Source organism: Vulpes lagopus, chromosome 23, assembly GCF_018345385.1.
Source record: "Vulpes lagopus strain Blue_001 chromosome 23, ASM1834538v1, whole genome shotgun sequence".
Classification (NCBI taxonomy): domain Eukaryota; kingdom Metazoa; phylum Chordata; class Mammalia; order Carnivora; family Canidae; genus Vulpes; species Vulpes lagopus.
Genome location: NC_054846.1, coordinates 8714123 through 8819095, shown reverse-complemented (window position 1 = coordinate 8819095; position 104973 = coordinate 8714123). Strand labels below are relative to the sequence as shown.

At 37.4% G+C, this 104973-nt stretch overlaps 1 protein-coding gene across 2 annotated transcripts; it reads left to right on the top strand.

The window, feature by feature from the left end:
• The first annotated feature begins 30053 nt into the window (after nucleotides 1-30053).
• On the top strand, nucleotides 30054-85700 carry TMEM144 (transmembrane protein 144). 2 transcript variants are annotated; one of them, XR_005985135.1, is made up of 14 exons: nucleotides 30054-30293; nucleotides 35505-35676; nucleotides 37850-37972; nucleotides 38564-38663; nucleotides 40298-40378; nucleotides 46194-46275; nucleotides 48607-48683; nucleotides 50776-50894; nucleotides 53294-53413; nucleotides 54560-54657; nucleotides 56820-56873; nucleotides 62038-62245; nucleotides 81539-81613; nucleotides 85193-85700. XR_005985135.1 is itself a non-coding variant. In XM_041737777.1 (12 exons), exons 2-12 carry the CDS (start codon nucleotides 35568-35570, stop codon nucleotides 62119-62121), a joined length of 1047 nt encoding a protein of 348 aa, XP_041593711.1. In that variant the 5' UTR covers nucleotides 30054-30293; nucleotides 35505-35567; the 3' UTR covers nucleotides 62122-63564. The 2 variants fall into 2 exon arrangements, 1 of the variants encoding a protein (XP_041593711.1); XM_041737777.1 differs by lacking the exons at nucleotides 81539-81613; nucleotides 85193-85700 and having other exon boundaries at nucleotides 62038-63564.
• The last annotated feature ends 19273 nt before the right edge of the window (nucleotides 85701-104973 follow it).

Below are 104973 nucleotides of genomic sequence, written 5' to 3'. Positions count from 1 at the left end.
TTTGGTCATTTTTGCCATTGGTATTTAGAATTAGTCCATGGTAACCACTGTGAGACTCTAGCAAGGTGGGTCCTTGGCAATGTCAGTGGAATCATGGGGCATTTGTCATATAAGGTATTTAGTGTAGACCACAGTTTGAAGAATTTAACCTCAGGCAATTTGACACTTTCAGCCTGGTTAGACACACTCCTTCTAGGCCTTTAGCAATATTCCCAGGGCAAAAATGATTGATGATAATAGTAGTATAACAATTTAATAATAGCACCTCATAGAATTGGTGCAAAGATTAGATGAATAAATAAATAAAAGCCATTACCAAAAACTTAATTCTGTAGCTACTGTCACTACTGGGACTGTGATGAGGAAAATAGACCTTAGAAATATTCAGTTATTATGGGCAAAGAGAGTTTGAGAGTTCATTGTGCCCATTTACATACTGATCTAGGGAGAGGTCATTCAATTATTGGATCACTTTATCCCTCCAGTTCTCCTGGCAGATATCTCCCTATTATGAAGAAACTTGTGATCTTCAGAGACTGAGGTGCCTGTTACCTTATCTCTAGACTCCTACATTGTTTTGTTGGAACTTTTTATTTAATTTTTGTTTGTTTGTTTTGGTGCGACTACTATGTGACAGACTTGTCAAGTCACTTTGGATGTAGGTGCAAAAAATATACTCAGTGGTCTAGCAGTCAAGGGGCATATAGGATCTGACCTTCCAGACTAGCCTTCTAAAACTTTCAGCCCTGTCAGTTCTCCACCTTCTTGCCCATCTACCACCCTTAGAACCTGCCCACACCCAGCAGACACATCATCTAGGTTCAGATGTCAAGTCTTCCCATTGTCTTGTAGAACATGCCTACACATAGCATCAAATATGACAATTCTAATCTGGCCAAATTTGTCATCTGCCAAGTAACAGTACTAGACTGGCTTGATTAGTTTTATAGATTATTCATTTTCACTTCATGAATAATTCACCTACCAATCCATCATAAATTTCAAACTGAACCAAAGCTTATCCCCTTATTGAATCCTGGGGGAAAAAAAGGCATTTTTCTTTTCCTTAAATAAGGAAAAAATCCTTTAAAATTAGTTGAATTTCAGCTAACAAGTAGGTAACTTTCCCTCTCAAATACATATTTTTTAAATAAATAAGTTTAATAACATGGGTTTGGAATTTCTACAGATAAAGCTTTTAAATGTCTAAGAAGCTTGATGAATCTAAGTATATCACAAAACAAATCAGAAAAGACCCTGAATAGCAAGGGGAATATTAAAAAAGAAAACCATAGCTGGGGACATCACAATGCCAGATTTCAGGTTGTACTACAAAGCTGTGGTCATCAAGACAGTGTGGGAGAACACAGGCAACACCCTTTTTGAACTCGGCCACAGTAACTTCTTGCAAGATACATCCATGAAGACAAGAGAAACAAAAGCAAAAATGAACTATCGGGACTTCATCAAGATAAGAAGCTTCTTCACAGCAAAAGAAACAGTCAACAAAACTAAAAGACAACCTACAGGATGGGAGAAGATATTTGCAAATGACATATCAGATAAAGGGCAATGACAATCCAATCATGAAATGGGCAAAAGACATGAACAGAAATCTCACAGAGGAAGACATAGACATGGCCAACATGCACATGAGAAAATGCTCCGCATCACTTGCCATCAAGGAAATACAAATCAAAACCACAATGAGATCCCACCTCACACCAGTGAGAATGGGGAAAATTAACAAGGCAGGAAACCACAAATGTTGGAGAGGATGTGGAGAGAGGGCAACCCTCTTGCACTGTTGGTGGGAATGTGAACTGGTGCAGCCACTCTGGAAAACTGTGTGGAGGTTCCTCAAAGAGTTAAAAATAGACCTGCCCTACGACCCAGCAATTGCACTGAAGGGGATTTACCCCAAAGATACAGATGCAGTGAAACGCCCGGACACCGGCACCCCGATGTTTATAGCAGCAATGTCCACAATAGCCAAACTGTGGAAGGAGCCTCGGTGTCCATCGAAAGATGATGGATAAAGAAGATGTGGTTTATGTATACAATGGGATATTCCTCAGCCATTAGAAATGACAAATACCCACCATTTGCTTCAACATGGATGGAACTGGAGGGTATTATGCTGAGTGAAATAAGTCAATTGGAGAAGGACAAACATTATTTGGTCTCATTCATTTGGGGAATATAAAAAATAGTGAAAGGGAATAAAGGGGAAAGGAGAAAAAATGAGTGGGAAATATTAGAAAGGGAGAGAGAACATGAGTGACTCCTAACTCTGGGAAACTAACAAGGGGTGGTGGAAAGGGAAGTGGGCAGGGGGTGGGGGTGACTGGGTGACAGGCACTGAGGGGGGCACTTGATGGGATGAGCACTGGGTGTTATGCTATATGTTGGCAATTTGAACTCCAATAAAACATAACTTAAAAAAAATAAGTATGTCACAAAACATTTGTATTGCTTTCCTAAGTTTTCCATGGAGAGCATAATTCAAGATTAAAATATATAACTTCTGCCTCAGCAGTATGCCAGGCTACATACTCTCAAAGGCATTCTTACTTTAAACCAAGACCCAGGATAAATAAGGAAAAACATATATAATCCACTATTTACAAGTTTTCTAAAAAGGAAGGGCTCTCAAATTTAAAACTTTCACAAATTTTTATTAGTTTATATGAGGTGAATATAAAAAACCATCAAGCATACAAAGAAGAAGAAAAAACTGAGAACTTTTAGAACTATTAGAATCTAAATATGAATTTAGTATATGTAAAAAATGTTTAAAGGAAGAACAAATAAGCATGCAACAAAAAGGAATTAAAAATAATGATGACATATTAAAAAGAAATTTTAAAAAGAATATTCTGAGATGATAAAACAAATTGTTGCAATTAAAATTTAATGGATAAGATTTTTGGCCCTGGACCTAATAGTGTAGCTTATGTTGAACTAAATTTTATACCAAAAATAACTTCAGATGTTGGGAAAGCACATAAACAATGCTTTGAAAGCATTGAAAAACCAGCTCAAGTAACATTGAGCAACTAGAATCCTTGAGCAAGGAAAGCACACAAGATGTACTCCACATTCACCTCAGAATTTTCCTGAGGGCACTTTCCCAATTGTGGCAAGAGTGGAAAGAGCTCAAGAAGAAAGCAAACACCTAGGTCTGAGGAGGCAAATAATAAGTTTGGGGATACCAAAGGAGATGGGACTGGAGGAGCAAAATATTGGAGAAAAAGGAACTTTTCTTTTGGAATTCAAAGGAATGCCCAAAACTCTGCATTCAAATTTCCATCGAATGGTTGGTCAGCTTCTGAGCTGTGAATGTGCAAAGCAATCCTGAAGAAGTGTGGTAAACAGCAGGCAAGAAGCTCAAGAATTGAGGTGGATTTTAGCAACCAGACAGCACCAGGGTGTTAAAAGATTGGTACTCAAGATGGAGGAAACTTCAGGCCTGAACCCTGTGAGTCGAGGCAGAACCAAAATAGGCATAACAAAACTGAAAAACAAGTCTTGACTGGATCAAGGTCATTCACTGTAACTCTTTGACTAAAAACCTTAACACTTTTTGGGAGAATATCATATAGAGCCTCTACAGTTTATCATCTATAATCTGAAAAGCAACTGAAAAGTATAAGCATACTAAAAATAAAAGCAAATGACCAATATGAAGAGAAAAGGCAAGAAATAAAAAGATACAGGCCTCAACCACATGGCCACCATAGAAGCAGGAGTGCTGCTGTCCTGGCTACCTGGAGAAGCCCAGTCCAATGCTATGTGGCCACTTTTGGCACCTGGGAGCACACCTCACTGCACACCAGACTTCCCTTAGCCCAGGCTTGGCCAGATTTCTTCCCATGCTCCTGTACCAAAATGGCCCCTGTGGTAGGTTGCTAGTGGTCATCTCCCCCAAAGGCAATTGAAAATTTCTTATCAGAAGAAATTTGACTGGCATAAGTAAATAAAATCTGTAAAAGAAGACTTGAAAATTTTGCCCTTCTCTCTGAACTTTTATAAACTTTATTTGGCAGGGGAAAAATGACTGCCCATCACACTTTTCACTGCTGAGAGGTGCTCCAGCTTTAGCCAGGAAATGACCTGTATTCACAAGATTCAGACTTTAGAAGATTATTTGTTTACTATAAAAAAAAAAGGAAAAAAAAAAGGTTAAAGAAATTATGAAGGAAGGCAAGACATTTCACCAAGTATAGTAATCTTTACAGTATCCACATGACTATCGTGTGCTATAGTCTTTATAAAAGACTTTTACCAAAAAAAAAAGAAAAAAGAAAAAAAAAGGCTTTTACCTACTATGTAGGTCTTAGGATAAATGTGTTTATACTTTAAACAGTCATGTGGATACTGTAAAGACTATTAAGGTATATTTCTGTTTAAAACCACATGGTATTAGTTTTTATCTGTTCCCAAAATTGGAAACTTTATCCAGTCAAAATTTAAAAAAAAAAAAAATAGAAAACCATAATTATTTTTACTCTGGAGTCCTAGTTAATGAATGCAAAGAGGTTAGAGAGATTTAGAGCTACTCATCATTTAATGGTGTTTAATGTTTATTTTCAGTATGTTTAATAGGGCAACTTTTTTGAATCCTCCAAAGAGTAATAATGTTTATTGATTAAATGTGGGGAATAAAAGGGGTGGCTCAGTCAGTTAAGTGACCGACTCTTGATTTTGACTCAGGTCATGAGTTCAGGGTGATAGGATGAAGCCCCACATCAGGTTCCATGCTCAGCAGGGAGTCTGCTTTAGAATCTGTCTCTCCATCTGCTCCTCCTGTCTGTCTGTCTCTCTCTCTCTAAAATAAATAAAGAAATCTAAAAATGTGGGAAATTATGGTTAAGACACCAAATTCTACTTCAAGACCTGTAACTGTATTACACACCATTAAATGGATTTCATTTTTCATAAAATATCTTATTTTCCTGACCTATAAAATAGAGACAATGATTTTTCTTAAAAAAAGAGAGAGAGAAAGAATCCACAGGTGACTCAGGCTTTAAAACACTAAGATTAGTATATAATAGTATAAAAGTTAAAAAAGTAAAGGTGAACAAAAAAGATGAGAAGTGAGAAAATCTCAACTGGAAATTGGGACCTATAAAAAGGAATCAAATGGACATTCTTAATGTGAAAAATAAAAAATATATACATAGGCAATAAAAAGTATTTATTTGGGTTTCTAAAGCAGATTGGACACAGTAAACGCAAGGTTTGTAAACCAGAAACAGGTCCCTAGGGAATATAAAAACTAAGTGTCAGACAGTAAAATGGAGAAAAATAAAAACTGAGTGTTTAAGAGACACATTGGACACAGCTCAAAGATCTAATGTACAACTGGATGTCCAGAAGAAAAGAGAAAGACAACATGGCAGAAACAATACTGGAAAAGATAATGACAGAGAATTTTCAAACTGGCAAAAGACATCAACTCAAAGTTCCAAAAAAAAAAAAAAAAAAACTCACAGAGATCGAGAAAAGATATGTGAAAGAAAACAATCAATAAACACCTCATAGTCAACTTACTAAAAACCAAAATAGATGCAGCTGAGAATTCATAAGCTGAAAGGTGGGTCAGAAAAAAAAAACATATGAAATGAAGCAAAGAGAGTTAAAAGAATAGAAAATACAGAAAGGACTATATATGAGACATGATTATGAGAAAAGATTTAAAACAAGAATAATCTGAGGTATAGAAAGACAGGAGAGAGAATATGACTAAAGCAGCATTTGAAGAAAAAAAGCGGCCTTGATTTTTCAGATTCAGGAAATACTATGAACCTCAGGAAGGATTATTATAAACATTTTTACATTTTTATAAAGGAAACAATACAAAGTTTGAATAATTGAGGCATAGTTGTATTTTACAGTGGAATCTTAGAACTGGGAGAGGTCTGAGAGATAAACTAACGTTAACACCCTGATTTTAGAGAGGAAGCAGATCAACAACTGTATAAGCAAATGACCTAAGAAAGGCATGATAATGCACAGCCGGAATCAGAATTCTTGAATTCAGATTAGGTGATGTTTTCACGGTACAAGATTCTCTCTCCTCTTTATATGTCAGCAGCATTATTCAAAGATACAGATCATTCTATCATTTTAAAATTATGTTTTCTTAACTAAATTATTTTTAAATCTTTCTTGCTGACTTCCGTATTGCCAAACAGACTGACAATGTAAAAAAGTAACTCTCGGTCAATCACTTGCTCAGGCTGCTTCATGGTAGAGGTAGAGCAGGGACAGAAATTCAGATTATGGAACTTTCAATTGCAGAGTATTTTTCGTATATAGTTTGTTGTTGGTGTCACTGTTTTGTTTTGTTTTGCTTAGATTTTATTTAATCATTTGAGACAGAGACAGAGCATGATAAGCAGGGCTAAGGGAGAGGGATAAGCTGAGCAGGGAGCCGGATATGGGGCTCGATCCCAGGGCCCCAGGATCATGACCTGAGCCAAAGGCAGACGCTTAACTGACAGCCACACAGGCACCCGAGTGCTACTGTTTTTTTAATAGCACTTGCGCACTGAATCTAAGACCATAAAACTCCTGTTCTTTTACCTTCACCTTAGCAATTATTTTGTGACTCATACAATTTCTGATTTTTCAGCGCCTTTTTCTCCAGCTATGTGGGGTATAACTGACAAAATTGTACATACCTGAAGTATAAGATGTGATGATTTTGTATATGTATACCTTGTGGAATAATTTACACACACATGCACACTTGCATGCACACACGTGGCTCCTGGAGCAGCTGGTCTAGCTCAGCCATACTTCACCTATTTTCTCTTTCAGGCTGGAGACATGCTGTACTAGAGAGCCATGAATCCTAGTTCTTAGTGTTCAAGGCAGAGATGAGAACAGAAAGAAGTTCCTACCATTATCACTGAGGTCAAATATAAGGTCCAGGTACCTGATGGGGTTTACTAGGGCTTCTTAATTGGAAGCCAGAAAAAATGTAGAAATAGTGCAATGGTGCCATTAGCCCACCCTCACCCTGCCCACAGCCCAGAGACACCACCAGGTTTTAGAGAATGACCTTTAGGTTAGGGCAGCCAGAATGCTAATGTGCAGCTGGGGGGCTGCTATATGATCCCAGGCCCAAAGGGGCAAGTGTAAGTGAAGGGCACTTGAGCTGAAGCTTCTTTGGGTTCATGCTACATCTCCATAGAAGCCTGGGTTAAGAGACACCCATTTTGCCAGTAAGAGAGTTTTACACTCAGGCACTATGCTGACAGAAAAAAAATTGAACTCTCTACTTCACAGTACAGGAAACTTGATTGTCTTGTGCTCATTTTCCCAAGATTAAGTCAGTTGTTACCTCCTCTTCTTCCCTTGATTTATTCTTCCTCTGTACATCCAATAATTCCCTCTACTTATTGCCATTATTTCCACTCATCCCAATGGTATTTTCATTTGAAATTAGTTGGAGGCTCTTCTTGGGTTCAGGCAACAATAACAACAAAAAAAAAAAACAAAAAAACAAAAAAACAAATCCTACTCAAGTTTCCACAAAAAGAAATATTATTGGCTGGTTTCACTCCAACATCCAGAGGTAGAGTGGCTTCCATCCAGTTCAGTCATGTCTGGCCAAGTTTCTCTGTGGTCCTTTCAGCTGTATCTTGGCTGACTTTCCTTCTGATCACAAGGTGGCTTCTTGAAGAAGCAACAGACTCTGCATGATCCCTCTTTCACATCTAGGTAAAAAAATAATAAAAAAAAAAAAAAGATCACAAGCATCTCACAGCCATCAAACAAGATTTCTCAGCTCTGCACAGAAGGCAGTCACTATAGATAAAAGAGTGTCATATAGGTTTACACCTTGGTTACGTGCTTATTGCTGAAATAATCACTGTTGTAAATGACTCTGAATTGCCTCTGGAGCCGGATGTGGTGATATCCATCCCACACAAATCCTTAATCTCCCGGCAGCTGCACAGTGCGAAACAAAATGGCGTTAGGTAGACAAACAAAACATCCATTATAACTGTAGTGGAGTTTTTTTTTCTATTGTCTTATAAAACCATGACAGCCTGGAATATAGAGACAATCCTGACATATCTCTGTATCTTCAGGCCCTACCTCAGAGCTGACATATAATCAGTACTCAATAGTCATCTGAATGAATGAACAAGTGAAATAACTGTTTCTCCTCAGAAATGTATTTGTCATCAACCATTCCATAATTCCTAAAGTATATTGTAGTTGTAATAATATTTGCACAACACTGTATTGTTCCATCCCACCCTGCGTGGTTATAATTTTTACTATTCCTTCCTGGGTGTTTCACTTTGTTTCAACACATTACTGATTATTTTTAGAGCTGCTATTAACACAGACTTCAATTCCTGTCCTGTTTTCCCCTTGAGCAGTGAACCAGTTTCCATGGAAACAGAATCCAATACCTCTCTCTAGAGCCTCACATCAATGCAATTTGATGTGAGGGGCTAACATACTACCTCCTACCTGTATTTTAGAAGTCTGGAGCTATCATACCTCAAAAGATACAAGTCATTATTGGGGTAAGGCATACCCGATGAAGTATGAGCTTGATAGCTTGTCCAAGAGATGTATCAGAGCTCTCATCTGGAAATAATCCCCTAATCACAGCTGGAGGAAGGTTTTCAAGTTTGAAATGACTTAAAAAAAAAAAAAAACAAGTCACAAGGTAAATTTTATTTTAAGATGGGAAGCAAGACCGTTTTAATTGGCACCACTCATTCCATTCAGCTCAAAGTCACAGACACCTAACCTTTCTCAGAGAACCATGTACAGTGATTATATAGGATGCTTCCTCCCCACCTTCCATCCTACACCAAAGGTGAGGTCGGAATCAAATGCAGGTAGACTGATTGGGGAAGAGAGGAATAATTTCCCAAGTATCTCTGGCTGAGGCAGCTCCCAACACCCAAGGGTGATTCTCTGAAATAGTGGTAGATCTAAGCCTTAGCTTCTGTACTCTCAGCACCTAGGGGAAGGATACACTGGCTAGTGGGAAACTATATGGGAAACCAACAGCATCGACTGCCTATGAGCACACACGGTTCATCACCAGGTCCTAAATTCTCAGCTGGACCAATTTTCATAGTGTAAAACCAAGCTTGGACCTTGTCAGCACTCCAGAATCTTTTATTTGGTGGACAGATGTGGTATGATGGAATTTTCTATCCTGCCGTGAGATGTTTACACAGTCTATCTCTATGGATATGTATCAGGGTAATCTGGGTTAACCCAAGGATATGGAATGCAAGAAACCAGGATGCGGTATATACAGGCAACAACAGGGCAGCAAGAGAAAAATTAAAATACTAGATCAAATGGTATCAACAGCACCTAAAGCAAAGAGACCCAAGCAAAGTGGGTAGTGCGTAGACGAGGCATAGCCAGCTGATTGTAAGGGGTAACAAACCTTAGAAACAAAGAGATAACAATGAGCACATGAAGGAGAAATACAGCAAAAAAGATACATGAATGTTATTGAAATGGGGTCCATAGACTAAAAGAAGCATCAGAAAATAAGAATCAGGGGATGAAGCCAGGCTGTAAGACAATAGTCAGGATCCCACCCCGATTCTGTTGTAGGATTCCAATGGATTCCTTTCTGGGATCTTTTTCTTAGTGCAATGCTTTTAAATTGGAGAAGCAAAAGACTTGTTTTTTTTAATTTGTTTTATTTTTAACCATATGCTTGTTTGGTTTACAATCCTGGCCCTACCAAGATGATATTTTAAAGATGGCACTCAGTATTGTCTGCTCTTGGTCTATGCCTTCTCTATCTGCAAAAAAAAAAAAAAAAAGGAAACCTGTCCATGAGCTAGATAAAGGCTGATTCTCCCAATTGTTCTCTTGGCCACAGTTTTGTTCTTTGCTGTGTTAACCCTTGCCCTCATCCTAGCCCCATTCCAGCTGCTCCCAAAGAACATTCAGTTCCCATGATTTTTCTAGAAAAGAGGCAGGTCAATATTATTAGTGGAGTGTGTTCTACATACCACCACCAGGTATGGAAATATTTTTTTGTCCAGACATGCATAGGCTTTCTCACACTGAATACTTCTACAAAAAAGCCAGCCCACACTTGGCCTGTTTCTACCTAGGACTCCAGGGCATTCAAGTTTTCCAGTTTCTCTGCAGGGTATTAGTTGGGGCCGTTTTCTTGGCTCCTTCATATTAGGCCCATTTCCAAGTGGCTGGGTACAGATCCTGTTCTTACTTGATTTGCTTTGGACAAAATTCCTGACCTGCTCCTACTCTACCTGACTCTTTTTTGCTCTGCACTACTTAAACTCAACCCTCCACACCTGCCTCCACTTCATTCACAATGTCCATTCTTGCTTTCTCATCCATTCTTATTCACAACCCTACTATACTCTCCTCTCTTAGTCCATTAAAGAATGACTAGAAAGACTAGACAGGATTGAGTGAGGGAATGTCACAGAAGGAGATGTCAGAGGACAGCTTAGAGTAGGGCCAAGGACCTGGGAGCCATTGTAAAGACTTTGGCTATTACTCCTAAGGAAATGGGGAGCCACTGGAAAGTTTTTAGCTAAAGAGTGTGAACATGGATGGAAAAATGATGGAAAAGAATCACTCTGATTGTTATTTTAGGAATAGTCTGGGGGGTTGGTAAGGGCACAAGAGTGAAAGCCAGAAAACCATCTGTAGGCCATCAAAGTAATTCAGATTGAAGTGATGTAGGCTTGATCCAAGGCGGTCATAATGAAGGAAGGTTGTTAGGGTTTGAACCCAATGGCCAAGAAAAAATTCTTGAGATGTCTCTGGTACAAAAAGGTGGTTTTATTAAAGCATGGGGACAGAATCTGTGGGCAGAAAGGCTGCACTGGGATCATGAGAAGGGGCCATTATATACTTTCAAGTTGGGAAGAGGTTAGGGATAGTGTAAGCCTCCCAGGTATTTTGGAAACAAGGCTTCCAGGATTCTGAGGGGCCTAGCTATCGTTAGGAAAAGGTCATTTATTACTGTTTAGTAAAAACCCAATCGTGAGACTCTTCAGGATGTCTACTGGTAGGCCATATGCTTGGGGGATAATTGCCAACATGTATCTTGGGGTTTAGAGATAAAGTTTCCAAAGGAATTTTTATATGTTCAAGTAGACTTCCAGGATCCTGGAGGTTGGGCTATCATTGCCTCTTGCCCTTAGCAAAGTAGTAACATTGAGGCAGCTGAGTTGCTAGAGGAAGGTCACTCTGCCTATTTTAAGGACTTATCAATGGACTGTAGGTAGTAAGGAAATTTAATTTTTCTTTTGCCTTTATTTCCCACATCAGTCACAGTAGAGATAATAAGATGAGGTCAGATTGAGATATATGTAGTCATGCTGAGAGAATTTCCTGACAGTTTGGATATAAGTATGAGAGAAAGAATGGAGGCAAGGCTGTTTCTATGGGTTTTGACCTACACAATTATTTAAATACTTAAATACTGTTTCAGGAAATCATGATTGTTCCAGGCATTGTCCTAAGTTCTTTGCCAATCGCAGCTCACTGAATCCTCATAACCCTATGAGATAGATGCTATTAGCATTCCCATTTTATAGATGAGGGACTTGCTACACACGTTGCTTAAATAGCTTGTGCAAGGTTCTCGTGAATGTTGTGGCCATTAACTGAAATGGATTAGTGAAGTAGTGGAATGGATTTGGAACAGGATTAGAAGCTTACTTCTCTCCTTTTTAACTTACTAACTGTCCAGGCTCAGTCCACTTTTGCTCCCAGCTGCTATTAGTCTATACTAATACACATTTTTTTACCTACAAGGGTTATACCAGGTACTCCAGGTTGTTACCAAGACTCCCACAGCTTGGTTTTCCACTGGAAATAGTGGTATGCTGGTAACATTTACCAGTCCTTCGGGGGTAGGGGGGGTGTAGCAGTTTCTGAGTATTTGCCGATTTCTGTGATGTATATAATCTCACCATAGCCAATTTGAAACAACACAATTTTATTGAATATGGAATTGGGAAGAGATGTACACAATTTGCCCTCAGCTAAAGCACACCACTAATTGGAACCATTACAATAATTTTAAAGTGCTAGTGAATATCGAGCAATGGTAATTCAGGGCTCTCAAATGAGGAGGAGAATTTATGATGGGAGACATAGCCAAACTAGTTGGGAAAACTAATTTACACTTGAACTAGAGGTTGGAGTATAGATGGTAAGGCAAGAATAGACACAATAAATCCAAAAATGTTCAATAATGAAGGGGCTACATAACTATAGGAGAGGCCAATGGCTGAAATAGCTGATTCCTAGTTGATGGCACCAGGGTCCGGGGCAGAGATGACCAGGATGTAAACCTGAAGTGACTTCCAGGACAGTTCAGCCAATCAGAAGCCTCAGGAATAGGATTCCTCAGGTAGAGGAATCCAGTCAAAGTAGAAAAGAGGAACCAGAGGACTTCAATAGTGGGCAGTAGAGAGACTCAAGCATAGCGTTTGCCAAGTGAGTGCTTCTCCAAACTATCTGCTTCTGAGTCTCTAAAAGGCATTTCAAAAAGTATTTCTAATGCAATGTATCTGGGTTGGGTAAAGATCTATGTACTTCTTAAAAGCAGATTTATGCATAATACTAGGTTTGAGAATCTGGTAAATAATAAAGGCAGGAAGAGTTAGGTTATCAAGGCATCCCAAGACCAAATAAAAGACAACTATGAGGTTGGAGTTTAGGACCAGGGCAGCAAGCAATACCTGAAAGGAATAGGACAAAGGTAATATGGCAGGCAAGTAAATGTGATACACAGGTAAGAACTGATGCTGAGACCCGGACACCACGGGACCTTAGCAACACTACACAAAAGCTCCTGTACACAAAAACACCAGGAAGTTTTTAGCTTCTTGGCAGTGAGTGCCAAGAGAAAATTTTATTCAGGGAAATGACACCATTTTACTTGCACAATAAAGTGAAGGACAGAATGGGAAGAAACAAGACTAAAAGTAAGAAAACTAATTAAGGGAGCAAATGAAGCAGATGATGACAAAGGCCTGAACAATGGCTGTGACAATAGGGATGGGATAATGAGGTTGGTTTTAGAAATATTTTAGAGTTAGAACTCACATAAGATATTTAATTGGATATGGAGAGGGAGAAAGGCAGAAATTGAAGAGGATCCCCACATGTCCAGCAAGGGTAATTCAGCAAACACTTTCATTCAGGGAAATAGGCACCTAAGAAGAAAAAGCAAGATGAGAAAGTGTGTATTCATCAGGACTCCTGATTGCAAATGAGAAAAAAATAACTCAAATGGATTAGAGGAGGAAATGGCTTTTCTTGCTGGAATCTAAGGGATTCCTTAGATCTAAGGGAATCTAAGAAAGGATTAAACTAACAATAATGTAGTAAACTGTGATAGCTATGGTGTTGCCTTCTTCTAGAACAAATTTTAATATCCCTTATAATAAGGGTTTTCCTGTTTTGAGTACAGCTGTGTCTGACCTACCCACGCCCATGGAAGTAGTATATGAGCTGGGTCTAGCCAATCAGAGTGCTTTTGGCCATAGTCATTAGCTCAGAGGTGGTCGTAAGACATGAGCTGAGCCCATCTGAATTGGCTGAGAGCTGAGCCCTCATGAGATTTTTTGTTAAAACTAGCAGAGACCTTCCTCTAGAGCTTCTATCTTTGGGTTTACCATTTAGGAAGGATGAAAGACTGGAGCAGCTTGCAACTCTCTTCCTCAGCAACCTAGAAAAAGCCTAATTGCATGAAGTTCAGTTGAGACCAACTCAAACGCTGAGGCAAGCAGAGATGAGAGATGGATATAAAGAGATCCAGTGGTTCTGAAGTGTCAGTTCCAGGCATAAATAGAGGCCTGTATAATGCAGTTATTTCACTGATCATGTTAGTACTGTAATCTCCTTCCCAACCATATAAGAAAACAAATTCCTTTTTTCTCCCCTGAGCTAGTTAGCCATGGGTGTCTGTAATACAAAGCATAAGATTCTCCATTAATACCTCCAAAAGCCTAGAGATACAACCGGGCCTCAGGAAAACTAGATCTAGGGACTGAAATATCACTAGTCCTCTACCTTTCACCTGTGCCTCTCTGGGCATTGGTTTCATTCTCACTACAGACCACTTTCTTTACATTGTTGGAAATGTGGCCACAACAGCTCCCTAGTTTTATTTTTCATAGGTTCTATCTCTATTTTTGAACTTGGTTCTATCTCTATTTTTAAACAAGGTTTTATCCCTATTTTTGAACTTGGAAGTGCAAAGAGTAAAAGACAGTTTTACTCTCCGCCTTTTACTCTCTGTTCTTCCAAGTTCAAAAATTCTAGAAAGGATTCTAATTGACCCACTTAGGATCATAGAATAATAAATCAATCAATTGTAACCAGGGTTTTGAAATACTGTGGTTGGCTTGGTATGGGCCAGGTTTACCTCCCTGAACCAATCAAATGAGGCCAGTGAGGCTGACTCAGGTAAGAAAATAGCAGCATTCAAGGAAGCTCAAGGAGGAAGCACAGGGACAGTCCAAGAAGAATGGAAGTACTATTCCAAGGGCAAACATAGCTATCAATGTCCTTTACCGGAAGGATGATGTTTTAAACATGTTGAATTTGAGGCCCAGTGTAGGGCCAAAAGAAGGCCAAGGAAATGTGGCCTGTTAAAACTATCAGCAAGTCTATCGGGTACAATATGTGCCACCTCGGACTATAAACTGCAAACTTAACTGTAACCTATATATATAATTTTATCCCCAAGATCAGCCAGAACTCCAGTTTTCAAAACAATCACGCACAATTTAAGATGGTTATGTGCTCTAGAAGAGTGACACTGTAAGAGAAGAGAAGAGAAAGGGTTTGGAATCCTAGGGGCAAGACCTCAAGAGCAAAAAATCCTGATCTATGTCTCTCCCCTATTGGGTGAGAGACAAAGTCATGGACAAGCAGAGCCTCAAGATCCCAAGATTTTTTATTTGAACAATTGGAATAATGAGGTTGCCATTAACTGAGAAAGGGAAGATTATGAGTAGGGCAGGGTTCAGGTAAGTTTGAGTTTACTTTCAGACATTTAGGTGATGATGTCAGGTAAGCTATCCAAAATATGCTACTGGATTTCAGAAGAGCAATCGGGGCACTCCAATATTAAAAGGGATGAAATGAGAAACCATCCAAGCAGATTGATTAAGGAGCCTTCTGATGATAGGAGAAAAACAAGGAGAATGTGATGTTCTGGAAACCACATCAATGAAAAACATCAAAAAGAAGGGGAAAATCAGCTGTGACAGATCCTGCTGAAGGGTAACATAAATAATGACAGAGAAGTAATTGTTGGATTTAGCAAAGCGGCTACCACTGGTGATTTTGACAGTTTCCCTTAAGTGATGGAAGCAAAAGGCAAAAGTTACACTTTAGTCAAGGATGCCAGCAGAGAAGACTGAAATGAAATGGGACACAGTCCCAGAAACCAAAAGATGCATAAGATGTAACATCTCAGGACTCTGACTCTTCCATGTTCATGATGTCCCATAAGCCACACTCTCCCCCCATACACAGGGACACCATAAGGGAGAGAGAAAATCCGGTGTGGGGAGGTTATTTCAAAAATTGAGCACTATTTGCATGGCTTTTATTTGCTGAGAGAGACTATTAGATAAAGCTTCTGTTTAAGTAAACAGATTAGACTAAGCTTTAAATTAAAGTTAATGTCTTTCCTTCTTACCAGCAGTGGAGAGAAAAATCAAAGCTATTAAAGACAAAGCTAAAGGAATTACACTTTATGCTCGTATTGGATTTGTTGCCTGTGTTAAGTTTTTCACCTTCATGTATTCTTTTTATTATGTTTTTTCAGCTTCATTGAGGTATAATTGACAAATAAAAATTGTATATATTTAAGGTTACAATATGATGATTTGATATACGTAGACCGTGTGAAACAATTAACACAATCAAGCTATAACATATCCATCATCATACATACAGTTACCTTTTGTGAGTGTGTGTGTCGTGTGGAATGCTTACGATCTCTCTCAGCACATCTCAAATTTACAATACAGTATTATTAAGTAGTCATCACACTTCACATTACATCCCCAGAACTAACTCATATTGCAACTGAAAGTTTGTACCCTTTGACCAACATTTCCCCACTTTCCTTGCCCCCCAGGCCCTGGCAACTACCATTCTATACTGTGCTACTCTGATTCTCTGAGTTTGACTTTTTTAGATTCCATATATAAGTGAGATCATGTAATTTTTTTCCTTTTTGTGATTCTCATCAACACCTCCAATGACCTTTCTCCTGTGTCATTCCACCATAGGTATTATGTTGACATTCACCCTCTGAAACATTATTAAGAAAAATCACATGGTCATGCCAACTAGCAAGGCCAAAAATGTTCATTGGAGGGCATGTTAAAGATTATTTATGCAAAAGGATATCCTGGCTAAGATTGGAGTCAAGAGACTTTAGATTTTCGATGAATAAAATTAAGTAAAAAATTTTAATTGAATGTGGCACTATAATAAGTTACTGATCTTCTAAAGATGTAGACTTTAAAGTACCTAGACAAACCATTCCCTTGTTTCTAGAAAATCAACAGATGAACCCTTTAACTATATAAATTTAAGGCAAGCCCTTTGTTCTTGATGAAATTGTGATGACCTGTAGGCTAAAGTCAAGTGTTGTGGTTTGATGAGTCCTTGCGTAAGGTAGAATCAGAGCTAGATCTATGAGAATATGGATTCCATTTCTTTTATTATTATTACTGATTGACTTACTTCTTTGATTTTGTTATTGTTTTTTGTTTGTTTATTATAAGTTTTGAGGATTACTTGTAAGAGATGAGGCATTGAAGACAGAAGCAGCTTTCCTGAAAGACAGCATGAACAGAATGGTCCAAGATCAAGAAGATATCATGACGAGAAGAGATATCATCTAAGGTCCTTATAGAACCAACAATGCTCTGCATCCGTGGTGAGCTGTAGCTGTGAGAACATGGCTATGGTGCCACATACTCATCAGTCACAACAACAGGAGATTTTTTTAGATTATTTGGATGGTAGTGCTTGTTAGCCTGGGGGAGCTAGAACAAGAAAGGAAGAATACGAAGATGTCACACTCAAAGTGTGAACACCTGGGAGGCTTCCTTTGGAGATTGGCAGATATAATTGCAGGACACTTGGATGCTGAGGTCTTGTAAACATAGTGTGGGAGGCATTGTAATTTGGGAATTAAAAATAAAAGAGGTCTAATTTTATATACAAACATTGATGAGAAAAACAAACAAACACTGATGAGGATTTCTTTCAACTTCCTTACACTACAGGTTTTTTTAAATTATGTACAAACTCTTTAAGTGTCTTGACTAAGATTACCCAGGAAGAAACAGCAACTTGTACATCAATAATTTAAGCTAGGAAGTTATAATATTATCAAGTAAGAAAGTAAAATAAAACAAAAATCTTCTCTACCACTCATCAGTCCAGAATTGGAACTGTAGGTAAAGCTAAGTCCAAATTTATCAGAAAACAATATTTCTCCCAGATCTGTAGCCATAAAGTACCATAAGAACCCAATTACTGGAGCATTTACTGATTTCTTATTGAGAAATCTTCTTCTCTAAAATCATAGACTATCAGAAACACTCTTGTTTGAAAGAAAACACTGTTTTCTTGTTGAAAAGCACTCTTGTTTCAGTAGGAATGAAACATCCCACTCTTGTCTATAAGAGCGAAGTTGTGACACAGCGAAGCAGCCTTGATTTCCAGGCCAAGTGCAGGGCTTCAGATAGTGGGTCTTTGCATATAGCATTTGACTTCTATTTTATTTTATTTTTTACTTCTATTTTAACAGTCTTTCCAAGAAAGGTCCATTTCACAGTCCAGGACTGATGTTGGCTCCTTTACATACAGCACTACTTTGCTTTGAGCCCATCGAAACACTACTGTGTGTCCATTGCACTAAACTCCACTCTTCTGCAAAATCCTTAACTCCTTTCTTTTTCTTCCTTTGCTGAAACACTCTACAATTCCTCCGATGTGCAGTCCCCCATATCTTGATGAATCAGTAAACCTGATTTATTTAGTCTACAGGTTTGTCCCACGGGGTCTCAGGCTGTTTGAGCTAGGAAAAGACCATGTCTTATATTTTAGAGTCTCCTTTAAGCACACTAAATTATCTGTATTTTATCCTGTTCCAGAAACAGAAGTAAAAAAGTGATCTGATTGCAAATCAAAGTATGTTTACAGCTAAAACTTTCCATGTTATAAACATAAAAATTTCTTAAGACCAAAGAGGAAAAAAAAAATTAGATTTAAAATGAAACAAAACAAGCAGAGTTGTTTTCCGTTCACTTTGCTAAAAACTCAGGCTGCGCCTCTTAGAATACAACAATGGTCAGAAAGAGGGGTTTTTCTCCTTATTTTTTTAAGATTTTATTTATTTATTCATGAAAGAAACAGAAAGAAAGAGGCAGAGACATAGGCAGAGGGAGAAGCAGGCTCCTTGTGGGGAGCCTGATGTGGGACTCGATTCCAGGACCCCAGGATCATGCCCTGAGCCAAAGGCAGACACTCAACCATTGAGCCCCCCAGGTGCCACAGTTTTTCTCCTTATTAATATGATGAAGCAAGTAATATGACAGGACCACTGCATCACTTGAGAGATACTAAAATACTTTAAATGTGAACCTCCAAAAACCTCTTTCCCCGTCCTCATTCTTGACCTATGACCTTGTTTTCTATCTCACTGAGAGGCTAAAAAAAAAAAACAAACAGAAGAGAATGTGCTCAAACTCCCACCACTTCTTCCCACCCCCCTGCAATTGCATCTGCATACTCAGTATTAGTGACCTCTCTGTGTACCTAACAAGGGCTAGCCTCTGCTCCCGTGCTAGATCCTGTCCGCTCATGCCCAGGCAAGGCCTTTGTTCCAGTACTTCTCTTCCTTTTTTCCCCTGGTAGTCCCCATCCGAATCAGTCCCCAGTGATCCCCCACTCCTGGTATCCATGCCATTATGTAATCTTTTCTCTGATGGGATGCGGGATGAACCCTGTGACCCATAGAATACTGCAGAAGCAATGGTGTGTGACTTCAGAAACTACGTCATAAAGGAAAATGACACTTCTACCTTTTTTAATTTCTCACCCTGGGAGAAGCTGCACCATGTCATGAGAACATTCAAGCAGTCCCATGGCAAAGCCCTTGTGAAGAGGAACTGAGGTCTTCCACCACCAGCTAGACCCAACTTGACAGTCGTGTGAGTAAGGCAACTTGGATGTAAAGCTTCTAGGCCCAACCACATCTTTAGATAACTGGAACCTCAGCCAACATCTGACTGCAACTTTATGAGGGAATCAGTGGGAGTCTGCCCAAGGTGCTCCTGAATTTTTGACTCACAAAGACTGTAAGAGATAATACATGGTGTTCTTAAGCCAGGAGAACTTGCTGTGCAGCAATAGATAACTAGTGCACCTCCTGTGATCAAAATACTTTAGTGGCTCTTGGTTTTCCTCAGAGAAAAGGCCAAAGTCCTCTCCATGACTGACATCTTCCTTTACCTCTCCAACTTCATCTCCCACCACTCTCATCTCACCTTAGCTCCAGCTAGAGTGACCTCCCTGCTTTCCTCAAATATGCCTCAGGGCCTCTAACCACCATTTCCTCCCCTCTCCCCCACCTCTTTCAGGTCTTTACTCAAATGTCCCTCTCTGGATGAGGCCTTTCCTGGCTACCCTTCCAAAAATGCAGTTTCCCTACCTACACCCACACCCACACACACTCTCCATTATCCCTTCCTTTTTCTGTTTTTGGTTTTTTTTTCCTACCATATATTACTATTTAATATACTATAAATATATATATATATTGCTTATTATCTGGCTCCCCTTATTAAGACGAAAGCTGAGCTGATGCAGCGATTTTTGTCTACTTCCAATGCCTAGGGCAGTGCATGATTTATTATAGTACGTATTCCATAAAGATTTGTCCAATAAGTATATGAATGTGAAGGCTGTAAGAATACCCAACTAATAGTAACTATAAAAAGGCTTCAAACATAGACCTTTTGCAACCCACTCCAACTTTATAAAGCTGCTTCTAAAATTTACTGCTAGAAAAGGCTTTTATTTCTTTTTTGTTTCACACAAAAAATGCAGTTAAATGGTAAACTTTTCTAACCAACTGTTTGCCTTTTTCCTTGTGAAACACAGATCAAAATTGAAATGAAATTATAGTAATTATATGAGTCCTCGGGGTCTGTACCTTTGTTTCCTCTTGATTTTTTTCTCATTCTTTCAAGTTCCCTGTTTTTAATCCTTTATTCTTATTATTTCATTGTATGTTCTCATTATACAAGTTCCAAAGACATTATGAAATTAATATAAATAAAAACAAGTAAATAGTGTTTGTGTTTTCTTAAACTCAGAACAGGAGATTAAAACCATCATTGGTTTAGTACACTTATAGAAATGTGAACTTTTTAAGGAACAAAGCTTTAACTTTTTTGTGAACCCTTTTAAAAAGTCAACATAAAAAGTCAATAGCTTTATCATCCATCAACTAAACTTTATTCTAAAATATTTTAGTGGCATATATGCTGTGAATCAAGACAAGAATATTTATTTCAACATTAAGTCATCAATTCTCAGTACCATAGTATATTTTACCCAATTTCAAATTATTCTTAGAAAATGTTGTTTGCTTTCATTATATAACTCTTCTTGAAATTATTTGTGTTAAATTGATTCCTTCTTTTGCAAAGAACTCAGGATGAGCTCTTTTATATATTTTTTAAGATTTTATTTATTTATTTGAGAGAGAGACAGAGAGAGTACAGACGGAGAGGGAGAGAGGAAAAGCAGACTCACCACCGACCAGGGAATCTGATGCAGAAACTTGGTTCCAGGACCCAGAGATACTGACCTGAACCAAAAGCAGATGCTTAACCAACTGAACCACCCAGGCACCCCAGAAGAGCTCTTTTAAACACTAAAGTACATGATTACACTATTTGATGAATCAGAAGGTTTTTTTTCTGCCTTCACACGATTCATAATTTCTCATTACATAGAGAGACCCTCAAAATGGGGAGCAGGAGCACACACATTCTGTAGGATCCTCTAGGATCACTTAGCAACTAGGGGAAGGAGAGAAAATAACTGAGATTTTTTTTAAAGCTGTTATATCCATACATATAACATAGGGGTGTGACAAATGATAAACAGGAGTTCAGAGATTATATATGGAAAACATTGGTTTTGGTTCTATAGAAAAGAATAAAATAGTACTTGACAGTAGATGTCTCACTTTATAAGTACTCATTTAGTGAATGGTTGAAAAGACACACAAAATATATCAAAATATATAAGTACATCTATTATATATTTAACTATATATATATTAAATTTGATGTGGTTGGTATGGTTTACCTGACTGAGAAAAGAGTGTAACTGCTATAAAATAATCACAGACTCAAAATAATAATATTTTTGTAGATTTTATTTTTAGAACAGTTTCAGATTTATAGAAAAAAAATGAGCAGATAGGACAGAGTTTTCATAGACTGATTCTCCCCCCTCTCACACTTCCCCTATTGATAACATGTCGCATTAGTGCATATCATTGCCCATTAATGATGTGTTGCATCATTACAATTGATGAGCCAATATTGATACATTACTATGAACTAAAGCCCAGAGTTTATAGTAGGCCTCACTCTTTAGGTTGTACAGTTCTTTGGGTTCCGACAAATGTACACTGTCAAATACCCACATTAGAGTATCATTGGAATAGTCCTACTCCCCTTACAATCCCTGTGCTTCACATATTCATCCATCCCCTCCTTTCCTTGAACTCCTTGCAAACACAGACCTTTTTCTGTTTCCATAGTCTTGCTTCTCCCAGAATGTCTACAGTTGGAATCATATAGTGTGTCTTTTTTTTTTTCAGATTGGCTTTTTTCACTTAGCAATATGCATTTAAAATTCCTCATGTCTTTTTGTAATTTTATACTTCATTTCTCTTTATTTTTATATAATATTGCATTGTACAATATACTTTGTTTTGTCTATCCACTCACCTAGTGAGAAATATCCCAGATGCTTCTAAGTTTTAGCAGTTATGAATAAAGCTGCTATAAACATTTGTGTAGGCATAAGTTTTAACTCATTTGGGCAAATACCTAGAAACTTGATTGCTAGATAATATGGTAAGACTATGTTTAGTTTTTTAAGAAACTGTTAAACTGTCTTCCAAAGGAACCACACCATTTGCGTTCCCACCAACAAGAAATAAGAGTTTTGGTTGCTCCACAGCCATACATACCATCAGGGGATATTGTCAGAATTTTGGATTTTAGCTATTCCAGTAAGTATACAATGATTTTAAAATGCAATTTAATTTGCAATTGCCTAATGATACATTATTTTGAGCACTTTTTCATATCATTATTTGCCATTATTGCATCTTCTTTAGTGAGACATCTGTTCCAATCTTTAGTCTGCTTTTCAAGTTGTGTTGTTGAGTTTTAAGAGTCTTTTAAATATATTTGGATGGAATTTGTTTATCAGGTGTGCATTTTGCAAATATGTTCTCCCGTATGAAGGTTGCCTTTTAATTTTTTTAATATCTTGCAGAGCAGAAGTTTCTTTAATTTTAATAAGTTCAATTCATCAATTGTTTACTTCATTAATTGTGCTATTAGTGTTGTTTATGAAAGCTTATCAGAATCCGAGGTTCACCTAGATTTTGTCTTATGTTATCTTCTGCAAGCTTTTAACTTTTGTGCTTTACATTTAGGTTTATGGTATATATTAATTTTTGTGAGAAGTGGAAGGTCTGCATCTAGCATGGTCTTGCACACGGATGTCCAATTGTTCCAGCACGATTTGTTGAAAAGCCTGTATTTTCTCCACTAAATTGCCTTTGTCCTTTGTCAAAGAACAGATGATTATATCTGTGGGAATCTATTTCCTCGGCTCTCTATTCTGTTCCATTAATCCACGTGTCTATTGTTTCATTCTTACCATATTGTTTTCATCACAATACTTGATACTAAGCCTTAAAGTTGGTTAGTGTCATCTCTCCAACTTTGTTCCTCATCAGTATTATATTGGTTATTCTGGGTATTTTGCCTTTCTATATAAATTTTAGAATCAATTTGTCAATGTTCACAAAATAACTTGCAAGGATTTTTATTCGGATTGCATTGAATTGATCGACCAAGTTGGGAAGAAGTGACATCTAAACATTACTAAGTCCTCTATTCATGAACATGGAAATAGGTCTTCTCTGATTTTACTTATCAGAATTTTGTCATTTTTCTCCTATAGATCTTGCATGTATTTTGTTAGATTTATACCATTTTTTTATTTTACTGAGTGTTAATGTAAATGGAATTGTTTTTAATTATAAATTTTATTGTTCATTGTTGGTATACAGGAAACCAATTGACTTTTCTATATTAACCTTGTATCCTGCAACTATTGGTGTTTATTGGTTCCAGGAATTTTTTGGCAATTCTTAAGAATTTTCTATATATACAATCATATCATTTTGAACAAAGGCAGTTTTATTTCTTCCTTCCCAATCTGTATAGCTTTTATTTCTTTTTCCTGTCTTACTATATTAGTTAGGACTTTAATATTAATTATATTAGTTAGGACTTAGTTATGTAGTTAGTTATTAGTTAGTCATATTAGTTTAGGACTTAATGTTAAAAAGCAGTAGTGAGAGCAATCATCCTTCTCTTGCTCCTGATCTTAGCGGGAAAGATCTAAGTTTCTCACCATTATATATGTTTGCTGTAGGTTTTTTGAGGATGTTCTTTATCAAGTTGAGGAAGTTCCCTGTCTGTTCCTGGTGTGTTGAGTATTTTTATCATGAATGTACTGGACTTTGTCAAACGCTTTTGCTGCATCTATTGGTAGGATCATGTGACTTTTCCTTTTTAATCTGCTGATATTATAGATTACAGAAACTGATTTTGATTGTTGAACCAATTTTACATAGCTGAGATAAATCCCATTTGGTCATGTCATATAATTCTTTTTTATACATTGTTGGCTTATATTTGCTAATATTTTGTTGAAGATTTTTGCATCTATGGAACTATGAGACAAATTACAGAATTGTCCTTCCTTATAATTTTCTCATCTAGTTTTAGTACTAGGATAATGCTGGCTTCACAGGATGAGTTAGGAAGTGTTTCTGTTGCAGTTTTCTGAACAAGATCATAGATAATTAGTATGAGTTCTTTAAATATATGATTCGCCAGTAAACTCATCTGGTTTAGAAGACTACTAATTATTGATACAAGTTCTTTAATAGACGTATTAGATATAGATATAGGCTTATTCAGATTATCTATTTCTCCTTGAGTGAATTTGGCAGATTGTGTCTTTCAAGGAATTGGTCTAGTTCATCTAGGTTACCAAATGTGTGGGGGTGGGGGTGCTCATAATATTCATTATTCTATTAACATCCAGGGGATTAGTAGTGATGCATCTTTTTCATTTATAATAATAGTAATTAGTGTCTTCTTTCTTTTTTTAAATTAGCCTAGCTAGAGGTTTACTAATGTATCTCCTCAAATAACCAAATTTTTGTTTCATTGGTTTTCTTTTCTGATTTCTGGTTTTCAATTTTATTGAGTTCTACTCCAACCTTATTTTTACTTCTCCTTACTCTGGATTTCATTTGTTCTTCTGTTTCTAGTTTCCTATTGTATATACCTAGATTATTAATTTCAAAGCTTTCTCTTCTGATGTATGAATTCTAGAAGTTTCCCTCTAAGCACTGATTTCACTTCATCTCATAAATTTCATAAATAGTGTTTTCATTTTCATTTAGTTTGAAGTATATTCCATTTTGAGAGCTTTCCTTTGATCCATGACTTATTTAGGTGTGTTGTTTATATTCCAATATTTTGGGATTTTCCAGCCATCTCTCTGTAATTTATTTTCAGTGTAACTTCATTGTGGTCTGAGAGCATACTTTCTATGATATTTATTCTTTTAAATTTGTCAAAATGTATTAAATGGCCCAGAATGTGGTCTATTGTGGTCAGTGCTCTATGTGAGCTTGAGGAGAATGCGTAGTCTCCTGTGGTTGGATGAAATATTACGTAACTGTCAATTATATCCAGATGATGATAGTGCTATTCAGTTCAACTATATCCTTACTGATTTTTTGCCCGCTGGATCTGTCGATTACTAATGCAGGGGTGTTGAAAACTCCAACTACAACAGTGAATTTGTGTTGACTTCTTGCAATTTTAACTGGTTTTGCCTAATGTATTGACACTCTGCTGTGATGTGCATAGGTCTTACCTCTTATCGTCATGTCTTCTTGGAGAGTCAACTTCTTTATCATTATGTTACGCCTCTCTTTGTTCCTGATAATTTCCTTGTTCTGAAGTCTTCTTTGTCTGAAATTAATATAGCTATTCCTAGCTTCATTTTGATTAGTGCTAGCATGATATATCTTTCTCCATCCATTTTAATCTGTGTCTTTATAATTAAAGTAGGTTTCCTGTAAACAGCATGTATCTGGGTTCTGTATTTTATTTGCTCTATCTTTTAATTGGTGTATTTAAGTCACTCACATTTAAAATGATTATTGATAAAGCTGGATAAATACTTACCATATGTTGTTTCCTATTTGTTGTCCAGTTCTTTGTTTCTTTTGTCTTCACCTTTTTTTTTTCCCTCTACTTCCTCTGGTTTCAATTAAGCATGATTCCACTTTCTCTTCTCTCTTGGCATATAAGCTACACTTCTTTTTATCATTTTTTAAGGAATTTCCCTCGAGTTTAGAGTATACATTTGCAACCAATCTAAATCCACTTTCAAATAACACCATACCTCTTCACAGACAGTGCAAGTACTTGATAGTAGACTATTCCCAGGTCTGTTCTCCTGTCCCTTCTGATATTGCTGTCATTTATTTCATTTATGCTATAAGTTATATAACCATATAATATATAGTCATCTAATACATTGCTGCTATTATTATTTTGAAGCTATCTATTAGATCAATTAAGAATGAAAAATAAGAGATCTTACTTTGCCTCCATTTATTGTTTTTCTAAAGTTCTTCGTTTCTTCATCTTGATCCAACTTTCTGAACTACATTTGTTTCCTTCTCTATGAAAAACTTGTTTTAACCCTTCTTCCAAGATAGGTCTATTGGTTAAAAAAGAAAAAAAAACTCCACCCAGTTTTTGTCTAAGAAAGTCTTCATTTTCTCTTCACTTTTAAAAGAATAATTATACTTGATTCAGATGTCTAGAATGGTGGACTTTTCTTTCAATATGAAGTATTTCATATAGTCTCTTCTTGCTTGCATGGTTTCTGAAGAAAACTCTGATAAAATTCGAATCCTTGCTCCTCCATAGATAAAGTGCATTTTGCCCCCCTCTGGTTCTTTCACTATTTTTAGTTTGTCTGATTTTCTGCTATTTGAATAGGATATGCCCACATGTTGATATTTTCTGTTTTTATCCTGTTTAGTGTTTGAGCTTCCTGGATCTGTGATCTGATATCATTTGTCATTAATTTTGAAGAAATCTCAGCCATTATTACCTCAGATACTTTTCTTCCTTTCTCTTTTTCCTTCTGTTGTTCTCACTACCTTTATGTTACACTTTTCTCCCCATAGGTTTTAGATATTCTGTTGTTTTTTTCAATTGTTTTCTTTACATTTACATTTGCAAAGTTTCTATTGACATATCTTCAAGATCACTGATTATTTCTCAGCTATAAAAAAAAAGCATTCTTCATTTCAGTTACAGTGTTTTGTTTTCTAACATTTTCTTTTGATTCTTAAAGTTTTTGTCTCTCACGTAATACATCATTTTTTCTTGTATGTTAATTTTTTCCAATAGAGTTCTTAGCATATTAATTTTTTCCAATAGAGCTCTTAGCATATTAATAATAAGCATTTTAAATCCAAAGTCTGATAATTCCAAGACCATATCTGAATCTGGTTCTGAGGCTTGCTTTATCTCTTTAGACTGTGTTTGTTCTTGCCTTTTATTATGCCTTGTAATTTTTTTTAAAAGCCAGACATTACGTGTCAAATAATAGGCACTGTTGTAAACAGGCCTTCAGTGTGAGATTTTCTTTTTATCTCACCAGAACTTAGGCTGTGTTTAATATCTGCTATAGCTGTAAGGTGTCACAGGTTTCAAGTTCACCTAATGTCCTTCCTTCTTTCTCCTCTTTTGTCTTTGGGTTTTCTTGGAAACTCCTAATTAAATAGCGTCTGTGTCTTGCAGTTCTCTCAGTTGTAATCCACTGTTATTGTTGGAACACTTTAAATATGGTCATAAAAATAAATAAATAAATAAATAAATAAATAAATAAATAAGGTCATAAGATATTGAGGAGTGGAAGCACTCTATACTCTTATGAATAAATCTCCATTTTTAGTGAGCCAGGATCCCTGGACTGTAAATCTGCTGAGGAATTTCCTAACCCTTTTTCCCTCCCCTCATGAGAGACAAGTAAGCTAGAAGGGGCTCAAATCACTCAATTGCTCTTCTTCCAATTCCAAGTCTGGTAAAGCTCTGATAAAGATGTTTACCTAGAAAGCATCTCTTTACCTAGAAAGTCCTCTTTATTTCAGAGAACAGAAGACTCTGAGCATGTTTCAGAATGGTTACTTTTTCCCTCCCCTTTCCAGAAGCAAGAGAAATTTTTCTTTGATAGTCACTGTGAGAACTTAGCTGAGCTCCTGAAAGTAAACTCAAAGTATGCGTGCTCCCCTGACACTAGGTCCTCACCATTACTGTTGAAGAGTCCCCTGCCCATCCCTGGCTCTAGTGGTCATAAGGTATGATCTTCTGCATTCACCTACCCCTGCAGTTTTCAGGGAGGTGATTTACCTGGATTCTCAACTATCTGGTGGAACTAAGAAGAGTTGCTGATTTTCAGTGTGTTCAGCTTTCTTCTAATCCTGATGACAGGAGGGATAACCCCCAAGATCTTCAAATGCCAGAGCAGAAACCAGAATCCTAATAATATTTGTTATACATTTTATCTTTTGACCACGAAAAAAGGGGAGGTCCCCAGATCTTATTATGTCAATAATAACATATGAAGGAAACAGGTTTAGAGAAATTTAATGATTTTTCCAGAGATAAATGGCTAGTATATGAAGTTAATCTGGATCTTCTAGTGCCTCCTCAAACTCTTCCAATACAAGTCTTTATGTTTTGACATTAAGGCATATGAAACAACTTGAAAGGAGAGTTTAAATTAAGCAGAGAATCATCCATGTTCGAGTTGGATTTGTGGCATGATGTGAAAAGCACTGGACCTGGGACATCCTATAATAAATGTCCCCAATCCTGACTCAGCCCCCAATTCACTTTAAGATTTTAGGAAGTTCACAATAATGTTGTGAGTCTCGATTTCCCAATGTGAAACTAAAGCAAGAATGAACACATGGATTATTGAGGTCTCTTGTAATCATGAAGTGAAACAATTCTGGGTTGGATTCTGGGAGGAGAGACAGATTGTGACAAAAGGGCAACTTGTTTCCTCAAAATTTTACTGAAGTGCCGAATTAATATCTTCCCTTGGGTGAAAATCCTTAGCTTCCTTAATTCTTTAAATAACATGATACTTTTCCTTCCCATCTGCTTCTTACACTATTGGGTTTTTTTTTTATTTTATTTATTTTTTATTTATTATTTTTTAGAGAGGGAAAAAATATGAGCAGGAAGGGATGGGGGGAGACACACACACACACACACACACACACATGCACACACAATCCCCAGCAGGCTTCACACTCAGCATGGAGCCAGAGGTGGGGCTCAATTTCACAACCCTGAGATCATGACCTGAGCCAAAATCCAGAATCAGCTGCTTAACCAACTGAGCCACCCAGGCACCCTCGCTTCTTACATTATTGTTTATGCATATGAGTAATGTTTAAAGCAGGACTTCCTTCCAGGATACCTCATCTCTGAGCAGTCTTTATGCTTTCTCCCTCTTGTAACTCTGCAGTCATTACCAACTACTAAATTGTTTCTGCTAAATGTCACTTCCTCAGAGAGGCCTTCCTTGATCTCTTAGACTAGGACAGAACCCGGCACTTCCCCTTTTCTAAATTTATTTGTTTGTCTCTGTGTCCCTTGTCCCTTGCCATTCTGGAATATATATGAAGCTAGGACTCCCTATAGGTTACCCTGCTGCACTCTCAGGGCTCTTGGGTCCAGAAAGTGTTGTCCAACAGAACTTTCTGCAATGATAGAAATGGTCTGTAATCCAAACATGCGGCTACTGAGCCCTTAAAAAGTGTCCAGTATAAGTGAACTACTGAATTTTTATTCTAATTCGAATTCAAATAGCCATATGTTACATATCCGACAGTGGAAGACTAAGGCAATGTGTCTCAAAATCGAAATCAAGATATCAGGAACCTGGATTTTTAACTCATTCTCCAGGTAATTCTTCCCAGGAATAAAACTTGACTCTTGATCTAGAATGTGATTCTCAAGACTGGCTTCACATTAGAATCACCTGGAGGAGAAAAGGATTCCAGAGATTCTATTTCAGCCGGTCTGCTGTGGGGTCCAGATATTAGTATTTCAAAAACTAAACAAAACAAAACCCGTCTGTGAAGGTAATAATATGCAATCAAGTTTGAGAGGCCTGGAACACACGGCCTCACGTGGTACTCAACACCTATTAGATAAATATAGAGGGGGAAAAACCGATTTGGGCGCATTTAGGAAGCCTTGGTGATTACAGGGGAAATCTTGTGATGTCACAGGGATGTTAGTGGTTCAGATGAATTTCTTGATGGCCACAACAAATTCCATTTTAGATAGCCTTTTGCGATTGTGTGAGATCCCTCAGCCTCCCGTGCCACCAGGAACAACAGGAATCCCGCCTAGCCCCTTGACTTGTAGAGGGAGCCGGCCCAGAGCTCCCCAGCAGGAACAACCGGCTCTACAAAGGCACAAAGGCCTTTCCAGGCTGATTGACAAACGGCCTGGGGGCGCCTCCGGGAGTCACGTGAGTCTCCAGGCCAAGGCGAGGAGGGAGGCGCCCTGGGCCGCCCCGGCCTCCGGGTTAGGGCCTCCGGGTTAGAGCCCTCGGCGCCCGCTGTGCTCGTCCCCGCGACGGGGCGGCGCCACGCCGCAGACCTGAGGTCGCAGGTGCTCGAGCCCCGGGCCAGGTGGATGTCCCCGCGGGGGGAAAGGCTGGCGGGCGGCGCCAGCGGCGGGGGACACAGGCGGGGACCGAGCGGCCTCCTGGGCGCGGTGCGGAGCCGCAGCGCGGTGAGTACGAGCACGAGCACCTGCGGGGACCCGGGGGCTCAGGAGGAGCACCTGCGGGGACCCGGGGGCTGAGGAGGAGCACCTGCGGGGACCCGGGGGCTCAGGAGGAGCACCTGCGGGGACCCAGGGGCCGAGTAAGAGCACCTGCGGGGACCCGGGGCGAGGAGGAGGAGCACCTGCGGGGACCCGGGGGCTCAGGAGGAGCACCTGCGGGGACCCGGGGGTTCAGGAAGAGCACCTGTGGGGACCCAGGGGTCGAGTAAGAGCACCTGCGGGGACCCGGAGGCTCAGGAGGAGCACCTGCGGGGACCCGGGGGTTCAGGAAGAGCACCTGCGGGGGCCCAGGGGCCGAGTAAGAGCACCTGCGGGGACCCGGGGCGAGGAGGAGCACCTGCGGGGACCCGGGGGCTCAGGAGGAGCACCTGCGGGGACCCGGGGCGAGGAGGAGCACCTGCGGGGACCCGGGGGCGAGGAGGAGCACCTGCGGGGACCCGGGGGCTCAGGAGGAGCACCTGCGGGGACCCGGAGGCTCAGGAGGAGCACCTGCGGGGACCCGGGGGCTCAGGAGGAGCACCTGCGGGGACCCGGGGCGAGGAGGAGCACCTGCGGGGACCCGGGGCGAGGAGGAGCACCTGCGGGGACCCGGGGGCGAGGAGGAGCACCTGCGGGGACCCGGGGCGAGGAGGAGCACCTGCGGGGACCCGGGGGCTCAGGAGGAGCACCTGCGGGGACCCGGGGGCTCAGGAGGAGCACCTGCGGGGACCCAGGGCGAGGAGGAGCACCTGCGGGGACCCGGGGGCGAGGAGGAGCACCTGCGGGGACCCGGGGCGAGGAGGAGCACCTGCGGGGACCCGGAGGCTCAGGAGGAGCACCTGCGGGGACCCGGGGGCTCAGGAGGAGCACCTGCGGGGACCCAGGGCGAGGAGGAGCACCTGCGGGGACCCGGGGGCGAGGAGGAGCACCTGCGGGGACCCGGGGCGAGGAGGAGCACCTGCGGGGACCCGGGAGCCAGGAGGAGCACCTGCGGGGACCCGGGGGCTCAGGAGGAGCACCTGCGGGGACCCAGGGGCGAGGAGGAGCACCTGCGGGGACCCGGGGACTGTACCAGCACCTGCGGGGGACCCGGGGGCTTTGCGGCGGAGCCTCTCATGATTTTCCAGAACACGCTGATGCTTAAAAGGAAAAACCAAAGCTCAGAAGTCAGGAGTCCAGCGCTGCCAACTGTACCCAAGAGGCGGGCGGAGCTCGCGGGGAGCGTGGAGGAAATTAGCGCGAAACTAAAAGTGAAATCTTGGCTGCAGTAGAACGAGCCTTAGTGACCAGAACGTGCCAACTACTAACCAAAAAAAAAAAAAAAAAAAAAAGACCCTCCATAGAAGCTCACAGTGACAGGCAAAATCGAGAACAAAAAACATTTACTTAATAAATGAAATGAGTATTAAAATACAAATGAATGTGGTTTTAAAAAAATCTCAGAGGACACTGGAAAGCGAACATTTAAAAACTATTTTTTGTTTGGATCGTTATGCAGCAGCTCGGGAAAGCTGTTCTATGTTAAGACAAATTGTAATATTTTAATAATCTATGATATAAACTGTCTTGTATCTATTCCAGTTTGATATTAGTTTGTGAAGAATCCTGTAGTTTTCATTTGAATGACTTCAGTTCCTGTAGTTTGCATTTGAATGGTGTCAGTTTTTTATTTGTTTGTTTTTTTCAAAAGGAAATCCCAGTTTATTATGGAAAACCATCTACTGGGTGTTGGGAGTAGGTGGGAGAGTAAGTGAAACCCCATTCCTGCCCAAGGGCTTTCTCCTCCAGGCCCTACCACACAAAGGAATGTCTCAAACCTATTCCGCTTCCTCCCAAACTCCCAAAAAACAGGGCTATTATTCAATATTATCTCCAATGAGTACACTCAGTGGTTAAAAGTGTCTCCTTGGGACCAGTGACAAAGTTAGTCTTATACTTTTTAATGAAGGCCACAGACCAAGCCAGAAGTGCCTAAAGCAGCAAGGGTCCTTGAGGGGAAGATCCTGGTGCAGACTCCATACCCAGGCGTCTTCTGTTTTAGGTTGTTCATTCAACAGGTCTGCACTACAAAAGGATTGAAGTAACGTGCTAAAAGCCATCTGGCCTTACCTTTTCATATAAATCTTATTTTTTATTGACTTAGGCGGGTTCTTCCTTAAAGTCAGGGCATACTGCCAACCCGCCAGCCCGCCGTGCAAACTAGATCCCTTGCTTTCTGAAACGTACCAGAGTTGTGGGCAATACATTTCATTTATTTGCACCAATAGCTTTAAGTAAATTAACATTGATGATGTTCATTCAGCAGTCAAAATGCAATTTATGCCCTCTGATTGGCACTTCAAATTAGTACTTCAGTTGGAATGAAAGCTAAGTTTAGGGCTGTCAATAGTCTTTAAGAAAGCCATCTTTTCATTAAAAAAATCTGTCACTTCTGAGGGTTAGGCCTTCTCTTATCAGTGTGCTTATAGAGGTTTTGTTTCACTTTGCTTATTTTAATTAAAATAGAAAAAAATAAAACACGATTTCTTAGCTATCAACCAAATCTTCTTGGTCCCTTGAATCCTTCCCAGATAACTCCTGCCCCTCTGGCCTAATCCGGTCCTGATACCTTAGCAGCAGTCACCTGCCTGACTCTTGAGCAATAGTCCATGTAAGCAATTGCAGGGCTAAAACGTGGCACCACAGTAAAACTATTATTTTTATTGGAGTAGTGTTATTGTGTTAGTGTTTCAATACGTCTCAGTGTCTCTTTCTCACCTACGTCCCCAAGGAGGATATTGTCTTACAGACATTGGTTTTTGGTTTATTTCAAGACAGCACATACAATTTCAAATAGGTGTTTTTTCTTACTAAGATTTATTGAGCCATTCTGAAGTTATCCCTATTTTCAGTTAAATTATCCATAACAATGCCAAAGAATATATATTGTAGGTAGCTCTATATTTAATATTCTCAACAAGAAAACCTAAGAAACAATACATGGAAAAATGAAACACCTTTTTTTTATGATTTATTTATTTGAGAGAGAGAGAGAGAGAGAGCCTGGCAGAGAGGAGCAGAGGGGGAGGGAGAGAGAAAATCTCAAACCTTCCCCAGTGAGCCTGGAGCCTGACTCAGGGCTCAATCTCATGACCCTGAGATCATGACATGAGCTGAAACCAAGAGTCGGGCACTTAACCGACTGAGCCACCCAGGCGCCCCCAAACACCTTTAAAGTAAATATCATTGTAAAATAAGGTAACAAGGAAAGGTGATTTCAGATGTCCCCAAGAAGTCATCACCCAACATTAAGTCTGGAGGGGAAAAAAAAAGACTGGGTTGATTATCTTCCATTCCAGAAGGCTTAAGGAAGTGAAGCGAACCAAAGGGTCAATGTGCAAAATATGGTTTCACAATGATATTGTGGAAAGACTCTGATTATCTCTTGTAATAAAAGAGAGTCCTTTTGTATTATTTTTTTTCTCATGTAGGTTAAACAACTAAAGGGTGAATCATGTTCCATAGCCTTTTCCAAATGTAATGAAAAATATTTGATTCTTCGCTATTTGTGGTTTGGGTGGTTTGGGTCCTTTTCTTCATAGGGAATCAGACTTTTTAATAAGCTTAGCAGTGCTGTCCAATAGAACTTGCTGTAATGGTGGAAATGTTCTATAATCGGCACTGTTCAGAATGGTAACTACTGGCTATGAGGAGCTATCAGGCACTTGATATTTAATTAGCTTGGCTAAGGACCTGAATTTTTTTTTTTACTTTAATGAAAATTTAATTATCCACTTGTGGCCAGTGGCCACCAGATTGCACAGGTGGCTGACCAGCTGCCTCACATTGTTCTGCTGACCAGGTGATGGTATCGTGCATCACACCACTTTAGGAGAGTCCTTGGGTTTGTTTCCAAATTTTAACTTAAATTCTACTTAGTTAACATATAGTGTAATATTGGCTTCGGGGGTAGAATTTAGTGATTCATCACTTATATACAACACCCAGTGCTCATCATAACAAGTGCCCGGCTCCTTAAGCCCCATCATCCCTCACCCGTCCTCCACCCAGCTCCTTCCATCCACCCTCAGTTCTCTATCCTTAAGAGTCTAGGAGATTCCCGAAGGGATATTTCAAGGATCTAATCTTGAAGAGATTTAAGAAATTCTTGAAGAGATCTTTAAGAGATTGTTTTATCTGTGCAGTTTTTTTTAAGTTGTAAAGATATAAGGTTTCATGAACTTCTTAAATACACACCATGAGGGTACTACTGATGCAAAAAGTGCCTTTGCCTCTAGGTAAATCTGAGTATGTAAAAGCAATACAACCTAAATGTGCCCTTAAGCTCCTATTTGAAATTAAAAAAAAAAAAAAAAAACTTTTGCTTTTGAGGCACTAATAGTTCTTTTTTTATATAAATATATATAAATAGGGAGAAGGAATCTTAAGCCGGTCCCACACCTAAAGCAGAGCCCAAGGCAGGGCTTGATCTCATGTATGACTTGAAGTGAAAAGTCAGATGTTTAACCTACTGAGCCACACAGGTGCCCCAGGCTGGTAGTTCTGAAAGTCGTCACACATCCTCTCTCATTTGATTGTCACAACAACCAATTGAAGTAAATTGAGTCTCGGTCCATAAATCTTTTCATTACACCAGTCCACCTACACAGGAGAATTTTGTATGATATAATAAGAATTATCTCCAGGGGTGCCCAGGTAGCTCAGTTCATTAAGCATCCACCTGTTGGTTTCGGCTCAGGCCGTGATCTTGTGGTCCTGAGATGGCTTGAGGATTCTCTTTCCCTCTGCCTCTCCCCCCACTTGTTCTCTCTCTCTCTCTCTCTCTCTCAAATCAATGAATGAATCTTAAAAAAAAAAAAAAAGAAAAGAAAAAAATTATTTCCAGATCTTAGAAGTGTTCCAGCTCTAAAGACAAAGTTATTTTTCTCTTAATTGCACATTAGTGATCAAAAAAAGTATTTGTTGGTAAAATAAAAGAAGAAAACAAATGACCGTGGGGTGTGAACATAATACATAACTTCCTAATGTCCTAACTTTTTATCTGGAGGAAGGAATCTTAGCATACTTTCGAAAACCTCAATAAATGTCACATAGTAATCACAGTTTGTTCACAGAACTCACAGCTTCTTAATGGTTTTATTTATTTTTTTTAATGGTTTTATTTTTGATTTATTTCAGAAGCTCTTGAAAAGGACATCAAGTGTGAAGTGAACCGGCTTACTCGCAGGCAGCGCTGGAATCATGAGCAGTAGCGGAACGGACCTAACCATTGGTTTCATCTGCTGCTTTGTAGCCGTCCTTCTGTTTGGCTCAAATTTTGTACCACTTAAAAAATACGAGACTGGTGATGGTAATTATTTTTCCTTCGTTGCTAACTTTATGTTTAAACGTCAAGTTCTCTTTTTTGGTCTTTTTTTTTTTTTTTTTTTTTTAACGATGGCCACAGATCTTCTTGTACCTGGCACCAAATGAATAGAGCTCACGCTAAATCAGTTGATGGTGCTCGTGCCAGTTTATCTGAGATTTAGTCAGTAGAGAATAATCGTGAGCGTGTGTTCCATGGTAAAGCTGAGAGAGTGACCATCAGGAGAGCTTTCTAGCCATATCTGTCATGTTTACAAAAGGTTAGTCGGTTCTACTCACATACACTTGTTTTGAAAACATGAATCTCGAACATGCTTCATATAATAGAGAACACATTGAGCCCAACACAAATGTTGTGTTTATGTGCAGTTTTGACTCTGATACACTGTCAGGTGAACGAAGAAACCTGCACCCAGGTGAATAAAGAGGCCCAGTAAAGCCTGAAAGGCGCTTGCACACACACCCTGCAGCATCCCCAGCCCCCTCAGCACCACACCCAGTCCCATGTGAGGTTAGGCTCCCCCCACCCTTCCCCTTCTGCCCCCCATCCCCCAACGTCACAAGCTGCCACACTTCCAATGCCCACTTCCAGAAGCAAACCACCAAGTTCCAGTTCAGGTGCCATATTTTTGGAAGACCTGTGAATTTCTTGGCCACTAAGCCAGTGTAAAACCCTACTACCATTTTTTATTGGGTTCGTGTCTTTTTTTTTTTTAATATGTTGTTGATGAAATTTTTTTTGAGTGCTATTCCCTTCTTCCCCATAAAAACTCTACAGTTTTTTATTATGTGATTTTGTGTAGTGCAATGTTTTTAGGAACACACGTGACACATTATAGTTGCCCTGCCTGTAATGTGAACTTCGGGGAAGGAAAAGCAAGAAGTTTTCTCTCTCTCTCTCTCTCTCTTTTTTTTTTTTTTTTTTTTGAATCCACATGCCTTTAGCGTTACAGCCAGGAGAAGGGGATGTTCAGATGTTAACGCTGAGCACCTGGTGGGAAGCAGTTACTTTGCCACCTCAGCTCCTTATGACTTGCTGCTACTTAAACAATAGGATTACAAATCTTTTTCTTTCCAAGCCTTTCTTCTCTTTTTCTTTGGAGTTAGGATGGAAACGGAAACGACTAAAATAAGAACAAAATATATACAAAGGGATAGAGGAACTGGCTTTTAGGTGTCTTTCCACAACTGTGTGGTCCTGAACAAGTCTCACTAGCTCTTTTGTTCTCAGTTTCTCTTTTGTAAAATGAAGAACTTGTTAAGATGAAGTTCCCTTTCATTTCTGGGATCGTCCCTTTTTTGTCCTAGAGGTTAACAGCCATTTTTTGTTCTCTCCTCCACCATGAGACTGAATCTCAACAGGCAAATATCTTCCATAGGGGGAGTCAGAACTGCTACACTGAGTCATAACTGCCCTAATATTTCTTCCAGTGTCAACGTTTTCTTTAACCTTTTAATCCCTAAACCCTTGATGGTACAGAAGCGTCAGGTACAGACATACTTCTTATCACCGTGTCTTCTTCAGCTAATTGGCAAATGGCAACCCAGAGCACAGAAAGGAGAATGCCCTGACCCAGAATGCTAATTGTCAGGTTTGTAATGTTTGGTCATCACAGGCATTCAACTCTAACTGGGAGAGGTCTACATGTGGCCATAAGTGGTTTTGTTTTTATCCCAAAGATGGCATCAACAATCCCAAAGATTTAACTTACTGTTGTGCTGTTCTGAAGTTCTGAATGCCGTGTTTTGGTGAGAGATGGCACTAGCTGTGGCATTCGAATAAGAGTACGTAGACTTGGTCTTGCCAGTACTCTTTGGTAGAAAATTCTTGACTTGTCTAATAGGTGAAACAGACAGAGGAATGTTACGCAGGAACACACTGTGTTTGGTAAGCTGTGGACTAGACGGCGTAGGTTTGAATTCCAGCTGTACCAACCGTTAGCTGTTGAGACAGGTTGCTTCATCTCACATTCATTTCTTCCATTTTTTAAACTAGAGTTAACTCGGATGCATCGTAGTTGTAAAAATTATATTGAGTGTGCAAAGTACCGCCATATAAACATTCAATAAGTTGTGGCCATTCCTGTAATAATATCTCTTTGATACTCAGAAGCATTAATTTAGTTTGAACCACTGAAACCAATTTCTTTTCTTTTCAGGAATGTTTCTCCAGTGGGTACTTTGTGCTGCCATATGGTCGATTGCCCTTGTGGTCAATCTGATACTACATTGCCCTAAATTTTGGCCTTTTGCAATGGTTGGGGGCTGCATTTGGGCAACAGGTAATGTAGGATATAATTTATTCTTTAATTATTTGATACTGTGATCACAATAACTCTGAGGACACCTAGGTGGCTTACCGGCTGAGCGTCTACCTTCAGCTTGTAGTCCTGGGGTCCTGGGATCGAGTCCTGCATCGGGCTCCCTGTGGGGAGCCTACTTCTCCCTCTGCCTGTGTCTCTGCCCCTCTCTCTGTGTGTCTCTCATGAATAAATAAATAAAATATTTAAAAAATAACTCTGGTTCATAATAAAATAGCACAAACAGCAATCCTGAATAATCCACCATCAATAAATAAAATCTTAAAAGAAAAAAAGAAACTGAATAATCCACCATCAATAAATAAAATCTTAAAAGAAAAAAAGAAACTGAACTAATTTCTATTATCAGGTCATGATCACAGGATCCGGGATCGAGTCCCAAGTCAGGCTTCCTGCAAGAAGTCTGCTTCTCCCCCTGCCTACGTCTCTACCTCTCTCTCAGTCTGTATCTCTCATGAATAAATAAATAAATCTTTTTAAAAAATTAATTCAATTTATAAATGTATTTTTGTCTTAAAAATAACATCTTTTTTCTGTATGTTACATCCGCAGGGAACATCGCTGTTGTCCCAGTTATCAAAACCATTGGTTTAGGCCTTGGAATCTTAATCTGGGGATCATTTAATACACTAACTGGCTGGGCAAGCTCAAGGTAACGCAAAACAATTTCAACTAAGATTCTCTACACTGATGTAAGGCAAGTTCTAGGGATTGGGCTAGCTAAGAGGAATAACCTGGTTTTTACCTTCACAGAGATTACAAATGGGAAGACAGACACATAAAATATGCAATTTTTAATTATTATTTGCCCTAAATTCTAATATCTGATCTAGATATTTGGTTAAGATACAGCAAAGAAGTATCTCCTCAGAACAGAAGAAGGAAGAGAAGAGGGGAACTGATGTTTATTTTCTCTTTTTATTGTGTGACAATTTGCTGGACATATTGCATCATTTTACATGCATCATTTTCCTCATTTTCACAAATATGAGGTGTGCACTGCCTTATAAGAGAGCTGAAAGACAAAGAGATGGAGTAACTTGCTGAATATCACAGAATGAATAAGCTAGGCTTCAAACCCCAGTCTCCTAGTTTTAAAGCACATATTCCTTCTAGAGCCTGGGCCAGGGTCAGCAAGCCATGGCCCACGTTCCCAGCCATTTTTGAAAATAGCATTTTATTGGAACATCCATCCATTTCATATTGTCTGGGGCTGCTTTTACACTACAGTGGCAGAGTTGTGTAATTGCAAGAGACCAGCTGGCCCGCAAAGCCTAAAATATTTACTCTCTGGCCCTCTAAGGAAAAGTGTGCCAACCCCAGCTCTAGAGGAGTCCAGCAGGGTCACCACAAGCCACATGTGTCCATTTATATTTAAAGTTAAATGAGTTAAAATCTAATCAAATTAAACAGTTCTACAGCTGCACTGCCCAAATATATATATATGTCAAGAGCTCAATAGCCATAGAGGGCTAGGAACTCCCCTGTTATACAGTGCACCTGTAGAAGATCCTCCTCATCCTAGAAACTTCTGTATGACTGTGCTGCCCTTGGTTAGCATTAAAATTAACATTCAAGTTGAGTTTGGGAAAAGGAATAGAAGGGAGGATGTCGCTCTTACTTTTTGGGCTCCTCTTCCCTCGCAAAGCATTATAACAACCTCAGTAATAACAGAACAAAATAACCTCCAATTTGTTCTTTCCTGGCCTTTCCCCACTCTCCTACCTGCTTTTCACAAGTGCTATTTTCTTTTGCTTTTTCTTCTTGCCTCTTTCATTCTTGCCCTGAGTGGTTCACAGTAATTGTTGGTCATGATTGCTACAATCTCAAGGTGTGAAAAAAAAAAGGGGGGGGTGGAAGGTGATGCAAAAAAGTAGTGATCATTAACCAAGCAGTTACCTAAAAGTCTGTTTCAATAAATGCTATACAAAATTTCAGCCAGTTATTTGGCATTCAATTAGCCACTTAATCTATTTTGTCTTCTTCCTTAGTCTTAATAAGAAAGGGACCCTCATAAGCACTTTTACATATACTAACTCATCTAAAATATCTTCATAAGAAGGAAGGTGTTATAATATATAATAAGTATACCTACCTTGTAGGTACCCCATTTTAAACATGGGGAACTGGAAGCATGGTAAAGAGTCAACTTTTTCAAATCACAGTTAATAAGAGAGGGATTTAGGATTTGAATCCAGGAATCCGACCCTGAGTCCATGCTCTTGAACACAACTGATGAACACATTTTCAAAAACACCTACTTTGGTGTAACTTTCTCAATTCCAGGTTTGGTTGGTTTGGAATGGATGCAGAAGAAGTATCAAACCCGGTGCTAAATTACATTGGAGCTGGATTATCAGTAGTAAGGTACACAGTCATTTCTGATTTTAAGTGTTCTTCCAAACGTTTACAATATTTAGAATACCTTTTAGAGATCATAATGTGTTTACATTTTTTTAAACCTGCATTTCATAAAAGTGACATGATTTGTTCTCAGATTCTTCATTTACATTTACAGATTTGGCTTTTCGAGGAGAAAGCAGGCCAGCTCTGGGGTCGCAGGCCCCAGCTTTAGTTCTGAAAAGCTCTGAGACCCTAGGAAAATCGTTTAGCTGCTTTGAAGCTCACTTTCATTATCTGTGATTTTTAGAAAAATCATAGTACATAGCTCATAAATTGGAATCAAATGGCACATTATTTTGCAAACTAAAAAATACTATATAAATAAATATTATGCTGGCTCCCAGATGCCCCTGGAATAGCCATTAATTCTCTCCTCTTATTACTCATTTCCTCTTTACCCCCCAGTTTCCAAACTCCTGTCACCTCATCTGGTCTTATCCCAGTCAGATAACTACTCCCTCACCTATAAAAACACATATTCATTTTTGTACATGTTTTTGGATGTATCTGTGTCTAGTCGTATGCACTATATGAATAAAGATGAAAATGACTTTAAATCTCTGGCAGTGTTCAATCAATAAAACTCCAGCAGGAATTAGGTCACCTTAAATTCAGTCCCTTTCCATTCTAGACTCCATTTATATTCCCTGTCAGTGCTTCGCATAATGGATAGCACCGTCTGGAAAGATTTTAGTACTTTTTTATTCTTCAGGGAAAGAACACTATATTTCTCTTCCTACTGCAACGATGGCTTTTCCCCAGCCACATTTCAGGAACAATCTCTTTGTCATTGAAATGTTGCCTAAGAGAGTGGTTCCAGGCCAATTGGAGAAGAAATAACATAGATTATTCTAAAAAAGCAGATTCCTGACATTTTTGGTTAGAGGCAATTTTATGTATTTTGTACAATTCACATGGCATCCTGGCTTTGAATAGCTCTCTCAAAACCAATTTCTTTTTTTTTTTTAATTTTTTAATAGAGTTCAATTTGCCAACATATAGCATAACACCCAGTGCTCATCCTGCCAAGTGCCACCCTCAGTGCCCGTCACCCAGTCACCCCAACCCCCCACCCACCTCCCCTTCCACTACCCCCTTGTTCATTTCCCAGAGTTAGGTGTCTCTCATGTCAAAAACAATTTCTTTACGCCCCAAAATTGTAATGTAGCGTGCCTTAGTTGTGACTTAATAGTAATTTAAGGCCAATTTACTCAGTCCATCAGGCATTGTTTTTCTCCATATTTCTTCTTTCTTTAGAAACTACATTCTCTAAAATTGCAAACTATGCATGTCCTGCCCACTTCTTCCCGTATGACCTTGGGCAAATCACTTGATTTCTCTAAGCCCTGGTTTCTCCATCTGGAGCTAACGTGGAGGTAATAATAATTGTGCCAGCCTTATAAAATATTTTGAAGATGAAATGAGAAGAAATATGTCAAGGGCTATGTATATTTCTAGGCATATATATGGCTAATGCTCTATAAATTGGATAATTTTTATTATAAGACTCATTATTTTGATTAGTAACTATTTCATATGCAATCACTGTTTTCCCTTTCAGTCTGTGGTAAACTGTCAGTGCACCTGGGGAATCAGGCAGCTGGATTAGGAGTTTGGTCTGTGGCACAGAAAGGCAGCGATCTCTTCCTGTAGTGCATTCTGGCTCCCGTCTATGTTCTTTACCAAGAGGACCTCCTAGAAACATTCATTTGATCATTTTAACTCCATTAAATCAGTTTGTTCAAAGGGCATTCATTGAATAAGCTTGCAGTTTCATGGCCAGTGTAAAGAAAATTGGAATATGGTTAGATTTGTTGGTCACATCCTTTTGCTTTTCTTTTCAAAATTGACATTATTGATCCTCTCCTCTGTAGAGTCCAGTTTTTAAAGGATAGGTGGGATTGTTTCAAGGCTTACATTTTTCCTATATGTAAGGTAGTATCAGTCAGGTTCCACAACCAAAACCACTCTAGGTGTTTTGTTTTGTTTTGTTTTTTAATTTTTTGAAGGTGGGGGACAGAGGGAAAGAGAATCTTAAGCAGGCTCTACGCCTAGCACACAGCCTAACATGAGGTTCGATCTTATGTCCCTGAGATCATGACCTGAGCTGAAATCAAGGGGCACTCAACCGACTGAGCCACCCAGGTTCTCTCACTGTAGGTATTTTAAACAGAAGAGCATTTCACAGAGGGAATTGCTTAAAAAACTGCAAGGCCCAATGGAGCAAAAGGAGTAAGGGGGCTCTGCCCAAAGTCCTAGAGTCCACACTCCAACCAGCACAGTTGCCTCTGCCCTGAGTTATCACCGCAGCTGAAACTACCAGAGCCACCATCAAAACCAAATGGCTTCTCCCAACGTGTAAGTCTGACTGTATGCCTCCCATGGGCAAAACCTAGCTGTTCCACAGTTACTCCAATTCAAAATTTTAGCCACCTTAAATTTTTTTTCCTTTCATCCCCCATTTTATATATAATCCTATAAAAAGTTTTTTCTGAATGTTTCACAGGTTTTTCCTCTCTTCTCCCCCATTTCCCTACTATACATCCACCTGCATATGATTATAAAAATCTCATGTCTGTGGGGGCCTGGGTGGCACAGTTGGTTAAGCATCCAACTCTTGGTTCCGTCTCAGGTCATGATCTCAGAGTCATGAGGTGGAGCCCCATATCAGGCTCCACGCTCAGCTCAGAATCTGTTTGGGATTTTCTCTCTCCCTTTGCCCTTCACCCTGCTCACTTGCTCTCTCTCTCTCTCTCTCTCTCTCTCTCAAATAAATAAATAAAAATCTTTTTTTAAAAAAATCCAAGAGGCACTACTGGAGAGGAGCAGCCCCTGCCACCCAGGACTAGGCCCCTTAGGGAGGAGGAGGCAAGAATATGGCGACAACCCCACAGATATGAGCTTGTGCCCTAAGCAATGGCACAAGCATCATGTCCTTGATCATTCTCCCAAAGACCAGATTTCACAAGTGCCAAAAATGTTAGCAGATAAGTTTGGAACTACATCTAACATTAAGTCACCAGTAAACTGCCTTTCTGTCCTGAGAGCTATTACATCTGTAAAACAAAGACTCAAACTTTATAACAAAGTGCCTCCAAATGGCCTGGTTGTTTACGGTGGCACAATTGTAACGGAAGAAGGAAAGGAAAAGAAAGTCAACATTGACTTTGAACCTTTCAAACCAATTAATACATCATTGTATTTGTGTGACAACAAATCCCATACAAAGGCTCTCACAGCAAGTTTGACTTCATTGTAATAGATGGTAGTGGTGCACTTTGGGGCACACTCCAAGGAAACACAAGAGAAGTCCTGCACAAATTCACTGTGGATCTCCCATAGAAACATGGCCGAGGAGGTCAATCAGCCTTGCGTTTTGCACGTTTAGGAGTGGAAAAGCAAAACAACCATGTTCGGAAAGCAGCAGAGACTGCTGTTCAGCCATTTATTCTGAGGACAAAGTGAATGGGGCTGGTCTTGTTTTAGCTGGATCAGCTGACTTAAAAGTGGACTAAGTCAATCTGATATGTTTGATAAGAGGTTGCAATCAAAAGTTTTAAAAATTAGTTATTTCCTATAGTGGTGAAAATGGATTCAACTAAGCTATTGACTAAAGTCCTCTCCAACACAAAACTCATTCAAAAGAAGAAATCAATAGGATGATACTTTGAGGAAATCAGCCAGGGAAGGGAATGAGAGCTGTTAGAAATTGGAAGCTGTAGAGATTCTAATAGTCTATGAAAATTTGGATCTAATGAGATACATTCTTCCTTGCCAAGACACAGAAGAGGAGAAAATTCTCTAACTACAGAATAAGAGAAGGATAAATCTCAATTCCCAGACCAGGAGACAGGACAAGAACATGAGCTGATTGAGAGCATGTCCCTGCTGAAATGTTTTGCTAAAAACATTCTCACACAGTTTTGTAAAGTGGGCATATACCCATTTCTATTTATTTAAATTCAATTAGCCAACGTATAGTACATCATTAGTTTCAGATGTAGTTTTCAATAATTCATCAGTTTCCATTTCTTTAGATGAAAAAAATTGAGACTCAGAGAGGCCAAGTGATTTGTAGGAGGGGCAGACGGTCATTTGAAGAAACATTCAAAGACTTTCTCATTGGTTCCCTTCAAGTATCTCTAACATAACCCTCCTGTATTCTTATTAGGAAAACACACTGGTCTACACAAGGTTGAAGGTTTCCATTGTAACTTTGAGGAAAAAATGCAACTGAGACGTCTAATAATAGCTTTGCAAATAAGCATGTATGTAAGAACACATTTAAGTAAGATACACACATTTAATTAGGTTTTATGCACTCATTTTTACTAAGTGTTAAGCACTTTGAGGACCCTGAAGGAGCTCTTATCTTCTGCTGAATTAGAAAATCTGTAGAGAAAAAAGTTTACAAGGCTTTGTGGTAAATGGTCTGGATTATGCAATGACTATTCTTAGTGTTGTGGAAATTCAGAGAAGAGGAAGAGTCAGTGAGCATGGAGCTGGGAGTGGGGGTTTCTTGTCACATTCAGCACTTCATTTCTTCAGTTTGGATAAAAAGAGGGGAGTATGTGCTGTGTTCAGCTAAGAAAGAGAAGCAAGAACAGGTGGTTTCAAAAGATGGGGGTGAAGGAGAGATGGAATAGGGACAGGTCAAAGATGAAAGTCCATGTGGAGAATGATGTGGAGTAGGTTTTGGGGAACATAATGCAAAGAATAATACAACTCAAAAGGACAGTTCAATTTGCTACAGAAGAGAATATGGAACCATTCTGGTTTTTAAAGCAAGTAAGAGACTGGACCAAGGAAGCTAAGAAATTTTAAATTCGTGTTCAGAAAATAACACATCGTAAGCACTAGTCTGCACTTACGTACCTACACTATTTCAGCCTTCTCTGTACTTGCAAAACTTTTGAACCATGCAAACATATTTTTAAAAAAGAATGTCAAAAGTATACCAGAGTTGTTAGTTTCCTTAAGTTAATTTAATATTTTAACACATTTTAACCTATTTACATGGTTCAAAAGTCAATGGTAAGTGAAGCATCCATTACAAAGATACTGAACATGAACAAACGGTGCATTTTGAGAGAATGATGAAGGGGGAAAGTCATCGGGCTTATGTGTGTGTTTTTATCTCTTAAAATATACTCTGGAGATCTTTCCATATCAGAGCACACAGGGTGTCCCTCGTTTCTTTTATATATATATCTGTGTTGCATTCCATTGTGTGGCCATGAAGATTGCCTCATCTGAGTGTGGGTGTGGTGGTGTTCTAGGGCCCCAGAGTCTCCTCCAGGGGGGTTGTACAACAACCCTCACAACAACTTGATGATAAAGTTTGTCCAACAGAGGGTGTTGTTAAATGTTTAGGGTTTTGTCAGCATAATAGGTGAGACATAGTGCTACAGGGTAGCACTTTGCATTTTTTTTTTTTTTTTACCGTGTGTTTCATTTGTTTTTTTTACCATGTGATTCCAGAGTTAAGCAAGAATTAAAGAAAAATGCAGCCGTTGACTGAAACAAGAAAATCAAGAGGAAGATCTGGTTTGAGGGGAATTCTTGTGAGTTAGGCTTCTAACTCATTGCAGTTAGGGACAACAAGAGATGTCAAAGAGAAAGGCAATCCTAGAGAAAGTTCAGGGCCCCTGAGGAGGCAGTGTGGAAGTAATCATTACACCAATGGGCTGGATTTAAGCCATGTTTTCTCATAAAATTCAAGCAGCTTAATATGAATCAGGGTTATGATAAACATCTCCAAAATTTATTTTCCTTACAGTGCTTTCATATTTTTGTTCATCAAAAGTGAAATACCAAATAACACGTGTTCGGTGGACACCACACCATTAATGACAGAGCATGTAAGTACAATATGAGAAACAATATGATTGGAGACATAAAATTAAAATAAAAGGAAAGTGCATAGATTTGAAACACAGATGAGAAGGTAGTTGTTTGTTTTTTTTTCATTCGTGGCCATTGAAAACATGTTTGCATATTTATTATAGTTAGATCTACATATCAACCAATCAAGATTGCCACAGGAAAACTTCTCAGCAAACACAGAGGTCTATTTATATCTATTAATGGTAGATCCCAACTAGAAGATGTATCTACAAGCTCATATTTTGGAATGGCTTAAGATTTCTGTCATGGGAGGACCCTAAGTACTGAAGAGAAATATGAAAGCCCTTTTAGGAAGAGGGAGGAGGGAGGCCATAAGGTAGATAGATCAGAGGCAGCCAATGAAAGAATAAATCCAGTCATAGGAAAAGGAAGTCATATGAAAGGAAGAGTAGGACTTGATTTTCTTCCTTTTTCTCTTTTGTCACATCCTGTTCCACTCAAAGGTAAAGTCAAGAAATATGTAAAAAAGTCGCTGTTTGACCTTGAAGAACCTAAATTAGTCTGGAGTAGCAAATCTTGATTAAACAGAAACAACCCAAAAAAGAGATTTGACAAAGCATAAGGGCCAATGGCTACATATACAAAAGTGATTTTGGGGCAAACTCCAATTACCATGAATCCAGACTCAACCCTTCCTATTTCAAGTATCTCTTCTATCTGCTGTGGGTCCAGGGCTATCTAGCTGCCCTCAGAAACCAGTGTCCTATACCCCTCCAGAGTCATTGCCTCCCTGGAAGGTGCTGCCTCTACTCCTTACTTCAAAATTAACCTTTTCTTCTTCCTTCCCTCTTCACCTATCAAAACCATTATCGGGAGCACCTAGTTGGCTCAGTGGTTGAGCATCTGTCTTTGGCTCAGGTGGTGATTCCAAGGTCCCGGGATTGAGTCCCACATTGGGCTCCCTGCATGGAGGGAGCCCTCTGCCCATGTCTCTGCCTCTCTCTCTCCCTCTGTCTCTCTCTTTCTCTCTCTGTCTCTCATGAATAAATAAATAAAATCTAAAAAAAAAAAAAAAAGTCCTCAAATAAGATGACTGAAACCTGAAATTGACATGTTAGTTAATAATTAGCTTAAGTATAAGAGAAAAGATTTGTTAGCCCATAGATATCTCTAATCCAGAAAATGTTGCAGAGAGAATGGAGGAATTGGGATTGTGTGAACGTGTCCAAAATTCCGTCTCCCCTAGGAAGTCAGATACCTCCTGACCAACCACCCTTTAAACCAAGGGAGAGAAAAAGAAAAATGCAACTCAGAAAAAGATACATAGTATCTTAGTAGTAGGTTAACTGCCTTAGATTTTTCTAGGCGAGATGGAAGGATATGAGCAAACCAAGTGTAAAGTTACATAAATAGCACAGCTGGGTATTGTGCAACCATACACTATGAGCTCTTCATCATTGAAAGAATGCAGTATTGCCAAACTTAACACGTGACGAAGAATTCAAATCTAGTTTCTTATCTCTTACAAAGACTTTAGGAATATCACATTAAAGAAACTTCAGCTAAAAGACAAAAATGATTAAAATTCAATATTAGAAATATTTTAAGTGTGCTTGTAATTTTTCCTTAGACTATTAACCTAAAAAAAGAATTTTAACTTTACATGAAACATGACTGGAAATGTTTTATTAACTAATTCAGTTTTTAAAAGTGAATAAAGGGCAGCCCAGGTGGCTCAGCGGTTTAGCACCGCCTTCAGCCCAGGGTGTGATCCTGGAGACCCGGGATCGAGTCCTGTGTTGGGCTCCCTGCATGGAGCCTGCTTCTCCCTCTGCCTGTGTCTCTGCCTCTCTCTCCCTCTCTCTGTGTGTCTCTCACGAATAAATAAATTTTTCAAAAAAATAAATTGCGTTAAAAAAATAATAATAATAATAAATTTTTAAAAAGTGAATAAAAAAGTACCTATCAATCTGAAGTATTCCATAGAAGAGTCTGAGTTTTCCTTGGTTCTAATTTTTTATAGATTATTAAAACATGCAGATTAAACACAGGCATTGTTAACTTCTGTTACTTTTAAAGGGTGTATCAAAACAGCTATATATTAAACTGAAAAAATTTAGACAGAGAAGCTGCCTACAGCCAAACCATTCTGAATGGAAGAGGAAAAGAATCAGAAACATTTGAGTCTGGAGAGATGCACAGAATCAGAATGCATAGTGTCACATGGTCATATTTTTAAAGTATGTTTGAGAAAGAAGAGAAAAACACTAAAAATCTTCTTGTCACCAGTATGACTATCAATTGAAGGCTGTTTTTGTTTTTGTTTGTGCCAATATTTTCAATAGGTGATCAACAGCAGTCAAGATCCCTGTCCTGATTATTCCTGGGTGGATAAACTTTCTAGAGCACAGCAGCGTACAGTGTAAGAAGAGGTTCTATTATTCTCTTTCATATTTAACTAAAGCAAGGATTATCAGAGTGAAGTGCTACTCATCTAAGTTCAAGAAGCAAATGGTATCATAAGCTTTGACTCCCGTAGTGCTGTGGTGGACAGATTTTCTTGTCCCCTGCTGAATTTTCAGTTTGAGAGGTCCTTGATATCAGTGTTTCTTTCAAGAAATTCCTAAGCCAAAAAAAAAAAAAAAAAGAAAAGAAAAAGAAATTCCTAAGCCACTGCGGTATTTCTAGCCAATAAATAGTTTACAAAAGCAATCTCGCTTTGCAGTACTTTTGTGCCTAAAGTAAAAGAAAGAGGTAATATAGGCCGGAGTATATAATGATCAACAGGCTCTCACCAATCACGATCAAATTAGACAACACACTCCTCTAATTCTGCACTGCCCAGGACACTTGTCCTCCGCTGGAAATCCCTACACTCAGGTGTTAGACAATTTTATGATCCCAAGATATTCATTTTCAAATATAGTAGACATTCTGGGTTCCTGTAATTATACCCCTCACGGTCATAAAGTGGGTCCCTATATCTTAGGGTTTCTTGTGGGATGGCTCACCAGCAGCCCCTATATCTTATGGTTTACTGTGGGATGTTTTTGGATTAGCAGAGAAATATGAAAGCATGTAAGTGGATAGATAGCTTGAGTTTTACAGTTGATGACTGTTTCGGACTTTATGTGGTGACACACATAAGCGCTTCAAGAATAGAAAGCATTTTCTCTGTTAGTGTAGACATGAACCTCACAGTGAGAAAGAGCCTGTGCCTGGTGCATAACAAATGCTTGATAGATCTTAGAATGAAGGAAGGAACGAGCTCATGAACAAGCTTTGGAAGATAAATATGTTACTGTTTTTGCTTCAGAGTAAAACAGAACTCTCAAAACATTTTTTCACAAAGCTTCTCCCTTCTAAAGGAATATTTTTTGGGGAAAAAAAAGGCACTTTTGATTGTCTTATGATTAGCCAGACCTGGTCTTTTAGTCCTGTCTATGCCTGGGACACCTCTTTCAGGACTGTGGAGTCCAGGCTTCCCCATGACACACGAATTTCCAGTGTGGATAGAGCTGATTGCCAGGTTGGCCTGTGAGTTTCTATTAAAATAGACTCTAAGAATTTGTTTTTAAGTTTGGAAAGGAATGTTTTTGTTCGTTTGTTTTTGCCTAACATTGTTTTATGCCATTGCCCTTTGTATTAAGTTGAAGGGACTGTTCCAAAATATTAATCATCTCTCAACAAAATTATCAGAAACACTTGCCTCATGCAAATGTGGCCCAAGACTGAGGAGGTGCCATGACTCCAGTGCTTAAGATGAAGTATTCTGTTTTTATAACAAGAACTGTAATACCCAAATTATTTGATTAAATCAGCATTTCTTGACCATACCCTCATCAGTGAAGGCTTGGGCAAGTCCAGGGACATTCATTTAGTATTTTGTCTATCCTAGCCCTGTGCTGGATAAATTGAGTGTTTACAAAATAAGCCTGGGGGATCCCTGGGTGGCTCAGCTGTTTAATGCCCACCTTTGGCTCAGGGCGTGATCCTGGAGACCCGGGATCGAGTCCATGTCAGACTCCCCTGCATGGAGCCTGCTTCTGCCTGTGTCTCTGCCTCTCTCTCTCTGTGTGTGTCTCTTATGAATAAATAAATAAATCTTTTTTTAAAAAATAAGCCTAGGGCATAGTATCAGTCTACAAATAGTTCATATTTAGACAGCCAAGTTTATTATGCAGACAGTATAATGATAGCATAGTCACGTCTATGCAGTGACAATTTATAATGATAATCCATCAGAACTTCTATGAATCGTATACTTCCAAAACCAGGCAGTGGGAGACAGAAGCTGCACTTTAGGTCTTGATGTCTTTCTGACCCTGATGCTCTGACCCTGCAAGGTATTTCTTTGACTTTTGACAGTCACAGAGCTTGAAATGGATGTGTGATTTCTGCATAACTGCTTGTGATTTACACTTTGAAGCATGCTTTAGTTATGATTCCATTTGTGTGTTTGTCAGAAATATTGCTGTGGGCCAAGATTAATAGTAATGTATTTGTTTTTTAAGGGGCTGCAGTCTTGCAGTGATATCTGGAATACTCTATGGTTCTACGTTTGTGCCAATAATTTATATCAAGGACCACAGCAAAAGAAATGATAGTATATATGCAGGGGCAAGCCAATATGGTAAGGGTAAACCATTATGTTACTTTATAAATAAATTCAATACCTGTTTTTCTTAAGAATACAAAAAGAATGTGGTCCTAGTAAATCCTGGTGCATAGATTTGATCTTACTTTTTCACTGTAAGTGGTGACTTAGAAAACCACTGAAGACTAAAAGTAATAAAGGACTGTTTGAGTCATCTCACATGATCGGCAAAATACAAATATAATCAAGTTTATTCTAGTCAGGATTTATATCAACTACTTAGATCTTAACACATGCTTCTTAGCTTTACAGTGAGATTCAGAGATTATTTTCCAGTTAGATAATCTCTGAGAAAATATATATTCTTCTGCTCTTTCAGGTAAACGTCGAAGTATAACTTTCCTAATGGTCAAAGTATGGCCTAGTCAGAGGATATTATTTTTAAAACATAGAGAAGTGCATTGAAAGGCTCAACATAATGCTCCCAGATTACCTCAGTTTCTGGATGTAGAGTCTGTCTGGTGTAAACTCAACACTGTGTCCAAGAGCCTTGTACAGGCTCATCAGGAAATAGCAGAGGGTCTACTTCAGGGGTCCTATCATTTTGTTGAAGCATGACTTCCACCCATGAACCCATAAAAGAATGAGATCATAGGCAATAAAGTTCTGAATTGGATGGTGGAGAAAATTAATGTGATCTGTGTTCAGAAAAGGGTAAAATTTGGAAGGCAAAAGTTATGAGGGAGAGACTGATGACAAAACTGGGATTTGAAAGACTTTAGTGGAATAGACAGACTGCATTGACACCATTGTTTCTTCCTTCCTTTTTATATTCAGTCCAATTAGCTTTCAAACCTTTTACTAACTTCCGTCTTTTTTTAAAGATTTTCTGCAAATACTTTGTGTGTTTTTATTATTTTCATTTGTAAAGGATAAAAATCAATAAAAATAGAATAACATAGGACAAATTAAAAGAGAAAGAAAATCAAGAGTTAAAAAATAAAAAATAAAATAAAAACCAGGAATGAGTCTAAAAACCGTAATGTATTTGTACACTTGCTAGAAATGAGCCATAAATTTGGCTCTAAGATTTCTTATAGACACAAGGGAAATCAAATCAGTCCCACAATTCAGTGAACGCAAGATAAAAAGAACTAATCATCCAGGACCATGGTTGTTCTTGGTCCTGGGTCATAATAAATAATGTCATATTTACTTAATAATGTCCTCTTTACATAATACATAGTCATTTTTTAGGGACCTTTCTTATGACAACGTTAATGTCATCTAATAGGAACACACTTTATTCCAATTTATTAAAAAATAGTTCCAGGGAGGTACAATTTTTTATTTCATTTATTTAACAAACACATAAGTATCACATGTACTGTGCTAAACACTACTCTAAGCACATGACAATAATAATTCACTTGACCCTCATAGTAACCTTATTGGTTAGATAACATTATTATTCTTGTTTTACAATTGAGAAAATTAAGACAGTGAGAGATTAGGTAATTTGCCCAGGTCTCAAAGTTAGCAAGTAGTGGATTGTAGATCCCTCCCAGGTGATCTGTGCTTTTTTTAACTATGTTATGCTGCTCCTTTTAGTAGTCCATAGATATGTTCTTCTTACCTGATCCAGAAAGAGGGTTTAAGATTTTAGAAGAAAAGACACACTCTTTGACCTTTGAGCTTTCTCCTTAAACATGACCCCTCATCTTTGTCAAAACCATAGTTGGGAGAAACATTAAATCCAATGTGACCTTCCCAGCCAAGAACCTGTAATAGACCCATTTGTCTGACTAAAATACAATCTGTTAAAAAAAAAAAAAATACAATCTGTTTAAACAGTTGGTGAAGTTGGGGTTTCTCGGATTTGGACCACCATCATGTGTCATTAACACTCGCATGTAATAAGGCTTAGAGTAAACAATTAAATAAAACCCTCTTTGGTAGAACTTCCTGATTATCTTTCCATATAGCTGTCATCTGCAACAGACACACTGGTCTCCAGATCAGTCACCATATAAAATTAGTACTCCCCAATATTCTTCACAATGCCCCCCCCCACTACAGTCTACCTGGAGATTTGCTACAATTGCCATTTGTAGAATTAAGTCGAAACCTATTCTAAAAAGAAGGTCGTATTCACATAATGTTTATAGTTTCTTATTTACCTTTCCAAGGTAATCATAAAAACCGCGTTTTAGATCTGATTGTAGTGACTAATTTACTCTTAATGTTTCTAAGTTTTAAATATGTTCATTAAAATTCTATGTACAGCATGTAGAAAGCCAGGATGATAAAATATAATTAATGGTTCCTTTACTTTTAAGGTTAATTTTGGTGAGTTTGTTTTATTTTTAGAACTCTAAATATATTTGAAATGAATGAAAGGATACATTTGAGAGTTTTATGATCTGCCTTTTCAGATTTAGACTACGTTTTTGCACACTTCAGTGGCATCTTTTTTACAAGCACAGTCTACTTTCTGGCCTACTGTATAGCCATGAAAAATAACTTTAAGCTATATCCTAAAGCAGTCCTGCCAGGTAAGAATATTTACTACAAAAAATATTTTTACTCTATGAAAGTCTTCTCTACTCACTTAGCTTGAGTAATCGTCTTCTGGAAATCAAGCCATCCCTGTGTGTGTGTGTATCTGTGTATATGTTCATTCCCTAATTGCTTTGGCCCTACTCACCAGTAAATATGAAAGATTTAAAAACCATGAAACTGGCTGTGAAATGACAGTCATTACAGAACCTGAAACTTGAACAGTGAATCTAAGATGATTTCCTGTGCCAAAATACCTTGAGTATTGACCTATCAAAGGATGCTTATTAAAAGTCAGTGTCCTGTGACTACTTTTTCTTAAAAAAAAAAAAAATAGTATGAACAAAGAGAACTTTGTAGTCGCTTGGGTAAATAAACATTTTCTCTGAAAAATAAGAAATTGTTTTAGATTTTGAAAAGGGCATATGATAAATGCACATACTTTGGACTTAATTCATTCGGCACTGGTGGTAAAAAAAATATACCTATAATTCCTCATTTACTTAGAAGTTTGCCATAATGCAATTTAGAATATAAGTCCACAAGTAAAAAAAAATTTTAAGAACAAAATAAAGCATATGTCAGAGATTCGTTTTGTTTACGTGATTCATTTAAGTCAAAGTACGTCACTATATGGTATAGTATACAACTATACCATTATAAAAAATAAAAGATAGGATATTTATTGAACACCCAACTAAAGTATCCTAAAATTTTTATCTGGTATTTTCATTCAAATTCTAGGACCTCCCCCCCCCACCACCACTTTAGCTATAAGATCATTCTGAACTTCACATTTTATGTTGAGAGTTGAAAGTAAATGGTGTTTGCAGAGCATGCTCAGATCCAGTATCTTCCTTAGGGTCCCTCTCCACTACCCAATCTTTACATCAACTACAACTTTGGGTATTTTATTTAATGTCAATAAAGTGAAAAGTTTGATAGTTATACCCACAGCAGTCACGAACCAAAAAAAAAAAAAAAAAAAGATTTGGTTTCCAAAATGACCATAAAATCATGTTGGCCAAAAATTATAGGAATGCATTGATAGGAGCACTTTCATATTCCCACCATATTGAAGGCATGGACTTTTCAGGAAAGGAACGTGGCTTTTAAGTGTGTGCTGTTTGCATGTGTTTCAGGATTCCTGTCAGGAGTTCTTTGGGCAATAGCCACCTGCTGTTGGCTCATAGCTAACCACTCTCTCAGCGCTGTGGTCAGTTTTCCAATAGTCACTGCGGTAAGTAGCTGAATGTTTTTCCAAATTTTTGTTTTGCAAATGCAAATCTGATCTTTCTGAAGCATACCTAGTGAATCACTGAGGACTTCAATTTTTTGGAGTTCAATTTTTTAGGAGTACAGTTTGTAGAACAGATTCATGTACTCTCTCCAACACCCCCTCACCTCATGTCCCTGATTGCTAAGGGAACACTGATTGCTACCCTCATTCTAGCAAGTTTGTTCATTTTAGATATCCTTGTAGTCTTTGTCTGGTAATTTTACCTAATGTCATTTTGGATACATTATAATTTACTGTTTATAACAATACTTATCTCTGTATAACAGTTTATCAGTTAAAAATGCTTTTGTGTATATTTTGACACTTGAATCTCATGATAACCTTGAGAGACAGGAAGTATTTCAGAAAAGGTGCCCCTTTTCTTTTCTTTCTCTTTTTTCTTTTTCTTTCTTTGCAATAACCCGTAAACCATGTCCAAACAAATATTTAGGAAATCATCAGCCAAAGAGCCTCAAAGGACAGTGATACCTTTTGGCATTGTCTTCTATCGTGTTCTCCGAAGGGAAAAAAATTTCCGGATTAAAGAGGATAGAATTCTTGAGCAATTGGCCTGATAACATTAATATTACATCCCCTGTTCTATTGTTTCCTCCCATCCTGCCCAAGTCACTATGGAACTGCCTAAAGGACCCAGATGCTTCTTGTTTGGTTTGGATTTTGAGGCTTAGGACCTTACGTCATTGATAAAAGACAGTTCCTTTGACCTATTTCTCTGACTCTTTTGATGTTGAATTTTCCAGACGCTGGTAAACAGGGTAACCTATTTTTATTGCTTCGCTTACATGCCTGGAGTGGAGTCAAACTTTGTTAACCCAATCGTGTAGACAGTCGGAGTAGTGGAGGAGAAGAAAAATGTTGGAATTGTTTATGAGAAACTCTTGCAGAGTTTGTGCAGGGCTTGAAAAGGAATCATAAAAATGCTGATACAATACACTTTCTCCACAAAGACCACAATTAATCCAAATTCCATTTTTTCTTTCCCAGTTTAAAAAAGTTAATAAACTTGAATAGCCTTGTTTCAAACTGCAGAATCATCCTTTCTTCCCACCTCATTTCTTCTCATTTCCCTTTCCTAGATTATTTCATTCCTGTCTGAATAAACCTATTGCTTATTTTTCCTCACATGGCTTTTCTGACTTCCCATAATACTGTCTTTAGATCCACTGGAGTGTAACTTTAGACATAGTTCATCACTGTGCAATAGTATCAGTTTAAGAATTTTTCTTAAGTGCATTATTCACTGAATCCAAAAGAACATACTACAGTTTCTTCAGTTATAAGATGGCTTCATGCCAAAAAGAGTTATAAATTACTCCTACACTTTCAAGGCACCTGGGTGGCTCAGTCGGCTCAGCATCTGCCTTCAGCTCAGGTCATGATCCCAGGATCCTAGGATAGAGCCCCGAATCCAGCTCTCCACTCAGTGGGGACCTGCTTCTCCCTCTCCCTCATCACCTTCTTCTGCTTGTGCTCTCTCTCTCTCAAATAAATAAATAAAATCTTTTACAAAAATTATTCCTAAACTTTCTCCTGTTAATCCCATTTTTATGTCCTTAGTTCATTAAAAAACATTAGCCATTTGCTTATTAAAATAGTTTTTTGGAGATCCCTGGGTGGCGCAGTGGTTTGGCACCTGCCTTTGGCCCAGGGCGTGATCCTGGAGACCCGGGATCGAATCCCACATCGGGCTCCCGGTGCATGGAGCCTGCTTCTCCCTCTGCCTGTGTCTCTGCCTCTCTCTCTCTTTCTCTCTCTGTGTGTGACTATCATAAATAAATAAAAATTTAAAAAAATAGTTTATTATTAGTAGACCACATTTAGTAAAATAGATCACATAATAGTATAGCATCATCAATGTAATAAATATGAAAATCAGAAAGAAACAAAATATCTTCATTTTTTTACCTAATGTTACTTTAGTTTAATATTGAGTTAAGGTTGAGATTATGAATAGTTTTCCCTGACAATACTGTTATACTCTTTTTACAGTAAAAAGTTATTCAATTAAAGTATGAGGTCAGCTCCCCAGTTTACTGTATTTATGTAGAGTATAAGTCACAGAAAAAATAACCAATTTAATTGAAGTTTTTCTTTTTGTTAAGGGTCCAGGATTTATAGCTGCAATGTGGGGTGTCTTCATGTTTAAGGAAATAAAGGTATGTACAAGGACAAATTTAGAAAACAGGTGTAGAGCCCATGTAAGAAAGGTATTTAATACTGTATTTGTGTTATTTTCTGAAAACTGTATGTGATCCCTAAGCCCAGGGCAGAAAACACATGAATGGATTTGACAAATCAGATGTTCCAAATGTTATCATACCTAACAAGGAAAGAAAATACTGAAGATATGATCAATATTATGAAACATGTTTCTCTCCACCCCAGCCCCCAGTGGGAAAATGCTTTAGTTGACTTTAGTTTCTTTCCCTTTGGTTACATAATCCAATAAAATATGATGGGGGAGATTTTATTTAATGTAAAATATTATAGATAAACAGGATGAAATGTTTTTTTATCCTAAAGATTAAAATATCCCTGAGGCAAATGGAATTTGTGAATGGATTTTTCTGTTGGTTCTCATGCCTCCCAAAGGCCCCTATATAAAACCAGCAATTTTATAGGAAATTAGTATGGTAGCAGGTGACTAGGACCACTTCTCTTTCAAGTGTAAATGATGGTGATTTAAAACTGCATTTATTAAATAGCTGTAGGATGTGTGTGTGTGTGTGTGTGTGTGTGTGTGTCTTCATTAAAAAGTATTTTAGGAGCACCTGGCTGGCTCAGTCGGTGGAGCTTAGGATTCTTGACCTCGGGGTTATGAGTTCTAGCCCCACATTGGGTATAGTGATTGTTTAAAAACAAAATATTTCCCCAAAAATCTTTATTTTAGAATTTTCCCCACTTATTTTTATTTGAGGAATATATGTGAATAGTATTTTGTAATAGGTTTTACTAAAAATATATATAAATCAGAGATATTTTGTCAAGGTATCATAGACATAATATTTTCTGCCTTCATTCATATGCATCTGTAACAACAAATAATCCCTGGTTCTAAAAAAATCTGATGTTCCTAATCTCTGGGAACCAAAAAGCAACCTGTATACCTGGGTAATCCTTAAAATTATTATTCAATTTTATATTTAAAATATCATTTCATTTATTCTGAGTGAAATGTTTTGATTTAGAAAGCTTTAATTTGATAAGATTCTCAAATTTTAAAAAATAATGAATTTGTTTAGGAGTTAGATGCCAGGATCTCAATTTTTGTATTTTTTAAAGTACACAAGGCAACTTAAAACATCTATAAACCCATAAATTACTTCCATACACATTTCTCATTTATTTTAGTTAGGGTAGCTTTCCACAAAAAATAATTCTGTGTCCAAAACATGCCATAATTTCATTGTAAATATTTCATTCACCTCCCAAAGGATAAATGATTACTATTTAGGAATTGGGTGTTTATTATCCAGTATAACATCCTGAAGTCCTAGAAAATCACAAGTGAGCATAGCTTATTTGCAATTTTAGGTAAAAAGAAGCACAAACGAAGAATGGATTTAATATAAAGGATTTGAAAATATTTTAGTCACTACTACTGTAATAATGATACGGACTTAGAAATCCTCTTCCCTAGTTACAAGAACTTGAGAGAGAGAACCCCTGGCCATTGAGCTTAGTGTTAATTCCTGAGTCCTCTAAAAAAGACACTAAAAGACATTGAAAGAAAGCTTTTTTTAAAGATAGACTTTTTAAAAGATAACTCAGACCAAATAGAGAAGAATTTTTTTCTTGATTTTTTTATTTATCTATTCATAGAGACACAGAGAGAGAGAGAGGCAGAGACACAGGCAGAGGGAGAAGCAGGCTCCATGCAGGGAGCCTGACCTGGGACTCATCCAGGGTGTCCAGGATCACGCCCTAGGCTGCAGGTGGCGCTAAACTGCTGCGCCACCGGGGCTGCCTGAGAAGAATTTTTTTAGTGATAAGCCATGACCAAGGAGGGCTTAATTCTGGAGTACAAGGATAGTTCACAATATGAAAATTGATCAGGGTAATATAATATTAAGTAAACAGAGAAAAACTATGTGATAATATATATTCAAAAAATGTGCTGAAACTAAAAACCAGTTTTTAATTAAGAAAAAAACCTCTTAGAAGTGCTACAAATAGGAGAAAGCTGTCAAAAAACAAGAGCAAACACATAGCTAAGGTGAAACATAAAGGTTCTAAATTACATCTCAATAAAGCTGAGAAAAGAAGTTCTCTGTAAGTTGAAAATCAAAGATATCTCCATCACTGTTATTATTCAGTGTTTTCTGGACATCCTAGCCAGTGTGGTAAAATAAAATTAAGAAAGAAGGGGAAATAGATGTAGGAAAGAAAATGAAAAAACTGTCATTTGCATGTAACATTATCTTCTTTAAAGTGGAGTTTTATCTGAAATTCTGAAAATGAGTCCTAAAGTTTGGCCAAGTACGTATGTAAAAATGAAGAGACTGAGGACCAAGCTAAAAGCAAAGACCTTCTGGCTTAAAAAAAAAAAAAAAAAAAAAAAAAAAAAAACCTTCTGGGCTTAAAAAAAAAATTTTTTTTATTGGCCTTCTGGGCTTAAAAAAAAAAAAAACACAAACTTACAAATCTGTCTACAAATAAAAGTTAAGTGTCCAAAAAAAAAAAAAGTTAAGTGTCCAGTAAGACTTATCATTCAGTGGAGGTGCCTAATTGCCTCTTAACAGGTGGTTTAAAGGCGAGTTTTAAATACTTTACATGCCAACTAGTTTAAGAAAGAGCTATCAACTAAACACTGAAACCAAAATCCTAGAAGAATTTTTGAAAATAATTTTTCTTAGAAACAAGATAAAACCCTAGAGGAAAACAAAAGCAAAACATGTATCCTTAGGACTTTTAGATCCTATCAGTTACATCTTGAAGCATCTTGAAGCCACATATTTGAAAGTCTTGAAGACACATATTTGAAGTCTGCAACCTACAGCAGTAAGAACTTAATCTGAGATCCAAGCATTTTTTGTGTAAAGAGTTTGATGATTTCATCGAGTCTTAATGCCATCAGGGCACCAGTTGGAGGCTTTCCATTTCCAATGTTCTTTTATATCTGATATCTATTCGTCTTTAGAAAGTTTGTTTTAGAATTTTACTCCTAGCTATTTTAAGCTAGACATACGTTATTATTTTTAGAAACACGCCCTAGTCACAATGTCTACAGAAACACCAATGCAGGGAATTACTACCACGACAATTGATAGGGCGGTAGCTACTCCCAGATAAAGAATGAGATGATCTGCTATCTTAATAGCTGTTTCAGAAATCCGAGTTAAAAACTTTTCACTTTGGGGAGAATGTTAGCATGAACTTTCTAAGCATTAATATTCACATTTGACAAAGGGAAACTGTTGCTACTGCCCAAATATCATTGGTCTTTGTCCTTGTGAGACTAGGCAGGTTCTTAACCTCCTCTAAACCTAGGAGGCAGACAGATTCTTAACCTTAAAGGGGAAAAATATTTTAGTCTCTGAGGACATTATTCTTATCTACATAGACAAAAAAGGAGAGGGGTCAGCAAAGTATTCACACAATCGGGTTGTAAAGTGCTGATAACTGAGTACCCGTATGTTGTTTTTTCTTATTTAAGTCATTGTATCAATTGTCTAATTCACAAAGGACATTTAGAAATCACCTGATTGTTATTCATTGAGCAACTATTTGAGCGCCTTCTCTCCATCGGGGCTGGTATCTGCAGTCTTTAGAACTGATAATATGTCAGAGAACCTTAAAGCCTTAGCAGGAGTGTGTGTGTGTGTGTGTGTGTGTAAAAGCTGTGCTTGGGGAGGCTTTGTGGTGCTGTCTTTCGTCTGTGGAACTTGTGTTAGAGTGACTTCTGGTAGTATTCATACTCACAGCGAATCCAGAAATTTCAGTTGGCTCCGACCCAACTTACAAACAACCTCCCTCTCTGGTCATCAAATAGAGATCATTCAATCCATTCTATCCCAATTCTTTGTGAAATTGAGGAAAGAAGATATATGCCTTTTGGAATTTTGGCTGTTAATTGGCATTCATCTTAAGAGCTGATATTAATATTATATGATCTGTCAGGAGATCTCAATGTAGTTTTAGAATTTATATCTCAAGTTAGGGAGATGCTGGCCGGTTAGGCATCCAGCTCTGGATTTCTGCTCAGATCATGATCTCAGGGTCGTGAGCTGGAGCCTGGCAGTTGTGTTCAATCTTTTTGAGATTTTCTTTTTCCCTCTGTCTCTCCCCCCCCCCCCAAAAAAAATAAATAAATCTGTTTTTAAAAAAGGTATTTCTTTGTTACTCAAAGATGGACTGGCTTCATTGGGAACTGGTTGTCAGTGTTTCCCATCTTTAAGACCAGTACACCTACCCATGGCTGGGCAAGACAAACTTAGTCTCTGTTTCTTCTTCACCATTCAGATCCATCTCTCTCTCTCCATCTGCACCTCATCATCTGTGCCCAGGAAGACTGTAGTCGCCTCCTTAATCATCTCCTTGCATCCATTCTGGACCCCTCCAATCTGTTCACCATCTGCAAAAAAAAAAGTGTGGGCTTTATGAAATGTGAATCCATCTTTTCACCACATCCAGCAGCCTATTTCCTTAATGTCTTCCCATTCCTCGGAAAAATAAAACCCCACAGTGTCCGTGACCTATGAGATCCCCATAAGCTCGGGTCATAGCTCTCCAACCTGGTTTTGCTCCACTTAAGTTTCGATGCTTTGGTCACACTGACTTCCTTTCCATCCCTGGCAAGTATCACACTTTTCTATTACAACAGAGTTTTGCACACACAATTCCTTCTACCTGGAATGCCTACCTGTTTCCCTGCCCAATTAATTGGTACTTACAGTTAGAAGCTTAATTTCTTACCCTCAAAACCAGCCTCACTAAGATTCCTTTGTTACACACCCCAGAAACAGTCATGGTCGTTTACTCATTAACACCCCTCTCGCTCTGTAACATTCTTTTCTGTGATTATTAACTTCTGTCTCCCATATTATACATTTATCTGAATAAGCACGCATTTTGCTCAGCATTCTAACCCCAGCACATGTTGATGCAAAATGAGTGTCCACATGCATTTACTGAGTGAGAGAATTAGTAAGGTTCTAATGGGTTTTCAAGAAAATCTGGATGTTTATTTGGAGGGATAGCAAAAGGCATACAGGTGGCCGGAGCAGATGGTTAGTAAGGTCCCTAGCAATTTGGACATTCTGCATGTTTGCTTCAGATTTTCTTAATTACACTTACTTTTTTTTTTTTTTAATTATTCAGGGTCTACAAAACTACCTATTGATGATATTTGCATTTTGCATCATCTTGACTGGAGCATTATGCACGGCTTTCTCTAAAGTCTAACAATCCCAAGACCAGCAGATGGCAGCAGTGGGTAAGAGGACACTGCTGCAGGGCTTGGCTGGATTTTGCTGAGAACAGAGTTCATTTTCATACAGCAAATGGATCTCTACCCGTCATGGACTGGGTAAATGATTTTTTTTCACAAATGTAAGAATAAAGGAAAACTAAGTTTCAGTCAAGTATAAAAATGAAAAATTCTTCTAATGAACTGTTTATGAAGGTAAGACTTCGCCAGGTGGCTAAAATGTCTTCATTCTTACAGCATCACATCTGAGAATGCTCCTTTTACCTCAATGTGCACTCGGTCTTGAGCAAGCTGCAAAACACTGAGGAGCTCACATACGCAGAGAATTTTTGTACATGTCCAAGTTTCCAACATATTGCCCTCATTAATGAAGAGAGGCAGAAAAATGTTGGGGAGAGACATGGGGAGTCAGATGTCTGGATCCTTTGCCAGAGAAAGTAAATGTCAGAGTTGGTAACTGGGTATTAAAAAGGCCATTTCATTTTTAGGCCAAATTTATCTTTACTTCAAATTAATATTGCCCAACTCTACATCCTCCACTCATGCTAACTCAAAATGCTTTTCTCTCCAGATAAAATCCATCTTCAGAGAACAAAAAGTTCCAGCCATTGAGAATATGTGTATAAACATATACAGACATATATAGGTACACAGTCATGAACAGACACACATATGTCTGCATGATTCCAAACTTGGGGGAAATTCTAGAGTTGCTCCAGCAAGGGTCTAGCTTATCAGAGTAAGAATTTACAGGGACCAAACACTCCTTTGTATGTAAAATTTATTATTTTTTTCTGAAATATACTTTTCTAAAATCCCTCTTTAAACTGGAAGTTTTCTTCCTGTTTTAACTAGTGGTTTCCTTTAGGTAAAAAAAAAAAATAACGGCATGTTATTTTTATATATAAATTCAGAAGAGATGGAATAGCATTCTGCGTAAGTGTATGCACTCTGGCACTAACCCAAATGGATAGAAATCTTCATCTTAGTTGTATGACTTCGAAGAAGTTCCTGAGCCTCCTGTGTCAGATTGCTCATCCATAAAATGGACATAATGATAATGATCATGATCATGGTTATTGCAAGGTTCAAATTAATTAAAATCTGTAACATATGTTGAGTGTCTGGCACTTGGCGAACTGTATAATTTTTAGCTATTATTGTTATCTACTGTTTGAGAAAGAAAACCTGTCTATAGGTTGGAGAATATTTTGTAGGAGCTACTGCCCTCACCACCAGCCGATCCAGACACTTAAAATTCATTCCTCTATTTGAGTGCAATTTAAAAAATGATACTAGAGTCTCTATTTCATTATTGAATTCTTTGATTGTAACACCTTACAAAAATTCATTCTAATTTTAACTTGAAATACCATTATGTTGATAACTTTAAATAAATTGACACTATGCAAAAACTAGTTTTCTTAAGTATATTTTCAAATTTCATATTGCTAGCATTTAATTATTCTGTAGTTGAGATTGCTAATTTATATGCAAAATTTTAAATGTGAAGTAAAGCAATTGAGGAAGAAAAATGAAAACCAAATCTTATTACCACTATACAATCTCTGCCACCACAGAATGCCTTTGGTGTTAGGAAGAGGTAAGAGTAGATTAGGGGGGAGAAAAACAAGCTTTTCCAAATGGTTACCATGGAAAACACATGCTATGCAGAGGTTAGTCTAAACAAATGATTACCAAATCTTCACTTTCTTTGCTCAATTTAGGAAGTTAATATCTATCTCTCTAAAAGTTTTGAGGCATTATGTTTCCTTGTCTGGTATGGTCAAATTCTTGTGTTTTCACTTTTTCTCATTTCGCTGTCTCTAAGTACAGAAAAGGCACTACCCAATAGGGAAATGGCCACCCAGTGAGGCTGGCATCCGGATTATGGGAATGGCTTATTATCAGAATAAAAACTCCTAATTCCTTAAAATTCTTAATGAGTTTCATAGAATAGTACAGCATTTCCCTCAAGCTACCAAATCTCCATTTATTCCTATTATATTCATTTATTTGTACTTAGAGTTGCTAAGTACTAGACCTATATGTATCAATATTGGTGAGCTGGAAAAGTTGAATTAAAAAGATAAGTTGTAGAGCCATGTGCACAGTATGATACCATTTAGGCAAATTCTTAGGAATCAAAATAATAATATTTTTTCGATAAATGCCTATATATCCAAAAACCAGAAAAATACATATATACAAAGCTCATAATAATGTTTGTCTCTAGTGAGAATAAATGAGATCAGAATGGCAACACTGCGGTCAATGTGAGCTTGAACATTATCTGTAATACTCTAATTTTTATGGCAATGAATTCATATACTTGTTCTTTAATATGTGTTAAAGAATCAACAGCAGAAGAGCTCAGAACATGTGTCTAAATGTTAAAGTAATTAAATCTAGGTAAACAGAATATGGCTGACTGTTATTTTCCTCTTTATCTAATACTTTTTAATTTCAAAGCAATCATGCACACACACAAGCACACACAAATGAAAAACAGAGATTAAGGCAAAGTTGGGAAATTTTCCAACTTAAAAGTGCCACCTTCTAAAGGTAGGATTTAGAAACACTTTTCTAGTCTCCCTTGCAGTAGGATGTGTCGTTCCTGATTATGTGGCCTCCAAGGTCAATTCCATGGTCCTGCTGGAGATTGTGTGAGCTGCCTAATACTTGTTTCAGAAATTTGGCCTCATTAATACAAAAAACAAAAACCCCCACAAATCTAGCCTATTTTAACCACCTTTAATGAGGTGTGATTTGCATCCAATAAAATTCTCCCACTCAGGTGGACAATGTTATGAGCAAATATGTACACTCATGTAATCACCACTACAACCTAGATACAAAACATTTCCAGCGAAATGTTCCCTTCTGCTTCCTTGTAGCTAACCCCAAACTACCAGTAATTTATTTTCTGTCATTCTAGAATGCTTTTGCCCATTCTAAAATTTCACATAAATGGAATTATATAGTATAGACCTTTTTGTGTCTGATTTCTTTTATCTTATAGCTACTTTTAAACTATATGATCTAAAACAATTATAATTCATTATTAATTTATTAACTTAATTATTAATTTATTAATTGTTTTAATAATCATTAATTTAATAATTATTTTCTTTAGTGGAAGAAAACATATATGTCTATTCAAGATGACAACTAAAGGAAAAATGATTAACATTTGGAATTGTTATATTTAAGTATGTGATGTGTCTTGTTCCACAAAATCATGGTTTTAAATTAATTTAAAAAATTCTTAGTGACCCTCTGAGTCCATCTTCAGTCTATAATGTTTTCTTTTGAGGGGGCTATTAAATATTAAGCTGCTTAAACTAGATCCCCCCATTTTCTATATTTTAAAAAAAGTGTATATTCTTGGATTTCCTTCAACTATCAAATGGATTTTAATCTCTGGGGCTGCAAAGTGTGAATTTGCATTTTTTTTTACAAGTACTCTTGGTAGTTCTTATCACACTTGTGCTCTAAATTTTTTAAATTTGTGACTTATATTTTACTATTTAAAATATTTCAAAGAGCTAGGCTGTGAAAAAATAAGACAAAATTGTCTCTCCACTCCTTAAGATAGTGAAAGAAAATAAAAGAACCGGTATCCATTTAACTTTACAAAGACTTTTGGGAGAAAAATGAAATGCTTAAAACCAATCTGTTTAAATGGAATTATTTGACAAAAAAACAGTGACAATATAACTGAATATCATATTATCTCTGTTTTTTTGGTCAAACCACTTAACTTCCACATGAATTATTTCTATCATTCATATCTATATGAATCTTTTCATATCTATAAGATCTGTCATGATGCCCACTTTCTCATTCCTAATATTGGTCATTTGTTTCTTCTCTTTTTATGAACATTCTAGCTAAAAGTTTATCAATTCTATTCATCTATTCTACAAACTAGCTCTATATTTACTTGAGTTTTCCCTATTGTTTTTTTCTCTTCAATTTTATTGATTTTTCTTCTCTACTATTTGTTCTGTTTCTTGTAAGTTTTTAACTGGCTCTTATTCTCTATCCCCTTCCTCTTTTTCTAGGTCTCCAATTATATAGACATCTATTCTACCTGCCCTGACCTTCCCAAATTCTTATTTCTATCTATTCAACTCAGGGAAGGCTTCTGGACTCTGTTCCTTCTTACTGTACTGCATGCAGCCTCCAAACTCTTATCTAGGCAGTAAAATTGAAAAATTATAGTGCTCAACTTATTTGTTTCCCCTTCTGACAGGGATCATGGTCATGTCCTGCCTGTGGCCCAGTGTTCCATACATTTTACACATTTTGCTATCTCTTTAATGTTTAAGGATTAATATGGTTCCTGTTACTCCCCATCCTTGCCAGAAGTAGAAATCCTCTGATTAGCATTTTGTTACATTTTAATTTTAAGTTCTCTTTTGTCACATTTTCATGAACAGCAACATCAAAGAATAACTCAGCATTGTAGTTGATTGCATATAGCTCCCCAAAAAATATATCTAGGTCCTAACTTCCAGTACCTATGAGTATGACCTTATTTGGAAATAGGGTCCTTGCAGATGCAATTAAATTATGGATCTTAAAATGTGATCATCTTGGATTTAGGAGGGACTCAAAATCCAATGACTAGTATCCTTATAAGAAAAAGGAAAGAGATATTTGATTGAAAGAGAAGAAGGCCACATGAAGATGAAGGCAGAGATTGGTGTAATGTAACTATAAGCCAAGGAATACCAAGGATTGTGGAAAGCCACTAGAAGCTAGGAAACAGGCATGGAAGGGGATTCTCCTTCAGATCCCCTAGAAGGAACCAACCTTGACAGGCTTTTAGCCACTGACTGTGAAGAAATATATTTCCATTGTTTTAAGCCATCAAGTTTGTGGTAATTTATTGTCCCACCCCTAGGAAACTAATCCAACGAACATACAAAATGAGACGCACGAATGGAACCCATAACCTTTAATACCGCCAATACTACTCAGATAAAAGTGTTGGCTCAGTTGCAAAGCAAACATAGAGTAAGAAAAATTACATGTTGTGAAGGTCTCAAAAGTAGCTTTTTGTCTTGACAATTTAGTATTTCATCTTTAGATAGTACAGGATGGGGCATACCTCTCTTCCTGTTTAAAATGAAATAGAATAAGGCAAGTGATTTTGTTTGTTTGTTTTTAAGAAATAAATGAACCAGATGACCTGGAATGTTGTAGAAAGCATATTAGGCACACATCTCTCTATAGAAAAGGTTTGGCAGGAATTAGATAAAGGAGTAGGAATTTTTTTAAGTTTCTTGATACTAACAGGAAGATTCTTCTAGCAAACAAAGGACATCAGAGCTAATTCAGTTGTTTTTTAGCTACTGAAGTCCTTATTGGTAATGCATCTCATTTTTTAATTGAAGACAGACTCTCTCTGGACAACAGTTAAATTCCTATCTTTAATTCTTCTTTTTGGTGGCGTCTTTGTCTGATTTGGGAATTGAGGTAATGCTGGCCTCATAGAAAGAGTTTGGAAGTTTTCCTTCCATTTCTATTTTTTGAAACTGCTTCAGAAGAATTAGGTTTTTTTTTTTTGTTTTTTTTAATTAATTTTTATTGGTGTTCAATTTACCAACATACAGAAAAACACCCAGTGCTCATCCCGTCAAGTGTCCACCTCAGTGCCCGTCACCCATTCCCCTCCAACACCCGCCCTCCTCCCCTTCCACCACCCCTAGTTCGTTTCCCCGAGTTAGGGGTCTTTATGTTCTGTCTCCCTTCCTGATATTTCCCAACATTTCTTCTCCCTTCCTTTATATTCCCTTTCACTATTATTCATATTCCCCAAATGAATGAGAACATGCACTGTTTGTCCTTCTCCGATTGACTTATTTCACTCAGCATAATACCCTCCAGTTCCATCCACGTTGAAGCAAATGGTGGGTATTTGTCGTTTCTAATTGCTGAGTAATATTCCATTGTATACATAAACCACATCTTCTTTATCCATTCATCTTTCGATGGACACCGAGGCTCCTTCCACAGTTTGGCTATTGTGGCCATTGCTGATAGAAACATCGGGGTGCAGGTGTCCCGACGTTTCATTGCATCTGAATCTTTGGGGTAAATCCCCAGCAGTGCAATTGCTGGGTCGTAGGGCAGGTCTATTTTTAACTCTTTGAGGAACCTCCACACAGTTTCCAGAGTGGCTGCACCAGTTCACATTCCCACCAACAGTGTAAGAGGGTTCCCTTTTCTCCGCATCCTCTCCAACATTTGTGGTTTCCTGCCTTGTTAATTTTCCCCATTCTCACTGGTGTGAGGTGGGATCTCATTGTGGTTTTGATTTGTATTTCCCTGATGGCAAGTGATGCAGAGCATTTTCTCATGTGCTTGTTGGCCATGTCCATGTCTTCCTCTGTGAGATTTCTGTTCATGTCTTTTTGCCCATTTCATGATTGGATTGTTTGTTTCTTTGGTGTTGAGTTTAATAAGTTCTAAGATCAGGAACAAGACAGGGATGTCCACTCTCACCACTGCTGTTCAACATAGTTCTGGAAGTCCTCGCCTCAGCAATCAGACAACAAAAAGACATTAAAGGCATTCAAATTGGCAAAGAAGAAGTCAAACTCTCCCTCTTCGCCGATGACATGATACTCTACATAGAAAACCCAAAAGCCTCCACCCCAAGATTGCTAGAACTCATACAGCAATTTGGAAGCGTGGCAGGATACAAAATCAATGCCCAGAAATCAATGGCATTTCTATACACTAACAATGAGACTGAAGAAAGAGAAATTAAGGAGTCAATCCCATTTACAATTGCACCCAAAAGCATAAAATACCTAGGAATAAACCTAACCAAAGAGGTAAAAGATCTATACCCTAAAAACTATAGAACACTTCTGAAAGAAATTGAGGAAGACACAAAGAGATGGAAAAATATTCCATGCTCATGGATTGGCAGAATAAATATTGTAAAAATGTCAATGTTACCCAGGGCAATTTATACGTTTAATGCAATCCCTATCAAAATACCATGGACTTTCTTCAGAGAGTTAGAACAAATTATTTTAAGATTTGTGTGGAATCAGAAAAGACCCCAAATAGCCAGGGGAATTTTAAAAAAGAAAACCATAGCTGGGGGCATCACAATGCCAGATTTCAGGTTGTACTACAAAGCTGTGGTCATCAAGACAGTGTGATACTGGCACAAAAACAGACACATAGATCAATGGAACAGAATAGAGAACCCAGAAGTGGACCCTGAAATGTACGGTCATCTAATATTCGATAAAGGAGGAAAGACTATCCACTGGAAGAAAGACAGTCTCTTCAATAAATGGTGCTGGGAAAATTGGACATCCACATGCAGAAGAATGAAACTGGACCACTCTCTTTCACCATACACAAAGATAAACTCAAAATGGATGAGAGATCTAAATGTGAGACAAGATTCCATCAAAATCCTAGAGGAGAACACAGGCAACACCCTTTTTGAACTTGGCCACAGTAATTTCTTGCAAGATACATCCACAAAGGCAAAAGAAACAAAAGCAAAAATGAACTATTGGGACTTCATCAAGATAAGAAGCTTTTGCACAGCAAAGGATACAGTCAACAAAACTCAAAGACAACCTACAGAATGGGAGAAGATACTTGCAAATGACATATCAGATAAAGGGCTAGTTTCCAAAATTTATAAAGAATTAGGTTTTAATTCTTTAAATGTTCGGTAGAATTCCCCTGGGAAGCCGTCCGGCCCTGGACTCTTGTTTGTTGGGAGGTTTTTGATTACTGCTTCAATTTCCTTGCTGGTTAGGGGTCTGTTCAGATTTTCCATTTCTTCCTATTTCAGTTTTGATATTTTATATGTATCTAGGAATACATCCACCCCTTCCAGATTGCCCAGTTCGTTGGCATATAGTTGCTCAAAATATGTTCCTATCATTATTTGTATTTCTTTGGTGTTGATTGTGATCTCTCCACTTTCATTCACGATTTTATTTATTTGAGATCACCTCATACCAGTCAGAATGGCTAAAATGAACAAGTCAGGAAATGACAGGTGTTGGCAAAGATGTGGAGAAAACGGAACTCCTTTACACTGTTGGTAGGAATATAAATTGGTGCAGTCCACTCTGCAAAACAGCATGGAAATTTTTTAAAAAGTTGAAAATAGCGCTACCCTGCAACCCAGCAATTGCACTATTGGGTATTTATCCTAAAGATACAAATGTTGTGATCCAAAGGGGCACATGCACCCCAATGTTTACAGCAGCAATGTCCACAATAGCCAAACTACGGAAAAAGCCCAGATGTCCATCAACAGATGAATGGATAAAGATGATGTGGGATATGTATATACAATGGAATATTTCTCAACCATCAAAAACAATGAAGTCTTGCCATTTGCAATGACGTGGATGGAACTAGAGGATAGTGTGCTAAGTGAAATAAGTCAATCAGAGAAAGACAATTATTGTATGAACTCATTCATACTGTGTAATTTAAGAAACAGAGGATCATAGGGGAAGAGAGAAAAAAATAAAACAAGATGAAATCAGAGAGGGAAGCAAACCATAAGGAGAGATTCTTATAGGAAACAAACTGAGGGTCATTGGAGGGGAAGTTGGATGGGGCCATGGGATAACTGGATGATGAAGCAGAAGAATTACATGTTGCGAAGGTCTAAAATGTAATGTAATGAGCACTGGGTTTATATAAGACTGATGAATCACTGATCTCTACCTCTGAAACCAATAATACGTTGTATGTTAATCAATTGAATTTAAATAAAATTTTAAAAGAAAAAATAATTTAACCTTTTGCCTGAAAAAAATAAAACCTTTAGAAAATAATAAAATAAAATAAAATAAATAAATAAAATAAAATAAATAAAATAAAATCTTTAGGGATGCCTGGCTGGCTCAGTTGGTAGAACATGTGACTCTTCATTTTAGGGTTGTAAGTTCTAGCCTCATGCTAGGTGTGGAGATTACTTTAAAAAATAAAATCTTAAAAAAATAAAAAATAAAAAATAAAATAAAATAAAATCTTTAAAAAATAAAACAAAGTCTAAACAAAAATTGGCCTTTCATAGTATATATAATAAACAGAGAATAGAAGGAACTTCCTCAATAAAGTAAAGGCTATATATGAAAAACCCACAGCTAACATCATACTCAACGGTGAGACTGAAAGTTTTCCCCTTAAGATCATGAACAAGATAAAATTCCCCCTTTTCCCAGCTATTCAGTATAGTACTGGAAGTAGTAGAGCAATTAGGAAATACAAAGAATTAAAGGGCACTCAGATTATAAAGGAAGAAGTAAAATGATTTGTTTGTGGATTTGACCTTTTAAGTAGAAAATCCTAAAGGTTCCAACAACAAAACAAAACAAAGCCTGTTAGAGCTTATAAACTAACTCAGTAAAGTTGCAGGATACTAAATCAACACATAAAGTTGGTTGTATTTTTTTAAATGAGACTTCTAATAAGAAACTTTTAATATTTTTTTAAGTAAGTCCCACACCCAGCTTGGGGCTTGAACTCACAACCCTGAGACTGAGTCACATGCTCTACCAACTGAGCCAGCCAAACACTCCAAAACTTTTAAGTTCCTCATACTTCTATAATGTTTGAACATACAAAACTAAGCATATATTGAAATGAAAAAAATAACAGCAACAACAAATATTTTTTCTAGTTTCTTTTAATGTTCATACCTGCAAAGCTTTTTCTTCCTCATTTGTCAATTCCTGTGAATGACAGTAGTGCTGTGCGTGACGCCCATTGATTCTGTAATTGACCCAGTTCCCAGATTTTTTCTGACAATATCTGTATTAGGGTTCAGTACAAAGTATTAAGACAATCAATCAATCAATCAATTCCTATCTTTCTAAGCATCCTGAGGAAAAATAAAATTGAACAGAGAATTTTAACATGTGTGCTATGACTTACTTATCACTTGTTTACACTGATGTTAGAGTAACCTTTATATAAATAATTGGCTCACAGATTTTGGAGGTTGAGATATCTCAAAATCTGCGGTTAGCAATCTGGAGCCCTGGGATAGCTCATGATATAGTTACAGTCTGAGTCAAAAATCTGAGAAGAAGAAGCATTGATGGTGTAAATTCCTTAGTTTGAAGGCCTGAGAACCAGGAGAGCCAATGCTCCAAGTTCTCCTCTGAGTCCAATCCTCCAAGGCAGGAGAAAACTGACATTCCAGCTCAAAGATGTCAGGCTGACAGGGAATTGCTCTTACTCAGCCTTTAATGAATTGGATGAGGCCTCTGACATGGGTGAGGACAATTGGTTTTAGTCAATCCACCAATTCAGATATTAATCAGTTCCCAAAACACTCTCACACACACACCACGAATAATGTTTAACCAAGTATCTGGACACCCTGTGGCCCAGTCAAGTTGACACATAAAATTAACCATCACACGTAGGTAAACCATTTTGCAGTAGTTAGCTCTTCAACCATAAAAAGAATTTGAGTTTAAACTCCTAAATACACTGCTTGGTATTACTAGTCTGTGGTGATTGCTTTAGAACATGTCTGAGACTATAGTAAAAACACTTCTTTATAAACACACAAAAGAACATGGAATTCTTGGGAAGTTTTCCTCTGGCTCATACCTGGGTTTTACTCATTTATATTGAAGTCAAAATAAGCTCTAGTCAAATCAAAGGTGTTGGGGGAGGTGGGCGGTAAGGAGCCTACTAAAATATATTGTTAGAACTTTTTAAAAAAATCATGCACAGTCTAAAGAAGGAAGCCCAATATATTCTCTCCACATACATAATGTATCTCTCAATTGAAACACAACATATAACTCTTGAAAGACAAGTAAATAAAATAAATTGTCATTTACTTGACTGGGCCCAGCACTATTAGTGGTCAGTCCATTCATGATAAATTTTAAAAATACATAAAATGTTTTATTATTGATAAAATTCCATAAATTTGAGGGTAAGAAACATGTTAAGACTGTGTTCAAAAACAATATATTTGGCTCAAAATATTATATAGTAAGACAAAGAGGTTTGGTGGAAATTTGAGGATTAGTCTCATTAAGTCAATTTATGAAATTTGCATGTTGAAAGAACATGGATAAGAAGAGTTGAAGAGGGGCACCTGGGTGGCTCAGTGGTTGAGCATCTGCCTTTGGCTCAGGTCATGATCCCCAGGTCCTGGGATCAAGTCTCAAGTCAGGTTCCCCCAAAGGGAGCCTGCTTCTCCCTCTGCCTATGTCCCTGCCTCTCTCTGTGTATCAGTCATGGATAAACAAAATCTCTAAAAAAAAAAAAAAAGGTGAAGAGACAGTAATAGCCCAACAAATAGAAAAATTATACTTGAATATGATATTTACTTTATTGAAGCACAATTTATGTACAACAAATGCTCACTCTGATGAATTTTTACAAAGTTAAACATTTGACCTGCCATCACACAAATCAAGTTATAAAGTCTTGCTTCTACCTAGACCCAAGAAATTTCCCTCATGACTCTTTGCAGTCAATTCCCAGGCCTCTACCTTCTACCCACCCCACACCCCGCACACACTCTTCTAGGTGATCACTGTGCTTCCATCATTATAAATTTTGCTCATATATAATGGAGTCATGCAATGTATATAATGGACCCATACAATATGTTTCCCTGGTGTTTGCTTATTTTCTCTCTGCATCATGTTTTTGAGACTCAAATGTTTTGTTATATGTATCAACAGTTTGTCTCGTTAATGAGGAGTGTTCCATTGCGTTTTATGAATACGCCACAATTTGTTTATCGATTCTTCTGTTCAGAGACTACGAACACTCCTGCTCTAGACTTTCTGTGGAGATATGCATGCATTTCCTCCTCAGGCATATACTGAGGAGATGAACTGGTGAGTAAACGTTGAGAAAAGTGGTCCTAACATGCAGGACCTGGCCCAGTACTCTCAGTGAGGCCTTGGGGTTCTGTTGAACGAAACAACTTCACAGAACCTCAACATCCCACAAGGCCACCTTGTGACCAAAAAGATCAAAAGAAAAACCCACAACCATATCTGAGCCCAGACAAAACATAAATATCATCTGAGCCACAAAATATCCCATCTGGCTGAGATGAGTGACTGACTGCTTTACCAGTGACAGCTTTGGCCTCTCTCTAGTCTTCCCTCCTCCTAGATAAGATTTATAAAGACACCCAGTCATAGAATTACTCACTTTCTGACAACATCCAATCCAGAGCAAAGCCCCACTTCCTTAAGCCCTCTCCAAAACCACCTAACAGAGCGTCAATCCTAAAGTGTCTAACACCCTATAATTACCAATATACACAAAATAGGGGGAAATGGAAGATGTTAGAAACACCACAGAGATGTTAAAGACATCAAATGAGCAAAATACCAAGTGTGGGAAACCGTATGGGACAAATGACTTGATTCCTTCAACAAATACGTGTGTGTGTGTGTGCGTGTGTGTACATAAGTATTTCTATACATCTATATAATATGTATTTAGCTGCTCATATATACACGTGCGTGGAAGTGTACATTGAGAGAAAGAGAGAAAGGTCTATAGATTTAAAATAACTTCATAGACATGTGAACCAACCAAAAGCAACATCAGGACCTTATTTCAATCCTTATTTCAATAATAAAGCAATTGGAAAACTAAGTTATCTTGAAGTATGTTTAGGCTGGATAATGGTATTTGGGTTGCTTTTTAGAAGTGTCTTTTTTTTAGAAATTCCAACTGAATTACTTATGGATGAAATCAAATGAGGCCTGGGATTTGTTACAGAATGATATAGGAGTGGGGTTAAGTGGGTGGGGCTTTTAATAACAAAGTTGGACGTTCGTTCATAGTTGCAGAAAGTGGTTGATGGGTACTTGGAGATGCGTTATGTTTTCATTTACATGTTCGTGTATGTTTGGAATTTTCTCTAATAAAAATTTAAAAACATTTTTAAGTTAATATGTAGTAAACAAAAAATAGCCTGTCATTTACTTCATTTGTCTTTCTTTTATTACTTGTTTTAACATTTTTCTTTTTTTTTTTTTTTAATTAATTTTTATTGGTGTTCAATTTACCAACATACAGAAAAACACCCAGTGCTCATCCCGTCAAGTGTCCACCTCAGTGCCTGTCACCCATTCCCCTCCAACACCCGCCCTCCTCCCCTTCCACCACCCCTAGTTCGTTTCCCCGAGTTAGGAGTCTTTATGTTCTGTCTCCCTTCCTGATATTTCCCAACATTTCTTTTCCCTTCCTTTATATTCCCTTTCACTATTATTCATATTCCCCAAATGAATGAGAACATACACTGTTTGTCCTTCTCCGATTGACTTATTTCACTCAGCATAATACCCTCCAGTTCCATCCACGTTGAAGCAAATGGTGGGTATTTGTCGTTTCTAATTGCTGAGTAATATTCCATTGGATACATAAACCACATCTTCTTTATCCATTCATCTTTCGATGGACACCGAGGCTCCTTCCACAGTTTGGCTATTGTGGCCATTGCTGATAGAAACATCGGGGTGCAGGTGTCCCGACGTTTCATTGCATCTGAATCTTTGGGGTAAATCCCCAACAGTGCAATTGCTGGGTCGTAGGGCAGGTCTATTTTTAACTCTTTGAGATTTTCTGTCGAAGTTTTCTCTTCAATGAATTGACATTTTGTACCACAATCTTTTGATCTATTAGAATATTAATGTTTACTTCTGGGTTTGCATGTATTCCACTTTTTTAAAAATGCTCCTCTTTCTAGTTTACCATCTGTCCATCTCCTCAATAGGAGTTTTTATTTCAGCTTAAGTGCACTTTGGGTCATTTCTTTGAAACAATGCATGTCTTCATCTTCTACTTTACAGTCTCACTTTCCTTAAGTCCTTCTTGTCTCTCCGCAAAGCCAGAAGTATCTTAATCTCAAGATCCATTTCTGATTTACCTTTGTAGTTTACCCTCACTGTATTGTAGCCAACATAATATTTTTTAAAAATAGGTACACAATGCATGTTTATTGAATGAATTAAGCTAAGCTAACTCCTAAAGGCCTTGTTTGGTGCTAAAATTATCTCCTATCACATATTTAGGTTTTATATTAAAAGAAGTTTATTTGAGAAAAATTAAGGTATTAAAATTCAAGGCCATTTATAATTTCACTTTGTAACTGTCTTTTAATAAGAGCTCACATCCAATTAATATAGTAGATTAAAACTTACAAAGTTTAACAGGAAATCATTTGAAATCCTCTAATTATCAGAAAGAATGAAAGCAAAACAGTTTCTGTCATCTTTCTTAGTTACAAGAATGTCTTATGACTAGAATAAAAAATAGAAGTCAAATAAAATTATACATTTTGCAGGCTGTTTTGGGGGGATTTTTTTGAGGTTCAAGGAATACATTAGTAAAAAATTTTGTTGGCTTCCATATGAAATTATTCAAGCTGATGTTAAAACTAAACAGCCAAGAAAATGTGGGCTTTAATTTTCTCTAGATAGAAAAATTAATATTCCAAATAATCTTGGAGTTAAAAATCTTATATTTCTTAAAGCTGTAATGAATTATACAACCTTTTTTTGTTTTTTGTTTTTGTTTTTTTTGCTTAAGGATCAATAACTCTAAGATATATCTAACATTCACATAGAGTAACGAAAAAGCACTGTGTTTGGTTGCTGGGTTAAGGTTCTATATCCTGATATTCTCTGACAGTCATTTGTGTTCCTAAAACTTTCATTTTAATGTGCATGATAAAATAAGGCATTAAATAAGTCATAGTCTACTTCTCTCAAATGAAGTAGCTTAAGAAATCCAGGAAAATATTCTTTTCTGTTATTTCTATATAAATTGTAACATACACCAATACCTAAGTCCAAAGTATATATTTGTGGTGTCATCCAACACAACCTCTACTTCTAGCTGCTGCATCACAGTTAAAGTTTGGAACAATTATGACCTCTCCAAAGAGAAGCCATGTATAATAAGGAGAAATGTTGTAGTCAAGTGAGTTGATTAAAAGGAATTATTCACTCAAAGTAAAGCATCTGGTTGCCTCACCTTTAGTTATTAATGTGTATTAAATAATATTCATTTAATTCATCTGTAAAAATACATTTTCAAGTTTGACCACCAGAGGCCAGTGCAGGTTTAATCGTAATAGTCTTTATGTTTAAAAAAAAAAAAAAAGTAAACTTTTTTCTTTTTTTTTCTTTTTCTCTTTTTTTTTTTTTTTTTTAATTTGGGCTTCCTTTCTCTCCTCCCCAACCTCTGCATCTGTCTTCTGAAATGACTGTACTTTGCCATTTATGGATTTTTTAAATCTGGACTAAGAAGACTATTTTCTACCTTACACTCCACACATCTCAGTTGAATTCTTGGTGTGGTAATCTGTTTTGCAGTCTTGGGTTTTTATTACTTTTTGACTTTATTATTTAGTCTTTATCATTTAATTTCCTAGAAGTGGAACACATCACAAAATAAATCCATTTTTAGAGTTATGTAAACAGAAGAGCGTGTTGCCTGAGAATACTAAGGGCATAGGACAATTCTCAAAGCCGGTGCTCCTAGCAGTGGTGAATGTGGTTGAAAAAATACTGAGCTAGAAGCCACATTATTCTCTGACCTAATGACAGAGACATCATTACTAAATCATTAGGCTGAACGGCTTCAGTTTTCTCTAAGATGCTCTAATAATTCTTCTTCGGCTTCATTAGACATTTTAGGTCACAAAGACCTGGGACTATTTGCCCTGCTATTTTTGAAGACCTTTTTGCAACCCAGAGGCGGAAATGTTTTCCCAATAGGCTATTAAGTAATCATTTTCTGTAATTGGATGGATTCTGAATATGGATTCTTATGGCTTCTTACCATCACTGGGTGGACTGGCTAAAGGAAGGTGTGTCCTCAGTTCCTGTTTCCTGGGTACAGAATGATGTTTTACTAAGGTAAATGTCTGATGTAAGGTCGGGTACCCAACAATCCTCTTTGTCCCAGCTCTGAAATGCTTCATGGAAAATTACCAAGAAGCAAATTCCATGAAGATAGGAAAGTTGGACATGTCTAAAATACTCAAATCAGAAGCTGAGATACTTTCCAGAACCTTCTTCATTTCTCATTTACACAACAAAAGTCCTTTCAAATCCTGTCTCTTCACTTTTATCATCTTGATCAGGACACTTCTTTTTGAGGACCTCAGGTCTGAGATTCAAAATCACTTATATGTGTTGTCCTGGTAATAAAACCATAAACTTTAATACAGGAATGTGACAGATTTCTTAAATAAGTGGTAGGAAAATATATAAAAAATCTAAATCTCTCAATATATATTCCAATAGATTTTTGTGCATTTTATGTGGGGGGTGGGGGAGCAACTGGAAGGAAGGCAATTTGGAATTGAACGCTTTCATGTAGGAGGGATTTTCTGCAAAAACCAGACTCTTTCTACATGCTGCGCTATTTTATGTAAATGTGGATCTCTTTTCTGTGGCTGTTGCAAAAATTCAAAATGCCTAATTATTTCTTAACTTCAATGCTTTGTGGGATTGACTTATCCTCCTGAAAAGATGTTCCAAAATCATAAATCAAAGGAAGAAAAACGTAATTCCTCTGAGTTTTTGTGTGGTTTTACTGAGTTCTGCATCCCCAGCTGTTTGACTTACTATTGATTCAGGCAAACTTTTCAGAAAAATCTCTCAGAATCCAACAGGGCTTTTCTTATGACCCATTCTTATGCAGTTTATTTGTGGGAGAAAGAAAGAATGGAAAGAGGGAGAGAAGCGCATCAACATAAATTGTTATTCATATTGGTTGGACTTTACCCTAAAAGAAAGTTCTTTATAGAACAAGAATTTGTTGTTTTTTCACAGAATTTATGATGCCCATCTACATTCTCACTAAAATGGACATAGATTTTGTTTAAATTGGTTTCCCAATAAAACAAGTTTATTTTAAAGCAACGAAAAAACAAAAGTATATTGTTTTTTTTAATTTGTTATTTAAAAAGTAAATAAAATGCTACCAGTAATATCTTTGCATGTATATTTTGTGCGTTTCTATGTATATGTTTATGAGGCTTATTTCTAGTAGAATTAATTATTGTATCACAAGATAGATACACATTTTAAATTTTGATAGATACTGCCACAATACTCTACGAAAGTTGTAACTGTATTTTAACCCCGTTAACAGATTTCTCTCTACACTACCAAAATGATTTTTATCAGTTTCTTAATTATTAACCAATGTGATTTGATTAAAAACGGCATCTAAACATCTAGGAGGTGTAGGTGTGTATTAGTTTGTGAGCTGAATTGATCAATTCTTTCTACGTTTATCGGCTCCTTATATTGCCTTTCTTGTGACCTTTCTTCATATTTAAATCTCTTGACAATTTTTTCTAGGAAATCTGGGGATTTAAAAGGATAACTTGTAGGATCCTTTTGTTATGTTAAGGAAATTAATTTGTTCGCTTGTGGTATATATTTTTTGGTAAATACTTTTCCTAGTTTATTTTTTATTTTGGTTTTGTTGATGATTACCACCCATACATTTAATTCTTACAAGGTAAAACATATCAAGTGTTCCCATTTAACAGATTTTGGTCACACTCCCAAAATAATTCTTTTAAATCTCTATGATTTTTTTCTAACACTTTTATTTTCATGTCTTATATTTAAAATGTTAAATCATATGGAGTTAATTTTAGAGCGAGGGGTGAAGATTTACCTATACTATTTTCCTCAAAACCTCATAACTTTTTTTCAGCACTATTTGTTGAATAATTCTACTTTTCTTCAAAGTTCTGTAATGTTTTTATGTATGCCAAATTCCTATAGGCACTTGAGTCAATCTCTGAATCTTGTAATCATTTTCTGTGCTAGGGTCAAAGAGTTGTACTTACTGTCTTAATAATATGGCTTAAAATTGTTTAGCTTTCTGTTATTCCTCTTCCATTTCAGTTTATTTCTGGTTATTCTTATATGTTTACATTTCAAGATAAATTTAGAATAACCCTATCATGTTCCAATCAAACAAACACAGCAGCAACAATACATCTGTTGGGTTTTTTCATTTTGTTTTGTTTTGTTTTAGAAGGAGGAAGGGCAGAAGGAGAGAGAATCTAAACGTCTCCACACTGAGCATGGAGCCAGACGTGGGATCCATCTCACAACCCTGAGATCATGACCTGAGCCAAAATCAAGAGTCAATCATTTAACCAACCCCCCAGGAGCCCCCATCTGTTGGCATTTTGATTGGATAGCATCTAAATCTATAAATTTAATTCAGGGACAATTGACATCTTTCAAATTTTTTAGTACTTTGGTTGTGTTGCTGCATGGTTTTTATTTTATTATTATTGGTTTAAAATACCAGTTCTTGAAGAAAAAAATAGCTCTTAGTTTTATTTATCAATTCTGTTATTTACCTTTTATATTTCTGTTTTAATCATTTTAATCCTCTGTATTGGGACGCCTGGGTGGCTCAGCGGCTGAAAGTCTGCCTTCAGCCCAGGGTGTGATCCTGGAGTCGGGGATGGAGTCCCCACAAGTCACAAGCTCCCTGCATGGAGCCTGCTTCTTCCTCTGCCTATATCTCCACCTCTCTCTGTGTGTCTCTCTTGAATACATAAATAAAATCTTTTTTTTTAAATCCTCTGTATTTTAATCTGAGTCACATGTTTAATTCAATGTTTTATTCTATCTCATGGTAAAGTATAAGTATTTATATCTATTAAGTTTTCTATAAATATAGCTTAAGACAAGTCACCTAAATTTCAATACACAGTTTTTATCTTCATTTTCTAGACATTCTGCACTATTGGTTAAAATATTCTGTTTTGCGCAAGAATAATTAAGATAGCATTTTAACATTTCCACGTGGTTAGGGGCATCTAGGTGGCTTACTCAGTTAAGCACCTGAGTCTTGACTTTTTGGCACAGGTCATGAGATTGGACCCAGTGAAGTCGAGCCCTGGATCTGGCTCTGTGCTTAGGGGGGAGTCTGCTTGAGATTCTCTCTCTCTCTCTCTCTCTCTCCCTCTGCTCTTCCCCCATGCTCAATCTCTCTCTCTCTCCAAAATAAATAAATATACATCTTTAAAATTTCCAGGTGGTAAATCTTTATCATTTTTATTATTCACAAAATTAATGTAATCCATATTATTTTTATTTATTAAAACGTATTGAAGCAGTTTTTGTGCACTAAGATAGGGTCAATTTCTATAAATATTTCATGGAAGCTTAAAAATAAGATAATCTAACTATTCTCAGGTGTTTAGATTCTGCATATACAAATCAAATCAACTTTATTTATTGTCTTTTTCACATCCTTTAAGCCAAATATTTATTTTTTAAATTTAATCTGTCAGTTAATGTTTCTATTCATTTCCTTTTCTATTTCTTGTAGGTTTGCTTCTTGAATTCTGATGTTATACTACTTAGTTCAGAAAAATTTATTCCAGTTAGATCTTCATTACAGAAGGTAAAATTTATCTTTATAAAGCTCCACTGTGCCTTTTAAATGTATTTTTTGACTTAACTTTAGCTGAGTTGCTTATGAGCAGCATATAGATAAGTTTTGCTTTTTGATCCATTGAGTCTTTTAATCTAACCAATGAGTTTATCCTATGTATAGTTAGTCTTATAAACGCTTAGTTTCACTTCTTCCATCTTATTTTGTTACCTTTTCATTTTTCATAACTTCCCTCTTCCCATCTTTTTCTGTACAATCTGTATTTTCTGGCCCTCTGTCTGTGTAATTATAAAGTGTGTGGGCCCCTCTTCACCTTTCTGGTGTGGTGTAGTGTCTCTAAAAGTGTGAACCAGAGACCAAGAGAGTCACCTTGGTTCTTGTCACACAGGCGGATCCCAGGCCTACTGAATCCAGGATCAGTAGGTAGAAAAGGTATAGACTTGCTCTTCACAAGCTTGCCAGGGTTTTTTCAAATTCTACCAAGTCTTATTTAATAAAGTGTCAAACATAGGGAAATTTGTGCAACAAACCCAGATTTGAAAATCTGAAAGAATAGTAATAGAGACACCTGTACACCCCTAACCTAACTCTAATAATTGTTAGCATATTGCTTCCTTTACTTGCTCTCTCTCTCTTCCTGTCTGTCTCTCTCTCCTCCCTCCCTAGAGTTCCTGAAGGTAAATTCCACTCATGAAACAAATCCTGCCACGTTATTTTAACGACCCCTGCCTTTATGGCTGAGGACTAGAATATTGTGCTTCATGATCACAATATTATTAACACAGCCAAAAAGCTTAACATTGATCCAGAACCATTATCTAATATGACATCTGTGGTTGATACATTAAGGGCCATTGTGAACCTCTAAGACGCTAACCAAAGACCCACTGCAAGCAGAGACTAGATAGCCAAATGCTAACTAAATAGGACCTGTCTTTATGGAAGGTCATTGGTGCCACCAAGAAAGCTGGTCCAGTTCCCTTTTTTTTAAAGATTTTTATTTATTTATTCCTGAGAGACAAGGGCCTATGAAGAGAGGATTCCAGCCACCCTGTGGTTCCCTCCAGCTGCATGGGCAGCGCTAACATTATCAACAGAAGAGAATCCACAGAACCCTGAGAAACAATAAGTAATTATTTAAGCCATTGAATTTGAATTTGTTGCACAGCAATAGCTACTTGACACTTAGTCTATATTTGAATTACCCTGATTTTTAAAATAATGTCCTTTATAGCTTCCTATCACTTTTTTGATCCAAGTCCATTCAAGACTTACACATTGAATTTAGTTACCATGTTTCTTTACAGCCTTTCTATTTATACCTGTCCCCTGTCCTAGCTGTTTTTATCTTTAATGATACTGACTTTTTTATTGAAGAATCTAGGCCTGTTGTCTTATAAAAATAGCCTATAATCTTGATTTATCAGATCATTTCCTTGTGAATAGCTTCAATTTAGCCATTTTTATCAGTATACAATAGTTAATACGGTATACGTCCCATTGTATCATATCAAGAGAGATGCTGAGTTTGATGATTTGATTAGGTGTTTCCTACCAGATTGAAATATTATTAAGAAATACTTTGAGGCTTTGTTAATATCCTGTTCCCCAACTAACTTTCCCCTATTAGCTACCACATCCGTGATGATCCCTGGTCTGAACAAATTATATCAGTGATTACAAAAAGGTGATCTTGTATATTTTTTACACAATATTCTTCTGTGAAAATAAACTTTTCCTGCTCCCTCCCTTCTCTCTTTTTCTATGGACTTGGAAACTCATTGTTGTTGTTGTTCAATGTGTCAAAATCTGTTGTAAATGTCATTGTTCTTCATACTTCAGCTCCTCAAAGTGGGCCAGCAGGGAGGGCCTCTCAGTGCCTCCCTGTCAGTCTTTGTGCACTTCTTAGCTTTCTGATACATAAACTCACCTTCTACTTCACCCACCCAAACCTTTATCAATCCTTTCTTCAAAGATATTAGTTCATTTTACTGGGAAGTGACACATAGAAACCAAGAATTGTCTAATTCTCTTGCATGCTGGAAAAATCATTTTACTTACGTGTATTCTTCATTTGTCATTTACTTCCCACATTTCTTTTCTGCTGTTTTGTAGTATCTAATGAGAAGTCATGTCTTAGATCTTTCTAAATATCATGTTTTCAATGAGGTTGTTATATTTAGATATGCAATTTGCTCAAAGATATTGTAGGGGAGGGGCTGGGGTAGTAAATTATAGCTTTTATTCCAGCAATCACTTTCAGAATTTTTTAGGTCTATTGTGTTCCTGTCCCAGTGGGTTAGCTCCTTTCATCTTCTGTGGTTTCCTATTCAGAGGAAGAAGATGCCCCCAGCAATAGATGGACATGGCTCAAAGAGATAGCACGTAGCTCATAGCTGTTCACCTGGTTATTAATCCCTGTTCTTCCAACTTTGATCAGCAGCCTGCTTCTCTGAATTAAGAGTCTAGATCAAACAAAATAAAGAGGACACCTCTGCATGTTTCCTTGCCCTTCTGCGGCAAAGAAGAGGCCCCAACAGAGGCATTTCCAGCTTTCCCTACCCTCCTCTATTTCTCAGTCTTCCTAATAAAGGATTTTGGTAGAAGCCACAGGATAACTTCTGCGTGGCTTCACCTAGCACAGCTTATGTGTTGGTTAACTCTCTTTGGATTTCAAGGGATGAAAACGTAGCACAAATTAACCTGAAATAAATAGAATTTATTTATTTGTTTATATAAATAGGGAGAGAGTAAATATAATGGTATTCAGGCATGACTCAGTTCAGAATTGGTGGGCAGTCTCTTTCCCTCCTGCCACCTTGTTCCTTTCTCCCTCCACTCCCATAAATGTTCTACGACTCTCTTTCAGCCCTACATGTCCTTGCTTGCCTTTTCTTTCCTTATTCTTATATAAGCTATCTCCACATGATAGTGTGAATTCACAAAAAGCTCCAGCTAGCTACCATTCTAGCTCCAACATCTCTTAAGAAAAGCGCTTTCTATGTCAGCTAGAAACTACAGAGTCCCGAAAGAGAATTTCAGTCACCTGCTCACTCTTGGAGCAATCACTAGACTGGGGGAATGGAATATACCATGAATGAGTGGACTGTTAACTCCTATGTGAGGAGGGAGAAATCTGTGAATGGCACCCCCAATAGAACATGATCAAAGAGGGAAAAAAAAGACTCAGTCTCTCAAAAGACCACCTCACAAAGGAGGGAAGAGGCACACCAAATAAAAATAGCACGTACCCACTACAGCTCAGCTTTTGCAACAGCAGCATCTCTGACCCAGAAGATATGAGGCAAGACATTTTGGTATCGTTATACCTATGTCCAATGAGGTAGCATCTGCTAATCCAACATATCAATGGCTCTTCAGAACCATATGCTGCTTCATGACATCAGAGACTGACCATAAGAGAGAGCTCTAATAGAAAGAGGAAATGGAAATAGCTCTGAAAATCTTATCATTATGTTTAGACTAAGTTATGCTGCATCACCAAACAATCCCAGAACCACAGTGGCTTATTCAGCAGGGTCTCTGTCTTGCTTTGAGATCTGGTGTTCTACATCCTCTTCATTCCAGGACGAAGGCTGAAGAAGCAGCTTCTATCTGGAAACTTCTGTTCTCCTGGAAGAAAGAAAAGGGAGAAAGCAGAACCATGTGATGGTGTTCAAAACTTCTGAAGTGATGCCATTATTTCCACTCACATTCACCTTTTCCCAGTCAATGCCAGTGTCCCAGCCAACTCTGGTATCAACAGGGTAAAAAGTATATTCATTCAGCAGAGACAGGTGAGTAGAGAAATGCCTGGTAGAAAGTGGTTCAGGAAAGAGAGGCAGAAATTATTTTCTCAGTAATACAACTGACCACAACAATTAAAAGGGCAAAGAAAACTGTCTTTTTGAGGAAATGTAAGCTATCTCTGAAGACTTCTAGAAATAGCGTGTCAGTAAATTGTAAGGGGAGATCATGGCTAGAGTTTCTCTGAAATACCATCCATCGGAACCAAAGAAATATTGTTGATATGATTGGCCTAGGGAAAGACTGAATATACTGAGCTAAGCAAATGTGAAAAAGAGAAGGAGAAACTGTATATATCTTCCCCTGTTTCAGTAAAGAATGACCTATTCTTGGGGCACTTGGGTGGCTCAGTCAGTTAAATGTCTGCCTTCGGCTCAGGTCATGATCCCAGGATGCTGGGATCAAGCCCTGCATCGGGCTCCCTGCTCAGTGGTGGAGGTGGGGAGGTGGGGAGGTCCCTCTCCCTCTGCCTTTCCTTCCTGCTTGTGTTCTCTCTCCCTCTCAAATAAATAAATAAAATATTTAATAATAATAATAATAATAATAATGACCTATTCTTAGGGTGGCCATATTTTTTAATCACACAAATCAGGATGCTTTGGAGAATAAAGGGGGGGGGGAGTTTTTTATTACATTGCTCTAACTAATTAGCCTTAGCAAATCAAGACCTACAAGCTTCTACTTTTATCCTATGATTGCCATAGATTCTAATAATAAATTTTTGTGTATTCTAATTTATTTATTCCGCAAGATGAGTTTCCTCACTGGACTCATCAAAATTTTAAAGAGCACTGTTTAAAGTACAGCTTCTTGAGCCTTATCTATAGAATTAAAATCCCCACATCTGGGTGGGTGTGGCTCTATGAAAGCATGGAAGTATCTAGTCACTTCCACTCTAGCCTCTCCTGTAGAAATACTGTACTTCCTATCCCACTGACATGAAGTTTAGCTGTGTGACTTGCACTGGACAATGAAATGTAAATGGAGTGAAGCTCTATCATAGCAGAAGCTTTAAGGCCATGGTGCTTCCACCTTCTCTGTCTTCCCTATGCCAGGAGGATCAGCAATGTTCTATATGGGGGCTGCTTCTTCATCCTTGGTGCTCCAGTGAAAAGGACATGGATCACAGCTATAGGTAGCCTAAAAGGGTCATGTAACATGAACGGAAATCTTTGTTGTTACTAACTATGATTTGAAGCGCATTTGTTTCCACAGCATAACCTAGCAGGATATGTCTGTATCTCATGTGAAAACCCTAATCAGAGATACCTGGGTGGCTCAGTGGCTAAGCGTCTGCCTTCGGCTCAGGGCGTGATCCCAGGGTCCTGGGATGGAGTCCTGCCTCGGGCTCCCTGCAGGAAGCCTGCTTCTCCCTCTGCCTGTGTCTCTGCCTCTCTTTCTGTGTGTCTCTCATGAATAAGGAAATAAATAATCTTTAAATTAAAAAAAAAGAAAACTCTAATCAGATTAAGTATTCATGCTTCATTAATTTTATTCATTATTCAGTTCTATTTCTTAACCTAAGCATCTCACAAGGACAAAGTACAGATGATGTGTCCAATGGTTATTGACTATTTTCATTTGACTAATTGTATTTGTAGTACCATAGGTTCGCTGCCAATAATTTTCACTAGTTTTGATGTACTCTTGTATTATTTTTTCTGAAAGAAGGAACACATGCACACTGTAGACAACTTGAAAATATACAGTACAAAAAAGAAATTACACACCCTCCTATAAAACTTAGATTACCACTGTTGATATTTTAGTTAATTTTCAAGTGCCTCCCAGAGATGTTTTCATTATTTAATCATACTATACATTATCATTTTCTCATTTTTTTTTCTACGTGAATATGTCCTACATTGTCAAAATGCTACAAAAACATTTTAATGAATATATAGTGTTCCAACATGTCGAAGTCACAACTGAGCTAACCCTCACCCAACTGGTTGCTTCCAATTACTACTATAATTAATGCTGTAATGAGCACCTTTGTACTGAATCTTGTAAGCATCTCTATTTTCTTATATTAAATATAAGAAAACTTTAATATAAGAAATATTAAATCCAGAATTACAGGGCCAAAGAGTATAAACAATTTTAAGACTTTTTAATATGTATTGCCAAATTATTTTAAAGATAGGTTTTACCAAAAATATATACTCAACATGCCTTTGCCTCATATCACACTTACCAGCATAGTACCTGACCATTATTTTTTTCCAGTCAGATAATCAAAACTAAGCTCATTATTGCTGTTTCCATTTCTAATAAGCTTGAACATTTTCTTACGTTGGTTAACCATTTGCCTCTTCATATGCTTTCTGTTGCTGTAATCTTAATGTAATTGGCCCATAGGCAGTCTTATTCAAAGTCCGCATGAATTTGTAAATGAATTCTCAGAATACATCTCATTTGTAAGTTAGAAGCTGTTTATATTAGATACATGTTAGAATGGAACAAGAAAGATAATGCACTAGCAAACTCTCTATCAGCACTATCCAATAGATTTCTGCAGAGTTAGAAATGTTCTCTGTCCGCACAGTCCAGAATGGTAGCCACTAGCCACATGTGACTATCGAGCCCTTGAAATGTGGTTAGTGTGACTGTGGAACTGAATTTTTCAAGTTTATTTTATTTCAATTAATATAAATTTTAATTTTAATAGCCACATGTGGCTAATGGTTATCAGACTTGACATCACAGCTCAGGGAATGGATCGGCCTAGGCTTCATACTTGACCTACTAAATCCATAAGCAAGAGGGAATAAAACAAGATCAAGAGGCAAAGTGCACAGTGTGAGGCAAGCTCAGTATCTGTAATTTAGATACTCAATGCATTTCTATGGGTTTTTCTTTTTATTATTTAAATTCAAGTTAATTAACATATAGTGTAGCATGAGTTTCAAGAGTAGAATCCAGTGATTCATCACCCACACATAATATCCAGGGCTCATCCCATCAAGTGCCGTCCTTAATGCCCATCACCCATTTAGCCCATCCCCCCCACTCCACCCCCTCCAGCAACTCTCAGTTTGTTTCCTATAGTTAAGAGCCTCTTATGGTTCATCTCCCTTTCTGTTCTTATCCTATTTTATTTGTCCTTCTCTTCTGCTATGTTCATCAGTTTTGTTTTTTAAATTCCACAAATGAGTGAAATGATATGATAATGGTCTTTCCGGCTATCTTATTTCATTTAGCAGTATGCTGTCTATTTCCATCCACATTGTTGCAAATGGAAAGATTTCATTCTTTTTGATGGTCGAATAATATTCCATTATACTTATATACTACCTCTTCCATATTTACTCATCAGTCAATGGACATTTGGGCTCTTTCCATAATTTGGCTATTGTTGGTAGCGCTGCTATAAACACTGGGCTGCATGTGCCTGTGGGTTTTTCAATTAAAGTGGCCATGCTACCCTTGCATATTCATCTTAGCATATTTACCATGTACCAGTCTGTATCCCAAATGCTTTCACATATTAACACGTATTCTAACAATTAGCCTGTAATATAGCTACTATCAATTTTTCTCCATTTCACAGGTTAAACAACTGAGGCACAAGGAGTTTAGCTTGCCTAGAAACCTAGAGCTGATAAGTGCCAGAGCCAGGGTGCAGCCCAGCTAGTCTGGCTTCAAAATCCATGCTTTTAACGCATCCACTCCCTAATATTGGCTGCTCGTATATGATCACTAGGGGTACAGAGTATGTATTGTACTTAATGAAATCAATTATACTATTGCCTGAAATGCCTCTAATAAGAGGTAAACCTTTTATTTCGCAACTTAGAGTTAATAGGCTTACCGTCAAATCCCTGGCTAAAAACAAGAATTGTTTGTGAATGAAAAACTCACTACAAGAAAGTCAGTCAACCCATACATGAATTGAACTGGCTATCAAATCATTTACTCAAGTATTTGTCTTCACCGAATACAAATCTAAAAGACTTCCCAGTTTGGCCAAAGAATGGCCTTGTTTAACTTCCACAGGGTGAGCCAAATAGAAGCAGTGCTTGGTGTTATTTGTCCTGCTCAGGAATTTTGCTCTTCAAGATTTATGAAAGTTGTATTTGTTAATCATTTAAAAGCCTTGCTCTCAGGGGATTGTTTTATTAAGGTTATGTCCTTTATCATGTGAAATGTGTGTTTAGTGATTAGAATAATGTATCAACTGACTCTTTTAATCTGTAACTTTCCAAAGCACAAAATTAATCTACCTTCAGTTGGCTCAACAGGAAGCCAATCACAAAGGGAATCAAAGTTTTCAAATGGAGATCAAACTTCTTTGAGTGAAAAAATTATTTGAAGGGATGTCTACTTTTCTTTGATATATAATTCCAAAATTGGTACTGCTAACATTTTAAAATTTTAAAAGATTTGAAAAAAAAAGATTAAAGTGTCAAACGAAATTAATATAATTGATTTCCAAACAACTTGTTTCACTGTCATCACATATTCCTTCAGTATAGCAGGACTGCCTATGCCTATGCCGTATGCCTATGCAAACCACTGTGCTAGGCGGAACTTTAAAATCGTCCATGCTGTGATGATGTCCCAACTTCCACTTGATGGAACAACTATCTGATGAAGGACAACTAATGAAAATGCAAATGACCCTTGGATCAGATTTAGAATGCTGCTACAACAGTTTACTAAACCCTACTAGTCTCTTAGGTGTGGACAAGTTAGAGTTGAGGTTTTGCTTGAACTGTGGCAGCGCAGCTTTGTATTAGAATTTATATTAGAATTAAGGTGAAGCATCGTGCAGAGAGTCATGTTCAAGACTTTGAACATAACAATAATTTTCAGTAATAGCTAATAGGAAGAACGTACAGCTTGATGACAGAGAGGCAAGAGTTAAAATCCCAATCTGCCACCTACCAGTAGTGTGATACTGGATAATTTAATTAACTTCTCCAAGCCTCGGTTTCTTTATCTATTATGAAGACCCGCTATTTGCCAGACTGCCGAAGAGCACAGAAGTGGGGATGGCAACGTTCCAGAGGCTGGTCACACAAAGAGGCTGAGAATGAATGCTTAAGCTGGGAGCCTGGAACACAAGGTGGTATCAGGGGTCATTAGAACGAAAATGAGTTCACAAAAAAGGCCAAACCCCAAATTGGTTTAACCAGGTTGCAAGGGACAAAGCAAAAAGTAACAACAGCTACAATAATGAAGTAGTGTCAGATGCATGTTAAAGTCACAACAGAAGAAAAGATAATGTGCCTGTCAGAACTCAAGGGTTTTTTGTTGTTGTTGTCGTTGTTGTTGTTTGGTTTGGTTTTTTTCTGACTTCCCTGTGACAGATTCTTCATCCAGGACTTTTTAGAGGGTCTGAGAACCATTTCTGACTATGTGAAACTCAGTTTTCACAATATAAAATAAAAATTTTAAATATCAGCCCTGCCTGGCACTCGATTATTTGGAGGAACAAGGGAAATAATGCAAATGAAAGCATTATCGTGTAAACTAACGTGCTGTGACATTAACTGCTTGTTATGGTTCTCGTTGACCTAATCAAGTATATTTAAGAGACGGGCTTTTGCTTACATATTATCCTAGAAAATATAAATGTAAGTAGTAGTCAAAGTAATAGTTATTCTGAGTATTTTTGCTGCATAAGTGAAATGGGATTAAGATATGAAATCATGCACTTGTGTTTATATTGTTTAAGGGTTTTAGATATTCTAGAAGTCGTAGGGACCTTAGAGAGACTGGCCTCAGCAATTCTAAGTTAACCTATCAACACAGAAGAAGAGACAAGTATACATTGTTGTGCATTAGTTTTAATGTCTATGAAAGGGATCGAACATATCACCCCAAAAATGCCACTTTGAAATTCCCTATGAGAAATATTTCCTCTTCCGGAAGAGAATATTCTTATCAGTTCATATCACTGGAGATGACACTAAAATGAACAAGTGGGGGATCCCTGGGTGGCGCAGCGGTTTAGCGCCTGCCTTTGGCCCAGGGCGCGATCCTGGAGACCTGGGATCGAATCCCACGTCGGGCTCCCGGTGCATGGAGCCTGCTTCTCCCTCTGCCTGTGTCTCTGCCTCTCTTTCTCTTTGTGTATCTCTGAAGAACAAATAAATAAAATCTTAAAAAAATAAATAAATAAAATAAAATAAAAATAAATAAAATGAACAAGTATATGAACAAATGGACCAAAATAACCCTTGCCTTCCATTAGTCTCCCCCTTACACTTGCCAGTCACTTTCCCACAGTGTACCACCCTAGCCACACCCCTTTTCCCTTTGTCTTGTCACATCTCCACGATATACTGCTCTTTGTTAAAATGGTATGTAAGCGTTCAGGCCCGTCTGCTTCTTTGAGTCTTCATTTCTTACATATGAAAGCTCTGTGCACATGTACAAATAGTAATACCAAATAAACGTGGATGCTTTTCTCCTACTAATCTGTCTTTTGTCAGTTCAGACTTACATGCAGAATCTAAGAGGGTCTAGGAAAAGTCTTTCCTCCCCTACAGCCATATTTGTCCTATTGTCATACTAGTCCAGTCCAGAAGGTTCCTGATTCATTCATAGAGAACATTCTTAAAATTGGCCTCCACTTTTTGTTCTTCTCCAAAGTCTCCATTACTAATTAGCTGCCCTTTCAATTGACACAATACATGAAGAAAAGCATATTAACCTTTAGTTATTTCATAATGGAGTCTTCTAGGCCTAGAGCTCTTCTTTCTTTTAAGGCAATTTTTTTCCGATTTTGTAGATAAGCTCTCAAAAGGCAGTCTTATTTCTCTCCCTTCATAGTTTTTTGTGCATTCCTGAGTTCATGGTTAAGCACTGGCTAATATACCTACCTCATACTACCTAGTATTTAGTAAGTATCTGATAAATACTAGGGGTTTCTTGTAAACTTTTCCTCATCATGTGTTTATCTTTATTTATAACTGTTCTCTAGGTCAAAGAAATAAAGTCAAATTTTGTCTGCAATCTCATTCGCCCACCATCTCATTATATTGTCTCAAATGACATTAGTTAAAACTAAAATCACCCAAACTGCTTTGCAGCTGCTACTCAATCAGCCTATCAGACAAACCTCTTCAGTGTTAAGAGCATATTAAAATGCAGGTTTTTCTGGGGAGCTTGGGTGGTTCAGTCCATTAAGCTTCTGTCTTTGGCTCAGATCATGATCCTGGGGTCCTAGAATTGAGCCCTATGCTAAGCAGAGAGCCTGTTTGTCCCTTTCCCTCTACATTTCCCCCCATTTGTGCTTGCTGTCTCTCTCTTTCAAATAGATAAAATCTTTAAAAAATAATAAAATTCAGAAATAAAATAAAATGCAGATCTCTCCTACTATCTGAATGTAGAGTATTCCAGCGAACACTTCCATAAACTTAAAAGGCATAAAGAAGAAATCACCATTAATTTATATGAAAAATGTTTGAGTTTTCCCAGACTCAAAAAATAACTGTTCCTAGGCTTCTCTGACACCTCTCAGAATGCATCTTGCTAACAAATGCACAAAATAAAATTGAGGTAAAGCACGGATGCTGACAGACACAGTTCAAAGCTCTGGCAGCTTGATGCTGCAATGCTGAGTGTAGTTGCTGAGCAAGGAGCTTGGTGGGGCCACTCTTGCTGCTCCGGGTGTGTGCTGCCTCTATCCAGCTTGCTGCAAAACCAACACAGAATGCTAATTTTGCTTTTTTGTCTTTTTTTTTTTTTGTAAAAGTTAGAATCCCTTTGGATTTCTTTTAGTTACCAAAGACAGGTTAGTAAAAGAGGTCTTTTATAAAAGTGGAACGTGAACTTTCAAAAAGGTGGGGACACCGGTAGTTTCACTGATTATAGGGTTAGGAACGTGGAGAAGAGTATTTTCAAAGGAGTTTTGTTTTACAGGAAGAACAGGAAAGAAATCAAGAGCAGTCATATTCATAGTATTAGCTTAAGAGTTTGTTTCTTCTCCTTCACTACTTACATTAAAAGCAGGGGGAAAAGGTGGGGTGTGAAAAGGATAAGGCACAAAGAAAAAGGGATTTTTTAAATTTCAAAATCACAGGTAAAAATTACTTACTGTTTTCCTCTGGAGACAATCTCCCAAAACAGTGACCATTACTGGTCCCCATTACAATTTCTATCCACTTGTACAGCTGCTTTCCCTCCACCCCCCGCCACCTGCTCCTACACATAAACCATGCCTCTTAATTTTTTTCAGTCTTCTAAGTGAGAACGTTTTTTTTCTTTTAAGTTTTGGTATATTAATTAACTAATTAGAAATCCAATGGTTGGTATAGAGGCAAGAAACTCAGCAAACAGAAGGCAACGGATTCATCAACGGAGGACTAAGCTTTCCTAAAAGAAGCAAGATCTTTGCTAGTAGCTGGGAAAGCTTGCAGCTAAGGAGTTGGGAGGCTCAGCCTCCCACTGCAAATACTTAAGAGGCAAATGCCTCAGGCAGTGGACAGGCTACATTAAGCCAGGGTGCAGAGGACAGACTAATTGGGTCCAAATTTGCACAGTTGAAATCAACCACACTAGCGATGGGTGGCAAATAGGGGATCTTAGTGGAACCAAAAAAGGGAATCAGCAGAGAGGAAACCATCCACATCTACAGAAGTATGGTCTTTTCCTGATGCAATCACCAGAGATATTCATTACAAAATGGGGTAGACATTATTCTTCCTACCTGGGCAACCATTGAGGCTACTTGTAAGTGAGAGTCCTTTCTGAAAATCTAGTTTAATATTTCACGAATCTCCTTTAAAAAAATCAAATTTTCATTTGATCACTTATAAATATAAAACCCTAGAGTATAAACCCTGAAATGCTTACCTCCCCTCTGGAGACATTTAAATATCCATAGGCAAGATCCCAGAGACCCTTCCTTTTTCTTCCCAAATGGAATTTGTTTACATTGGGGAGATTGGGTTTCTCCTTTTCTCTCCAGAAGCTCTATTTCTCCTATATAAACTCCTAGGTTCCTAGTTTTGAAGTTCCCTTCCTGTAATGATGAAAAAAAAAAAAAAAAACCCTTTGCACACACTCATCTGCCCCTGTGGCCCTCATCACATTGCTACAGAAAGGGCAAGAACTGGTTCCAAGGGAACTGATGCAGTTATTGCTCTAAGTAATAATAACTCTACCTTGATCCAGAAATGCACACAATGAATAAATATAGAAATTAAAAGCACATTATATATCTTTAGATGGAGAGACAGATAATATAGAGATAGATATAAATATAAAAATGGAAATACATATTATGGTAATACTCCGTATTCATGCTCCGTGAACATGTGCATTTTTCAGTGATTGAACTCAGCACCGTTACTGCTTGAAGGTAGCATATGCTAGAGAAAATAGTACCAAAACCACAATGGCTCTAAAAATGAGGTTTGATTCACATACCCAAGCTTTTGCATTGGAAACCAAAGCTACTCAGGCTCTAAAGGAAAGCCCTTACCACCCAACATAGCCATGAAATTCCAAGAAAAATGTTTAGTTTCTTCCGGTGTTATTAAAATTGCCAATCGTGTTTATGCACAGGTCACTAAATTCTAACTTTTTCCCTCCACTGTTTAGAGATATTGGCAGCATCTATAAACAGTTATTGTCTCATTCTGGTGTTTTGCACGAGAATCCTTGTTGGTCTGCTGAAGGATCAAGACATTCAAGGTTTCCCGGACAAAATATTCAACTGGAGCGATCACGAGCTTGATTGGCACTCACTTGATATTTTCAGTCTCTAAAATCTAAAATTAGTCTCTAAAATATGCTGCTGGTTGGTTGTCCGGCAAAATGTAGAGAGCATCCATGTCCTACGGGCAGTACAAAGGGAATGTAATAATAAGGTAATAGCAACAGTGAACTCATTTTCTGATGATAATGTGGTAGGTTGTTTTTCAAATGACCTGATCTTGAACAACTTTAAGGGAACTGCCTAAAAATATTTTGAATATTACGAAGAGACATTTAAAAGATAATAAAACAAAGTATAATTGAATTAAACGCTTAAATGATTTGAATAGTGTCCCTGGTGATATTACCTTGCGGATTCTGTGGGTATTTGAATTCGGAACCCTCGTTTAAGGTATATGAAAGGAAAAGAAAAACAGTATTTCAGCACCAATAGACTATTCTTAACTGTTGTTGCTCCCTCTCTATTTTGCATAACTCAATTAGGTCTTCAAGGACAATTTCAAGTAGAAATACTTTTTTTCTGAGAAAACTTTCCCTAGGCACTGCAGAGGAATGAATTGCTCTGCCAGTAATGCTTCATTCACTCCTCTAATCTGGTCCTTCCCTCATGGTAATCCGTAGCTATGTGCAAACAGGACAGCCGTCTAGACATCTGGAAGCCTGTCAGGACAGGGACCATCTTTCTTATGCATTTTTTTAATCATCAGAGGTAACGGATATTTAAGAAACATTTGTTGATTTTTGAAAAGTGTAAATGCTATTTTTTTAAGCATTTGCATTTCTGTCTATGGCAAACATGCTCTCAGCCACTATTAAACACATATGGAAATAGATTAATCTTTGCAAGCTAGAAAAGTGCAAATTAAAAATAAATAAATGGTGTAAGTTAATTTGCAGACAAGAAGTCAGTGCAATTCATGCACACTGTGGCACCTCAGCTATTTCAGGAACATTCTAACCAACTCCTCTAGGTTCTATATTCTTTCTTTCTTACCTTCACCACATACTCCTCATGATTATAGCCCTGAATGTGATCTTTCTTTTCCTTTTTCTCCCTGAGTGCTAATGGTTGACAACAGAGAAGAGTCTCTTGGGTGGCCTTGAGAGCCACAATCTGCTGAATCCTGCCTGATTCAAAGTGTTGCATTGCTCTGAAAGAATTAATATAGCTTTCGTTAGGAGTGAGCTAGACTTTGGAGGGGCTATCACCCCAACAGTCCCTGTATGTTTTTCTATGCTTCTCTGTATTTTTCTAGAAATATGGCCTACCAGTCTATAATTCATTACTATGTATAGTGCTCACTTTAGCAAAACATATGCTTGTCTTTTAGTGTGGTATGAAAGATCATTTTCCTTTTAACTTTGTATGATTATACCCATCCAAGTAATTTAGTTTCTGCAAAAACATCTCTGATGATAAATACTAACCCGTTCACAGAAGTAGCTCTGTTTGCAGAATGCTGGAAAAAACATTGTTATGTGGAATGAAGTCTGATATTTTTTTCCAATCATTCTCAGTAGTTTGAACAAAAAGCAAGCCGTATGTCAACATTTAGACAGGCCATTAGAGCTATCAGTTCACAGTGTAAGCGCACTTCACAAAAATGGTTATTATTATGAATAATAAATTGTGCTTCATCATATTTGGCAATAATTAAGTTGAAGTTGGAACAAGCCTGAGGATAAGCAGTTGTCCTCTCACTAGAAACTAGAGACATACTCATGCTGAGTATTTGGGGGAAGGAATAAGGCTAAAAGGAAGTCTATTTTTAAATCTTAATACCATTGGAAATTTCCTTTAAAATCCTGCTGAAGTTTTGGATATGAGAACATTGTATGTCACTCCTTTCCCTTATTCTAAGACCAAATGTATTAAAAATCCTATTCTTTGCTTCAGTAATACTTGACATCTTTCAATGTTTTGTCAGTAACAGTATATGCAATTGCTATATTTTTATTTTAAACATTGTCACCAATTGTTTTATTTCCATAAATTTTGATTTATTCAATATGGTCTGAGTTACTGAGATGAAAAGAGGTATTTGAAAGACGACGCATATGTGGTTTATTTTAATTTCCATCAGATTTTCAAAAAAAGTAGGTTAAGCTACCAGAATTTTGTGTTTGGCTCAGTTCAGTTTTTTTTTTTTATTAAGTTCTTTATTTTAATTTCAGTGTAGTTAACATATAGTGCTATATTAGTTTCAGGTGTACAATATAGTGATTCAACAATTCTATACATTACTCAGTGCTCTTCATGGTAAATGTACCCTTAATTCCCATAACCTATTTCACCCATCCCCCCACTGACCTCCCCTCTGGTTACCTTCTGTTCTCTATTGTTAAGAGCCTATTTTTGGGTCTCTTTTTTCCCCTTTGTTCCTTTGTTTTGTTTCCTAAATTCAGAAATTATTCACTGAGTGAAATTATGTGGTATTTGTCTTTCTCTGACATATTTTGCTAAACATTATACTCTCTAGCTTCATCCATGTTGCTGCCAAGGGCAAGATCTCATTCTTTTTATGACTTAATATTCCATTGTGTGTATATACCACATCTTCTTTTTTTTTTTTCCACATCTTCTTTATCAATGGGCATATGAGCTGCTTCCATAATTTGGCAATTGTAAATAATACTGTAATAAACATGGGAGTACAAATATCCTTTTGAATTAGTATTTTCATATGCTTTGGATAAATATCCAGTAGTGTGATTACTAGATCATAGGGTAGTTCCATTTTTTTATTTTTTTGAAAACCTCTATACTATTTTCCACAGTGGCTGCACCAGTTTGCATTGACACCAACAGTGCACAAGGGTTCCTTTTTCTCCACATCCTTGCCAACACTTATTTCTTGTGCTTTTGATTTTAGCCATGCTGACAAGTGCAAGGTGATATCTTGTTGTAGTTTTGATTTGCATTTTCCCAATGATGAGTGATGTTGAGCATCTTTTAATGTGTCTGGAGAAATGCCCATTCATCCCTTCTATCCATTTTTAAATTAGATTATTTGCTTTTTGGGTGTTGAGTTGTATGAGTTCTTTATATATTTTGAATACTAACCGTTTATCAGATATGTCATTTGCAAATCTCTTCCCTCCTTTAGTAGGCTGTCTTTTGGTTTTCTTGATTATTTTATTTTGTGTGCAGAAGCCCTTTATTTTGATGTAGTTCTAGTAGTTTACTTTTCCTTTTATTTCTCTCGTCTCAGGAGATAAATCTGGAAAAGTTACTATGGCTGATGTCAAAGAAATGACTGCTTGTACTAGGATTTTTTTATGGTTTCAGGTCTCATGTGTAGGTACTTAATCCATTTTAGGTTTATTTTTGTGTATAGGATAAGAAAGTGGTTCAATTTCAGTTTTTTGCACATAGCTGTCCAATTTTCCCACATCATATGTTAAACAGTCTTTTTCATATTGCATATTCTTCCTTCCCTTTCTTTTAAAGATTTTATTTGTTAATATGACTGAGAGAGAGCACAAGTAGGCAGAGTGGCAGGCAGCAGGAGAAGGAGAAGCAGGTTCCACACTGAGCAAACCCCAATGCAGGGCTTAACCCCACAACCCTGAGATCATGACCTGAGTCAAGTGCAAATGTTAGCCAACTGAGTGACTCAGATGCCTCGAATATTCTTCCTCCTTTGTCAAGGATCTATTGACCATATAATCATGGATTTGTTTCTGAGCATACTATCCTGTTCCATTGGTCTATGTGTCTATTTTGACATACTGTGCCATACTGTGCCATACTGTTTTGATTACTACAGCTTTGCAGTATAACTTAAAATCTGAAATTGTGATACTTCCAGTTTTGTTTTTCTTTTTCAAGGTTGTTTTGGGGGGAAAAATAGCTTTGGCTATTCAGGGTCTTTTGTGGTTCCATCCAATATTAGAATTGTTTGTTCTATTCTGTGAAGAATGCTGTTCTATCAGTTTAGTTTTCTTTAAGGTGGGTATATTATCTTCAGAACTTTTATATGTTGAATTGAAGTTACCTGAATTTAAATTTTTTAATTGTCCTATACATTGTTTCAATTGCAATCAATCAAGGAAGTAAGAAAGCAGAGCTTAAACTCTTCCCCCAACAATGCTTCTTAGGTTCCAAAAAGTTTAAAAGATTGAAGTAGCATAAAGAAAAAAAATTATAACAAAGAATAATGAAATGAAGCAAAATTCCAAAGTGCAAAAAAAAGATTGAAATTATTGGCAAGCAAAATTATTAAAAATGCCATTAAAATTAATTAACATCATTGAAATTGATTAAAAGAGAAGTGAACAAAGAACAATGGAAGAGAAGAAAATGTGTCCTTGTGTGGTAAAACATTACACCTTCAATAAATCAACCTTCAGAGAAGGCAAAGCGTACCTTGATTTTTAACTTGGGGGTTAATTTACACTTTACTGAAAAGAAATTAAGAGTTGGTGAGTTGTATAAATAAAGCTGCATCTTCATTTTTTATCTCCACATCTATAATGTGAGGAAATTCCTTTTAGCTGCTTAAGGACAGATCCTCCAAAAGGAACTCAGTTTTCATAATTAAACCTTTTCCTGGGATTTTCACCAATTAAGGAAGACTCACTCTTATTACAGGAGAGGATGCTAGCAGTTGACACCACACCCAGATGAACTTTGGCACAAATGATCAAACTTCCCATCTATTTCACTAAGAGCCTTACATCTTTCCTAAAAATCACTTACTCTCCCTCAGCGGTCTACATCCTTCCCTCCCCTGTCCGTATTAAAACAAAGATAAGCTCCCAAATCTCACTGTTCTTTGCTAATTCACTCTTGTTTTCCTGTGATACCTCAAACACATAATATTAAAATTAATAAATTTGTATATATATTCTCCTATTAATCTACCTGTTGTCAGTTTATTTCATAAGCCCAGTTATTGAGCCTAGGAGAATGGAGGAAAAAATGTTTTTTTCCTTTACACATGCAAACTTTCATATTTACCCTGAAACCCAGAGCTAAATTTTTCACACTGAAATCTGTCCGAATATTTTAAAAATATGTTTTGTCTAGGTTTATTGACATTTATATTACCATGGTGATGGGAAAACTAAAAAAAAAAAAAAAAAAAAAGGCACCGGATACAACAAAAGTACCAGTTAATAGACCTGGCAGGGTCCTATTAAGGCAGATTGGTCAGAGCCTCCTCAGCAGAAAAGCAAATACAATAGCCACTGAGACCCTCCTGTAGGATTCACAAAGCCTCTGCTGAGCCCAGAATCTTGAGCTGAGTTGAAGTCAGAGAGTTAAGTGGCCTGCACTTAGTTAAGAGGGTAACAGCAGCACAAAGTCAAGAAAATTTTCACATGTACTCCACTTTCCATAATTAAAGTCAGGCGTTTGCTTGTGAAATTTGAAAATACATTTTGGGGAAATCTGAAAATTTTCTAGAATTTTGCTAAAAATACTCACTTGAAAAGCTAATCTATTTTTTGTGTGTCTAAACAGATGTCAAAGAAGCCTTGAACCACGTTAACATAATCATACTTTTCAAACATTTCAAAGTATTAGTCTCCCATAGAAACACGCTTACGAAAATAGATGGTACAGCAACAAATATAAATGGAACAGACAAGTCTTGCCTGTCAATTTTAATTATCAAATGTTTATTACTAAGTTGGTAGCTAATTTTACACATATTAATGTAGAATAAATTGGAACTGGCAATTAGTTTAAAAGCAAAAAAAACTTATATTTAACTGTTCTTGTAACTTTAGCTTACTTCCTAAATACACAATGACTTGAACTTTTTAAATGATGGAAAAAGGTATGCTGTGCTCTTTTCCCCCTTTGATAAGACATGACACCCAAAGAAATGTATATTACTAAGCTAACTAGAGACTTATAACAGGATTTTAAAATATAAAGCATTATGATCTTATGGGTTATTTTAAATATCAATAATGACAAAGAATCTAAATTTTCTTAGAGGTTGTTTCAAATTTGGAAATGTGCAAGGAGGACAAATGTGAGATAAATCATATACAGTAATTCTAAAATAAAATTAACACCTTTGAACAGACCAATGATAACCACAAGACACTTTCTGAATATCCTTATCCACTGAAAGGAACCAAGTATTCTCAAAGAAATAGCTGATCCAAAAGCTGAACAGGGAAAGTACAAGATGATCCTAGACCAGCTTGTGCCAGAGAATAAGGAAATTCTCGAGAATGATGAGAACCTATCAAAAAGACCCAGGAGACAATCTGAAGAGGTTTTAACTGGCCAAATTTATAAAATTTTAGAATCGAATTAAAGACATAAATGAATTAGAACTCATAAAACAAGAATCCATACTGATCTAAATAATAACCAGACTAGAAGGAAAAGCTCTTAGAGCTTTGCTAATAAATATTGAAGGGATGATGGAATTTAAAAGTTACCATTTGGCAGTGATCACAGCAACACTTAATTCAAGTCAAGAAGCATCAAAGAACGAAATTTTAATACATATTATATATACATAGACATACACAGAGAGAAAGATAAAGAATGACAATGGGAAATGTGATAGAAAGCTAACAATTAAGGGATTTGGGCAACGGGTATATAGATTTCTACGCACTCACTTTCCAGCTTCTCTGATAACATAATACTATATCAAAGTTTTAAAGTTACTTGAAACCTCATCATTTCAGGCTAATCCAGACCCCAATATGGTATTTTTGTTTGTTAATAATGTTTTATTCTTAAAAATTACTTGATTCAGGTTTTCTGTAGGTTTCCAATAGCTATATTTGAAATTCGAGGGAAGAAAGTAATGTTTAAATAGTTTCAAATGTTTGGTAAAGATGAAAAATTAATAATAAAGTCTAGAGTTTAATTTTTAAATATTCTACAAATATTTACCTCAAGTTTGCTATTTACAAAGCCAGGCAATATTCTAGGCTCTGGGTTCAAAACGAGATTCGCAGGAAGAAATGACCAAGTGACTACACATTTGATGAAGAATGAGGGCCACTGAACACTTTTGTGGTTGGGGGAAGAACCAGTCCTTTCTTTAATGCACACCAGTGTTCTTCTTCTTCAATTCACTTAAAAAAAATACTTGTTCTTCTTCTATCAATTTAATCTACCAATCCTTTGTAGAACATGTTCAGTGGGCAAAGCCTGTCCTCTCATCCTGTGTCAAAGATCATGCAAACAACACATAGATCTTATTTTTCATGAATTCAAGTTATAAAGAGGAGATAAGCAGGGGGGTGGTATATACATAGGTAATACTAATATAATAAAGACCAAAAAAATGTAACTATGGAAAGAAACTTTCTTCCTTTGTAGAAAATCTTTCTTTTCTTCTTTTCTTCCTTTTGGGTGCATCTGTACTACCTATGGGTAGGTTGGTCTAGATGGAAGGAAAAGCTTCTTTTAAAAAGTCTGGAAAATGCAGGTTATGTTTTGAGAAAAGAGACTAATCATAGGGTCAAGTCATAAACAGAAGCCAGTCAACTTGTTCTCTCCTGCCTTGCCATTCTTTGGAAGCCAAAAACCTGTGAACTCAGGAGATTCTGTGAGATAATAGAAAATATATATACTGGTCTCTGCCCACAGTTCCTGGCACAGAGTTCCTAAAGCCCTTGTAACTTCCTAAGTGATAAAAACACAAGGAACATTTTTTGTTCTAATGAGGCAGTTCTAAGTGGGCTCCTGGATGACTCCTAGATGGAGGCTTGTCCAGAAAGACCAAGCCATGATTTGAAGCTTGGAATTTTCAGCTCCAACTTACCCTCCTGCCCATCCTCCAGAGAAAGGAGAAGGGCTGAAAATGGAGTTAATAATTGATCATGCCTGTGTGGCAAAGCTTCCATAAAATTCCAATAGTAGGGAGTTTGGGGAGCTTCCAGGCTCTTCCCTTACTGGAAGGGGGATGAACTTCACTTCCATAGGGATAAAAGCCATTATGCTCAGGACCCTTTGAAACTTCATCCGACATATCTCTTTATCTGGCTGTTCATCTGTATATGTTATCGTATCTTTTAATAAACTGGTAGATATAAGGAAGTGTTTAACCAATTAATTGAACCGAAAGAGAGGGTTTTAGAACCTCCTATCTATAGCTGGTTGGCCAAAAGCAAAGGCAGCAACCTGGGCTTGCAATTGGCATCTTAAGTGTAGGGATGAGGATGGAGTGGTCTTATAGGACTGAGCCCTTGACCTGTGGACTTTGATGCTGTTGCTGGGTAGATGGTGCCAGAATTGAGTTGAATTATAGGACACTTGGCTCTTGGCTGGTGTCACAGAGACTTGCTTGTTATTTAGGGGAGGGGGTAAGTGGAAACCTCCACACATTTGGTGATCGGGAGCCAAATCTGTCCTGTAACTAGTAAAGGAGATACACAGGAGAGAAAGTCATAGTTGAGAAGAACTGGGTGTTTCTGGGGAGGAGAAAAGTCCATTTACAGATTCCTTCAGTCTCTGGAAGAGTACAATTCAACCCATCCCTACAAATTAATAGGAAATTATTTGTTTTGTTTTTCCTCATCATTCTAAGATTAGAGCCATCAGATGTAATCCTGGAATCATAAAGATTGAGCCCTGCTGATCATTCTCACAATACAAAGTGAATTTTATTAGACATGAACCTGGAAATATATCTGGTATTTAAAATGCTTGTTAAAAAAAAATACTTGTTGACATCAGAGTTTTTGAAAATGACATTTTGGTCTGTTTTATAAGCCAAACCAACACATGCATTTCCAATCTGTATTAAGATAACATTAACTGCAAGGTAAAGGTTTCATTGCATTACTTTCTGCCTTGCTGCCTAAAATATAAAATGATTACTGATTTTGGTAGTTGCCATTCATAATAATCTATTGTAAAAAACTTCTGTTGTGTGAAACCTTAAAGATATCTAAGCATAGACGATATAATATAACTATGTGAGCACCTAGGTTTTAATTTAGACTCAGGGTAGTTTGTTAGCATTTGAAAAACTGTAATCAGAAGCCCACACTACATGGGTAGCTGCTGCAAGTGTTTCAGCCTTCTTTTTTTTTTTTTTCCAATACTAAAGGAGTTATTATTTAACATAAGGAACATAAGACTTTTTTCCCTACCAGAGAAATAAATGGTGTTGAAGACATGAATCAACTAGAAATGGTGTACCAATACCTTAACTCTTGCAAGAGAAATATTTAGTGAAGCTAACAGCTGATATCTTTGAAAGCCATTCCCAAGCCTAAGGACTTTTCTGAGTTTTTTGTATATCATTTTTGAAAGATCATGCCACATCTGACTCGAAGTTTAGCTGAACAAAGCTGCGGGCATATTGTCACAATTGCCTTATGCACCTTTCATTCATGGTGCTTCACAGAATGTCTACAATGACAGTAAGATGGGACTTCAGGCTTAGAGACTCTTTGCCCCTTTCTTCACCTCTTTGGTAATAAATATTTATACATGTGACAGAATTTGGCCTGAGGCAACAGGGGTGGTCACACCTCACCCATAAGCAAAATTGTGGACAACTGTAGCTCTAAGTGACCATTAACATCTGGAGATTACCAATATCTAACAAAATAATGTCATAATTTTGAATGAGAAAGTTGGCTTAAAGCAATTTGTAATAAAGGGTCTCCATCCAAAATCATCTTTTAATAGCCCTGGAAACATTACAGTATTGGGACACGAGTAATAATGTTTCAACAAAGTCTAGAGAAGCTTGGTACTGAATGCTTATTGATGTCAACCAAAGTGCTAGAGTCCTGGGGGTACCAAGTGGAGGCTGTAGAGGTAGAGACATCAAGGGATTTATGGTCCAATTGGGAAATAAATGCTTAAGTATTGGGCAGCCTAGGTGGCTCAGCGGTTTAGCGCCGCCTTCAGCCCAGGGCCTGATCCTGGAGTCCCGGGATCGAGTCCC

Excerpts from the sequence above, each read along its gene's own strand:
- TMEM144 (XM_041737777.1), top strand. The coding sequence starts at position 35,568 with ATGAGCAGTAGCGGAACGGACCTAACCATTGGTTTCATCTGCTGCTTT. Across the intron at positions 40,379-46,193 it reads GCTGGATTATCAGTAGTAAG|TGCTTTCATATTTTTGTTCA; the intron begins GTACACAGTCAT and ends TTTTCCTTACAG. Across the intron at positions 48,684-50,775 it reads AGAGCACAGCAGCGTACAGT|GGGCTGCAGTCTTGCAGTGA; the intron begins GTAAGAAGAGGT and ends TTGTTTTTTAAG.